Consider the following 105,284-nt stretch of genomic DNA (forward strand, 5'->3'; position numbering starts at 1 on the left):
TTTGTTGATCCCAGCGGATGTTGGCAATTTGGTCTCTGGTTCCTCTGCCTTTTCTAAAACTTGAACATCTGGAAGTTCACGGTTCACGGATTGCTGAAGCCTGGCTTGGAGAATTTTGAGCATTACTTTACTAGCGTGTGAGATGAGTGCAATTGTGCAGCAGTTTGAGCATTCTTTGGCATTGCCTTTCTTTGGGATTGGAATGAAAACTGACCTTTTCCAGTCCCATGGCCACTGCTGAGTTTTCCGAATTTGCTGGCATATTGAGTGCAGCACTTTCACAGCATCATCTTTTAGGATTTGGAATAGCTCAACTGGAATTCCATCACCTCCACTAGCTTTGTTCGTAGTGATGCTTTCTAAGGCCCACTTGACTTCACATTCCAGGATGTCTGGCTCTAGGTGAGTGATCATACCATCATGATTATCTTGGTAGTGAAGATCTTTTTTGTACAGTTCTTCTGTATATTCTTGCCACCTCTTCTTAATATCTTCTGCTTCAACTTATGTCCAAATTCCCTTTGTCAGCATCCAGGCAGTCAAAGTTATTTTAGAGTCCCAGGGAACTGCTTATTCCATCATGACTGAAGATGTTCAGGTAATTATCCCACAGCCCACTCTTCCAGAGGCTTTCTGATCCGTATGAACTGAGGTCCATCCTCTTTAATCTCTGGGTATCTTCTTCCACAGAAGGGATGTGTGGGTGCCACTAGGGCCTTCTGAGCTCTGAACCACCCCTGCAAAGTGGTAGGAAGTTTCTATCCCTCTGTTTTTCACATTTGATACAAGTGGTGAAGAATCCACCTGCAGTGCCAGAGACCTGGGTTCGATCCCTGGGTTGGGAAGATCCCCTGGAGGGGCACATGGCAACCCACTCCAGTATTCCTGCCTGGAGAATCCTCTTGGACAGAGGAGCCTGGTGGGCTATAGTCCACGTGGTCGCAGAGTCAGATGCGACTGAGCACCTAAGCATACTGTGCAAGTGGGATACGATAATAAAAAGTGTAATGAAAAGGGCAAAAAAGAGCCTGACATGAAAAACAAAGTGCAATCTGAAGAGGGTGACTCAAAGTAGGTAAAAGTAAGATGTTACTCATTTAGTTTTATTTATTTGTGGCTGTGCTGGGTCTTTTTTGTTGCATATGGGCTTTCTCTAGTTGTAGCAAGTGGGGGCTACTCTCTAGTTGTGATGTGCAGGCTTCTCATTGCAGTGGCTTCTCTAGTTGCAGAGCACTAGCTCTATGGCCCAGTACTCTTGCCTCGAAAATCCCGTGGACAGAGGAGCCTGATAGGCTGTAGTCCACGGGGTTGCAAAGAGTCGGACACGACTGAGCGACTTCACTTTTACTTTTCACTTTCATGCATTGGAGAAGGAAATGGCAACCCACTCCAGTGTTCTTGCCTGGAGAATCCCAGGGATGGGGGAGCCTGTTGGGCTGCCATCTATGGGGTTGTACAGAGTCGGACACGACTGAAGTGACTTAGCAGCAGCAGCAGCAGCAGCAGCTCTATGGCGAGTGCGTTTCAGTAATTGCGGCACACAGGGATCAAACCAGTGTCCTCTGCACTGGCAAGCAGATTCTTAACCAATGGACCATCAGGGAGGTCCTCATTTAGTTATTTTTAAAATAATTTCATTAATTTATTTTTGGCTGTGCTGGGTCTTCGTTGGTGCACACGGGCTTTCTCTAGTTATGAGCCGGGGAGAGGGGTTATTTCTAGTGTAGCATTCGGGCTTCTCATTGCTGTGGCTTCTCTTGTTGTAGAGCAGGAGCTCTAGGGCATTCGGGCTTCAGTAGTTGTGGCAGGTGGGCTCAGCAATTGTATCTCCTGGGCTCTAGAGCACAGGCTCAACAGTTGTGGCACACTGGGCTTAGCTGCTCCACAGGATATGAAATCTTCCCAGCTCAGGATTGGCACCTGTGTCTCTTGCATTGGCAGATGGATTCTTTACCGCTGAGCCACCAGGGAAGCCCCTGCATTTAGTTTTTGAGATTATCTCAGACTCTGGGTTCCTGGAAAGGGAGAATAAGCCAAAAGACAATCACAGGACTGTCATCCTATATTTACAGCATCTGTCTGGCCACAAGACCCATTAATGTCCCAGCCCATTTTAGGGTGCTGCCAGAATATGGGAAAGACATGACCCCAACACCTATAGGACAGAAAGAATGCTTGGGACTGGATGTCACCATTTCCTTCACAATTGTAGATTCAAATGCGTTGCTATAAACCACTCATATGTGTGACTGTGATCTTATCTTAGGTTCTATTTGACACGCAGAATGAAGAAATGTTACTTAGAGAAAAGAATGGAATGGTAACTTCAACTTTGAAACTTATCATACATTGGAAAAGGTAAGTGTTTCAACATGAACATCAGAGAAACGGGCCATGCTCTACTCTGATAACAAGGCCTGTGCTTCCACTTCGTGATTTACTGGAAATTGCACTCATATTATTTTCTGCCTTCTCCAAGCTTCCCTAAGATTTTACAGCCAGTATCAGTGTCACTGCCTTAGGTCAGGCCCTGAAGCCCACCTGCCCATCCCAGCAGTCACTGCCTTATTTAGAAGCATCCAGGAGCAGCTTAAGTTAGCACAAAACAGCCTCTCATGCTGATCCTCTCCCCTCCAGGTTCCCTTGCTGAACTCTGACCTTGCTACCCACAACCCATCCAAGAGCTGTGCTTAATGGCTGCCATTGATGATAGAATCCAGGGACACCTTGATACTCTGCTTTACAGCCACCGTGGAGTCTCCCAACATGCCAAATGCTCCTAGACTGATAGCAGCCAAGTCTTGTGCCATCTCTCCTGTTTTGTTGGTATGAAGAAAGCCCCCTTCATCTGGATCACCTGGACAGTGCTGCACTTGCCTCTGTGACACAGAACTTTTCTTGGGGGGAGGGGGCGGCACGGGATCTGCACTGATTTGCGAGGTAGGTTGGGGGAGGGGATGAGAAGATAGGGGGTTGAGGCTTAAGGGGAGTGCTGAGAGAGCAGGAAAGAGCCAGGGAGGAGATATGTGGAAAGAAATGATTCCCCAAACCTGCAATTCTAAAATACAAAGAATTCTGAAAACACTTTTTCCCCCCAAATTTATTTGGTGGCACACCCTGACCTGACCTAAACTCATTTAGGGGCAAAAACCTGACCTGAACTGACTTACCACTCATTTGTTTCACTGCCAGAAATATTAACGTGTTTGAGTATGAAGCACTGCCACATGTGTTAAATACACCTTCCTACTTTTCTAAAACTGCACCCCCGTCCTCAAATTGTTAATTTGAAACCTAAGGGTTTTCAGAGTAGGAACTGTGGACCAGTACAGAGACTGAGAGAGAAAAAGAACGGAGTGTTGGAAACACGATGTGCTCTCTTCTCGGCCCGTCCTCACAAACTGATGTCTGTGTCCTGCGGAGAGCAAATGTTGGCAACAGCTGCAGCGGCCGCTTCATGCTGATCCCTATTCAGACAGGCCCAGACATGTCTCAGTCCCAGCAATGCACACAGCTTGGGTGCCCCAGCTGCACAGACTTGCAATCAGCCCTGCAAACAGGAGCTGAAGTAGCTGGTGGCAGACGTGCCTCTGAGGCAGGCACCCCGCCGCCCTGGCTTGACCCAGCCTTGCTGCGTTTTGTAGCGGTGGTTTGGTTTAGTTGCTAAGTCGTGTGGGACTCTTGGGACCCCATGGACTGTAGCCCGCCGGGCTCCTCTGTCCATGGAATTCTCCAGGCAAGAATACTGCGGTGGGTTGCCAGCGCACACCTCTAAATCCACTCATTTTTTTTTTTGGTGGTGGTGTGTGTGGAGCGGGGGGAGGTGGGAGGAGAATGTGTGTGTACCATTTCCATTATGTGCTCTTCTGCTAGTGAGGGCAAAAGGCTTTGTGGCTGGCTAAGTTCACCTCGAGCTGGGCTGAGGCAAACCATAGGCCGAGCAGTACTATCTTGCTTGAAGCACGAAACTGGAAATAGCCGGCTCTGCTGCGGCAAAATGGCTTCCCCTTTCCCATCCACTGCGGATGCCCGGTGACTCATCGTCGCTTAGCTTCGATTCCAGCGTCCCCAGCCCCACAGCATCTGCCGTGCTGCCCTCTCCATTCCCGCAGGCAGGGACTGGAAATGGAGGAGAGAGAAAAGTCACTTTATGATTATTCATTTGCAAATATCTATTTCTGCATCTTAAAACATTTCGGATTTCCCAAGAAGTGGATAACCTCGGTTGCTGAGCACCTTAGTCTAGGGAGCAAACTGAACACTGGCTATTCTTTAAAAAAACCGGCCCATGAACACGCTTCAAGGTACACAGGTGCAGCGCTGATTTTTTTTTCCTCTCGATGCTTCTAGAATCTTGTTCCTTCCAGGCGAGCTGTCAGTCCCAGCTTCGCCTGCAGAGCTGTTTTTCTCCTCCGCCGCCACCCCAACCCCCAACCGGTCCTTGCTGGTTTTGAGTATTCACCTCCTTACTACCCCCGCCCCCCTCGCTTTTCTTTCTCTTAACTGCGCAAGCTGACGCAGGTCTGCAGGAGTGAATTAATGCTCTCCTCTTGATAGATTTGCTCTCAGGGAAACAAGGGCGTATGCGCCAATAGGAACAGAGGAAGGGGGAGGTGGCGTGGGCCCCAGGGTGAGGAGAGCTGGGAAGGTGGTGTGGGTCCCCGTGTGAGCGGGGGATGCGTGAGGTAGTGCGGAGCCCCAGGGTTAGGGAGGATGGGGGAAGGAATTCTGTAATTAATCAAGGTAGCAGTTCTGTACCTTGGGGTGTTTTGTGTGTGTGTGTGTGTGTTTTGGTTCCTTTTTTTCCCCTTTCAACCAGGAGTTTAAGAAAGAAGAAAGAAAAGCTCCAAGTACTTGCCCGAGCCGCATTTAAAACCAAAAGAGTTCTTCCCGTGATGCGGGACGACGGGCAACTAAACGGCAAAGGCAACTGCCCCAAAACGGAGGCATTTTTTAGGTGCGAGCCAGAAAAGGTTATGGTTTTACTCCAACCTGTAAGCGCTGGCAAGTCTCAGTGCAGATAATTTTAAGCTTTTTCACCTTGCCTTTAAAAAGTGAAAATTATTTCCTAGAAAGAGTTCGTTAAGAAAAAAAAAAAAAAAAATGTCACAACTCCCTGCTAAATTTGGAAACGTTATGGCTGAGAACCAACGGACTCACTGGGACAGATGGATATCTCCAGAGCGGTTCTCAGAAAGCAGGCCTCGGAGGAGTGCTTTGCCTACTCTATGACACCGTGACACATTTGCTCATATTTACTACCTTCTTTTCTTTCTATTTTCTTTTCCCGGTTTCTCCTACAATGGGATCAGGAAACCGCAGATTCTCTTGCCCTCTTGAACTTTCCTGGCCTTTCTTTCTCCCGGATGGTTCCTTGGTTCATGCTTGAAAATATTATTTGTTTCCCGAAGTTTCCCTTTTTTTTTTGCATTTGAACCCTTTAGAGGAAAAAGCGCAAAACATTTCCAACTAAAACTCCCAAAGCGGGTGAAAAGTTATTTTTAGCAAGGATTTGCATTTCTCATTTACCTTATCTGTGATGTTTAGAACGCTGCACGAAGACAGAAGTTGATGGTGCAAAAATAATCTTTTCCTCCCCATTTACTGATCCAATTGGCAAAGCCACAGTTCCAAATAAAACTGAGGCACTTAGATCATAAAATTTAAACTCTGGAAAGCACCTCCGGAGCTTACCATCCTGGTTTTATGAAGGACTCGAAAGCATTTTTATTACAAAAATAATACAATCATTGCAAAAAATGTAGAATAGAGAAAAAATGAAAAACATCCCTATTTTACTAATTCTACAATTATGGGATTGTTAACCATTAACATTTTGTTGTATATCTATTTCTTCCTCTCTTTTCCAGACCCCCTTTTTCTCCTGTATTTGTATGTTGTATATATACATACACATGAGCTAGCCTTTTACAAATGGCACTTACTATTTGATAATCTATTTTTAAAAATTTAAAACATATGATAAACATATTTTCATGTCATCACGTTTCCCACAATGATTTTTTACAAACATCAAAGGAAGTTCCTCTTGTTAGCCAGAATTTAAGTTTACATTAAAGGAAGGGGACCCAAAAAAAAAAACCCACGTTAAATGAAAAGTTAATCTACAGCACCACTGTCTACACCTCCTTCTTCTCAACCACATCAAGTACAGGAAGAGGAACAGACAAGGGTTCTGCGGCAGTGAAGCCATTCCCATTTCCACGCTCCTTTTGCAGCTCAGCACGGGAGGGAGGACATACACGGGATCCAAGCCTGGATCCAAGCCCGCCAGTGAGTTACACAAGCTACTGTGCTGTGGACTGCAAATAAGGTAATTTTGCCCCCTATCCCTCGATTATTATGTCTTTCTGGGGTCAGGGCCCGCCTAACGTCAAAGCAATATCTGTGGTCCTAACAGCTAACACTGTCATCCCAACCTCTTCTCTTGTCATAAGGCAGGAAATAGACCTATTCACACCTAATTTGATATTGCCCCACCCAGCACCCTAGCATGCACCCCAGTCTTCCTCTGGCCTGCTGGCCACCGTGTGCTCTGTGAAAAGAGATTAAGGGGGTGGGTCAGATTTCAGCCTAAGAACAGACTAGAGAAAATTGCTTTGCTGCCTGGAGTTCAGAGGGCTGTGGCACAGTGTACTAGAAATGTATATAATCACAAAAGGAGCTCAGATAGAAAATGTAAATAGGAGCTAGAAGAGTTTACTTTGACCTGCAGATCCGAAGTGGAACTTGTTAAGGGTTTTCGGGTTGTTCTGAAAATTTTCCAAATCTGATTTAAAGTTAGGGTGTAGTGATACCTCTCTTCCACATGTTCATTGATATTGGAGTCCGGACACCGTGCTGGGTGTGACCTACTCTGGTATTTCTTAAGTAATTCAAAAATGACATGCTATAAATCAGAATGTTAATTCATGAGCAAAGGAAATCAATCCACATCAGATCATTCAAGCATGTGCAACCACGTGCATACCGGCTGATATATTTTCCCCTTCAATTAAAATTCGGTTACCTTTAGGGTATTATGAAATGGATATTTAACAGTTGAATAATAATGCCTTAGGATGGCTGAGCACAGGAAATGAATAAATTTTAATCCAGCAGAAACTTCAACTCTACTGCAATTGATCACAAGTAGAAATGTAATTCCCCAAATGGAATTTAACCGGTTCTCTGGATCTTTAGAAAAGTCTGCATATTTTAGTAATCTGATGTTGGTTGTGAGTACTTTGGGAAAGCTATAGTCTGTGTGGTGATTAAGGAAACTAGGAAACTAAAAAAATTTCTTTGGTTCACAGATCCCTATAAGCTGCATACACCATTCCCCAGCATTGCAAAATGTCTCACCAAAATTAATTGGAAGAATTCTGCTTTTAAGAGAGAATGGATAAGTGATACCTGATTTTTATTTAATATAAGTAAATTATTCTGACTGGAAGGAGAAGTATCGACTTCGGCACATTAACTGGAGATGGGCTGTAGTCCTGGAAGACTCTAATTGACCTTTAGTGATAGTTCATGTTTGGAAAAAACACATTGCCTTAATAGTCTCTTCTCTGTTCCCTGGTGAAAGGGGAGTATGAGATTGACATATATGTTGTTGTCTCTACTCAGATTGCCTCTGATTAGGGAAATGATCCATTCATCACTTTGATTGGGTATGATGGATATCTTCCTGTTTCGGGTCACCAACCCCAATGGCTATGTGTTCTCTCAAAGTAAGCTTGACTTTTTCTCTTCAACAAGAATCTAAGGAGATGTGTAGGAACTTCAAAACAAAATAAAAGTAATCTTTCTATTTCTGATTTACCCTAAACAGAATGCCTTATCTCTTAGATGTGGCCAGAATTGAGGCATATAGTGATATTTATAATCATTTCTTTTCCCAGCACATGATATCTTTCCGTATTGCCTGAATCAGAGCCCATTTCAGCTGTTAGGCTGGGCTATTAGAGTTCAGTGTTCACTGTGAGTCACCTAGGAGATTTGTTCCAATTGTCTCTGCTTTTTTGTGGTAAGATTGATAGAAAAGAGGAGGCGGATGTTACCTGCTGACAATTAGATTGCTGTAAGGATTTACGTAGGCAGTACAATGCATCTGGCATTTTACTTAAAACCTGTAGAAATCCTCTGTAATATCACAAAAAGGAGTTTTGTAGTTTTTCTTATAAAATCTCATTGTAGAACACCATTATGGCAACTGTGACCCACGTATATTAAAAATGAATCAGAGCTTCAGGTTTATTTTTGGAGAGAGCCAACTATCATAGTGTTTTTCAATGCGTGTTCAAAAGGAACTTGTACAAATACTAGTACTCATCTCATGAGAATAAAGGCTTCCACAATCAAGTTTGAGAAGTACAGTCCCCAGTATCCCTCATTGGCACTTCATTAAAAACTTTAAAGCATTAAAAAAAAAAACACCTTTAGGAGTTCTGAAGTAAATTAGCCAATTTAACCCTATATTTTCCCAAAATGTTCGACCACAAAACCCTTGTTCTCTCCCCACTTTTTTTTTTTTTAATTTTTGTTTTCTGTTGCTCTTGTTTTTTGTTACTGTATTGTTAACATTTGGCCGGACTATAGTTCTGCGGAACATGGTTAGAGGCAGGTATTCATTTGAGGAGATGGAGAGATTATTTACTTCTTGCATCGGTGAGACAGCCATGGCTGAGAAGCTCCAAGCAGAACCCTGTGTGAAGACTACTGGTCTCTCTGTGGGCAAGGGAGGGCATGAGTGCAGTTCCAAAGGGGCCTTCCAGGGAGGAAACGAGAGCAATAAACAGAATTCTAAAGGAACTTTCTCATCAGACTGAACAGTCATCTTTTTTTTTTTTTTTTCTGTATTGTCCTTCCATTGGATTTTAAAGAATTGTACGTAGGGGAAGACCCAGTCGAAGGTATCTGGAAACCTCAGTGTTGGTGCTGATTCAAACCAGAACTGAGACTCGGGTTTGGAGGTTGAGCAGAGCACAGGAGCTTGCCCCCGGGGATAGTCAGATGTTGTCTGGCCAGCTAGCTATTTGCATGGCTCTGCATTGCTGTCAGCTTGCTTAGCCCATTCAGGATTGCAGCTATTTAAAAATCTATCTGAAAAAAAAAAAAAATCCACTTCACTAAGTTCCGTTCACAGGCTCACAGTGCTGTCACTGAGTTTGAGGAGCATTTAATATAGTTTTGTCTCACATCTTGGTTTTCACATAAGCTGTATCCCAGCTCAGCTTCTGAGCTTCTAGAGCAAAGACTTTGTATGCTGGCAGGAAGGCTCAGGCAGCCCTGAACCAACCACTAGAGGGGGTTGGGATCTAAAAGAGGAGACGCACTACATCATCTATGGATGCTTCGAGAAGGAAAACTAAAATGAAGTACAAATCAAAATAGATTCAAAGAGAAAATACTCACTTCCTGCTCTGCCTTTGTTGACTTGTAGCTCTGATTTTTGAGAGTTTAATGCCGAAAGGCTGGTTGAGGGGGGGCTTCTTTTTGCTTTCAGGCACCAGTTAAAACCCCTTATGTTTCTCTAATCAGTTAAGCTGAGCTTGGTTTTTCCTCATTAGATGTAATAGTGCAGTTAGAAATAGTGTTCCTAATACCTGACACAGTGTCTGGCACATAGAAAGCAATCAATAAATACTTGTAAGACACATTGAATTAATGAGAATCATTGAACCAAGAAAGGATACCCTAAGGAGCTGTGACAGGATATGGACGAGTGGCAACTTCATTCATTACTTTTACCAATTTTTTCTTTTCTTTTTTTTTTTTAGTGTCGGAAAGAAAAATATCAAAGCATCAGATCCAAAATGTTGAACAATGTCTAGCAATTCAAAGTCAGACTTTTTCCTGGGATGTTGTTCTTATTAAATATTCTCACAATGAGATGATAGGTTGCATGTATACTTTGTCCATATTGTTTAGAGACCCTGGGGAGTCCCAGCCTCTACCTGTCCCCTCAGAGTTTCTCTAGCCTTGGCCAGGCCACAGTGGGCCCACTTCAGTGGTCATAAGTAACTCCCGTAGCTGAGGAAATGAGGCCGAAGGTAGCCTTGTTGTCGATGGTGGCTGTGATTTCCTTACCACAGAAAGGGTTTCAGAGGTTCTTTGCATGTGTGGGTTTGTGACTTAGAAGTACAGATGCATAGAATCTTCTACTCTTGGGCTCTAAGAATTGGAAGAAATCCCAGAAAATGAGCTTGCTCAACCCCCACCCGATGCAGGAATTCCATCTATAATGTTAAATCTAGCTTTTCTTCCAACAACTCCCACAGAGGGGAGATGATTTAACTTGCTCTTTCTGCCATATAGAGGAACCATGTTTTTAAAGAGGAGAGATGTGTCCAGACTCTCCTAAGTTAGGTTTTCTGACTATGCCTTTAGGTAGTATCTCAATTTAATACCATGACAGTCTTGCTCTGATTTCCAGAGGAGGAACTGAGTGATACATGGTAACTGCCTCCATACACTGTCCTCTTAAAGCTCACTGTTCTCACTTGGCTTCTTCCACATCCTGTGAGAACCTGGAGCCAGCAACAATTCTTGGCTCCGACTCATACCATGGACCCAGTGCCAACTCTGAAGTTGAAGTGAAATCCATAGTGGACTTCATCAAGAGTCATGGGAAAGTCAAGGGCTTCATTACCTTCCACAGCTATTCACAGCTGCTGATGTTCCCCTTTGAATATTTATGTGCCAAGTCACATAACTTCGATGAGCTGTTAAGTTTCTGAAACTTCATTTCAGCTTGGAAACAAACATCCATGGTGTGGACAGGTTAAGTTTCAGTCATAAAGATAGGTATTGAGATCTGGGTGGACTAGTGACAGGTTACAAAGGTGAATGAGACATAATATGTCCAACCTTGGAGAAGACTGACTCAGGCAAAGATTTAAAACGCTGGTTACGGACTTCCTGAATTAAGTTTCCTTAGAAACAGGATTCATGAAATTATTATTGCCTTAATGTAGATGAGCAGGAACCTGATTTGACTATAAATTCCCAGGATGCATTTTCTGTTGCTTAGGAAATAACCACTTGGGTTTGGACCTGAGAGTCTTGGATCTATAGTCAGTTTCCCTATGCTCCCAACTTTGCCTCATACCTTGCTGGTGTCTTAGGCTCTGTCACCCATCATCATGCTGTACTGGTGTATGTTGGGCATAAAACACTTCTCTAAGGTATCACTTGATACCCTCCAACATCTTTCCCATTTCAGAAATGAGCAAACTGGTGGCAGCCTTAAGTCAGATGGTGATGTTTCAGGGGGCTGTTTATAATTGAGAAAGTGCTATCCCTAGCGGAAGAGAAGGTGCAAATATTTCCTATTTGGCTTTTAAGATTGGTTTTTGAAGCCCATATATTAGAGAGAAGCTCTGAGATGGGACCTTTTGGTCCGTTTCAGGTAGATTGTTGTCAGCAGCTAGCAGAAATGGAATGCTGCTGCTGCTGCTGCTAAGTCACTTCAGTCGTGTCCGACTCTGTGCGACCCCATAGACAACAGCCCACCAGGCTCCCCCGTCCCTGGGATTCTCCAGGCAAGAACACTGGAGTGGGTTGCCATTTCCTTCTCCAATGCATGAAAGTGAAAAGTAAAAGTGAAGTTGCTCAGTCGTGTCCGACTCTTAGTGACACCATGGACTGCAGCCCACAAGGCTCCTCAGTCCATGGGATTTTCCAGGCAAGAATACTGGAGTGGGTTGCCATTGCCTTCTGCGAGAAATGGAATAGATTATTCCAATTCAGGTGTATCTTTTATCTCATAGTTGTATTTCAGTTCTGTTATGCAATTTTCAGGGTTTGATGGTGAATGTTACCACTTAACATTGAATCAGGGCAAAAAGAATGTCAGGGTTGAAAGACAAAGGTACTTTTAGTAGCTCTGTGCATGTGCTAAGTCACTTCAGTCATGTCCATCTCTTTGTGACCCTATGGACTGTAACGAGCCAGGCTCCTCTGTCCATGGGATTCTCCAGGCAAGAATACTGGAGTGGGTTGCCATGCCCTCCTTCAAGGGATCTTCCTGACTCAACTCAGGGATAGAACCCGAGTTTTTTATGTCTCCTGCCTTGGCAGGTGGATTCTTTACAACTAGAGTCACGTGGGAAGCCCTTTAGTAACTCTGCTTAGTCCCTTCAGTAGTGTCCAACTCTGTGCAACCCCATAGATGGCAGCCCACCAGGCTCCGCTGTCCCTGGGATTCTCCAGGCAAGAACACTGGAGTGGGTTGCCATTTCCTTCTCCAATGCATGAAAGTGAAAAGTAAAAGTGAAGTGGCTCAGTCGTGTCCGACTCTTAGCGACCCAATGGACTGCAGCCTACCAGGCTCCTCCGTCCATGGGATTTGCCAGGCAAGAGTACTGGAGTGGGCTGCCATTGCCTTCTCCTTAGTAACTCTAGATAACCTTAAATTATCCAAATCTGGTGTTTTCATCTCTACAAAATAGTCCTCCAGCCTATAATTGGATCACTCCCTGTCTCTAAGGCAGCCTATTCCATGTTGGGAAGATTAGATTGTTTGAATTCTGTCTCATAGTGAGCTCAAACCCTCTGCTTATGTTTTTCATGTACCAGCCTTGGTTTACCGTCTTGCTCCAGAGAGCAAGCTTATTTCCCGCTGAGAGACAAATTCATTAATTACTTAAAGATTAATAAACTGCTTCTGCTAGGTTTTTCCTTATCCTAACTAAGTACCCCGGTCCCTTCAAGCTCCCAGAATATGGTTCTAACTCCCCTCACCCTTCTGGTTGCTATCTCACGAATGTGCTTTGCTTTGTCTGTATTCTTCAAGGGCAGCTCCCAGAAGTGAATGTAGAACTTGTGTATGTTAACAAGCACAGAGCAGAGCATGACCATAAGTGCCCTCATCCAGCTTATGCAGTTGAGGGTCATATTCATTTTTTGGCAGTAGTGTCATACCATTGACTCATGCTGGGCTCATTGACAGCTGAAACCCCCAGGCTCTCTGAGGATTCCACCCAGCCAGGTTTCCCCCATCTGGTAATTGTACAGTTGTTTTCCTGAATCCAAGTTCAAGACCTTGAATTATCCCTAGAAGGGACAGTAAAGCCTCCATCGGCCAAAATTGGAACCCTCAAATAATGGAAAATACTTTGTTGAGCTTTACTTCTTGGAAAAAGAGACAATCATAGGGAAATAATCCAATGGGAGGATCACCAATTTAATGGACATAAACTTGGGCAAACTCTGAGATGGTGAGGGACAGGGAAGCCTGGCATGCTGCAGTTCATGGGTTTGCAGAGAGTCAGACAAGACTTGGCAACTGAACACCAACAACAGGGATTGAGTTAAAAAGAAAAAAAAACTCCAACTTCCAGGGTACATCCTTGGGTCAGTACACATTCTCTTTAGTCCCTTACTCCCACTCTGTTTCCTCCCATACTCCTGAATGAGGAAAGCTGGTGGCAAAATAATGACCCTGGTGTATTTATTGCAAACACCTGGATGATCAAATAAACAATGAGGTCTATTGCATTTTCAGAGCCAAAAGAAGTGAACTTGTGCTCACTTCCCAGTGAAAAAGATTGAAACAAAAACAATGTTATGCTTAATTAACCAGAGTCCAGTTCATCAGACTGTCCCTTTTACATTCTGCTATTGGGCTTCTGTTTTTCCAAGAAACAAGCACTATTCATCCACCTTTTTCCTGGTTCCCTCACTCTAGAATGATGTGCCCCAATAGAAAGATGTGCCCCAAAGGCAGCGCAAACTATGGCAAGCCTGCACAGCTCCAAATACAAAGTGGGACCTATGTCCTCAGTCAAATGTAGATATCTAATGTGTCTTTGCCTACTAAGCCAGCAGGCACCATGTAATTTAGGGTAAAAGCCTTTAAATGCACTGATATGAAAGACCTTAAAAGTACATGAAACCCAGCCTTACCCAGTATTCTTCATTGAGGCTAGATCTCTTCCAGGAGATAGTTACTGTGTATTTAGAGCAAAGTTATGTGTTTCCTGCTAGTTACCCTGTATTTAGAGCAAAGTTCTGTGTTTCCTGCTGGTTACCCTGATCAATGCAAAGAAATAGAGGAAAACAATAGAATGCGAAAGACTAGAGATATCTTCAAGAAAATTAGAGATACCAAGGGAACATGTTATACAAAGATGGGCTCAATAAAGGACAGAAATGATATGGACCTAACAGAAGCAGAAGATATTAAGAAGTGGCAAGAATACACAGAAGAACTGTACAAAAAAGATCTTCATGACCCAGATAATCACGATGGTGTGATCACTCACCTAGAGCCAGACATCCTAGAATGTGAAGTCAAGTGGGCCTTAGAAAGCATCACTACGAACAAAGCTAGTGGAGGTGATGAAATTCCAGTTGAGCTAGTTCAAATCCTAAAAGATGATGCTGTGAAAGTGCTGCACTCAATATGCCAGCAAATTTGAAAAACTCAGCAGTGGCCACAGGACTGGAAAAGGTCAGTTTTCATTCCAATCCCAAAGAAAGGCAATGCCAAAGAATGCTCAAACTGCCGCACAATTGCACTCATCTCACATGCTAGGAAAGTAATGCTCAAAATTCTCCAAGCCAGGCTTCAGCAATACACGAACCATGAACTTCCTGATGTTCAAGCTGGTTTTAGAAAAGGCAGAGGAACCAGAGATCAAATTGCCAACATCTGCTGGATCATCGAAAAAGCAAGAGAGTTCCAGAAAAACATCTATTTCTGCTTTATTGACTATGCCAAAGCCTTTGACTGTGTGGATCACAATAAACTGTGGAAAATTCTGAAAGAGATGGGAATACCAGACCACCTGACCTGCCTCTTGAGAAACCTGTATGCAGGTCAGGAAGCAACAGTTAGAACTGGACGTGGAACAACAGACTGGTTCCAAATAGGAAAAGGAGTACAGTAAGACTGTATATTGTCACCTTGCTTATTTAACTTATATGCAGAGTACATCATGAGAAACTCTGGGCTGGAAGAAGCACAAGCTGGAATCAAGATTACCAGGAGAAATATCAATAACCTCAGATATGCAGATGACACCACCCTTACGGCAGAAAGTGAAGAACTAAGGAGCCTCATGATGAAAGTGAAAGTGGAGAGTGAAAAAGTGGGCTTAAAGCTCAACATTCAGAAAACTAAGATCATGGCATCTGGTCCCATCACTTCATGGCAAATAGATGGGGAAACAGTGGAAACAGTGGCTGACTTTATTTTTCTGGGCTCCAAAATCACTGTAGATGGTGATTGAAGCCATGAAATTAAAAGACGCTTACTCCTTGGAAGGAAGTTATGACCATCTTAGCATATTGAAAAGCAGAGACATTAATTTGCCAACAGAAGTTCGTCTAGTTAAGACTATGGGTTTTTCCAGTGGTCATGTGTGGATGTGAGATTTGGACTATAAAGAAAGCTGAGCACAGAAGAATTGATGCTTTTGAACTGTGGTGTTGAAGAAGACTCTTGAGAGTCCCTTGGACTGCAAGGAGATCCAACCAGTCCATCCTAAAGATCAGTCCTGGGTGTTAATTGAAAGGACTGATGTTGAAGCTGAAACTCCAATACTTTGGCCACCTGATGCAAAGGGCAGACTCATTTGAAAAGAGCCTGATGCTGGGAAAGATTGAGGGCAGGAGGAGAAGGGATGAGAGGATGAGATGGTTGGATGGCATCACTGACTCAATGGACATGGGTTTGGGTGGACTCCGGGAGTTGGTGATGGACGGGGAGGCCTGGCGTGCTGCGGTTCATGGGGTCACAAAGAGTCAGACGTGACTGAGCGACTGAACTAAACTGAACTGACCCTGTATTTAGAGCAAAGTTCTGGGTTTCCTGCTAGTTACCTGAATTTAGAGCAAAGTTCTGGGTTTCCTGCTAGTTACTCTGTATTTAGAGAAAAGTTCTGTGTTTCCTGCTGTGTTTGTCGTGATTCTTATGGCTCACTCTCATTATTTGGGATCTTCTTGCCTGAAAATGGGTATTTATCAAAACTTGGTCCTAAATGATTACTTTTTATTAATTACACATGTCTTGGCTAAAAGAGGCTCACACCCTAAATAAACCCATGGACTGTGTAGGGACGGAATGCATGCAGCTCTTTAAGAGCACACAGAGGTTTCAGTGGAAAAACTCTGTTGCAGCCATTTGTCCATGAAGAGTTAGGGGAAACAGAGGAGGACAAGTCAGGAATAATAGCAGTGGCAGGAACAGAGCTTGGGAGCTTGCTGTTAGACTTTCTGAGGCCAGTGAGGATGGAAGGGAAACATTTAGAGGGTAAAATCAAAAGGCTTTTTTCATTTATTAGGAGTGGAGAGTTTCCCACTGATGGTCACTGAATGGTGCCATTAACTGAGGGAGATAGCCAGGAAGGTGAAGGAGGGATGGATTACTGAGATTGAGATAATGGTGGTGTTTTTCAGGTGGTGATGTCCTGTAAGCGTTGGGCTATGTGGCTCTGGGATTCTGCAGAGAGACTTAGAGGTAGTTGACATAGATAGGGTAGTTGGAACAGGAAAATAAGGAGACCATTTGAAGTAGGAAAAGCCCTGGGTGGAGGATGGGAAGGAGATGTTAGGCAGTGGAAGGGGTTTGCAATGAAGGAGGGCAACAGGGGGCTTCCCTGATAGCTCGGTAGGTAAAGAATCTGCCTGCGATGCAGGAGACATGGGTTTGATCCCTGGGTTCGGAAGATACCCTGGAGAAGGAAATGGCAACCCAGTCCAGAACTGAAAAAGCTGGCGTAAAACTCAGCATTCAGAAAACTAAGATCATGGCATCCGGTCCCATCAGTTCAGTTCAGTCGCTCAGTCGTGTCTGACTCTTTGTGACCCCATGAATCACAGGATGCCAAGCCTCCCTGTCCATCACCAACTCCCAGAGTTCACTCAAACTCACGTCCATCGAGTCAGTGATGCCATCCAGCCATCTCATCCTCTGTCGTCTCCTTCTCCTCCTGCCCCCAATCCCTCCCAGCATCAAAGTCTTTTCCAATGAGTCCACTCTTCACATGAGGTGGCCAGAGTACTGGAGTTTCAGCTTTAGCATCATTCCCTCCAAAGAACACCCAGGGCTGATCTCCTTTAGAATGGACTGGTTGGATCTCCTTGCAGTCCAAGGGACTCTCAGGAGTCTTCTCCAACACCACAGTTCAAAAGCATCAGTTCTTCGGCGCTCAGCTTTCTGCACAGTCCAACTCACATCCATACATGACCACTGGAAAAACCATAGCCTTGACTAGACAGAGCTCTGTTGGCAAAGTAATGTCTCTGCTTTTCAATATGCTATCTAGGTTGGTCATAACTTTTCTTCCAAGGAGTAAGCATCTTTTAATTTCATGGCTGCAGTCACCACCTGGTCCCATCACTTCATGTCAAATAGATAGGGAAACAATGGAAACAATGACAGACTTTATTTTCTTGGGCCCCAAAATCACTGCAGATGGTGACTGCAGCCATGAAATTAAAAGTTGTTTGCTCCTTAGAAGAAAGGAGTTCCCTGGTGGCTCAGACGGTAAAGCGTCTGTCTACAATGCCGGAGACTTGGGTTCAGTCCCTGGGTTGGGAAGATCCCCTGGAGAAGGAAATGGCAATCCACTCCAGTACTATTGCCTGGAAAATCCCATGGACAGAGGAGCCTGGTAGGCTACAGTCCACGGGGTCACAAAGAGTCAGACACGACTGAGCGACTTCACTTTCACTTTCACTTTCCTTAGAAGAAAAGCTATGACCAACCTAGAGAGCATATTAAAAAGCAGAGACGCTACTTTGCCAACAAAAGTTCATCTAGTCTAAGCTATGGTTTTTCCTGTAGTCATGTATGGATGTGAGAGTTGGACCATAAAGAAAGCTGAGCACCGAAGAATTGATGCTTTTTTTAAAAAATATAAATTTATTTATTTTAATTGGAGGTTAATTACTTTACAATATTGTATTGGTTTTGTCATACATCAACATGAATCTGCCACAGGTTTACATGTGTTCCCCATCCTGAACCCTCCTCTCTCCACCCTCCCCGTACCATCCCTCTGGGTTGTCCCGGTGCACCAGCCCCAAGCATCCAGTATCATGCATTGAACCTGGACTGGCGATTCGTTTCATATATGATATTATACATGTTTCAATGCCATTCTCCCAAATCATCCCACCCTCTCCCTCCCCAACAGAGTCCAAAAGACTGTTCTATACATCTGTGTCTCTTTTGCTGTCTCGCATACAGGGTTACTGTTACCAGCTTTCTAAATTCCATATATATGTGTTAGTATATTGTATTAGTGTTTTTCTTTCTGGCTTACTTCACTCCGTATAATAGGCTCCAGTTTCATCCACCTCATTAGAACTGATTCAAATGTATTCTTTTTAATGGCTGACTAATACTCCATTGTGTATATGTACCACAACTTTCTTATCCATTCATCTGCTGATGGACATCTAGGTTGCTTCCATGTCCTGGCTATTATAAACAGTGCTGCGATGAACATTGGGGTACATGTGTCTCTTTCAATTCTGGTTTCCTTGGTGTGTATGCCCAGCAGTGGGATAGAATTGATGCTTTTGAACCGTGGTGTTGGAGAAGACTCTTGAGAGTCCCTTGGACTGCAAGGAGATCAAACCAGTCAATCCTAAAGGAAATCAATCCTGAATATTCATTGGAAGGACTGATGCTGAGCCTGAAACTCCAAAACTTTGGCCACCTGATGTGAAGAACTGACTCATTGGAAAAGACCCTGATGCTGGGAAAGGTTGAGGGCAGGAGGAGAAGGGGACAGCAGAGGATGAAATGGTTGGATGACATCACCAACTTGATGGACATGAGTTTGAGCAAGCTCTGGAAGTTGGTGATGGACAGGGAAGCCTGGTGTGCTACATTCCATGGGGTTGCAAAGAGTCAGACATGACTGAGTGAATTGAAGTGAATTAGCTTCCTGATGGAGCTAATCCAGATACCTCTGATCCGTAATATGGTCCCTTGGTGGAATCTTGGTCATTTGTTGATGATTATAATCACAACTGATATTTATTGAATGCCTATTCTATGTACATGATCTCAGCTCCTTTACTTAATCTTTCTGAGATTTCCTCAGAGGAAATCAGTTTTCCTCATCTGTAAAATGGGGATAATACTAATGTCTACCTTGTGACATGGTAAGGATTAAACAAACCAATTTAGCATAATGTTTAACACATTTAATAAGCACTCAACAAGTGGTAGACTCATAACCATTATATTATCCTATTTAATTCTCACTGCCCTGCGAAATAAGTTGTATTACTATACTTTTTTGACAGAAGAAGCATTTGGAACTCAGATTGAGTGATTGCCTTAGATCACTTACGATAATCAGCTGATGACGCAGAATCAGGATTGAATCTGAAGCCAGGGTTTGGTGCACTGTGGAGCTCTTAGTGGGATTATCTGTGTCATGTGGCCACATGAAAGGGGTAAGTAATTTTGGTACCCAGGAAGATAGGTCAAATAAGCAACTATTTGGTAATTGTTAATAACCAGGTGCTACTACACCTTCTGTGGGTGAAGGCAAAGACTCAAGAAATAAGAGTTCATAGTGTTAATTCCCAGTATTAACCACTAGTTCTACTTTCCCCTGGTATAACCTGTCTGGTCTTCACCTTTGCCCAGCCTCATTCTTAGGGACTAGGTGACTTCCTCCATCTCTTCCCCAGCCATCTCCTGTTTGACCTCTACCAGCCCTCCATGGAAGGGGCCTCAGCATTGGCCCATTGCTCAGCCTTTCTGAGTCACGATTGCCAGAAGTCTTTGTAGGCTATTGCTTCCTTCCTTTATCATATGTCACATACCAGTGTCCACATATTACACAGGTGCATATTCTTGATTTTACCCACGCATATAGGTGCTGGGCACGTTATTTTATATCAGAACAAAGCCTGTTCAGTCCTTATACTGAAAGTCCCCTAAGGGTAGGGGCCAAATGTCTTCCTCTATTTTTTTTTTAATGTTTTATTTTGTTTTTGGTAATACCATGCAGCTTATGGAATTTTAGTTTCCTGACCAGGGATTGAACCTGCACTCTAGGCAGTGAAAACATAGTCCTGACCACTGAACTGCCAGGGAATTCCGTCTCTTCCTTTGTGATTCCTCCTTTCCCACCGGAGGAAAAAATATTCGTACCTAGAACCCAACGAAAGAAGGAAGTGGCGCAGCCTCCCTAAGATGTAGAAGATGCCAATGAGGAGAGCAGGCAGGATTTCAAATGGGTGGGTAAAGCCAGAAGCTCCTAAGAATACCAAAGGAAGGCTAAGTATAGTCTCTATTTGAATAACACCTTTTTTTCTTTTCAAATTAATCTTGTTTTTTTTTCATAAGCATGGCCCTCTATAAGTTATCCCTGTTCTCAAGGTTCATGCACATAGGGGCTGGACTTATTTTTGATAATGAAGGAATTTCATATAAAGGTTGCATAGCTGTGAGAGGCCAGTGGGAATAGTATAACCAGAATTTATTCTCATTTACTCTTCAGACCAAGCCAGTGGAGAAAGTACTGACTGGTCCTATGACTCTGGCATCAAATACTCACTTGCCTTTGAACTGAAAGACAGGCAGGTTGATATGGCTTCCTCTTGCCAGCCAATCAGATCTTTAGTTCAGTTAGTCAATTCAGTCACTCAGTCGTGTTCAAATCTTTGCAACCCATGGACTGCAGCATCCCAGGCTTCCCTGTCCATCACAAATTCCTGGAGCTTGCTCAAACTCATGTCCATCGAGTCAGTGATGCCATCCAATCATATCATCGTTTGTCATCCCCTTCTCCTCCTGCCGTCAATCTTTCCCAGCTTCAGGATCTTTTCCAGTGAGTCAGTTCTTCACATCAGGTGGTCAAAGTATGGCTCCTCTGTCCATGGGATTCTCTAGGCAAGAATACTGGAGTGGATTGCCATGCTGTTCTCCAGGGATCTTCTCTTATCTCCTGCAATGGCAGGCAGGTTCTTTACCACTGTTCCACCTGGGAAGCCCAATCAGATCTTAGCCACAAGCAAAAGAGACCTGGCTTGGCTTGAAGACAATCATGGAGCCTGTGTGAGACCGCCCTCATTAGGACTCTGGGGACTAAATACCATTAAAACCTCTCTGATTGGAAGTAGAATTGGGTTATGATTATTCCTTTTTCTAATCCTGATATAGGAACATTATATCATTGATTTATGTTGCCCTGAAACACAGCAAACTGATATTTTAAAAACCTTTATCTTTTAAAATCCCATTTAAAGCAAATGCTACCAACATCCTTTAAAAATTAAAAGAATTTGTGGTGAAATATACATATCATAAAATGATTTTAACCATTTTGAGTGTGCAGCTCATGTGCATTCACAGTGTTGTACAATAATCACCATCATAGATCTCCAGAAATTTTCCATCATCCCAAACTGAAACTCTGAACCCATTAAGCAACAACTTCCTGTTTTTTTTTTCTCCAGCCTGTGGTAATTCTATTCTATTTCTGTCTTTATGAATTTACCTATTCTAGGTACCACGTATAAATGGAATCATATGGTACTTGTCCTCTCATGACTGGCTTATTTCACTTAGCATAATGTTTTTGAGATTCACCCATGTTGTGGTATGTGTCAGCTCCTTCATCTTAATAGAGTAACATTTTAGAGCTAGAAAGAGACTTCTGAGTTTATTAATTCAATAAATACTAGTTAAGCAACTAGACTGTGCCGAGTATCCTGCTAGGTGCTGCATACTCTGGGTCCATTGTTGACTTTCGCATTTCTGTTTCTGATACACTGCATGATAAAAGCTAGTGATGGCAAACCAATGACATTCCTCCCTCCAGGCTGCTCCATCAACCTGAGTCTCCGATTCCATATCATTTCTTTTTAGACATTGACTTCCTTTAGAGATTTGGATTTTCTTCATGTTAATGGCTTTCCTTGGGAGATACAGGTGGGAAGTGAATTTCACCTTGCCTGGAATTCTGAGTGCTTGATTACTTAGTTCAGATTTCTTACAGATTAAGGTCTCAGCTTCTCAGGCTGAACTCTATCTTGGTGAAGTAGAGCCCAGCTTTTTTGACAGGTCAAGGTGGGCCTAGGCGTTCATTTTCAGTGTTGGAAGGACAAAAGAGCCTCAATAGAGGCTCCCCAGCTCCACAACTCCTGACCACCTCTTCTTGACCAGACCATAGACAGACTTCCCTGAGCTCTCTTTTCTACTAGCTTTATCATTGGACCCTAAGTCAGTCTTAGCAAAGAATACTGATAAGTCATCCCTCAGTCCTTGATATCTGATTAGGTTCCTTATTCTCTACCATTGATGTCTAAATCTGTAGCCTGCCTTTTGCACAAATCCTGTTAGGCCAGTTAAGCAAAAATTCTCCCTATACTTTATGTCTCCTCTTAGCAATTTTCCATCCACTGACCTCCTTGCTCTGCTATATTTAATAGATTTGAAGTTGAACACAGTTAATCTGTCCTGTTGCATGACCTCTATTGCAATAACCCTTTTTTTTTTTTTTTCCTTTTTAGCCACACTGCACAACACGTGGGATCTTAGTTCCCCAACCAGGGCTCTAACCTGTGCGCCTTGTGTTGGAAGCATGGAGTCTTAACCACTGGACCACCAGGGAAGTCTTGTTGCAATAATCTTGAATGAAGTCTCTCTTACAGTTGTAACAAATGTCAGAATAACATTTCTTTAGCACTCCCAACCGTGACCCTTGGTTGAATCCACTCCCCTTGAGAAAATACAGAAAGAATGTGGATGGGGGACAGTAGAATGGGGGAGGCTTGTGCGATCTGGGGCACCTTGGGCGGATTGAAAGGCTCCAGAGTCCTTAAGAAGTGGTGGAGATCATGAGTGTCTTCCACTTATTCTTCTGTGACTTGGTAGAAAGGACACCAGACTCGGAACCTAGTAAATGTAAGAAAGTCTTATTAATAATGCTATTAAGCCTTATCTTTTTAGATTCCAAGGAAAACTGATAATTTATTAAGACTAACACATTTCTCCTATACCGTGTACCTCATATATTTTTGCCTTTTTAGTGGAGTCAGAAAAATTAAGTGTTAGATTCAAAACAGAAGCCACAAACTTTCCATCATGATCTACTCTCACCAGAGAAGGGCTTGTCAAGTGTGTGAAATGTGTGATCTTGGAGTTGACTTGGGGTTTCTTTGACAGTCTTTATTTTTATTCTAGAGCTAACACAATTTCAGGTTTATAATCTGGCCTCTTCTGTCAGTGTAAGTTCTATCCAGCCCTGTGGGACTTCCCTATTTACTCAAAAAACAATCCTTAAAACCAAGTGTTAAGCAATACAGAACCCTTATCACAGACTTTTCCAGCCTGAGGAGCAGATTTCTGACTTTGTAGGTCAAGAGGCTTGGCCTTTATCACTCAAAAGGAATGCAAGAGGCATCAAAGACCCACCTGATGTACTGTCAAGAGTTGCAAGGGTGCTTAGGAATCATATTAACATTTTTGAGGACATGAGTCTGCCTCAGACTCCTTATAAATACAGCTTGACTCAACCACTCTATGACTGGCATCCTTGGAACATGAAGTGGATACTGTTCTTTGGGGCCCTTATTGGGTCTGGCATCTGTGACCGAGAAACATTTTCTGGGTAAGTTCCTTTTGGACTTATTACTTAGTTCAGAGATACAGGCACCAAATAGATTTGGACATGAATGGCTGATTGTACCTCAGGTGGTATGGTGCTGAGAGGGAAGACCTGGATTCCTGTCCCAGCTCTGCTCTTGTATCTTGGACCAATTACTTCTTTCTCAGGCTCAGTTTTAGCTGTCGTGTCAAAACTAGGTGGTCTTTGGTCCCTCCCCAGCCCCATAATTCCCGCCAGTTCTTTCTTCCAGGTTCTTATTCCTAAGGTCAGTTTTAGGCATCTCCTACTTTCTTACTCCTGTGTGAACTACTAGGACTTACCAGTTGTTTCTAATTTCTGCTATGTTTTGTTGTTGTTTATTCGCTGAGTTGTGTCTAACTTTTACAACCCTATGAACTGTAGCTCACCAGGCTCCTCTGTCTGTGGGATTTCCCAGGCAAGAGTACTGGAGTGGGTTGCTATTTCCTTCTCCAGGGATCTTTCTGACCTAGGGATTGAACACGAGGCTCCTACATTGGCAGGTGGATTCTTTACCGCTGAACCACCAGGGAAGCCCAGTTTATGCCATACTTAGAGGAAAACCTGGGTCACAGGCTTCTTGGCTTCACCTTCCTGTTAACGGTTAAGTTTGGCAGACCCTTCTTGGTAGCATCTAGCATATGGAGATTTGATGGGTCTTGCTTAGCCTTAGCTGTGAAAGGCAACAGTACACCTGTTCATTCTGTATGTGCGCGTGCACAGGCACATGTGCTCCACGTGGAATGCCTTTTGGTTTACAAAGGAGAGGACATTGGGAGGTAGGAGAGATGAAAGGATGCTGTGGTACCCTACTGGAAGATTGAATTCTAATAACTCATTACTGCATAATGCTTTGCCATTTGCAAAGAGCTGTCACGTACATTATCTTTTGGATCACACAATTCTGCCAGGCAGGGGTGTTATTTTCCTCAATTTAAACATGAAAAAAATTCAGCCTTAGAAAGATTAAGAAACCTGCCCAAGGCTACTCAGCTGGTAAGCAGGGGAGTTGGAACTCTGAATGCAAAACCCAAGTGCAGTCCATGGGGTCACAAAAAGTCAGACATGACTGAGCAACTGAACAACAATCTCCAGAAAGAATCCTATATCTAACTGATTTGTCTATATCTGTTAGTTAACTCTCCATTATACTATCTGGCTAAAGGGACTTTGAGATTGTTTATTGAAGTAATTACTCATGTGTGATTGAGTAATTTTTATGGTGATGACTTCCGTTCACACCTGGTCTCTACTGCCAAATAGCTCAGAGCGCTTAGGCATAACAGGTGGTAAGGGAAGGAGATTTCTCCACAGGCAGCTCAGCAGTAAGTGTGTAATAACTACATTTGCTGCTATGTGGGCTGACGCATAAAGCTCTCAGGCTCCTGCTGCATCTATTCACGTGGCTGAAAAAAAAACTTTTATTTCTCAAGATACAGATTTCTCATATAATGCAGTGGACACCTGGGTTGATACTGCTTGGCTGGGCTCTGGAGTGCTTACCATAGGAGCCTACACAGAAAGTGCTGTGTGCCTGAGCAAATTGCAGACAGTTTTAATCAATAGTGTCATCAGTTCAGTTCAGTTCAGTCGCTCAGTCGTGTCTGACTCTTTGCGACCCCATGAACCCCAGCACGCCAGTCCTCCCTGTCCATCACCAACTCCCAGAGTTCACTCAAACTCATGTCCATCGAGTCAGTGATGCCATCTAGCCATCTCATCCTCTGTCATCCCCTTTTCCTCCTGCCCCTAATCCCTTCCAGCATCAGAGTCTTTTCCAGTGAGTCAACTCTTCACATGAGGTGGCCAAAGTACTGGAGTTTCAGCTTTAGCATCATTCCTTCCAAAGAAATCCCAGGGCTGATCTCCTTTAGAATGGACTGGTTGGATCTCCTTGCAGTCCAAGGGACTCTCAAGAGTCTTCTCCAACACCACAGTTCAAAAGCATCAATTCTTCGTTACTCAGCTTTCTTCACAGTCCAACTCTCACACCCATACATGAGCACTGGAAAAACCATAGCCTTAACTAGACGGACCTTTGTTGACAAAGTAATGTCTCTGTTTTTGAATATGCTATCTAGGTTGGTCGTAACTTTCCTTCCAAGGAGTAAGCTTCTTTTCATTTCATGGCTGCAGTCACCATCTGCAGTGATTTTGGAGCCCCCCAAAATAAAGTCTGACACCGTTTCCACTGTTTTCCCATCTATTTCCCATGAAGTGATGGGACCAGATGCCATGATCTTTGTTTTCTGAATGTTGAGCTTTAAGCCACCTTTTCCCTCTCCTCTTTCACTTTCATCAAGAGGCTTTTGAGTTCCTCTTCACTTTCTGCCATAAGGGTGGTATTATCTGCATATCTGAGGTTATCGATTTTCTCCCAGCAATCTTGATTCCAGATTGTGCTTCTTCCAGCCCAGTGTTTCTCATGATGTACTACTCTGCATATAAGTTAAACAAGCAGGGTGACAGTATACAGCCTTAACGTACTCCTTTTCCTGTTTGGAACCAGTCTGTTGTTCCATGTCCAGTTCTAACTGTCGCCTCCTGACCTGCATATAGGTTTCTCAAATCTTTCTCGCCTTATAGTAGGGAAACCAGCAAAGGTGGAGGAATTCTTCCTGAGGTCCATAAACATAGCCTAGACACCCAACTTGGTGAACATCTAGAGCCAGGGGAAGTTGATTTCTGAGCATTCGAGTGATTGGATAGCCGGGAAGCAGGTTGGGTTGTAGGGGCAACAGTGCCAATGGAGATGGAGGCGATGGTTTCATCCCCCCACCAGCCCCAGTCTCTGCTCCTTCCACCTAACTCACCCACCTCCCCAGTCTCTCTCATTCTGCTGGTGTCTTCTCTCCTGGGCTCCACTCATCTTAAGGATAGGATGGTGGCCAGGATGCCTAAAGGTGTACAGCAGGCAGAGAACAGGAAATAGTTGCAGAACTTGTAGCATTGGCAGTAACTGGTAGGCATTTAAGAGTTCCATGAAATCATCTCAGATGTGGTGGCTTCTAAGACTGGCTGGGGATGCAAGTAAGAAAGGCGCAAAGAACGTGCTGCTTGGCCACCCACATGGTGAAAGGGGGAGGGATAGAAGCTCAGAACCAAGGTGACTACTGACTGTCCAGCACATGGGATGAGTGTGAAAATGCTGAGAGTGGATCACTGACCATTGTGTTGGCAGCAGCTGCCAGTCCGGGTATTGGAGAGCACCAGAGTTAAGAAGAGCTGTAGGAACACTTACCTGTGTGGAGTAGGAAGGGTAAACATGGCAACCTGCAAACCCCAGCATGTCCCCTTCCCCAGGCCAATTTTCCATCTTCAGAAAGAGCTTAAATCTTTGAAAAGATTTCCAGATGGTGGAGATAGGTTATGTTCCACCACCCACACTCTCAGGGTGCATTTTCCAAATAGAGACAAAGCTAGTGAGGGCAAGAGAAAGGCTGCCCTTCACCTGGCACCCACTTACGTTTTTTCTGCTTCTAGGTATGGATGAACTTACGTTCATGAGAATAATGTTAGATCCTCCCTGCCTCCTGCCAGTTTTTAGTGCCATCTGAAGATTGTCCTTAACATTGTCTTTTCTGGTTGAGGAAAACCTTATGGGTGATGAAGGTTGGTCCTAAAGCCTGGGTGAGAGATTGGCTAGGCAGATAAAGAAAAGGGCTGGATATCCAGGCAGAGGAAACAACATGTGCAAAGGCATAGGAGGGCAAAACGTATGGTGAATTTGGGATTTGAGTGAAGCTGGAGCCAAGAATGTGTAGGAGGGAGAGACGGAGGAGAGACATGTGGGGAAAGACTCTATTCTGTACCAGCTTTTCCGCCCTGCCTGTCTGCATGTTACAGATGTGTCTTTATCCTTTGGAGCAAGGCTAATTAGGATGTAATGAAATGAGCTGTGAGTTTAATCATCATCAGGGCCAATTAGATTCCCTGTACTCCCTTGTGGACTGTGCCCAGGAGTATGAAAGTTCTGCTGTGAAGTTACCACTTTGGGAGAATTAAAGCACATGTTGTGGATGAATGTGTAACATGGTTTTAATATTCTTAAGAGCCCATCCTATTCCTTCTCCTTCCTTGTTCTCTTTGTGATACTCTAGTCAATGCTGTATTTTACCAATGCCTCATTTTGCTAACAGAGATGCCAGTGCACAGGCACTTTTCAGAACACCCATTTTAAAAATTTTATTTATTTTTGATCGGAGGATAACTGCTTTACAATATTGTATTGGTTTCTGCCATACATCAACATGAATCAGCCATAGATATAATATGTCCCCTCCCTCTGAACCTCCCTCCCATTCCACCCCGCCTCCTCCCCATCCCACCCCTCTAGGTTATCACACAGTCCCGGTTGAACTCCCTGTGTCAAACAACAAACTCCCACTGGCTGTCTGTTTTCCGTTTGGTAATGTATGTTTCCATGCTGCCCTCTCCATTCATCCTACCTCCCCTTCTCCCACTGTGTCCACAAGTCTGTTCTATGTCTGTGTCTCCACTGCTGCCCTGCAAATAGGCAGAACACCCATTTTTAAGATGCCCCTTTTTCTGGAGTATTGAGGACAGGTTGTGACAGAGCATGAGTTCTACAGATAGGTCCTGGTACTCAGCTAGGAGGAAGGGTTTCCCTTTTGTCTTAAACCTGTTACTTTTGCAAGGCTGCTTGCCTGTATCAGGGAAATGGTGGTTTGATTCCCCATCTTCCCAGGGCTGCAGTCCAATATGTAGCAAGTCTGTCAGGTTCGGGCTGATACCTGCCAGCCAGTGGCTTCTCCACTGTGGGCTCAGAGACTCCCATGGGATGCATTTGGCTGCCCACCTCCCAGGACCCTGTGGAGACCAGATGAGCAGGGGGAAAGTGAGGCTTCAGCAATGGCGTTCCCTTCAAATCTGCTGCCTGCAACGGAAGCAACTCTGCAGCGGACCTTACCTCCCTAGAGGCTAGACCAGACCCTTTGGAGACCCCCCAGAAGCTCCCAGAACAAAGTTAAGCTCTGAGAGTTCATCCGGATTAGACCGGTTTTCTGATGAGGAGATGCTGATCTGCCACGTGAGGCTGCACGTTTAGCTCCCTGTGACAGAACCATTTTCTCTGTCAACAGGTCCTTCAGCCCACAGCCGTCTCCAGCAGCTCTTCCCGCATTCATTTGTGTCAAAGGGATGACGCATGTGACAGTGTTGAGTGCCGATTCATTCGGGCCGTCACCTAGCAACGGCCTAATGGCTCCCCTGGCTCTCTGAGCCGGCTGAGAGCACAAAGGCAGCTTTTCAGGCTTGGCCTTCTCCCACCCACACACAGGACTTCGGGGGCCTCTACCCCTGCTGCTGCCGCGGGAGCTAAATGATGTATAGGAAACGAGTGCAGGACGAACAACAAAGGGGGGCTTGGGACTGGCCAGCTTCCTTCTGGGCCCTGTCAGAGCCCCATTGGGGGGATGAATCCCAAATTCAGCCCCAGCACCATGCATTTGTGTAGGATTCCGGAGCTGGAAGGGCCTGGAGAGCACCCAGCCTCTCCCCTCTTTGGTAAGAGGAAAAATAACTAACCCTCCCAGGATGGAAGGTCTGTTCTCTTTCCTTGCTCTTTCCAGCGTGGACATTCAGCCAGTTTCAGTCCTAGACCTTGACAGTGAAGAAGTGCCTCTTTATGTCTTGAGTTAGCTTTGCGTGTAGCTCAGGAACATTCCTTTCTGCAAAATATATATGTTTTTCATTATAAAGTAATATGACCACATTACAGAAAACAGATATGAGGGGAAAAAAGTAAGTCATCCATAATCCCATGACCCGAACATAAGCACTGTCAGCATTTGCTATATTTCCGTTGTCTGTTTTTCTTCCAATGCATCTGCTTTTTCCATACTTACAGTCATGGCATACATACAATTTTGTGTCCTGCTCTTTCACTTAATATTTCCCTGAAAGTTATATACCATAAGCACTTTTTCATATTTGCCACGTAGCCTTATTTTTAGTGGCTATATATTATAACCAAAGACTAGACCATTTCCTTTCATTATGTCTGGGATAGTAGGCCTGGGGTTTATTTGCCAGCTGAAAGCTTTACCATTATCTTTTGCTTTTTTTCCCCCCACTTTCTCCAGGCACCAAGTTTTCAGAATTAACATCAGAAATGAAGATGAGATCAGCAAACTCAATCGGCTAGTGAATTCAGACAACCTTAAGGTACCTAGTTCTCTTTCTCTTGAGTATCAATTAACCGTGGTGGGAGAAGACTCTTGCAGCACTGGCATTGTTATTCCTGAAGAGTTTCTGTGTATAATCCTATATTAATCAACATGTCTTTATACAATGGAGAGAGTTGGTGGGGAAGTGCTCTCCAGGGAGATGGGGTCCTTAGCAGAGGGCTTCATCTTTCTGCCATTGACTTGTCACTCCTTGAGCTTTGCCATGTGTTGCCTGCTGGGCAGGCCTGACCAGATAAAACTGAAATGGCAGAAGTTTGCCCTTGTGCAGAACTCAGCTTCTCAGGGACCACCCAGGCTTTTGGCAGTTGTTCTAGAAGAGTGAGTTCTTTGTGCTTTTTACCTGAACTATCCTTTAACCTGGTTTTACTTCTTTTCTCCTCAGCTCGACTTGTGGAAATCTCCCTCTACCCTCGGTCATCCTGCAGATGTCCTGGTCCCTTCTTTCAGTCTGCAGGAAGTCAAATCCTTCCTGGAGGACCATGGCTTAGAGTACTCAGTGGCTATTGAAGACCTGCAGGTGGGTAGGCCAAGGTCCCTCCACTGGTCTTGCATAGGACCAAGTAGCCAGAGTGGACTTGGAACATTTTCAAGTTCTGGCCTCATTCTTCTCCATTGAACAGATAAAGACATTGAGGTATATGGAAGTAAAGTGCAGTGACTTGTTAGAGGAACATGTTGTGCTAGAAAGGGCTTACATGGCAAACCAGTCAGATCTGGATCCAGATCCTGATTTTGCTAACTACTAGCTGTGTAATTTCAGACAAACTGTTACCCTCTTGAGACTCTGTTCCTTCATCAGTAAAATGGTAATAGTTATATCTACTTCATACGATTAATTGAGATTAAGTGCTTAAATGTACATAAAATATCTAACAGTGCATGGTATGTCATAGCTATCTCACAAGTATTAAGTCTCTTTTTTTTTATTTGAAGTCAAGAGGGAAGAATAGAATGTGTGCTGGTGGGGAGGTGCTGAAGGCCAGTCATAAAAAATATCCTTTGAGAATTATTTGCTGGTCCAGTGGCTTCACACGTACATTGCAAGGGGGAGAAGTTCAATCCCTGATCAGGGAACTAAGATCCCTCATGCCATGTGGCATGGGCAAAAATAAATAATAAGCGTGGTTGGTGAAAGGGAGAATGTTACCAGCAGCCCCTAGCAGAGTCAGCGTCACTGCCCAAGTCAGACACCAGCCTCACGAGCTGTATTTGAACAGCAGGACAGTGTCTGGCTCACGTTCTCTCCTTCACCGAGGTGGGTTGTGGGCTAATTGGTGATTTGGCCTGGGAGTTTCCTGATGGTGTGAGCAGCTGTGAGCTTATTAATCATCCTCACATGTCACAGACATCTGCCAGGAGCCTTCAAAGTAGGAGTGGTTGTAAGAATTTCTTTGTTTCTGAATGGTTTCCCAAGCTGGGTATTTCAGAGGCACTGGATACCAGATGCAGGCTGACGTCTAGAGAATTCATAGTATAGAATAACCAAATGGCACATATGTTGCTTCCAGGGAGAAAGTGAGTTTTGAATGAGGTGTTGTACGTTGGGCTCCAAGAAGTAAGATTTTATAGATACGGGGAAGAAATCTGACCCCCTTTTATACCTTGACGTTTGTGCTGCTTGATATGTGTGCTGAGGGTGCTGCCATCTTGGCCAGCCCATATCCCAAGGAAGAGTGGAAACAACATGAACCTCTGCCCCCAGAGAATCACTTTGTAATGTTGCCATGTCTGTTTCAGAACGTTTTAGATAGTGAACACCAACAGCTACAACGCAATGTACGTCAAGAACTGAGCAATAATTGCTTTAACTATGGGGCCTATCACACCCTGGAAGATGTAAGTATTTCAAAGCAGGTGAAGATCAGATCATTGCCCTTTTGGGTTTTGTAACCCCTCTCCTTACTTCCAGGAGGTGTTAGTCCCTAGTACAGTATGCCTACAATGAGGGGTTAAAATGTGTACACTTCAGTTTCTTTCTGATTCTTGGGTTGTTTATCTCCTAAGAGCAGAGTGAAATGCAAACTGAACATTTACTCCCACATGCATCCTTCTTTTCTTAAGCAACCCCTCAAAGAAAACCATGAAGTAATTGCAACCATTTTCAGTCCTCGTAATTCAACCTTGTTATATTCCACCAGAATCCCTGTACTTTATTCACCCAGATTAAAGTGTTACTTATCCCAGGCAAATAGACAAGTGATTATTTCCAAGGTTAACCAAATATTTCCACTCATTTATCATGACTACTTATAATGTGTATTTGTTCCATAATACATGTTGGTGCTGTGTTTAGTTAGAAATCACTTATATAAATGACTTTCAAGGTAAGCCAACCCTTCAAATAAGAAATTTGGAGCAGAATAATTTAATGTAATATTGGAATTTGAAGAACCAAGAAGGACTGGAATGGAACTGAATCACGTAGCCTATGGTTTTCTTAGGCCCCTAATGTTTTTTTCCTTAGTCTGGAAATTCTCTACTAACTCAGGAACAAACCCCAAATCTAAACTGGTATTTTGTTTCCTATGGCTGAATATATATCCAAAGATAGAGTTCCTGGCATGCTTTTCATGAGGCATATACTTTGAATTATTTTTCTTTCAGATGAGGTTTTTTCCCCAAGCTTTTTTCCCACTTCTTTCCCAGGATTGTCAGTAGCTTTGTTTATTGTGTACACTTGGCCACACTGCCCCTTGATCCCTCTTGTGACCACTGACATACATCTGCAAAACAGCTGGATAAAGTCAGGAGTTCAGTCCAGGGCCATGGACGAAAATGGAGCTGAGGCCCACACAGGGATCCAACCCGTGACGATAGCCTCATTAACACGGGGCACTCCCGAGCTGAGCTAACAGGTTGCAAATGTCACCCAAGATTCTGGAAACACCATCCCCTCACCTGACTGCTGCAGGATCCTCACGTTCCTATCCACTCAATTTTGTTCTCTGACTTGAGGTATCATTGTCATCTGGCTTGCAGCAGAAGGCTACTCGTATTCAGTTCTTTGTAAAAACAGCTTTTACAAGCACATATCCCACAATCACTTAAACCTTCTTAGGTCTCTAAAGGGAATTTCCTGTTTGTTTCTGCCAGGGTTTCTAATTTAAGACCCTGTGTGCGTATTGTTGTGGTGGCAGTTACTTTTGTTATTGTTGTGGGTAAGCTTTCCCCTTGTGTTGGCACTGTGAATTTGCAACCCCATGTCTGGACACAGCTTGTTGTTTTAACTTTTCCTGAGTAACTCTCCTCTCATAACTTCAGGCAGGCATCTGGCTTTTGCTCCACTTTCTAGGGTCGGTGGGTAGAGTTTCCAGGCCCTTTTCATGGCCATAATTACCACTTTCCAGCTCTCAAGTTGAAACTTGCTCCTTGCTCCAGGCAGGGTCCTTTGCCCTCTACTCCTCTTCCTGGTTGCTGTAAACCCTCAGAACCTAAGACGGATATCTAGCCCTGGGGCTTCACCTTTTGTCCTGTACTCTGTTAGCTTGCTTTCTCTTCATTTCTGGCACAATTTTTCCTTTTTTTTTTTTTGGCTTTTAAATTTGTCTGGGACTCATTTTCATAGTATTTTATCTGGCTTGCCTATATATTTGAGAGCGAGTTTCTTGCTCAGTCTGCCATAATGACTGCAAGTCTGATAAACCCTTTAAGCTTGATTTTATTCTGTATTGATTGCACACTTTCCTTCTCTGTAAAGCTCCTTCTTTCAAATTTAAGGTCTAAATATAAATTCATTTATTTCTTTATTTCAGCCCTCAAAAAGTTTGAACAACTAAGATGGATGAATTCCATTTAAAGCAAACCCTTTTTTTTTTATCCCTGAAAGCAAATAAAAGCATTCATAACCTTGTTTTGTTACAGCTCTTCAATTGAGAGATCAAAGTCTTTAGAAGAATCACTTCCAAAGTGGAGTGCTTGTACAGTGGGGTGTAAGCAAGATAGTCCACTGGAATGGAGGAATAAACGGTTGCAATTTCTATTTATATTTCTACATATATTTGAATTTATTATTAATGTAACAACTTTTGTTTCTATTTTTTGTTTTATAATGTACATAATATACTTGTGTGGTATTATACATATTTATAGTACATGCTGAATTTTCTTCCTAACTGATGGGAAAAGTGATGAAAAAAAAGGAGGGGAGTTCTTTCAAGAATCTTGGCTAAATGGGGCCCTAGGTGGTTATCTAGACTCACTTCAGTTCAGTTGCTAAATCCTGTCTCTTTGTGACCCCATGGACTGTAGCATGCCAGGCTTCCCTGTCCTTCACCAACTTCCGGAGCTTGCTCAAATTCATGTCCATTGAGTTCTTGATGCCATCCAACCATCTGGTCCTCTGTTGTCCCCTTCTCCTCCTGCCTTCAATCTTTCCCAGCATCAGGGTCTTTTCAAATGAGTCAGTTCTTCCCATCATGTGGCCAAAGTATTAGGGCTTCAGCTTTAGCATCAGTCCTTCCGATGGATATTCAGGACTGATTTCCTTTAGGATTGACTGGTTTGATCTCCTTGAAGTCCAAGGGACTCTCAAGAGTCTTCTGCAATACCATAGTTCAAAAGCATTAATTCTTTGGCACTCAGCTCTCTTTGTGGTCCAACTCAATCCATACATGACTACTGGAAAAACCATAGCTTTGACAAGATGGACCTTTGTTGGCAAAGTAATGTCTCTGGGTTTTAATATGCTGTCTAGGTCGGTCATTGGAGAAGGCAATGGCACCCTACTCCAGTACTCTTGCCCGGAAAATCCCATGGATGGAGGAGCCTGGTGGGCTGCAGTCCATGGGGACGCAAAGAGTCAGACACGACTGAGCGACTTCACTTTCACTTTTCACTTTCGTGCATTGGAGAAGGAAATGGCAACCCACTCCAGTATTCTTGCCTGGAGAATCCCAGGGACGGGGGAGCCTGGTGGGCTGCCGTCTATGGGGTCGCACAGAGTCGGACACGACTGAAGTGACTTAGCAGCAGCAGCAGCAAGTCGGTCATAGCTTTTCTTCCAAGGAGCAAACATCTTTTAATTTCATGGCTGCAGTCACCTTCTGCAGTGATTTTGGAGCCCAAGAAAATAAAGTCTGTTGCTGTTTTCATTGTTTCCCTATCTGTTTGCCATGAAGTGTTGGGACTGAGTGTCTTGATCTTAGTTATTTTGAATGTTGAGTTTTAAGCCAGCTTTTTCAGTCTCCTTCACTTTCATTAAGAGGCTCTTCAGTTCCTCTTTGCTTTCTGCCATAAGGGTGGTGTAATCTGCATATTTGAGGTGATTGATATTTCTCCCAGCAATCTTGATTCCAGCTTGTGCTTCATCCAGCCCAGCGTTTCTCATGATGTACTCTGCATATAACTTAATAAGCAGGGTGACAATGTACGGCCTAGACTAGTATAGTGCAAAGGGCCACACTTTTGAAGCAGTATTTGTATGCGTGTTTCTACTCTCATTTAACGGACTATAATTTTGTGGACAAATGTGTTTTTCTCTAGAAAATCATAGACATGGATTCTTAGGCAGTTGCTTAATATTAAGCATTTCATATTGTCAACCCCAAGGTTAGGGGACTATAAAAAAATCATTAAGATCAACAAAATAAAGTTCACAGATACCCATCTAGAGCTGAACAAATTTTTTAAATGCCCCTGTGTTTACTTTTTCACACTTCAGATTCACAAAGAGATGGACAGCATTGTCAAATCTTATCCTCACTTGGTAAGCGCAGTGAAGATTGGGCATTCATTTGAGAACCGGTTGATGTATGTCCTGAAGGTGAGGCTCCATGCACCTTGAAGAGCCTGACTGGACTCAGGCTCCTGGTTCCTTGTGTCTAGGACTCAGCCCTCACACTTTTGAAAGAGGCAGATTGTAAGGACCTCCTTGACTTCAGGGAGGAGGGTGAGGTGGGGACACCTCTGCTCGGGTTAGAAGTTGTTCTGACACAGGGTCCCCTGCTTCTGCTTGTTGCGAATGGAGTTAGAAGGAGCACATCCCTTTCCAAGTTTTGGCTGAAAGGCAGGATCAGGAAGAGGTGAGTGGACTTCCCTGGTGGTCCAGTGGTTAAGAATCCACCTGCCAATGCAGGGGACCTGGGTTCAATCCCTGGTCCAAGAAGATTCCACAAGCTAAGGGGCAACTAAGCCCGTGCACCACAACTACCGAGCCGACGCTCTAGAGCCTGTGTGCCACAGCTACTGAGCCTGCAACTGCTGAAGCCCGTGAGCCCTAGAGCCTTGCTCTGCAGCAAGAGAAGTCACCACAGCTAGAGAAAGCCCATGCACAGCAATGAAGACCCAGGGCAGCCAAGAAAACTAATAAAAATGAAAGAAGTGGGAGGTGGTTAGTGTTTCAGAAAGCTTTCAGATTGGCCACAGTCTTTTCCCTCCATTCCCATCTTCTGTAAATATGAAGACAAATTGGGATGGGTCTAAAAATTCCATTCTGCTTTTTAGGGGTACTTATTGGAAAAGCAATCTAGGATGGTAATTTTGAGGTTGGTGTAATTTTAAGCCCAGTCTATGATCCTTGGCTGCATCAAGCCTAATTTCCAGATATTTCTAACAGATTTTAGGTCTATATTGGCAAAAGAGGCAAAGAATTTATGGCAGTGACATAAATTACATAAATAATCCAGCCAAATGAATAAAAAGGAATTTGGAGATATAAACCATGGAACAAGTGATGGTGCCTAGAATTTGTCAAACCCTTAGATCCATACAGGTCCTGAGGGATCCAGGCTTACAGCAATGGTGAAATTACCAGTGGGAGAAGCCCTGCCTTTGAGCTGGTTGCTGTCAAATAATCTACATAAATTTATATTATTTGCCAACTGATGGAGACCTTTGCTTCATTAGCACCAAGCTCTGACCCAAGGGGACCCAACACTAAAAGGGAGCAGTCAGAATTCATTTCATGCAGTAAGCAGTAGTGAACCCCCCTTCCTCATTTTAAAACTGATTTCATTTATGGCATCAGCTAGAACAGGCTGGTTCATGCACTTTTGTGTACCTCTCTGTTGAGATACCATTTGAGGTCATTCAAGAGACATAAAGTGAAAGTGAAGTCACTCAGTCATGTCCGATTCTTTGTGACCCCATGAACTGTAGCCTACCAGGTTCCTCCATCCATGGGATTTTCCAGGCAAGAATACTGGAGTGGATTGCCATTTCCTTCTCCAGGAGATGTTCCTGACCCAGGGATTGAACCCAGGTCTCCTGCATTGTAGGCAGACGCTTTACCATCTGAGCCACCAGGAAGTCCATTTAAGAGACATAATATTATCTCTAATCACACTGAAATTATAATTCACAATAGCAGTTGTTTCCCCTTCCCATTTGCTTCCAACCTTGGAGTGGTTCAAGCTGCCTGGAGCTGTGGTGCTGCAATTCGGCCCTGCCAGTCAATTAAGCTCCTCGACCTGGAGAAGCCTGATAAATGGATGGTGCCCTCAGGAACATTTGGCCTCTGAATGATCTTAAATGGTTTAAATGAATAGGGGCGAACTGGGAAGAGGAGAGGAGAGATGAGTAGACACACACCCAGACAGAAGGGTAATTTTCTGGCCTCTTTTTCCTTCCAGTTCAGCACTGGAAAAGGCAGGCAGCGCCCGGCCATTTGGCTGAATGCAGGCATCCATGCCCGGGAGTGGATCTCATCGGCCACAGCAATCTGGACTGCAAGAAAGGTCATGTCGCCTAGTATTAGCCCAGCATTCTGCAGGGCCAGGGGTGCCCTGTACTGTACTATGCAGCTGTACCTGGGAGGGGGTGGGATGTGGTAGGTTAGGAGGGTACTCTCACAGGAACAATAGGCTGGGGGAGTCTTTTCAAATTGGAGAAACAAAAGATCAGAGCCCCACAGTCAGCCTCATAGTTTAGCTAAATGGCAATGTCCGCTCATAGCAGTGAGCATACTAATGAGCTGTAGAGGTGGCCCTGAAACACTGACACATAGTCAGTCCTGCTCAGCAGCAAGGCTCAGATAATTTTTACCTTCAGTCCCTTTCAGGCTCTCCTGGCCCTCAGGGACCTCATGCTATCTCCATGTTCTGTCCCTCTGGAAAGTTTAGTTGAAGCCAGTTCCAGGGAGGAGGGGTGGTGCGAGTGGAGGATCCATCTTCCCCAACCCTAGCACAGGGGCTCATTTTCCTAATAACTATTATGATGTGTGGTTCTCCCTTCCCCTGCTCCTACCCCCTGGAAGGAAGAATAAACCAGGCAGCCCAGGACTCATTGAAGTTGATGTCATCAGGTAGCCATGTTCCCTCAGATTTTGAAGTGCTCCGTGGGCTTTGCAGAGAGCTGCACCTACAAGGGTGGCAGGGAGACTGCCAGAGGGTAGATGCTGTTCTAGGAGCTGGGCATCTGGGGAAGATACTCTGACTTAGATCTAGCAACCCAGCCTGCAAAGACATAGCTGACAAGCATGTTGTCTTTGCTTAGATTGCATGTGATTATGGGAGAGATCTAGTCATCACCTCCATCTTGGAGAAAATGGATATATTCTTGTTGCCGGTGGCCAATCCTGATGGATATGTGTACACTCATACTCACGTGAGTAATACTGACAGATGGGCTGGGCTTGGAGTTAAGACCTGTTTGTTGATTTCCTTGCTTTGTGACTGCATAGACCTTTATCTATGACCTTAGATAAAAATTCCATAAAATGTGCACTTTAGGAGCTTCCTTGGGGGGGTCTCATTTTCCAGTCATTCTCTGGGCTGAGGGTTACCAGGGTATGTTTTTTTTCTTATAAAGAATCGTCTAATGAACTTCCTATTATGGATCTTGAGCAATTATCAACACTTTACCTATCTTCTTTTCATTTCTTTCCCTCCTACATATTTTTTTTTTCTGATGTATTTTAAAGCAAATCCCAGACATCAGGTTACTTCATTCAAAACTTCTTCAGTCTTCATCTCTGCTGCTGCTGCTGCTAAGTCGCTTCAGTCGTGTCCGACTCTGTGTGACCCCATAGATGGAAGCCCATCAGGCTCCCCCGTCCCTGGGATTCTCCAGGCAAGAACACTGGAGTGGGTTGCCATCTTCATCTCTAGTTGATGATAATTAAAACACCACCACTATCAACAGTAAAAAAATTGGATGGAAGTTTTTCAATATCATCTAATATCCCTAATTATCTTTAAAATGTCTTTTGAGTCAATTCGTTGAAATTAGGATCCAGATAAGGTCTGTACCTGTATTTGGTTGTTACAACTATGCAGGCTTTTAAATTATACAACGTCTTCCCCATCCCTACCCTACCCCCACATGTCTTTTAGAATGTCATTCATTTGTTGGAGAAACCCAAGTAAATTGTCATGTAAAATGTGTCACATTCTGAATTTGCCTGATGACTTCTTTGTTCTGTGCCATTTAATTTATTCCCTCATCCCCTGTGTTTCCTGTTCACTTGCGGTCAGATCTAGATGCTCGATTGGAGTCAGGTCAGTTTTTTAGGCAAGGGTTCAATAGTTGCTGTGCACTTGCTATCACGTCAGTTATCATTGAGGCCGATAATGTCCATTTGTTCCACTTTGACTGAAGCCCTAAATTATTCAGTGGATTCAGGTGACATCAGGTCATTTTGGGGAAGTCCTTTTCTCCCGATCAGGAGGCTAATTCTCCCTTCTGGGGAAGGAGAGGAGACTCTGCAGTTAGAGAAGGCTGAAACACCGATGATCCTTCAAATCTCTGAAGTTGCCTCCAGGACTCAGGCAGCTCGCCCCATCCATGGTGCCATCTCTATCATAGGCCCCCCAAAGAAAAGCTTTACCTCTTCTGTGCCCTGACCCATCTCTGAATGCTGTTTCTTCCTTGATGAATTTTTCAGAACCGATTATGGAGGAAGACACGGTCTGTAAATCCTAGAAGCACCTGCATTGGTGCTGATCCAAATAGAAATTGGGATTCTCATTTTGGAGGTAGGTGGGGGAGACAGTTGTTAAATCCTGATACCTCTGGGTAGCCTTGTCCTTAGGTCTCTGAGCTGGCAGTGAGGGAACTGGTTTGTAGGCTATCTCCATTGCTGGTTCACTGAGAAACTGGGCAAATCCCTTATTCTGTGTATCACTCTATATTATTGTTCAGTGTAATTTTGAAAGGGAATGACTGAGCAGTTTCTGTCCTCCTGAGAGAACACTATTATCTTTAAAACTATTCTGTCTTATACAAATCCATGAGCTGACCTTCTACCTGGCCATCCTGGTTCCTGGGCAAGTTACTGAATGGTGGAAGGGCTCTTGGTGGTAACAGAAGAGAGCAATTAGCACTATTACCCCAACAGGCAGGATGACATTGTGAAGATTAAACTATAGCAGTTTACCCTTAGATGTATTAATATGAACCTCTGCCCTTTGATGTTACGGAACGAAAATGAGAATTAGGAGACGTGGATTCTGAGTTCCAGCTATTTAAAAATCACCCCCACAGTAGTGCCAACTATATGCTATATAGCTTCCCATATATTATCTTATTTATTCTTCTGACCTAGAGAGTGAGTTTTCTTATTGGAAATGGGACAATGGAAGCTCAGCGACAATCTCAAGAGCATACGGTTGATAAGATTTAGGATCTAAACTCACTTTTCAATTCCAAATTCTGGTGGTTCTCTTTCACTGTTCCACAGCTGTACTGATGTTTTGCTTTTGATGTGATGTTTTAATGTAATGGTTTTAATTTTCTTACTTGTGTAGAAATACCACACAAACCATTGGGGGAAAAATAATGTGACTGTGGGAAAGGAGCTGATAAAAATGTGGCAATTGAGGGCATCAAAGCTAAGTCACAACAGGGATGCTTTCACATACATGTCAGATACCTTAGGGGGCTATATTGTGAGGTAATATAGAAGGCAATAATTTTAAATATCTGTCAAATAATCAAGAGATTTTAGCCACAACAATGGATTATTTTTGGCAGCACTTGGCCATTAAGATCTGAACCAAGAGAATTAGTTGGAGAATAAATGGAGTCATTTTCATTATTAATTAGTATTCATATTAATTATCAAGAATACATGTTAATTACTCTTTGTAAAATATGACATTAATTGTTGGTGATACAGTACAAGGTCAACTCTATCCATTAAAGGAGTTATCAATTTTCCTGCTCAACACTGGCAGATTCAGCACCCCACTTCCACACCCTCCCCACAATATATACACATTGAGGACTAGATTCTCAGGGCAGCCAGCAGCAGCCTGTGCATGCTTTCTGCCTCTCCTCTGGGTGGAGAATCCTGCATTTCTGTTTCCTTAGCCCATGGGTTAACGTTTCTGCTTGGGTCACTCCCCACAGGAGTGGGAACCAGTAACGACCCTTGCTCTGATACGTATCATGGACTCCATGCCCATTCAGAAGTGGAGGTGAAATCGGTGGCAGATTTCATTACAAATCATGGGGACTTCAAATGCCTCATCGACCTGCACAGCTACTCGCAGCTGGTGGTGTATCCATATGGCTACACAACTAGCAGAGTCCCGGATGCTGATGAACTGGTAAGTGGTATATGTGTTTCCTCTGGGTGCTGCTACAGTGGTGGTTCTCGAGCTTTGTAGAGAAAGTCCAGAAGCTGGGCTTGTTTCCAGAAGGGCCCAGTGTTCTCTCTCTCTTCTCTGCAATGTGCTATCAGGCCTACTGGGAACAGGAAGAAGATGATCCTCCTTATTTCTGTGTTTGCTGTGAGTTCCAAGATCCACACTGGATGCTGTTTTTCCTTCTCACTTGTCTTTCTGACTAAAATGTATTGCAGATCCACTGCTTGTCAAGAACTGTGGGCAGCATTGTGGTGTCCAAGGGGGAGGTGCTCCTCACTCGGGGTGTGGTAGAATTTAAGTAGGGTGCAGGCCACAGCCCAGGGGTGCTCTATACCGCATGCAGTGATTCACCCCAGGATGTGAGCAGACACTTAGGGTGAACTCATTGGAGTGGGCCTGACACCTGCAGAGTGACTGCAGGCCTCTCTTTCTCTGCTGGTTTGCTTGAGTGTGCCCCTCTGCCAGGGGTCACAGCTACAGGGCTTATGACTAGGTGTGGTCTAGACTTTGGTCTCAAGCAGGTCCTCTGTGTAGGGCACATCCATATATGGTGGCCCTTTCTCCACCTCCACTCTGAGAACACCCAAACTCTTAAAAGGTTTTCGCTTGAACATACTTGCCCTTCCCTTGTCTTCATGAACATGACATTCCCTTCCCTCAGGTTAGGTGAACATGGTGATGCCTTTACTAGATTTCTAATGGGCTGGTGAACAGCCCTCCAGATCTGCAAAGAGCTGCAATACAGCACCCCAACTTGAGTTTACAATACACCTGTTTTCAGAGCACTTATCTGGCCTTCTTCCACCTCTCTCCTTACCCTGGCCCCAAACTGGAAATAAAGAACTGAGGATGTGATAGAAGGAGTTGGAGGAACCATTCCATTTCTCTCACTTTATAGTTAGGCCTTGGCTCTGGCCAGATGGGAAAGAAGGAGACCAGAAGGGAACTTTGGGTGGTGGGGAGGGGTTGGGGGGTGGGGGTTCGGGAATCTTCCAATCCACTGCAGTACAGAACAGCTGAGGAATGTCTGGCTTCAGAGTCCATTCTTTCTCACTTTAATGATCTCCCGCTCCTAGGATATGGTGGCACGGAATGCATCCAAAGCTATGGCTTCCTTGTCGGGCACTCAGTACCGAGTGGGTTCTGTCGGCTCCATTGTCTGTAAGTACTCCCTGAGTTTACTGGTTACTAGGGAACACTTGGAGAGGATACTTGAAGCTGGAGAAGAGCCACAAGACAGCCTTTTTTATGTTGTAACCTGTTTTTGTTGCTAGTGATAGGCTGAATTTATGTCAAGTCCGTGTGGTGGTAGTTGTTGCAGGCAACCATCTTCATCGAACTGGGGTGGTGGTACCAGGGCGTGGAGGGGACCCCCTCACCATCCTGTCTGAAATGAACATGTGCATAGCAGGCTTGGTTTAGGAGGTCCTCTGGACAGTCATTAGCATTGAGCTGAAAAAACAAAAAAACTCTATGAAGACTGCAGACCTGACGAGGGTCTTGAGACCCATGACCTACAACTCAACCTTAGTTTCAGGAAATACTTTTGTTTTGGTTTCTCGCTGAAGTGTTTCATCTGAGCATTTCACTCTATTCCTGCTGAGATCCTTCTAGTTCCGTTATTCTGTGATCTGATCTTTAAATTTTTAGATCAGATTGAAGGATATGATTATTTTCCAAGGCCCTAGCTATAAATGGGAAATAGAAACACAAAACATGGGGAGCTAAGCTCCTTTCAAACAAGTGCCCTTCTTTTTCCCCTCTGGTGCCTCCTCTGTAAATAGTTTTCCAACAGTTGGTCTGCCCTCAAAGCCCGTGAAAACTTGCCGATATTGCTTTCCTTTTCCATACTGTAACTCGCTCTCCCATCCTACTTACTTTGCCCTCAACTGCTGTTCTCCTCAGTCTTCCTCTTCTGCAAAGATTCTCCATCCCACCTCCTAGGTCCTCATCTATACTCTGACCTCAGCACTCTTGTCTGTATTTCACATGCCACCAAGCTGCATAAAGCACTTAGCAGGATGTTGATGTTTGTGTTGCTAATTGCATCAACAAGCTAGTAATTACTCATGGTTTATCATTACTAGTGTTGTTGAATGGGAGCACCTCTGAGAACAAACACATCAGGAGAGGTTCACCACCTTCTATTTAATTAGTCAGAACTGAGCCCTATGCCAAAGAGAGCTAAAGGAAGTTGGCAGGAGCCTTCTGAGGAGGTCCTCTCCAAAGATCTCTGCAGGTCACCAGAGTCCTGGATTTTGGGTCTAAACGCCAGTTTAAAGAATTGAGCACTGGGACGACCCAGAGGGATGGTATGGGGAGGGAGGAGGGAGGAGGGTTCAGGATGGGGAACACATGTATACCTGTGGCGGATTCATTTTGATATTTGGCAAAACTAATACAATTATGTAAAGTTTAAAAATAAAATAAAATTAGAAAAAAAAAAAAAGAATAGCCTTTTCCTCCCATATCAAAAAACATTCTTCTTCCCAGCATAAGCTGTCCCCAAAGTAAGAGATACTCATCAGATTGCTCCAACAGAGTAGGACAAAGGCTCTCCTGAGTGTTATCAAGAGACATAATATTTTCTACCTCTTTCAAGAGCCCATCTTCTGTATTTTTTACAGGCTTTGCCTGCCCTCCTTTCTTCCCCAAAATGAAATCAATTTTTGTATAAAAATACTCTCACTCTCTGGGTTAGGGTGTGTAGGACGTAAGTACTTGACATTTGTTCCTTCAAGTGCTGACCCTTTCCTTAGATTAATCCTTTTAGATGAATTATAAAATTTGTATATATTATTCAATTATACAAATTATTTGTATTTGTATAAATATAAATAATTCTAAAATGGATTTTCACACTCTCCTGCCTTCTTTGAGCATGTAGAAGAGATTTAAGTTCCTTTCTTCATGACTGAGTGGCTTTCTGAATGTCAGTTGTTGTATCTTGAAAGCCTACTGTGCTATATTGGACTGTTCAATCCTTTTGCTAAATAGCCCAGCTTGTTTTGCTTCTTTAATTCTTGTGTCTACTTTCTAGAATTTTCATGTCTCCTTCCTTAGGCCACCTTCCTCTAGCAACCTTTGCCCCTCCTCTTCACAGATTCTGATCTACTAAGGGCTTAGAAACAAAGTCTTTGAGCTTGTTTGGCTCATGGGTAGATTGTGAGTTTTAAGGATGTTCATGACAGCATTGTTTAGTTATAGAAGACTGGGAAGCACCTAAATGTTTATCAGTAGAGTACTGGATGAAAATGCATTTGGTGTATTCCTACAGTGAAACGGAAAAGGAAATGGCAGTCCACTCCAGTATTCTTGCTTGGAAAATCCCATGGACAGAGGAGCCTGGCAGGCTACAATCTATGGGGTCAGAAAGAGTCGGATATGATTAAGCAACTTCACCTCATTTACAGTGAAACATTATGCAGCCCTTAAGTGAATGAGGTGGATCTGTATGTGCTAATAGGAAATAATCTTCAATTGTTAATTGAAAAATAGAGTGTGCACACCAGTGTTATTAGTATGTTCCCAGTTATGTTTAAAAAAGAGTAGGTAGGTAGACTTAGCAAGGACCCAAGTAAAGTGAAGTTCTTGAATCTGATCAGTTTGTTCAGCAGAGGTCCTCCTGCCCTCTTCCTGAATTTAAAACCTGTTCTGAAATACTTGAGCTTGCTATGTAACTTGCTGGTGCCATAGTCTGTTTATTATTCAGCATTTTTCTCCAGGTAGAGAAAATCTGTAGGAGTTATACAGGAATTTCAGAGAGACTAGGAGAGCCTATTCCATAACCTCAGGGAACATGTAATTGCAGCTGAAGCAGCATCTCTGCTGCTGCTGCTGCTGCTAAGTCGCTTCAGTCGTGTATGACTCTGTGCGACCCCATAGACGGCAGCCCACCAGGCTCCAGGCAAGAACACTGGAGTGGGTTGCCATTTCCTTCTCCAATGCATGAAAGAGAAAAGTGAAAGTGAAGTCACTCAGTCGTGTCTGACTCCTAGTGACCCCATGGACTGCAGCCTACCAGGCTCCTCTGTCCATGGGATTTTCCAGGCAAGAGTACTGGAGTGGGGTGCCATTACCTTCTCCGTGAAGCAGCATCTCTAGAAAATCACAAATGGTATCATAAGAAACAACATTCAGGAACAATGGAAAAATAAAGGGACCCATATTTTAACAGACATGTGTATATTATGGGCTTCCCTGGTAGCTTAGTTGGTAAAGAATTTGCCTGCAATGCAGGAGACTGCCACAACACAAGAGACACAGATTCAATCCCTGGGTCAGGAAGGTCCCTTGGAGAAGGAAATGGCAGCCCACTCCAGTATTCTTGTCTGAGAAATCCCATGGACAGAGGAGCCTGGTGGGCTACAGTCCATGGGGCCACAAGAATTGCACACAACTGAGCAACTAAACCACCACCACCATATGTTTTATATATATATATATAAAACATTCTAACTGAACCCCAAGTAGGTTGAAGAAAGCATGGGCTTTGTCATCAGATGGATTTGAATTCCAGCCCTGCCATTTTCCATCTATGTTTTCTTAGACAAAGTATTCTGTTCTGAGCCTGGATTTTTTTCTTATCTGAAAAACAAGGACAGTAATACCCATCTCACTGGTTTATTAAAGATTAAATGTAAACTTACCAGTATGATGACTGGCTCATGGTAGATGTTCAACAAATGATAGCTGCTGTTGACATTGTTATTTTATTATTCAGTATCATCTACACTACACCTTTATCCAGTTTCTGCTAGAGTTTGACTGGAAGAAGCAGGAAAACAGGCCTTTTGCCTCCTTGGCCTTTTGACAAAGGGAAGTCCCAAGTGCTTCCTTCCCTCTGTGTTGTTAGTTACCTCTTGAGATGCAAAAAGTTATCCTAAAATTTAGCAGCTTAAAACAATAAACATGAATTTTCTTATACAGTTTCTGTGTGTCAGGAACTCAAGAGCTGCCTAGCTGGGTGGCTCTGGCTCAGGCACTCTCGGGAGGTTGCAGTCAGGATGTCTTCCAGGGTTACAGTCGTCTAGAGGCTTAATGGGGCTGAGGGATCTGCTTCTCAGACTCACTCTGGTGCCTGCCAAGTGATTGCTAATTGTTGGCAGTGAGTTCTTCACCACATAGACCTCTTTATAAAGGTCTGCTTGAGTGTTCTTACAACATAACAGCTGGCTCTATGAGAGCCAGTAACCCAAGAGAGAGCAAGGGCAGAAGCCATGATATTTATGACCTAGCTTTGAAGGGTGCACATTTTCATTTCTGCAGTCAAACAGATCATGTTGGCCCTGCCCAGTATAGGAGGGCATTACACAAGGATGTGAATACTAGGAGATAGGATCATTGTGGCTCTGATGGAGGCTGCCTCCCACACTCTGCAGAGATTGGCTTCCAGTGACCTGAAGGAGTCCAAACAGTGAATTGGTGACAAAATGGAAATGCGGATTTAAAATCTCCTGGATTGAGACTGGTGAAGACCTTCCTGGTGCAGGACGGCCTGAGACACAGGGATCAGGTCAACATTTGTGTGTTGTAGGTTGATGACTTTCAGAAAGAACTGTAGATCACTGAGGAACCACAGGTTGGCAGCGCTCCGAGCCCCATCCCATCTAACCCTGAAAGGAACTAGGCTTCAAAGTGTTTTCTCTTTTTGACTTAACAGATACAGCTAGTGGGAACACTATTGACTGGGCATATGATAATGGCATCAAGTATGCGTTCTCTTTTGAGTTGAGAGATACTGGTTTCTATGCCTTCGCTCTGCCAGCCGACCAGATCATCCCCACTGCACAGGAGACCTGGCTGGGGCTCAAGACCATCATGGAGCATGTGCAGAACAACATCTAGAAGAGAGCCTTGCTCTGTCTACATTTTGTATTCCCTTGTCCACACACACACAGAGGCCATTATTAAAGAGAGCTTGTTCCTTCACACATGAGTCGGAGTCTTCTGGCTTTGTAGAGAACACAGGTCAGCCCCCGGCCAGCCCCCTTCCTTGTAGTTTGTGCATTCTGGCCGTGCGCTGAGAGAAGCACTTCTACCAGCCTGCTGTGTTTTGGTTCTGCTGTTTCAATGAGCCCTCTGTATGCCTTTCCTTCCACGTAGCTGGGTGGGCAAGCCACACTTAGGATCAACCCTTACTGGGTGGCATGTCTCTACCTCATGTTTAGATCAAAAGGTGTGTGAAATGGTTCTCTAGTTTCATCCGATCTAGCCACACCCATGGCCTTGCTCTGGTGGGGGCCCCAAGGGAAGTGCTGTGGGAGGTAATGCTTGTCTTTTAGACTGGTCTCACAGATGTCACAGAACTTCCTTTAACTGATCTCACTCCTTCTTGAACATATTTTTCTTTGAAAAATAAATCCCATAGGGTCATCAGTACAGGTCATCCCCTTGTTTTGTTTTTGTTCGCTCTTAGTCTGAATATAAGACTCACGTCTCATAACTGGGTCAAAAATTCCCAGATATTACAATTCTGATCACATTCTCCCCTTTGTTATTCAGTGTAACTGGGATCCAGAAGGTGATCTGTGTCCTCAGGTACTGCTCACTTAGAAAGCCTGGATTAAGTGCTGATCTAATATAATAGCAGGATAGCTAAATTATCCCCATCTGTCCTGATGGGCTCACCTCTACTTTGCCTTTTGAACTTACTTCAGAGATCTTTCTCTCACCCTGTTGGTCCTAAATCACTCCTCTGGCTTAGGTAATCTTACTACCCTTGCACATCCCTATTTGTTCTCTGGTGTACCTTGTTTCCTTCTCCTGGTTTTCAATTTTTGGTTTTGATCTTTAAAGTTGCTTTTTCTATTTTGCATCCTGGACCTTGAGTAGCAAGGTGGAGCAAAGATTCATCAGTCAGGCTCCTCTTGTTACATTCTTCCTTAGCATGTACCATCTGCCTCTTTTATTTTCTCTCTCTCTCTTTTTTAATTTGCTCTTTTCAAACATGTCTGTAAATCTTACCCTTCTGCCTAGGATTTGTGCAGCATCTGGTATGTGCTCATAAGCCAATAAATATTCAATATGAGTCTCCTGATCATCTTCTATTCTTTGCCTTCACCTGAATGGAACCAAGCCATGGTTTTGAATATGCAGCTCTTTATAATGTCAAAAGTCAATTTTAATCCCTGTCCACATATCACATGACATATCCTTCTCCATCAGGCTAAGGGGCCTCCAGGGTACTGTTACCTTGGTGACTGCACTCTGGTCCTGGGTCTAGTTCTTAGTTTTTCAGCTCAGAGGCTTGATATTTTTTGTGTCTGTATTGATTAGACTTGGGGATGCTGACTCACGCCTACAGAGCTCAGATGAGGCACATGATAAAATCAGAATACAAATTTATTAATTTACATCATGGCATGTAACTGTTTAGTGGATTGGATCCTCACGTCGGCCTGAACAGTACATTCTCTCCCTGTAGGCAAAGATACATGGGAAGCCAAATTATAATCAGAAGGTTGTTTAGTGAGCGGGGCGTCAGAGCAAGGAAAGTTAATTACAGTCTATGATTAGAATTTTTAATGGTATCCAGCTCTAATAGCATGATACATCCAATTCTATAACCAGAGCACACCTGCCAGCCAGCTGGTCGCTTGTGCTGGCTAGTCAGGGCTGCTGCAGACCAGACAATGCCTCAGTAGATATAACATGCTTGCCTCTGTGACTTGCCTGTAACCTCTGTTTGTGGAACCCCTTGCCCACCCCCAAGATTGAAATGGTCCTTTAGACTCCTTAAGAGAAAGATTTATTAAACAAGGCATAAAAAACCATAAAAGAATACCTATGATTATAATAACATTAAGAGATATCATTAAAAGACACTATAAAATGAGAAAACAAGTTGGAAATTAGAAGATAGCCATAATATTCATAATACACTCAAAAGACAAAGGACATACAAAGAACTACAGATTAGTAAGAAAAGGACAAATAATCCAATAGAAAAATGGATAAAAGATATGAGCAAGCGCTTCACTTAAGAAGCGGTAACAGGTATTCTGATAACATAGGAAGAGATGATTGGGGCTTCCCCCATGGCTCAGTGGTAAAGAAACTGCCTGCAATGCAGGAGCTGCAGGAGAAGCAGGTTCGATCCCTGGGTGAGGAAAATACCCTGGAGGAGGCCATGGCAACCCACTCCAGTATTCTGTCCTGGAGATTCCCATGGACAGAGGAACTTGGCAGGCTACGGTCCAGAGGGTGGACTTCCCTGGTGGCTCAGTGGTAAAAAATCTGCCTGCAGTGCGGGAGACATGGTTTCAATCCCTGGGTCAGGAAGATCTCCTGGAGAAGGAAATGGCTGCCCACTCCAGTATTCTTGCCTGGAGAATCCCATGGACAGAGGAGCTTAGTGGGCTACAGTCCTGGGATCACAGAGTTGGACACAACTGAGTGACTGACACTTTCAGGAAGAGATGATTACTGATGGAAGACATATAAATCAAAACCAAAATGAAAAGCCATTTTATACTCATTCAGTTTATATAAGTCAGAAAGTTGGAGAACTTCCCTGGTGGACAGTGGATAGGAATCTGCCTGCCAAAGCAGAGGATACTGATTCGATCCCTGGTCTGGGAAGATTCCTTATGGCATGGAGCCACCAAGCCTGTGCACCACATTACTGAGCTTGTCTCTAGAACCTTCGCACTCCAACTACTGAGCCAGTGTGGTGCAGCTACTGAAGTCGATGTGCCTCCAGCCTGTGCTCTGCAACAAGAGAAGCCACAGTAATGAGAAGCCTGCACACGGCAACGAAGAGCAGCCCCCGTTAGCCAAGACTCTTAGAGAAAGCCCACAAGCAGCAATGAAGACCCAGTGCAGACAAAAAAAAAAAAAAAGAGAGAGAAAAGTTGGAGAGGAGGTAGATAACAGGATCTCTTATACCTAGTTGGTGGGTGTGTGAATTAGCAAATTCACTTTGGAGAATAGTTTGGCATTATCTTCTAAATTTCACACTTCCATCCATCCCTTCCACCTCTTCCATCCCAAGCATTGTTGTTCAGTCACTAAGTTGTATCCGACTCTTTGCGACCTCATGGACTGCACCATGCCAGGCTCCCCTGCCCTTCACTGTCTCCCAGAGTTATAAACCCAAGAAATTCTTGCAGTATGTAACAGGAGACATATATGAGAATCTTCACAGCAACACTGTTCATAACAGCAAAAACCTAAAAACAACTTAAAAGTCCACCAGTGGGACAGTGGGTGAATAAATATGGTATTTTTACATACTGAAATATTATACTACAGTCAGAACAAAACTTAGTGTGATTTCCTTTCTAGAAAGTTCCAAGTAATTGGGAGGTAAATATATATAAAATTTATATACACACACACATTTATAAGGAAGACATACAAAATTTGGTAAAGCTATGTAAAAAAGTAAGCAATAGTAAAATAAGTCAGACAGAAAGACAGATACTATATGTTATCAGTTATATGTAGAATCTGAAAAATAAAACAAATGAGTGAATATAACAAAAAGGAACAGACTCACAGATACAGAGAACAAACTAGTGTATAATAGTGGGGAGATAGGGGAGGGGGCAAAATAGGGGTAGGGGATTAAGGGGTACAAACTACTATGTATAAAATAAATGAGCTACAAGGCTATATATTGTCCAGCACAGGGAATATAGCAAACATTTTATAATAAATATAAATGGAATATAATCTTTAAAAATTATGAATCACTTTGTTGTACACCTAAAACATACAATATTGTAAATCAGCTATAACTCAATAAAAAGGATAGGAGGGAAGCAAGATACAGTAGACACACCAAGACCCCTTTTCCTGGTCAAGTGCACTTATCCCTAACTACTGTGAATGTTGGCTGTCAGCATATCAGGCCCCATCCCTCTCTGGAGTATTGCCATTAGCCAATGGGGGTTTCCTTACCCAGGAAGCCATGCACCTGCTTTCTGTTTATCACTTCCCCAAATGTCAGTCCATCACTGATTGACTCTGGGTACAAACAGGTAGTCTTTGCTTCAGGGTAGAGTCAATGTTCTGGTTCACTGTATGCCTGAGAGCTCTGAATCCAGGCTCCAGCAAATTCCACATCCTTGCTTAGCTATTTTTCCCTCTCCATCCCTGCTTCCCAAACTCTCCTCCTGAGAACTCCCTCAGTAAATCATCTAAACAAGAATCCCATCTCAGGCTCTACTTGTAGGGAAATGGAGAACCTGGGATTCTGAATGATGATTACCTTAGATCGGAAGAGGTTGGGACATGAGATAAGGGTCAAAGCCCTTTGGTGAGGTAAAGGACCTGAGCTTTTGTTTTAGGTTACCTTCTTTTTTTTTCAGGTAAAAAACCTAATTCAACAGCTAAATAACAAAAGAAGGCAGCCATTAACCAGGATTACAATTAATCCTTAATTACAATTAATTTGTAATTACAATTGCAATCAATTTGGATTAATTACAATTAATTACTTTGGCCACCTGATTGAAGAACTAACTCACTAGAAAAGACCTTGATGCTGGGAAAGATTGAAGGCAGGAGGAGAAGGGGACGACAGAGGATGAGATGGTTGGATGGCATCACTGACTCAACGGACATGAGTTTTAGTAAGCTTTGGGAGTTGATGATGCACAGGGAGGCCTGGCGTGCTGCAGTCCATGGGGTCGCAAAGAGTCAGACACGACCGAGCGACTGAACTGACAATTAATCTATTTCTAGGCTTTCCCAGGTGGCTCAGTGGGTAAAGAATTTGCCTGAGATGCAGGAGACACAGGAGACATGGGTTTGATCCCTGGGTTGGGAAGATCCCCTGGAGGATGGAATGGCAACCCACTCCAGTATTCTTGCTTGGAGAATCCCATGGACAGAGGAGCCTGGTAGGTTACAGTCTATAGGACTGCAAAGGGTCAGACACAACTGAGCATGCACGCATGGACCTGAAATCCAATTTTTAAAAATGTTTACAAAGATACAATTGTTTTTTTTTTTAAAGGTTTTACTATGCAACGTACATGAAACGTGCATTTATTGAGAATCTAATGTATTCCAGGGACAGTTTTAGATGCTGGCAATGTGATGTTAAACAAAAAGACAAAAATCCCTTCTTGCATGGAATTTCACTGTAGTTGGAGAGACAGTAAGTTCTCAAGAGAACTGTTAAATTAAAATTTTAATTTGGGAAACTTCCCTGATGGTTCAGTGGCTAAGGCTTCTTGCTTCCAATGCAGGGGGCCTGGGTTAGTGAACTAGATCCCATGTGCTGAGACTAAGACCTGTCACAGCCAAATAAAATAAATTTTAATTTGAGTAATGCAAGATGCTATAAATAAAACCAGCTGCTGTCAGGAGAGTGATGGGTGGTGGTGGGGCCTCTAGATTGGAAATGTTAGAGAAGATGGCATCTAGCTTGTATAATATTATAAAATTATTCTTACCTCTCTTCCTTGTATTCTTTTATACTCCCCCAAACCACGTGAAAAATGCGGGCTAATGTTATCCACATTTTACAGGTGGAAAATCTGAAGAGCAATAAGGTTCTTGCCCAAAACAAACAGTATCTTCTGTTCCCTAAGTGAAGACCCCACTGAAAAAGAGAAGATCTAAATGATAAGCATTCATGGACACAACTTGAATTTCTGAATCATATTTCAGTTCAAAAGGCTCTCATACCTCATCAAACCAGTCTCCATGGAATTTTTCACTATTAAGGACATTGAAGAGGATAGAAAAGGGATAATCCATTGATAATGGGAAAAAAGTATTTTAAATTCTCTCTTTTTGTAGTACTGGGAAGGGGCTTGCTGAGCCATTTTCAAGTCTTATACCCAGTCCTACTGGGGACCAAAAGAAGACCTTCTGTGAAGTAAATAATAGGTAAGGGTATGGTCCATGGCTGTGGATGGGATTAGCTACTTGAAACCAGCTGCTTATTGAACTGCAGCCATCTGGGGACTTCAAGGCAGACCACATCCACTTGTCTGTGTTACACATGGCAAGGGGCAGCCAAATAGCCCAACTCCTTCACTCAGTCATGTGACCTTGGGCCGTGCTATAACCTCTGGGAGCCCCAGTTTCCTTTTCTTTAAGATGAGGATAGTGACTGTATTTATAGTAACTTATGAAGAGGATTCAGTAAGCTAATGCGTGAAAGTCTTCAGCACTTTACCTACAGGTGGAAGTACTCCACATATGTTGCTTGAATTATTCTTCTCACCAAATGTTAAAAATTCATTTATGAATGAGGCATTGGCATTTCCCCTTATTAGAACCCTTATTTATTTATTGGCCACACTTCGTGGCATGTGAGATCTTAGTTCCCTAACCAGGGATTAAACCAGTGTGCCCTGCAGTGGAAGCACAGAGTCTTAGCCACTGGACTGCCAGGAAAGTCCCATAGTAGCCATATATATTTTTTTAGACTTATCTTAAGACTTAAAGATCTCAATAATTCACAGAAAAGCACTGGTTGGATGTTTCCATTTTGAGTATTATTTGGGTTTTGAAGTTGCAGGGTTCTTTCTCTGGGAGCTTTTCTACGTTAAACAGATATTGATGCCCTTCTCAGTAAAAGGATTAATCAAGGGAACATGGCCTGAAACTTCCATAGGTCCAGCTTCCATGCACAGCCGTGTCAAGTGTGTAGGGTTACCATTGGTTTTTACTGGTGCTGCCTGCTATAAGTCTATTTTGGGTGAAGTTGAGGATATGTTCCAGTTTTGGAATGTCTTATGTAGATTGTACTTTTTTTAATGTCACTATCCTCAGACCAACTATGAAGAATCATTTTTATCGTTATCATCATCATCCTTATCTTTCTAGTTGATGACTTCTGGAATTTTGCCAAACCAGACAGCTTGTAAAATAAATTCTCTCTACTGTTTGTATTGAACCTTAAATCATGAGCACCAGCTGTTTCTTGTATTTGAAGTAAAGCTCCAGGTGTACTGGTGGCATCCAGAGAGCATAGGCGGTTTTTTCCTCCTTAGAATATATGGGTACCGTGTGCAGCTGGCCAATTTGCTCCTTTAACGCAGAAAGTGAATCTCATAGTTTTTGTATTTCTTACAAAGCTGAGCTCAGCAGCTAGTAAATATTTGTTGATTTGATTTGCTGTAGGGCAGCAAGTTAACAATTGCATAAGCTGTACTCTCAACAAGTTCGGGCAGCAGAAAAAGAGTACTTTTTCCAACAAATATTATCAGTGGAATTCTGGAAAATAGGAATGTATATCCCTCAGTTCTAAGAGAAACAGAACATAAATTAAACCTTCAGAGATAAGGAAGGCTTGATACTAAGTTGCTTGCATTTTTGTAATGATTTATATTTAAAAAATGCTTTTATTTATACTGGATAATTAAATTATCACAACCACCTGGGGATACATGCAGGCTGGGTATTCCTGTCCCTATTTACTGATGAGGAGTCAAAGAATTAAAGAGGTGAAGAAACATGTCCAAACAAAAACAGATGGAAATGGTGAAGCAGATTCTCTAGGCCAGCTCTAGAAATTGTTGCGGAGAAAGTAATTTGAATGCTTTTAAAATGCACAGAGTTCCTCCAGCTCTTTTGGTCTCACAACCCTGTACTACCTTCCTGTCCTCTGATAGCTTTGAGTTTCTAGGTTTGCAGTGATAAGAGGGAGTTTAGGGAAGAAACAGGAGCCGCATTCTCCCTCTCTGGCTACCATTGCTGGCTGATGACACCCACAGTTGAGAGGCATTGTGTGGTTCCCATGGGTCTGTCCCCTGTGCCTTCACCTAACATTGTCATCAAGGGACAATATTTTAATTATTATAAAACATCTGGAATGGACCAAAGGCACTATTTCCATACATTAGGGACTTCGTGCACTTTCACAGAGATTAGACAGCCTACGGAACCGCCTACTCCCATCTTTAACTATTAGCTTCTTGAAACCTTGGATGACAAAATGCCTACCGCTCTCAACAAACAGATATATTCTGAGTATTTAAACAACTTGACCTAACCTTAGGAAGCCATTAACTCAGATTTTGGACTCTCAAGGTCAGAGCCAAGGTTTTATTTATTTTGGGTCCATAGTACGTGAGCAAAAATTGGTGACCCCTACAGCAGTGTCATTTTCACACCTGATCCACTCGGCTAATGGGCTGAGGCAGTCTCCCTTCCTTGGCTCTGAGTACCTGGCCATGGTATTTTTCTTATCTGATGGATGGGAGAAGCCCAGAGGTCAGGGAAAGCGAAGACCTCCTGCTCTCGTTTCAGCAAATCTGTATGAGAAAACTCAGAGAAGTCAGGCTCAGTGGGAAAGGAAGGATGACCTATCTCATGGTTGTGAAGTGGTATTATTTCCTTATTTAAAATTAAAAAAATACATATGTATTTTAATATTTTATTATTTGTTTTTGGCTGTGTCAGGTCTTAGTTGAAGCACCTGGGTTCTGGAGTTGTGGTGCATGGGTTTAGTTGCCCTGCAGCATATGAGATCTTTGTTCCTAGGTGAGGGATCATACCCACATCCCCTGCGTTGGCAGGCTGATTCCTAACCACTGGACCACTAGAGAAGTCCCTAAAGTGGTATTTCTAGATACTTCTAGCTGCAGTTGGTGGTAAACAGGTATTAACTTGCTAAGGAGGCATGTCAAAGAAGGCCCCGGATCTTCTCTCTCCCTTTTGCCCCAGGGCCATCAATAGGATAAATATCTTATAGGCATGTTTCTTTATGTCCTCTAGGCTCCTTGATGCCTGGCAGGAAGTCTAGGAGCCTTCTGTCTACTCAGGAATACAAATAAGGGACTCCTGTAGGCAGAAAGATATTTGTTCAGGCTGAAAGTGGACAACTTGCTAGGCTGGGATGCGTGCATGCTAAGTCGCTTCAGTTGTTTTCAACTATTTGTGACCCCATGGACTGTAACCTACCAGGATCCTCTGTCCATGGGTTTCCCCAGGCAAGAAAACTGGAGTGGGTTGCCATTCCATTCTCCAGGGGATCTTCCTGACCCAGGGATTGGACCCATGTCTCCTGAGACTCCTGCATTATAGGCAGATTGTTTACTGCTGAGGCTGGGGAAGGCCTGCTAATTAATAGCACTGGCCCTGGAAGAGGGGTTTCCCCTCCTACTCTTTGCCAGGGCTGCAGGGTGGGGGAGAGATGTAAGTGCCAGCTCTGCGGGCTCAGAGGTCAATGGTATCATAACCTTTGGAAATTAAACTGAAAGATTGAGAGGAGGCAGTCCAGAGATAATTTTTCATACTCCCATAGAAGGAGAAATAATAACACATTGATCAGTGTTTCCCTGGGTTGCTCAAACCTGATGGACTGTTTGCTCTAGTAGTATCAGAATTTCTCTGGCACTTGAATCCAAATTTGTGGACCATTCCTCAGCTATTACCAACTGGACATGGAACAACAGACTGGTTCCAAATAGGAAAAGGAGTACGTCAAGGCTGTATATTGTCACCCTGTTTATTTAACTTATATTCAGAGTACATCATGAGAAACGCTGGACTGGAAGAAACACAAGCTGGAATCAAGATTGCCAGGAGAAATATCAATAACCTCAGATATGCAGATGACACCACCCTTATGGCAGAAAGTGAAGAGGAACTCAAAAGCCTCTTGATGAAAGTGAAGGTGGAGAGTGAAAAAGTTGGCTTAAAGCTCAACATTCAGAAAACGAAGATCATGGCATCCAGTCCCATCACTTCAAGGCAAATAGATGGGGAAACAGTGGAAACAGTGTCAGACTTTATTTTGGGGGGCTCCAAAATCACTGCAGATGGTGACTGCAGCCATGAAATGAAAAGACGCTTACTCCTTGGAAGGAAAGTTATGACCAACCTAGATAGCATATTCAAAAGCAGAGATGTTACTTTGCCAACAAAGGTTCGTCTAGTCAAGGCTATGGTTTTTCCTGTGGTCATGTATGGATGTGAGAGTTGGACTGTGAAGAAGGCTGAGCGCCGAAGAATTGATGCTTTTGAACTGTGGTGTTGGAGAAGACTCTTGAGAGTCCCTTGGACTGCAAGGAGATCCAACCAGTCCATTCTGAAGGAGATCAGCCCTGGGATTTCTTTGGAAGGAATGATGCTAAAGCTGAAACTCCAGTACTTTGGCCACCTCATGCGAAGAGTTGACTCATTGGAGAAGACCCTGATGCTGGGAGGGATTGGGGGCAGGAGGAGAAGAGGATGACAGAGGATGAGATGGCTGGATGGCATCACTGACTCGATGGACGTGAGTCTGGGTGAACTCCGGGAGTTGGTTGGACAGGGAGGCCTGGCGTGCTGCAATTCACGGGGTCGCAAAGAGTCGGACACAGCTGAGCGACTGATCTCATCTGATCTGATATTTGAGCAATGTGAGATTCAGAGTAAAGTTGTTTAGGATTTAATGGCCATGTATTCTAAATCTCTGTGTTTTTGTTAACACCCTGAACCGTCTGTCAAATTTTTGATGATCTCAACACCCAAGGTGTTTCTGTGATCTTGGGAACCGAAAGGTCTCACTCTTACCGCAGAACCATCTTCCAGAGTCAAGCTGCCTTCTCCTTTCATATATGGTAAATTTCTGAACATGTATATATACAAAAGTTTACAGTAGACACATATTATAGTGATAAGCTTTCCGACCCAGGGATTGAACCGGGTCTCCCGCATTGTGGGCAGATGATTTACTGTCTGAGCCACCAGGGAATCCCAGTAACCTTTCTACTCAAATGACAGCATTAGGCTATATCCAGGAGCTTGTCAGAAACAGAATCCCTGGTTCCACTCCAGACCTACTGAATCAGAGTCTGCATTGAACATGATTCTCAAGTAATTCACATGCCCAGTAAACTTTGAGAAGCACTGAGCTAAAAATATATTTACTAATTATACCTCACCTCAGCATCTTTTAGACAGGTGTTCTCCACCCTGGTTGTACATTAGAATCACCCAGGGATTTTGCAAACTACTGATGGCTTGGGTTCCACCCCAGACCAATTGAAACAGAATCTGTGAGCTTTGGCTTATAAAGGTCTCAGCTGATACTAATGGACAACCAAGGCTGAGAGCACTTTAAAATTTTAGCTGCACCATTCAACTTGCAGGAGTCTTAGTTCCCTGACCAGAGATCGAACCCCGAACCACAGTAATGAAAGCACCAAGTCCTCACCATTGGGCCACCAGGGAATTCTCCCTGAGGACATTGTTTTGAACACAATTTCCAGTGCAATTTTCACAATGTTTTATCCATGGATAAATTCTCCATGGATATCTTATCTTTCTGCACATCCAGATGATCTTTTCAAGGATGTTAGAACAGTAAATAGCTTTGGAGGATGGAGGTAATGTTCCCTCTGGAGTGAAGGAAACAGTTGTTTACTGTTCAGTGTAGTAGAATAATCATCATATTCAAACTGCATAAAAATAAAGACAAAGAAAAAATCTTGAAAGCAAGAATGGGGAAAATTACCTTACTACTTACAGAGCAACAAGCATAAGAATTACAGTGAAATTGTCAGAAACTATGAAAGCAAGAAGAGTGTGGAGTGAGATATTTAAAGTTTTAAAGAAAATAAGACAAACTTAGGATTCCTACCCAGTGAGATTATCCTTCAGGACTGAAAGAGACTCAAAAAGGCTGTACAGTCTTGAGAAAAGAACACAGCTGGAGATATCCTGCTCCCTGATGTCAAACTATACTACAAAGATCTAATAATAAAACAATGTGGTACTGGCAAACACAGACACACAGACCAATGGAACAGAAGTGAGAGCTCAGAAATAAACCTATATGTGTAAGGACAATTTATGACAAAGGAACAAAGAACATACAAAGGAAAAAGGATAGTCTCTTCAATAAGTAGTGTTGGGAAAACTAGATAGTCACATGAAAAAGAATGAAAGAATGAAACAGTGGTCTCGCTGTCTTACACTGTACACAAAAGTTGACTCAAAATGGATTAAAATGTAAGACCTAAAACCACAAAATTGCTAGAAGAAAACATAGGTAATCTCTGGTGGCTCTGATGGTAAAGAATCTGCCTGCAATGCCAGAGACCCGATTTCGATTCCTGAGTCCGGAAGTTCCCCTGGAGAAGGGAATGGCAACCCACTCCAGTATTCTTGCTGGTAGAATCCCATGGACAGAAGAGCCTGACTGGCTACAGTTCATGGGGTCACAGAGAGTTTGAAACGACTGAGCGAGTAACACTTAACACTCGACCTCGAAGACATGTAGTGATATCTCAGTAACGTTTTACTGATCTGACTTCAAAGGCAAGGGAAACAAAAGCAAAAATAGACACATGGAACCATATCGAGCTAAAAAGCTTCTGTGTAGTGAAGGAAACTGTCTTACATTGAAAAGGCAACATATTGACTTGAGAAGGTATGTGCAAATCATATATCTGATAAGGGGCTAATACCCAAAATATTCGGCTGGCCAAAAAGTTCATTCAAGTTTTTTGTAACATCTTAAAGGAAAACCTGAATGAACTTTTAGGCCAACCCAATATATATATATATAAAGAACTCATATAATTCAACAAAAAACAAGCAACTTTGATTAAAAAATTGGCACAGGACCTGAATAGATATTTTTTTGAAGAAGGCACACAGATGGGCAACATGCATGAGTAGATGTTCAACATCACTAATTATTAGGGAAATGCAAATCAAAACCACAATGAGAGATCATCTCCCATCTATTAGAATGGCTATGATTGAAAAGACAGGAAATACCAGATGTTGCAGAAGGTGTGGAGAAAAGGGAATCCTCATACACTGTTGGTGGGACCATAAATTGGTACAACCACCATGAAAAGCAATATGGAGGTTTCTCAAAAAAATTAAGACTGGACTTACCATTTGACCCAGCTATTTCACTTCTGTGTATTTATTCAGAGAACATGAAAACATTAACTCAAAAAGATACATGCACCTCTGTATTCATTACAGCGTTATTTACAATAGCCGAGATAAGGAAACAACCTAAGTGTCCATTGATGGATGCATGTATAAAGAAGATGTGTGCATACAAAATGGAATATACTCAGACATAAAAAAGAGAAATCTTTCCATTTGCAACAACATAGATAGATATTAAAGGTATTATGAAATAAGTGAACTAGGCCAGAGAAAGATAGATACCAATGATTTCACTCATATATTGTATCTGAAAAATAAAACAAATGAACAAATAAATAAAACAAAAATAAACTCATAGAAACAGAGATCAGATTAGGGGCTGCCAGAGGGGAAGGAAGTTGAGAGGTGGGTGAAATAGAGGGAATGGGGTCAACTGTATGGTGATGAATGGTAACTAGATTTGTGATACTTATTTTATGGTATATACAGATGTTGAATTATAATGCTGTACACCTGAAACTTATATAATAATTAAATGGTATAGTCACTAAGTTGTGTCCGACTCTTGCCTACCTATGGACTGTAGCCCGCTAGGCTCCTCTGTCCATGGGATTCTCCAGGCAAGAATACTGGAGTGGGTTGCCATTTCCTTCTTCAGGATAATAATTAAATATCAATGTTAAAAAAAAGAGTGAGGGGGTGGCAAGCAGAGAGGCAAAAAAAAAAAAAAAAAGAGGAAGGGGACTTCCCTTTAGGTCCAGTGGTTAAGACTCTGGGCTCCCAGAGTGCAGGGGGCACTGGTTCAGTCCCTGGTTGAAGAACTAAGATCCCGCATGCCGTGCACAGCCTGGCCTAAGACATCAAATAAATAGACAAAGATGAAAGTTTCTTTAAAAAAAAAGAGTGAAGAAGAAATACTTTTTCAGACAAACAAAATCTGAGGCAATTCATTGCAGCAGGCCGGCTCTGCAAGAAATATTTTTTAAAGTTTTTCAGGGAGTAGGAAAATGACATAGGTCAAAACTTTGTATCTATATAAAGAAAGTGGCAGGAATAAAAGAAGGTAACATAAAATATTTTATTTTTCTTCCTCTTAAGTGATCTAAAAGATAACTTTAAAAATAGTAACAATTAGATTACAGTTTATGGATATGTGAAACAAACTATATTTCACCAATGTTATAAGGGGCAAGAGGAAGAAACTGAAAATATTCTAAAGTACCCACACCACATGTGAAGTCATGTTATTTGAAGGCAGACATAGAATAGTTAAAAGTGTACATTGCAAATTCTAGGGCAATTACTAAAATAATTTTTAAAAGCAGCATTCTTGATACTCCAAGGGAGAGGATAAAGTGGAATTCTTTGAAGAAAGAAAGTCGCTCAGTCGTGTTTGACTCTTTGCGACCCCATGGACCTGGTTCCTCCATCCATGGGATTTTCCAGGCAAGAATATTGGAATGGGTTGCCATTTCCTTCTCCTGGAGATCTTCCCAAACCAGGGTTTGAACCCAGGCGAGAGTTGGACTATAAAGAAAGCTGAGTGCCAAAGAATTGATGCTTTTGAACTGTGGTGTTGGAGAAGACTCTAGAGAGTCCCTTGGACTACAAGGAGATCCAACCAGTCCATCCTAAAGGAGATTAGTCCTGGGTGTTCATTGGAAGGACTGATGTTGAAGCTGAAACTCCAATACTTCGGCTACCTGATGTGAAGAGCTGACTCATTTGAAAAGACCCTGATGCTGGGAAAGATTGAGGGCAGGAGGAGAAGGGGACGACAGAGGATGAGATGGTTGGAGGCATCACTGGCTCAATGGACATGGGTTTGGGTGGACTCCGGGAGTTGGTGATGGACAGGGAGGCCTGGTGTGCTGTGGTTCATGGGGTCACAAAGAGTCGGACACGACTGAGCGACTGAACTGAACTGAACTCCTGCGTTGTAGGCAAACACTTTACCATCTGAGCCACCAGGGTAGTTCTTTGAAAGGCTCAATTAAAACAAGAGAAGGTGAGACTTCTCTGGTGGTTCAGTGGTGGGTGATCCCAATACAGGAGGTCCTGTATGATCCCTGGTCAGGGAGTTAGATCCCATGTGCCACAATGAAGAGTGTACATGCCACAACTAAAGATCTTGCAGGAAGCAACTAAGACCCAGCACAGCCAAATACATAAATAAATATATTTTTTTTAAAAAACAGAGAAGGCAGGTAAAGAGGGGAGCAAAAGAAACGAAAACAAGTATAACAAATAGAAAACGGTTACAATCATGGTAGATATCACTGCCGCTATGTTGTTGTTGTTCAGCTGCTCAGTCGTGTCCTACTCGTTGTGACCCCGTGGACTGCAGCAAGCCAGGCTTCCTTGTCCTTCACTGTCTCCCGGAGTTTGCCCAAACTCACGTCCATTGAGTCCATGATGCTATCCAACCATCTCACTCATCCTCTGTTACCCCTTTCTCTTCCTGCCCTCAATCTTTCCCAGCATCAGGGTCTTTTCGATTTAGTCAGCTCTTCCTGTCAGGTGGCCAAAGTGTTGGAGCTTCAGCTTCAGCATCAGTCCTTCAGAGGAATATTCAGGGTTGATTTCCTTTAGGATTGCATGGTTAGATCTCCTTGCTGTCCAAGGGACTCTCAGGAGCCTTTTCCAACATCGCAGTTCAAAGCATCAATTCTTCGGCAGTCAGCCTTCATTATGGTCCAACTCTCACATCGGTACATGACTACAGGAAAAATCATAGCTTTGACTATATGGACCTTTGTTGGAAAAGTGATGTGTTTGCTTTTTAATATGTTGTCTGGATTTGTGGTAGCTTTTCTTCTAAGGAGTGACTGTCTTTTAATTTCATGGCTGCAGTCACTGCAGTGACTTCGGAGCCCAAGAAAACAAAGTCTGTCACTGTTTCCATTGTTTCCCCATCTCTTTGCCATGAAGTGATGGGACCAGATGCCATGATCTTAGTTTTTTTAATGTTGAGTTTTAAGCCAGCTTTTTCACTCCCCTTTTTCACCTTTATCAAGAGGCTCTTTAGTTCCTCTTCACTTTCTGCCATAAGGGTGGTTGTCATCTGCGTATCTGAGGTTATTGATATTTATGCTGGCAATCTTGATTGCAGCTTGTGATTCATCCAGCTATATCAGTAATAGTTCACTCCAATGATAGTTCAAGTAATATTGACTCCAACTATATCAGTAATAAATTTAAATGTGAGTCAATGGCACTCCACTCCAGTACTTTTGGCTAGAAAATCCCATGGACGGAGGAGCCTGGTAGGCTGCAGACCATGGGGTCACTAGAGTCGGACACGACTGAGCGACTTCACTTTCACTTTTCACTTTCATGCACTGGAGAAGGAAATGGCAACCCACTCCAGTGTTCTTGCCTGGAGAATCCTGGGGATGGGGGAGCCTGGTGGGCTGCCGTCTATGGGGTCGCACAGAGTCGGACACGACTAAAGCGACGCAGCAGCAGCAGTCTAATACATCAATTGAAAGACCAAAATTATCAACTGGATAAATAAGATCCAACTTTTAAGTTACCTGCAAGAAACCCTCTTTAAATATAAAGGTTCAGATATGTTAAAAGTGTAGTGATGGAGAAAGCTGTTCCATGTTAACACTAGTTAAAAGAAAGTTGTAGTAGCTGTCTTAATTACAGACAAAGTGGACTTCAGAAAAAGCAAACTTATCAGGATTAAAGAGGGGCATTTTATAACAATAAATAATTTAACTTTCCAAGACTATATAATAGTTCTTAGCATGTTTGCATTTAACAGTGTTATAATTAATGAGATAAAAACTATAAAACTGCAAGGAGAAATAGACAAATCTGCTATCTGGTTGGGAATTTCAAAACTCTTCTTTCAGTAATTTTTAGGTTAATCAGGCAGAGAATCAAAAAGAATATGGTTGACCTAAACAGCACCATCAGTTGACTTGGTCTAATTGACATTTATGGAACACTTCATCCAACATCAGATAAGCCACATTCTGGGTCATATACACGCAAAAATCTCGTGAATTACCTGGTGGTCCTGTGGTTAGGACTCCATGTTCTCACTGCCAAGGACAGAGGTTCAATCCTGGATCAGGGAACTAAGATCCTGCAAACCATAGTATGGCCAGAAAATTTTAAAAAAACTTAAAAAATTAAACTAGAAATCATAGATTTCAGGTTCCCTACACTCAGGATTCCTCTCCTATAATTTGATGTATTACCTGGGCAGATGTCACTTGACTCTCTTTGTATAAAACAGGGCTCAGGGAATTGGCACTAGAGCTGATATTACCCTGAGTAATAAAATCCTTTGTGACCCAGGGTTTTGTGTCTTTTGCTGGCGCCCATGAAACAGTGGCAAGCCAACTTAATTTGAAGTTGGGGTAAAAATTTGGCCTTTCAGTGTCCTTGACAACATCTTTTATAGTTTTAATCTTTTCCTGTCCAAATCAATACCTAGCTACCTGGGTTATGCAATAAGTGTCCAAGTGAGGCTATTTGTTTCCAGAATGTTTATTTCCATTCATGTTTATCTCAGTTGCATCAAGTCTATCTCCACTGTTTAATCATTGGCACTACAATTTTCAGTTTGTTATTTTCCATTTTTACAAAATGTGGGCAAAATGTACAAATGATGCCATTTGGATGAAATCAGGTAAGGTGAGGAGATAAATTGCAGGCACCCCCCCCCACCCCTGCCGCCCACCCACAACCCCAGCAATTCCTTCTGTTGCAAAAGAGGCTGAATTCAGCACATACAGGAAGTGTTACTATGCAATTGGTGTAAGTCAAGGAGAGCGTGATCCTTGACCACAGTCCTTCAAGGTTCATGAAGTAAACATGGACCCAGAAGTAGTCTTAAAAGTCTTGATCCTAAGGCCTTCCATAGGGGAAGATGGTTCTAATGCTACACGACAAAAAGGAGCAGTGAAGATTCAATATCTTGACCACACGTTGGATTCCAAAGGCAGAACCTTGTTGCTGTATGCTGTGCTGTGCTAAGTTGCTTCGGTCATGTTTAACTCTTTGTGACCCCATGGACTGTAGTCTGCCACGTTCCTCTGTCCATGGAAGTTTCCAGGCAAGAATATTGGAGTGGGTTGCCATGCCCTTCCCCAAGGAATCTTCCCAACTCAGGGATCAAACTCGTGTCCAGCTTTGGCAGGCGAGTTCTTTACCACTAGTGCCACCTGGGAAGCCCGAAGCTTGCTCATAGCAGTGCCCAAATAGCTTCCCCCCCCCCGCTCATAATATGTTGATTTCAAAACAGGGAAATCCTCTAGTATCTGTCAACAGTGATTTAAATAAATTTTAATTAAAAAAAAACTCAACACTATGTTAGAAAAGAGGTACTCATAGAAATAAAGACATGACAGTGTGAGATTTTTCAAAATCAATTAGTGCCAGATCATTAGGCCAGCATTCTTCAGATTTTTTTTTTACCCTGCACTCCTACAATTAAAAAGTTTTTAGTACATCACACCCAATATATGTAATTACGTATCTATAAATTCTGTATATATACCATTGTATTATCATGTATTTTATAAAATACAAAAATTGAAATAAAAAGTATGAGATAAAAATATACACTGCTGCTGCTGCTAAGTCGCTTCAGTCATGTCCAACTCTGTGCGACCCCATAGAGAGCAGCCCACCAGGCTCCACCGTCCCTGGGATTATACACTAGAAGTCATTAATTTCTTCCTTTCTCCCCAGTAGGAGTGAACGCCTAGCTTTGGAAATCATTGGCTTTGATTGAAGAAGGCTTCTATAGCTTTGGAAATCATTGGCTTTGATTGAAGAAGGCTTCTATAGCTTTGGAAATCATTGGCTTTGATTGAAGAAGGGTTCTAACGCACGTCTCTGATTTCCCTTGAGCTTTCTAATAGCTTCTAATAGTCTTGTAAATGAATTCTTGCCTCTTCAGCCACACCAGGGGGTGGGCAAACTACGCCTGCAGGCCAAATCTAGTTACACTTAGTTTTGTACAGCTCCAAAACTTTTTTATAGTTTTAAATATAAGAAAGACTGTTGGGTGAGAATACTTACTCTGTCTTGCCTCATGCCCTCCCCCACCCCTCCCCGCCCTGCCAAAGACTGAAATATTTACTATTTGGTCCTGCTGGCCCACAGATAGGGAAGGTGTCTGGTCACCTTGCCTTTCTTCCACACAGTAGGGTCTTCACCCGCTCCTCCCAGGGCTATATAGTGGGCTCCCTGGCTGTAGGGGTGGTCCCTGGCTGCAGATGCTTTTCCTCCAAAGAGTAGGAAGTGGGTTCTTGGGTGGTGGCTGCCAACCCTCTGCCTCACTGGGGAGCAAGCTCTTTGTCCTGTGATCTGGGACACATCATCATTTGCTGGTGGTCCTGGTGTGGCCAGACCCTCAGCCACAGTGCGATGAGACCTGTGGACTGAGGGCCAGGGAATGTCACTGGGCAAACCCTCTCCCCTTCAGGGACTGAGTGGAGATGGAATAGAGCTGGGGTCTTCCCATTAGGTGGCTGAACTGGTAAGGCAGAGGGAGGGTGTACTGCAATAGAGAGGAGGCCAGCTGGGTGCCTAAGTGGAGGCAGCCATGCAGCAGAGGATGACCCAAGAGCCTGTCATTAACTGCTGGACCTAGGTTTGGGGATGGACACCAATTCTGGGGGAGGGGAAGGCAAGACCCTGATATCCAAGGATTATACTCAAGTATGATACCATGTGAGGTCTCTGACTGTGCGTGATAAGAAAGGAGTCCAGTAACTAAAAGTGGGGAGCAGAACAGAGCAAAGATTTAGGTTCTGAGCTTGTGGATGCAGAGCTGGTAGATGCAGGCAAGAACAAAGGCCAAGAAAGAAGGGTTTGTTTTCCTAGGCTTTGGGCAGTCGGTAGAATGAGTGGATCAACATAATCAATCAATAAGTAGGTCCTGGGCAGTGCCTGGGCTGTATGCAGATGTCCTGGGGTCAGACAGATGGAAGACACAGCCCCAGCCCACGATGAGCTTGTCTCGTATTAGACGGATTCTTGTGAAGAATTAGAATTTATATGGTGTGTGATGTTAGAGGGAGGCATGAGGTATGATTGGAGATATGGTTGGTCAGCTACAGCTTCCCTTGTGGGGATGATCCCAGTGTGGGATTTTTCAATAATAAAGTTGATTTAGAAACTCTAGGCTAGAGCAGCCTTAACCCACTTTATGGTGGGTCATTGTTTTCTTGGATTTTCAGTTCTCAATTTCCTTTGAAAGCACCTGTTTGGCATATTTCTGAAAGGTGGGATAAGCCTGTTTTGTGTTAATTAAATCACATTTTGAGTGTCCTGGGGGAGTTATATTAAGCGACTGTAGTAAATCCTCTTGTTAGTGAAAGAATCCTTTTGTACTGTGAATAATGATACTCGAGTTTTTCTGTTTTTTAAGATTACATTTGATGTATTTATTTCCATTAAGCACCCAAGGAGGAATTTTGGAAATTAAACATAATTTAGTTTGTGAGTTTTATTTGGAAATGTTGGAGCACCTCACATGATCTCTGGAGATCCTTAGGGAGGTCTCTAACCAGAAGTGGGAATTAATACTTTTAATGAAGAAAAGATCCGGGGCAAGAATCAGATTTCCTACAACCTCTTCACCCTGCCTTGGATGGTTAACTCCTTCATACTCTGCCTAACATAGCTCAAATTCCAGTCTCTCTCTTTTTTTTTGTTTTGAGCTTAAATTTTTGTGTGTGTGGTAAAATATACATAACATAAAATTTACCACTTGAATTGTTTTTAAGTGTATGGTTTATTTGCATTTAGTACAGTCACATGTTGTACAACCATCAGCACCATCCATTTCCAGATCTTGTCATCTTCCCCAACTGGAACTCTGAACCCATTAACCACTAACCCCTGTGATCCTTTACCCCCACAGCCCTCAGTAACCACCATTCTACTGTCACTATGCATTTGACTGTTCTAGGTATCAAATGCCACTTCTCAAACTTCATTTTTACTTAAATCAGTTTTACAGCACATGGTTTAAAGAGTCAAGTAGTTCTACAAAAGTTGTAAAAAGCAGCTAAGTCCCGCTCCCCGTTCCTTCTTCCCACATCTTGCTCTCCAGCAACAACCCAATTGAATTCTTTTAGCCTTGACATTCACACCCATAAACCTCAATGTGGTGTTTATATTGCTACTTCTTGCTTTTTTAAGTTTTAGGCATTTTCTATTGATTCCTCACTATGAAAAATAAGAATTTAGCTTTCCCATATTACCTTTAAAATAGGTTTTACTATGAAGTATTTGTACAAGAGCCTGTATAAAACTTTCATTGCCTGTTAAAATTAACTCTTTTACCCACCATTCAGCATTAACAAGAACAGACACACCTGAGAAGCCTCTTTGCACTCCCTTCCCTTCCCCAGAAGAAACCACAAATCCATGATGATAATTTCCTTCCTTGCCCCTGTAATATCAGTGTGCACATGTTCCTGGACAATATATTGTTCTGTCTTACCTGTCTGAACATATATAATGGAAACACACAGTGTGTGTTCCAATTTGGCGTCTTTCACTCAACATCGCTGTTTTGAGGTTTGTCTGCTGGATGCATGTAGCTGTAATTGGTTCATTTTCTCTCCTCTGTTGTATTACAGCTACGTCTCCATTTTAGAAATACAATCTTGGACATAAATCTTGCTGCACAGGCACAAGAGTTTCTTCAGGGCGTATAGCTGGGTGTGGAATTATTCGGGTGTAGGATATGCGGCTTTGCTAGGTAACAACTGTGTTCTGAAGTGATTTCACCACTTTAAAGCTCCACCAGGAGTGATGAGAGGTGCTCTTGCCCTCAACTCTTGGTATTGACTGACGTTTAACTCTTGACAATTTGGTGGTATGATATGGTAATTTCACTGTGGTTTTAATTTTCTTTTCCCTGATTACTAAGTATAATTTTCATATGTTCATAGATCATTTGTGAGTCTTCTTTTGAGAAATGGATTTTTGTGTTCTTTGCCCATTAAAAAATGATTCACAGATGTTCTTTTTATATCATGGATATTGTTTTCCAGTTTTATATATTACCAAAAAATCCTCTCAGGTTGAGGCTTATTTTCTATTCTCTGTTGCAAATTTCTTAATTATAATATAGTTGATTTTACTCATTTTTTCCATTTATGGGAAACTTTATAGTTATGTTTTTTATTTTTTGCCTTTCACATCTTATTTATAAAAATTATTACCTATTCCAATGTCATAAAATATTGTGTATGTTGTCTTCTGAGAGTGTTATAGTTTGTCTTTTACATTTAAGTATTTTAATCTACCTGGAACTGATTTTTGTATGTGGTAGGATTGAGATTTAATGCCATTTTCCTCATATAGATCTATGTTTGTCTCAGCAACATTTACTAAATAGTCTTTCTGTTCCACAATGATGTGGAGTGCCAAGTCTGCAAAAAAACAAAATTTCCAAATACGCTTGGGTTTGTTTCTATTATGTTCTGTTTATCTGTGCCAATACTATGCCATCTCAATTACTATAGTTTTGTGTTATTTTTAAATTTTTACTTATTTATTTATTTTTGGCTATGCTGGGGCTCCATTGCTGTGTGGGCCTTTCTCTAGCTGTGGCAAGCAGGGGCTACTCTCTAGCTGCGGTGCTCTGGCTTCTCGTTGCAGAGCACAGGCTCCTGGGCACATGGGCTTCAGTAGTTGCAGTTCTCAGGCTCTAGAGCACAGGCTCATATAGTTTTATAATATGTACTAGTGTCTGATATAGAAAGTTCTCCTAATTAGTTCTCTAGGATTAGTCTGACTCTTCTTATGGCCTTTATTTTTTCATATACATTTACATCAGCTTATGAAGTTGTGTGGGCTGTTGGGTTTTTGATTGGAATTATATTGAATCTCTAAATCTATTTGGGAAGGATGTGATTTTATGACATTGAAATTTCTTATCCTATGATAAAGTATATCCTCAGATTTATTTCAAATTTTAGCATTTTTCAGTAAAGCTTTATAATTATCTTCAGGAAGGATTGCACATTATTTGTTAGAATAATTCATAAATATTTTTATATGTTAAAAATTCTTGGGAAATTGAAAGTAGTAGTGACCCTCTTTGGAGAAGGCAATAGCACGCCACTCCAGTCTTGCCTGGAAAATCCCATGGATGGAGGAGTCTGGTAGGCTGCAGTCCATGGGGTTGCGAAGCGTTGGACACAACTGAGTGATTTCACTTTCACTTTTCACTTTCATGCATTGGAGAAGGAAATGGCAACCCACTCCAGCATTCTTGCCTGGAGAATCCCAGGGATGGCAGAACCTGGTGGGCTGCTATCTATGGGGTTGCACAGAGTCGGACACGACTGAAGCGACTTAGCAGCAGCAGCAATGACCCTCTTGTTTCTGATAATGCGTTTTGCCTTGATGTTTATTTTTATCTTATATTAATAAAGCTACAGATATTTTCTTTTGGTTAACATTTACCTGACGTATCTTTTCCCCCCCACTTTTGACTTTTAGTTTCTTTAGTTCTTATGCTTTAAGCATAGCTCATGTGAACACATATAGCTAGGTTAAAAAAATCTATTCTGATAATTTTTGTCTTGTACTAGAGAGTTAAAATAATTTACATTTAAATTGAAATATATATTTAGATAAGTTTCTTCTTTTTATGCTCTCTTTGTCCTACTTTTACACTCTGCCTTTTTAACTTTCCTTTCTCATCTTTTGATTTATTTTCCCCCCAGTATTTTATTTCATCTTTACCCTTTCTACCTGTTTGGAAGTTACTGCTTTAGCAAATTGAACATACATACTTAATCTAAGTCTAGAAAATTATCACTATCTACCCTTTCTTCCAACAGTTCTATGTTAAAACACTTAAACACTAACTCTGATTATCTACTTGCAAGTAACTTGCTTTATTGTGCAGGATTTAAAATATTGATGTTAAGCAATCCAGAGAAAAGTATTTTCCAAGAATTCATAACAATAAGTAAGCCTCTACGTGAGTCTGTGGTCTAAATTTATGCTAACTATGCGGTCCAAAATAACTCAAGCAAATAATTTAGAGTGATCTCAGATTGGTAGTGCTCACCACCACCCCCCCGCCCAGCAACTCATAAAAGTAAATACAAATCCTCTCTGGAGGAACTCAACTTCAATCTAGGCCTCAAAGGAATTCCACAGATAAAGGTCCAAAGGAAATGACTGACTCACAGATAAATGGCACAAGAAAACAATGCACTTTGAATAAGAACCAGCAGAAACAATATGCAGTAGACATAGACTTGCCGTCTTCAGATACTGCAGTTATCTGACAGATTCTAAAATTACTAAGTTTTATAAGTTTAAAAAAACAAACAAGAGGTTCTAAAATAGATAATAATTGCAAGTCTTTTGGGCTCAAAAAGAATCAAATAGAACTTCCAAAAAATGAAAAAGAAATACCATATTGTGTTGACTATAAAATAAGATTGTAAGATGCAGCATAATTTTATGGGCCATCAAAAACACTGCCAGTTATCATTCAAGATGCCACTGATTATAAGATGCTCCTGGATTGCAGGGGTGTTTAGATCTGAGAGAAAAGTTGTTTCAGAATTGATGAACTATATAAATTGAAAGTTAAAAATCTAGCAGATTGATTAAATTACAGATTAAGCTCAGCTGATGAGAGAATCAGTTAACTGGACTAAAGAAACAATATTCAACGTAAGTAAATTATCCAGATTGGAGCCCAGAGAGACAATGAAATAGAAATATGATAGAAAGACTACATCTTAAAGGATAGAATGAGAGCACAAAACATATACCTAATAAAATTACAGAAGGTAATAGATTGGGTAAAAGCCAATGTTAAAAAATATAATGACTGAAAAATTTATGAGAATAGTGGAAAGATAGCTATCCCCAGGTACAGAAATCCAATCTCAAGCGGGATAAACCAAAAGAAATTTGTACCTAGACACATTATTGTGTATCCGAAGAATACATGAAGATAAAACTGCAGAACATCAAAGACAAAGAGGTCTTCAAAGCAACCAAAGGTAAGATCACATACTAAAGAACAGTAAATAGACTAATTGATTACCTTTTAACTGTGAAAGTGGAAGCTAGAAGACTGGGGGATACTGTTTTCAATGTGTTGAGAGAAAAACAATAATCAACCTAGAATTTATACTCAGTGAGATTCTTTCAAGAATTAAAGCAAATAAAGAATTTTCAAACAAATAAAAACAAAGAGCTTTTTTTTTTTTCACTGAAGGAAACATTTAAATATATACTTCAAGTAGGACGAAAATGACCCTAGATACAAGGTATATTCTTCTAAGAAGGAAGATCAAGAACAGAGTTGAAAGACCTCTACTCATCATGGGAAAAGTTTGCTTACCTCTCATGGGTCTTGCTTTTACTTCTTTTGGGATCTGTGGATTCTTACTTTTATGCCAACCCAGTAAGGCATTAAGAAAAGTTGTATTAAAAATATTTTATCTAGCGTTTTACTAATTTAATTTGGGCAGGATTGGTCAGGTATATGGCAGGAGGTGAAAGTCCTTTTAACAACTTCTTTAGAGTAAGTCTCCCTGCATCTTCAGTCTATATGGAATCTATGTTACCTGTCCTTCTGGCACATTGTACCTTCCCCTTGTAACACATACATCAGCTATATTTTCACATTTATTTGTATGCTCTTTCAGTTGTCTACTTACCCCAATAGAAACCTAAGGGCCAGATCTGTATCACTCTATTTTATTTCCACACCTTAGCAAGTGCTTGGCCCATAGTAGGTATTCAGTAAGCATCTACTGAGTAAATAGTGTCTACTTAATTAGACATTATCTAATGTCTAACTAATGTCTACAAATAAAAATTAATTAATGAGTAGTTAATTTTGAGTGAGAAGCGGGTGTTAGGTATTAAACACAGCTGTGTGTGTCTGCTTCAGATCCAGCCATGGAGTCAGTACTTAGGGCTGGTGAATTCCCACAGAACTGTGCCGTCTTATAATACGGCACTCATTAGCCACATGTGGCCATTTAAATTATTTAAATCAACTAAAGCTAATTAAAAACTGAAATTCCTCAGTCATGCTAGCCACTGGTGGTTATCCTATTGGATACTGCAGACGTAGAACATTTCCATTATCACAGAAAGTTCTATTGCATGTGCTGCCGTAGAATTCTCAAGAATTCTTAATTGTGCCTCTGTCTCTCTTTTGCTCTTGCTCTCGATCTATCTCTGTCTCTTTCCCCACCCCTAAAGCAAGTGCAGGGGTTGTCTTATTATTAGTGACTTATAATGATGCTTTTGAACAAGAAGATGCTGGGTACTTTGGGTGACTAGTACCATCCCACTGCTTTTCTTTTAAATTCCTGAGCTATTGTTTACTAGTATATTCTTTTATTCCAAATTTCTACTGACGCTGAATGTTACTTGAGTAGAAAGCCTAATTGCTTTCTTTTCTAGGTCCTTAAACTCTTTGCTAATGTTTCAGTCTGAGAGTTCTCAAAGCCAGGGTTCTAGGAGAGTTTGGCATGTCTGAACAGCTGAACTGCGAGATAATGGAGTAGGTCCGGCGGGGTGTGGGAGCAGGGCATTCTCTCAATAAAAGAGCTCTCCTCTCTGCACACATGGCCGGTTAATTGGCCATTCTGGGAAAGCATGGATGGGGAGGGGGGCTTCTGAGAATCGCCGGTGACAGTTAAGTGGCCTTTTGTTGACGTCCTCTGCTGAACAACTTTGTTGGATTTAGTCTCTGCCTTTCCTCCACCTCCTGCGGATTTTCTGTTAGATTCATCATTTACCATTCAGGCATCATCTTTCACTTTCTCCTTCTAATATGACTGCTTTGTATGCTGGACTCTGCTTTATTCATACTGTTCCCAGACCATAAAGGGGGCTGTGTGGGGCTTCAGCAGACTGAGAAATTGACTCTGCTCTCTGTTGAGAACTATAATAATGACTGCAGTGACCTTCATGTCTAAGTAGAAAATGCACTACCTATCCTGGCATAATGGTGACCACCTGAACACAGCGAAAAGGGACCCTTCACTGAATTCCTTCTCATAGAATAGACATTTCCTTTGTTCCTCGCTCCATTTTCTTCTCTCCCCTTCTCTCCACTGCAGCTAGAGTCCTGACCTAAGATGCAGCTGTGACTAAGAGCTAATGCTTTGAGATAATAAGACATTCTATTTTGCAGGCTTTGCCAAGCCAATTCACCCAAGTTGTCTCATCTAATATCCCCCAGAAAACCCTGTGAGGTAGGGAGGGGAGATATTATTAACCCTATTTGACTGATGAGTAAATTGAGACTTAGAGAGACTAGGTCAGTTGCCCCGGATCTTTTAGACAGGAAGTGAGTACCCAGCTCTGTGTCTAAATCTGGTGTTGTTTCAATGGCGTCCACACCCTTATGTTCAAGGATCATATGTGTGAGTGGATGGGGAGGGAGAAGGAGCACAAAGACGAGATTAGCAGGAGACTGGAAAGGAGTGATTTCTTTGGGCCTATGGCTTCTCTCAGCCTTTCTCTGGAGATGGAGGATTCCATATTCACGAGAGGCTAGCCCAGTAAACCTCTGGGAAGGAAAACAGCTAAAGGCCTTGACTTCCTCTTTCCCTACCCCTGCCCCCCACACCTTCCCAGGAGAGGACTCACCTAGAAGTGGGGAGGGACGCCCCACCTCTGGAAGGCCTGACGTGGGAGTCCCAGAGAGAGCCTAACGCACGTCCTCTGCCGGGCCTGCTGGCTTTTAGGTACTCTGCTGTCCTGAGGCCTGGCCATGCCTGTGTGCGAGGAAAACCCCTGAAGTTCGCCTGGAGGAAGAAGCATGCAGAGTTCCCCTGGAGGAGGCGTGATTCGCAGGTTGTACCCTGTGGGCAGGCGGACACTCCTCGTCTGCAGCTTTATCCTGGCAGCAGCTTTGGGCCAGATGAATTTCACAGGGTGAGTGGCTGCTCCTTAGTGGGAGAGAGGATTGCCAGGAGTCGGGTGACTTGGTGGCCCAGTGGGACCTGATCAGGGCAGAGGGATTCAGGATTTCATTTCCCATCCTGAACCCACTTCTTACTCCTTCACCTCCCAATTTTGCATGTGAGGGCAGGACGCGCAAGTGTCTTATTATTCCTCCCCAAATCTAGAGTTCTTAGTCTGCATGAATCCCAAGAATCCAAGAATCCCCTGAAACCGTGTGTAAAATTTTGTGTATCTACTTTTCTCCAGTGTTCATAACTTTCCTCTGATTCTTAAAAAAGTCATAACCCCCCAAAGACTGTGTTCCTAATGTGTGGGTGTGGTATTGTCCTTTGAGTAAAATTAAGTATGAGTATTACATACCAGGCCCTCTACAGACATGATTTCTCAGCCTTCCAAAGGCCCCGCAAAGTGAGCACTCCATAGTATTTCCATAGTGAAGAGGAAACGCAAGCTTAGAGAGGGGGGTTCATCATCCAGGGTATCAGAGCCGGCCAGGGAGGGAGCCATGGCCATCCTGGCTCAGACCCCAAAGGCTACACTATAGGCTGCTCAGTTGCCCCGGCTCCCACCCCTCCAGGGGGATGGGGAGGGGCTCAGCTTCCCCCTGTGAGGTAGGGTGAGATTCATCTCTTCCATGTCCTCCAGCTCTTGAGAGAAGGCAGTGGGGTTGGGGCAGACATGGCCTGGATCCTTGTATAAAGAGTGCATGGGGCCACTATCGGTACCTCGACTCCCTGTATCTATCCCTTTCTCTCCTTCATTCCTCTTTTTTCTTCCTCCTTTCTCCACCACTTACCCATCCTGTTTCCCCTGTCTGGGCAGTGGGTTCATCAGCAGAACTGACAGGCTTTATGGAGTCCCCCGGTGGTCTATCTTTGGGTCTGGAGAGACCCCTTGGCCTCAGACTAAAGGAGTTTGGAGCTTCCCAGAGCCGCAGGTCCTTCTGCCCAGGGGTCCTCTCGCCTCCCAGCTATCCTGCCAGGTTCTCTTTCCCACTCTGCGTCCTCCAGGCTGCACAGCCTTTGAGGAACCCCTCCGAGAAGCTCCCTCGGTCTCCTCTGTGTCTTTCCAGTGACCAGGTTCTTCGAATCCTGGCTAAAAATGAGAAGCAGCTTTCACTTCTCAGGGATCTGGAGGGCCTGAAGCCCCAGAAGGTGAGGAATCCGCGGGGCTTGGCGCCATGTCCTCTCCTCCCTCACAGCGGCCTGCACCCTCGGCTCCCTGTCCCATTCCCTCCACCCCAAACCTGGCCCTCTGGGTATGCCTGCCGGAGATGACAGCACAGGGGGAGAATCAAGCGCAGCTTCTCTTCAGGAGAGGCTGGGAACACTGGCCCAGAAGGTGGGGCAGCCCTGCTTGGCTTTCCCCTCTGCCCTGTATCGGAGGGCTGCTCTGAAAACGGCTGGAAGGTCCTAAAGCCACGCGAGAGGTGCATGAGTCTCTGGGTGGGAAGCCATGCCGCACGCACTGGACACATCTGCTTCCCGACTGAAGTGGCTTAGCTTGGCAAACCTGTTTTATTTGGGCTTGTCCCTCAGCCCGAGCCCTGGTTTCTGAGAACGTGTGTCCTCCACAAGTATTCCACTGGGCAAGACGTTTTCTTCAATATAGAAGGGTTTGGTCTGAGGGCTGTTGAAACAACCAGATATTTCTGGATGTGCCCCAAAGCCCACCATCCTATTTGTGTGAGTGCCCCTATCAACCAGGACTCAGAACACTTTACAATAATTCTCTCCATTTTACAAAATGAAAATCGGACAGCACAGGGCTCCGGATTGGGCCTCTCCTACCCCTTTGGGGCTCGGGGGCAGTGATGTCTCCCTTTTCTCCCCAGTGTTCTTGACTACGTGAATGTCCCAGATGATACGCTGTCTCACCTTTAGAAAACTATTGTGGGCTCTTTGGATCTGGGTGAAGTTACATGGAGTGAGTGAGGCTGGGAGACAAAGGTGCTTAGTATTAGGGAAGGAAACTCCATGACCTGGGGATTTTGTTTGTCTCCGTCTTTCTGCTCTGCCTTAAGGGTTTCATTTTGGAACCGGGGCCCTTTCAACTGTATAAGAGAAGATCATCGGTTCTGTAGGTGCCTGCAGGATGTTTGGTACACTTGCCTATTGTTTTTTTCTCCTTTGTGACTAAGGTGGACTTCTGGCGCGGCCCAGCCAGGCCCAGCCTCCCTGTGGACATGAGGGTTCCCTTCTCTGAATTGAAAGACATCAAAGCTTACCTGGAGTCTCACGGCCTTGCTTACAACATCATGATAAAGGACATCCAGGTGAGGTCCTGCCCCAACACTGAGGTTGGGGGGTCTCACCTTCACATCCCTTGCAGGTTTGGGCCCGACCTGGAGAAAAAATACCCAAGGTTAAAGTGGATGTTTTCTTTCTGGAGTTTCATCTGCATTTTTGTGAACCTTCCAGGAAAGGAATGAAACCTCACACTAGTCAAAGAAAATTTAAATCTAAGAAAGATCTTTCTAAAAAATTTAAATGTAAGAAAAATCCAAGAAAGAGTTCATAATTCACAGGTCAGGGCAGCTTGTGGAGTCCTCTTCAATGAAAAAAAATTTTTTTAACTTTATATAGTTTTAAAGGTTGCTTTCCACTTAGAGTTATTACAAAACTTATTGGCTGTATTCCTTGTACCCTACATCACAGGGCCTATCTTACACTCACAGTCTATACTCCCCACTCTTCTGCCTCTGTCTTGCCCCTTTGCACCGCACCAGCTAACCACCAGTTTATTCTCTAGATCTGTGAGTCTGCTTCTCTTTTGTTATATTCACTAATTTGTTGTGTTTTTGAGAGTTCTCTTATGGAGGAATCTATAGTTCGTGGCAAAGGAGAAGACAGGGAGAAGGGAGACAGGAGGGGGCAGCTCAGCTGTCTCCTGGGCATTGAGGGCAGGGAGGGCTCTTCTGGACGGCTCCCTTTGCGTTTCTGACTGTTCCTTCCTGTCCCTGTGTGTCTCACCCGTTCGATAGCAGGGAATTCCTTCACTCCAGAGAAGCAGGAAGAGGTGAGCGAAGCCGCTCCTGTGAACCCTGCTGTGGTTTCCTTCCTGTCGCCTCCAATGCTGGCTCTCAGTACCAGGCGTCTCTCCTGGGCAGGACTCTCCCAGAAAAACAGCTCTGGGAGAAGTGACTACAGACCTGCCCTTGGTTAGGGCGAAGGGAGACTTCATTCCAGGCACCCCATTCTCTCCCCACCCTCACTCGTTGCTGCATCTTAATGGCATCTTTTCTGAACATCATGAAATTCTGTTTTAATTGATCTGTCTTCCAGAATACCCTCAAGGAGCCTCTTTCCTAAAATGATTCTTTTGGGGCACCACTGGGTTAGACTTCTCTGGCTGCAGCCCTCTGCAAATGCTGCTGTGTACCTGTAGATTTGTATACACACAGGTTCCTGCCCAGCCATGTCATGCTGCCGCTAGTCTCCTCTACGGGCTCTGAGTGTGGGAACACACAGTCCCCGGAGTGCACACACTCTCCGCCTGCCAGGCGATAAACGCATTAGGTGCATTCCTTTTCATGCAAGGACAGGGCTGGGGCACTGTGGTCCATTCAAAGACCTTTCCTCCTCCTCAGGCACATCTGTTTCCTGCTTAACATCTGGGAGTAGGCTCTTTGTCCAATTAAATCCCCCACAAACAAAAATGGGGAAACTCACATAGACAATAGAGGCTACCACATCAAAAAATTCAGTGCTCAATCCTCATTTCTCACCTGTGCCTGCATTTAAAAGTTTTCATTTCCATGCATCTGCCCTGCCCTGGAGACTCTGCAGTATTTGGCAAACAGATATGAAGAGGTCTCTAAACTCTTTCTGTTGATTCGTGTATCAGGAGTGGCCCCAGAGGCACCTGGGAGTCTCCCTGAATCATTGGCTCCTCTGGGGCTGTCCTCTCCTGTCACCCCCAGCCCTGGATTCCCTTTAAGGATAGGGAAAGGGGAGCTTTTTACTGCCTCTCAGTAGAATGCCCTGGACTCTGGGCGCTAACCCAGTCAGGCAGGATTTTCACCAGCAACTTGCTCTGTCTGCAATGCATCAAGCTCTGATTGTCGTACTTGAGATCACATTTTGGCTTCCAGGAAGCTGGGGCTGGGGGGAGACTGCTGTGTTGAGTTGATTTGTGGTGATGATGGGGGAAGGTGTCCATGAGGAGGGAAACTCAGAGGCGTTAACAGAAGGGAAGGGCTTTGCACCCCTCAGGTTGCTGGCCGGCAGTCTCATGTTTTAGTTATTGATGCACAGGACTGCTAGCTTTCTGTCTTCTGGATCTTCTCACCCCAGTGTTTGGCATAGCGTCTCCTGCACGGGACCCTCAGTAACTGTGTGCTGAATGAATTGCTCAGAGAGACCTGATTAATATATTGGTCTTTGTCTCAAGAGTCCCCTCCCCAAGCCCCTCAAGGTATAGAATCATTTGCCTTATCTGTCTTTATACCCCAGCGTCTACCATAGGGCCTGCCATTTAGGTAGGACTTAGTAAATGGCTGCCCTGGTAGCTCAGCTGAAAAGAATCCTCTTGCAATGCAGGAGACCCCGGTTCGATTCCTGGGTCGGGAAGATCCCTTGAAGAAGGGATAGGCTACCCACTCCAGTTTTCTTGGGCTTCTCTGGTGGCTCAGACAGTAAAGAATCTGCCTGCAATGCGGGAGACCTGGGTCCAATCCCTGGGTTGGGAAGATCCCCTGGAGGAGTGCCTGGCAACCCACTCCAGTATTCTTACCTGGACAATCCCATAGATAGAGGAGCCTGGTGGACTACAGTCCATGGGGTTGCAAAGAGTCGGATATGACTGAGTGACTAAGCACAGCACAGCACTAGTAAATGTTGCCTCACTTAATGGTTGTGAGAAGGAAAGGAAAGAGGGTGTGTTTGCTGGTTAGTACCAGGCTGAGAGAAAGTGTGAAAAACCCTGATCCCAGCTTTCACCTTGGCCAGAGATACTGGAGATTTTTGAGGAAGGGAAGTGCCCCCTACTCCCTCCTGTCTTGTGATCAGAAAGATGCTTGAGATAAACTAGGCGGACTCATTCTTTCCGCCCACAGACACAGAGATGCCAACTGTGTGCTGGGTATTAGGCAAGGTACTGGAAAAACAAAGATAAAGAAATCCAGTCCCTGTATCCAGGGGAGCTGGAGTGCTGTGGGGGTGGGGAAGCGGAGGGGAGTAAATCAGTGATTACAATGGAGTGGATGATGCGCTGATGGAGTGGAGCAGGTTGCTATGGGAGCGAGTACAAGAGGCACTGCATGGTCGCTCTGAGGCTCTGAGAAGGCGGCAATTACGGTGTGGCTGAAGAGCAGGAGAAGGGAGGGCCGGGGAGGAGAAGGGGCCCATGATTGGCAATGAGGCCAGACCAGAGCACAAAGGGCACCCTCCACCAGGTGAAAAGGTTGAGAGAAAATCCCGAAAACCGTGGGGGAGCCTTTGGAGGGCTCTGACATGATCAGATTTGCATTTAAGAAAAATCCTTCTGACAGTGACAATGTTGACAGTGTTGAGTTGGGGACAGGAGCAGGGAGAGACTGACAGGCAGGAGGGTAGTGAGGAAATTGCAGTGGGCCAGGAAAGAAATTATCTGATTTTGAGTGAGCTCTATTTGCATTTAATTTTTCTTCACCTCCTCATTCTTTTTGGCCCTTTGGTTTTTTTCCTTTTTTTTTTTTTCCCTGGGATGAGTCACCATGGAAAGGCTTCACTTGAGCAATCAGCTCTGTGGATTTTAATGGCTTTTTTTCTGATTACAAAATTAATAAATATTCATGGTAGATAATTCGGAAAATAAGGGAAAGCACAAAGGAGAAAACAAAAATCGCCCATGCTCCGAGCACGCTCTAGAGTAAAATACAATTTAGTGTAAATACTGCTTGGCCAATTTTCCCCTCTCTCCTGGATCATTCCCATTAGCATACAAATATAGAGTTATTTCTCTCATCTTAAAAAGGTCCTCTCTTGATCCCTTCCCCCAACCTCCAGCTATCACCCCACTTCTCCTCTTATTCCAAGACCAGAACTCCAGGAAATGTTGACTCTACATGCCATCTTCATCCCTCTTTTTGGGTAAACTGTCCACCGCTACCTTCACCCTCGTTGTCATACACAGCGTCACACACAGCTCCCAGGTTCCCTCAGCAGTCAGCTCTGAGTGTGCATCGTGCTTCCAGCTTGTAGCCTGACCCATCACCCTCTCCTCTCTGGACTTCCAGGACATCGCACTCTCCTGGGTGGTCCCATCTTCCTGGCTGCTTCTCTGCACATTGTTCTCCTGTTTCCCAGCTCTGTCCTTCGACCTCTTCTCTGTCCCCTCATCCAGGATCATGGAATTGAATACCTTCCACCTCCTGAGCACTCCCATGTTGGTAGCTCCAGCCAGCCTCTCATATCCGAATTGAACTGAAGGCTCACATCTCTGACCATCTACTTGGCATTTCTACCTGGGTGTCTAATGGGCATCTCAGACTTCGCAGGTACAAACCCAGCTCCCCTGGCCTGCTCCTCCACAGCCTCCCTCAGTGCAGCAAATGGCAATGCCGTCCTCTCGTCCCTCAGACAAGAAACCTGGAGTCATCCTTGACTCTTTTTCTCACATCCCCCAGACAGTTCTTCAGTTCAGTTTAGTCACTCGGTCGTGTCCGACTCTTGGTGACCCCATGGACTGCAGCACACCAGGCTTCCCTGTACATCACCAACTCCCAGAGTTTACTCAAACTCATGTCCATTGAGTCGGTGATGCCATCCAACCATCTCATCCTCTGTTGTCCCCTTCTCCTCTTGCCTTCAATCTTTCCCAGCATCAGGGTCTTTTCCAATGAGTCAGCTCTTCACATCAGGTGGCCAAAGTATTGGAGTTTCAGCTTCAACATCAGTCCTTCCAATGAACATTCAGGACTGATCTTTAGGATGGACTGGTTGGATCTACTTGCAGTCCAAGGGACTCTCAAGGGTCTTCTCCAACACCACAGTTCAAAACCATCAGTTCTTCGGCACTCAGCTTTCTTCACAGTCCAACTCTCACATCCATACATGACCACTGGAAAAACCATAGCCTTGACTAGATGGACCTCTGTTGGCAAGGTAATGTCTCTACTTTTTAATATGCTATCTAGGTTGGTCATAACTTTCCTTCCAAGGAGTAAGCGTCTTTTAATTTCATGGCTGCAGTCACCATCTGTAGTGATTTTGGAGCCCAAAAAAATACAGTCTGTCACTGTTTCCACTGTTTCTCCATCTATTTGCAATGAAGTGATGGGACCTGATGCCATGATCTTTGTTTTCTGAATGCTGAGCTTTAAGCCAACTTTTTCATTCTCTTTCACTTTCATCAAAAAGCTCTTTAGTTCTTCTTCACTTTCTGCCATAAGGGTGGTATCATCTGCATATCTGAAGTTTTTTATATTTCTCCCAGCAATCTTGATTCCAGCTTGTGCTTCATCCAGCCCAGTGTTTCTCATGATGTACTCTGCATAGAAGTTAAATAAGCAGGGTGACAATATACAGCCTTGACATAATCCTTTCCCTATTTGGAACCAGTCTGTTGTTCCATGTCCAGTTCTACTGTTGCTTCCTGACCTGCATACAGGTTTCTCAAGAGGCAGGTCAGGTGGTCTGTCCCACAGACAGTCCATTAGCAAATCCTATCAGTTCTCCCTTCTGCTAGTGAGATGTAGAGAGATGTATCTTGCAAATTCTATGCTAGCACCATGGGTCAATACCCCATCAGCCCTCACCTGGATTATTCTAGTAGTTTCCTAACTGTTCTGCATGATTGCACCCTTGCCTCCTTATTGCCTAGTCTCAACACAGCAGTCAGTATGCAAGTCCTGTTATATCAGTCCTCTGCTTAAAACCCTCTGTGTCTCCCCACCTCATTCACAGTAAAAGCCAAAGTCCTTAAAACTGCTATAAGGCTCTACATGATCCATGTGCTGCCCTGCACTGCTGACTCTTGCTTACTGTGCTCCAGGCACCATCACCTTCTTGACATTCCTCCAGCTTGCCTGAGCTACCCTTGCCTCAATGCCTTTGGCTAGGATCATACCTCAGGGCCTTTGCACTGCTGGCCCTATATTGCTGGAATGCTGATTCTGCAAATATCAGCATGTGGCTCACTGCTTTTAAAACTTGACTCACACGTCAACTTTTCACCTTATGTTAAGTTGTGCCCTTCTCCCACATTCCCCCAGTTCCCTCCCTCACTTTTCTTCTTGGCACCTACGGCCTTCTAATATCCTCTGTGGTTCACTTCTTTGTCTGGTTTATCGTCTGTCTCCTCTACCAGATTGTAGGGCTGCATGAGGGCAGGCAGTTTCGTTTTGTTGACTGCTGTGTCTTTAGTGCCCAGTGTGTGCATCACAGACATTACTCTGCTGAATGTGTGTGCATGCTAAGTCGCTTCAGTCATGTCTGACTCTTGGTGACCTCATGGACTGTAGCCCACCTCTGTCCATGGGATTCTCCAGGCAAGAGTACTGGAGTGGGTTGCCATGCCCTCCTCCAGGGGATCTTCCCAACCCAGGGATCAAACCCGAGTCTCTTATCTCTCCTGCACTGGCAGCTGGATTCTTTACCACTAGTACCACCTGGGAAGCCCAGTCTGCTGAACAGAAGAGATTAAAATGTGGGAATTGTGTTGGCTGGGGTCTGGGTGGGTGGCAGCTCTAAAGAGGAGAGGAGGACAGGAATAGGTGAGGAAAGGAAGGAATCATGGGCAAGCTCCTGAGGGAGAGGCAGAGGCTGGCTGCCTGGGGGTGAGGGTTGAGGAGGGTCCAGGGGGTGGGGTGACAGGGACAGAAGGGCCAGCCCCTCTGTTGGTCCTGCGGAGGGCAGGGGCAGGGTCACCCAAGTGACCACTGATGCTCCACTTACTGTCCAAGTCCGGCAGACACCAGGTTTCTGGAGGAACCCAGGTTTCCTGGTCATGCCCTGTAATGACTATTCCACCACAGAGTCCTGGAGTCACCTCGAGAGTTACTGTTATCCTATTGTCCCTCGTCATCATAGCTGGCATTTACTGTGTGCTAGGCAATGTTCTCAGCAGTTTACATGTATTCACCCTTCTAATCCTCACAAGAACACTTCAAGTATGTGTGAAAGTACATGATAACATGACCTCCATTTTATGAAAGCTCAGAAAAATTTGTAATTTGGAGACCAAGGCACAGAGAACTTAGTCATTTGCCCATCAGTGACAACAAAGGATTTAACCTGAGATAGCCTGACTCCAGGCCCTGGACTCTTTACTCTTATGCCGTCTGCCTCCTTAGTGGGTGTCACTGTTGTTCATGTGGTGTTTTAACTTTGCCTTTAGGATAGTGAAGCCCCAGTTCAGTCTTGACTTCCGAAGGGTTCATTCTTACAACCCCAGATCTGTACCCTCCCAGCCCCACATCCCAGCATAGGCATGGACTGTGGTTGCTACCAGCCGTGCAGCTACCACTGCAGATGTTAGGCCTGCAGAGGAGGTCAGGGGTGGGTAAGGAGAAGTGACTGCCTTCTTCACAGAGCTGTGTTAGAGCCGTCTCCTGTCCCCCACCCACCGCTTCCGGGAGCTGCTTCCATTTCACGTCTGCGGTTGGAGAGAGCTGTGAATGCAGATTCCTTTCAGGTGTCATCTTCACCTTTGGGGCCCTCAGTCTGCTCCCCCCCTCATCTTGGAGGTGCACTTCTTAATGTCCCCATCCTTCCTTACAACTATCATAAATTAATTTACACTAAGGTACTACTTTTTCTGTCAGGTTATGGCTTCCAGGAGGCAAATGGCTTACTTCTGAGTCTGTTTTTTTCTCCAAGAAGCCTGACAGGGCTGTGGTGAGACGAGAATGCATTCTTAGATCTCCCGTCCCCTTCCTTCCCTTCCCTCAGCCCTGTGAAGGGAGCAAACATCTGTGTATTTTTCAGGCCAGGACAGATTCATGTTCCTGGAATCCAGGGCCCAGCTGTGAGGGCTGAGCATTTCCAATTTGTAAGCGGGTGTCACATCCATTCACAAGGCTGTGAGGGTGTTTGGAAAGTTATTTGCAGTTGGGTGCCGACTTCCCATTTGCCTCCAAGCTGTTGTGTAGAACAAAGGACAACCTTGTGTGAACTCTCTTCCTGTGGGTGTCCCTGGGCTGTGTAGGAAGAACTGGGTCCTCCAGTCCTGTCTTCTCTCTCCTCCATCTTCACCCACCATCTCCACCCCTAGGATGTTAGTCCTTTAACTTCATGGTGGTGGGACCAGCATGGGACAGAACCGGCCTTGACTCCAGGTACGTCGGCCCGACCTACTCTTTCTGCTGCTCACTGCAGCTGGTTGTGCCTGGCCCATGGTGCCGGGCACACGTCGGTCATGGGGGCTGCTGAGATTTCCGTCGATTTTCTGGGAAGAAAACAAATTTCCTTTGTTAGGACTTCCCGGGATGGTGCTTGTGCCAGTGAAGATTGGGGCTCCCCCAGCCATCTCTCTGCAAACCAGCAATCCCTGCTTTGCCCAAGTGGGAACGTCCCCAGCCCAGCCAGTTTAGCTAGAAAACATCACAATTACAAATGCCACATGTGTAGTTGGTGCTCAAAAAGAAATAAGCCCCCAAGCTTTGATTTCCACTCCCATTTTTAAATTTGTGCTTTGAGGATTGTGAGTAAGTTGACAGGGGGAGTGGGGTGAGAGTGTCACCCGGCAGTGACCTCGGCCTCAGCAGTGGGGGATGGAGAGGGGCTGTCTTCTAGCCCTGGGACTGGAGACTCCATGAATGGCTGCTCCTTCATTTTTAGACATTGGGGCATTTTTGCCTTTGTTTTAGTATTTATTCATTTAGAAGATTTTACTTATTGAAGTAATATGAGCACGCTGTGAAAAATGTAAAAATAGAGAAAAGGAAAAATTGCTTAAAATCACAAGCTTTCTATCCTAACAATAATGTTAGCATTTGGGTAAATTTTTTTGGCATTTTACTGTCTTGTTTTCCTATGCTTAGGGTATTGCCTTTTCATTATTTTAAAGCACTTTTAAATTATAAGAATAGTATGATGGACTTCTGACCTGTTGTTAGTATTTTATACATGTGCTTTCTCTTTCTCCCTCTATGTATACACATACACACACATACACACACACACAGATACATAGATGTATGTGTGTGTGTGTGTGTGTGTGTGATTCTTATTTGCCTTTAATTTTGCTAGCCAGCTGGCCTTAAGGGACATAGTGCTAGAAACTAGGATATCTGGATTTTTATCTCATCTCTGTCCCTTGTTAGCTTTGCTGTTAAGTCTGTTTATCTCTCTAATTTGATTTATCTCTAAAACATGAATAGTTAATTCTTGCCCTGTCATCAGGTCATAAGATTAACTGGAATGATGAGTATTAAGATGCTTGGTAAACTAAAAGGCCCTGGCCTGAAGCAAGGCATCGTCAGGATTTACTTGTGACCCAGAGGTGCACGGACTTTCCCAGTGACTCAGTGGTAAAGAATCTGCCTGCCATTGCAGGAGACACAGGTTCAATCCCTGGATGTAGAAGTTCCCCTGGAGAAGAAAATGGCAACCCACTCCACTGTTCTTGCCCGGGAAATCCTGTGGACCCAGAAGCATGGTGGGCTTCAGTCCACGGGGTCGCAAAGAGTCAGACATGACTGAGTGACTATGCAACAACCACAGAGGGGCAAACCAGGGTGACTTTGGGTTGAGGGCCTTTGCTTTCCCTTTTGTTGCAAAGAGGCCCAGACCCCTCCCACGCTGTAGTCATCGCTGAGTCCTGGGGTGTCTTCATCCCTGGGTGACAATGTAAGGGTATGAATTTAGGATGAAGGGCACCTGCCCATTTCACTGACTTCAAAAGTGGGGAAAATGCCCCGGGATGATGTGGGAGGTCAATTCAACTCAGGCACTATACTGCCCTCTTTGAGGGAAGTACCACAGAAGGGCTGAGAGCCAGCTCCCAATTGCCACTCAAGTAAGGATGCTGCTTTGGCTCATCTGTACCTGTGTTTAAGAGGCAGTTAAAGTGGTGAGTGAAAGACTATTGGCACATTAGGTAAAGTGGTTTGGACAGGCTTTTCAAATGGCTTGGATGTCAACTGTCAGGGCTACTTCCTGGAGTAGAGTGCATGGTGTGGGCCAGGTGAGCCCTCTGCTCTCCCAGGGGTCAGTGTCCATAGTTCAGCTTGGGCTTTCGCTCAACAGAGTGTTCACAGAGGGCAAAAGCAATGTTGGCAGCCACCCATGAGCATCTTTTCCAAAGCCCTTTGGTATTTGTTATTACATTTTATCCTATTGAAATGGGCAAGGCAAGTCCCGATTTTCAAGCTGAGGAAACCAAGGTTAAGGTTCCACAGCAAGTTAGTGGCAGTGGCAGACTTAGGACCACATTCTCCAGACTCCTTGACCCATCCATGCTCATTTGGGAGAAGGCAGGGTGAATGCCAGCTTGCCAAGCAGAAGAATCACCCCGCAACCTGGCATCTCCTGTTGCACAGCTCACACTCATGGCGGCTCATTCTGCTGTGTCGACGCTGTCTTTGTGCAGCCAGCTGAGGCAGGGCCCGGAAGTGGCATGCCTGGCCCAGCCTCGCCTTCCCTTCCAGTATGTGCTTCTGCCTCCCAGGTGCTGCTGGACGAGGAGAGAGAAGCCATGGCGAAGTCCCGCCGGTTGGAGCGAAGCACCAGTAGCTTCAGTTACTCCTCTTACCACACCCTGGAGGAGGTGGGTCTGCCCCATCAAGCTCTAGACTCTGCTGTCCTCTTGGACCCTCGGCTTGTCCAGACTCAGGGCTCTGGGGCTATAGGAGACTGTGAGCCGATGCCTAGAAAGTGTAGAGCAGACACTGGGAGAAAGTTATTGATGTCTGAGATAAATAATCCTGCCTTCAAGAACCTTAGAATCTAAAAGGGGCAGGATGACTAAAAACAACACTGCAAGGACTATGAGATCTGTAAGTGGATTGAAGGGGTCAATAAAATGGAAGTAAGAGAAACTTCCACCAGAGAGAGCCTTGCAGGCTAACCCTAGGGGACTGAGTAGGCTCAGCATATGCTGCTCTTCCAGGCAAAGGCATAGCACTGCACGGAGGTGAAAAGTCTGGGAATCCAGGCTGACCACAGCTCCTGCCTTAGACCCGAGGGTAGTCTTTGATTTTTGCAGTTCTTTTAGATCCTCAAGGGAGGTGGGAAAGCATTAAAGAAGGTGGTAGGATCAGGGAATGAGAATATTCAGAGAGACCCTGGGGTTTGCTCCCTCCCTGCTTAACTGCCCATCTGAGAAACTTCATTCCTTCCAGATCTATACCTGGATTGACACCTTTGTAACTGAGCATTCAGATGTTGTCTCAAAACTTCAGATTGGCCACAGCTTTGAAAATCGGTCCATCCTTGTTCTGAAGGTAAAAGCTGGGAGTGTTGACTACCAGACTGTACAGTGAGTGCCTCAGGCATAAGACTGAGCTCGTGTGGGGTTGTGGCTGGGTGGGAGTCAGCCAGTCCGTTTGGGGAGAGAGATGTGTACACTCCTGTCCTGAGGTGATGCACAAGCTTTGGGATGGTGGTGTTCAGGGACCCACCCCTTGTAGGTGTGGACAGTTGGCAGTGAAGTGAACCAGGCAGGTCCTGGGTCAGGAATCTGGTGGGAGGTTTGTTAAGGAAATGGAACTGCAGAATGGCAGTCATCACCTTGAACTGGGGATGTGAGTGTGAGTGAATCAGCATTCTTCCTGTTAACTCAGCTGCTTCATCTGGTCAATGGGAAGAGAGGTACACAGAGGCCTCATTTACAAATGACTGAGGCCCTCTGGCTTAGGCAGCCCCATGGATAGGCCTGAGTCTATGAGGAGACCTTCTAGCCCTTCACAGAGCCCACTGGAAACAGGGTTCCAGTACGCTTGGCGGCAGCAGTGCCCTTGGCCATGAAGGCGGCAGGAGCGGTGGAAGTGTGAAGCATACTGGAAAACAGTTCTTTGTATGTGCCCTGAAGGGCACTCGAGAGTGTGGAGCATGCAGGTCATTTGGCACGCAGCTCTCAGAGAAGGCAGACTCTGCTGTCCTCACAAGTGCCCTGGGGGACTCTTCTGAAGGGTCATTTGGCCTCGGCTAACGTGGGACTTGACTTCACCTGTGCCTGCTTTGATTTCTCATAAGGGCTGCCTGTGTTCTCTCTTTAATGTTGTCTAAGCTCTTGCTACTCAGGGTGGTCCCTGGACCCACAGGAGCAGCATTTCTGAGAGTTTGTTAGAAATTACCAACCTCACCTTCCAGATCTGCTACATCAGAATCTGAATTTTAGTAACATCCCTGGAGGATTCACGTGCCCTTGAAAGTTTGAGAAGCACTAGTCTAAAACACTTGCAGACCTGGGCAATTCTGTGCTTCTGACTAGATCACTTTGCCCTGCAAGAGCATCACTGTGTTGCCAAGGTCCCCACATGTGTGCACTTTCCATGGGCTCCTACACATGTACCCGCACATATGACCCCCGTCTCAGGAACAGGGAGCCACCCCAGGCACTGAAGATACATCTGGGGCCTCCTTCTAGGCAGTCTGGGGACAGCCCTGTAGCTGTTGTGGTTCAAACTTGTGTGGGGCCTGGTGCTTTTCCCCAGTTCAGCACTGGAGGTTCTCGGCGCCCGGCCATCTGGATTGATTCTGGAATCCATTCCCGGGAGTGGATCACCCATGCCACCAGCGTCTGGATTGCCAAGAAGGTCAGCATGGACCATGGGGGCTGGGATGAGGTGGAGGGTTGAAGCTGCTCAACTATTTAAGGGCACCTCCAGTTGAAAACTTACTTGGTTCATCTGACTTGGGGTGCTTTCTGCACACCTGCCCTGTGGAACAGCCGCCACGTGCTCTGGCCATTTGCAGCCCAGAGCCCCCACCTTCTAGTTGTTGAAAATCCAAGTCTTCGGTTCTGCACAAGGATGAACCTGATGACCTGATGCCATCCCTGCCTGTAGCTAGTGGCTGTATGGAGATCCTGCTCTGCTCTGGAGGGGAGCCCGCCAGGGCCTCCTGTCCCTCATTCTGTACCCACTCAGCCCTTTCTTGCAGATTGTCAGTGAATACAGCAAAGACCGCATCGTAACAGATGTACTGAATGCCATGGACATCTTCCTGGAGATTGTCTCTAATCCCGATGGGTTTGCTTATACCCACAGTATGGTGAGAGCACCTAAGAGGGAGGGGCTTAGGGATCAGGGTCAGCTCTGGGGGGAATGGAGCAAAGAAAGGTCACAGTGGCTTTGGGATGCTCTGCTGAGGTTCCCTGGGGACAGACCCTTTGGGGGCTCCTTGCAGAGTCTCCATGAGGCAGGCGGGCTGCTCAGGTGCTGTGGCTGCAAATGTTGCCCTCCAACTGCCCAGGGAAGTCCACTGTTATTTGGTTGTGCTCAAGCCTCTCGCCATACCCCAGCTTTAACCACAAAGCATTTAATCTGCAGCCATGGCTCAGTATGCCAGCCCCATCCTGCCCTAGAGATTGCTTCCTTTCGTCCCTCCCTGTCCCACCAGACCCGCTTCCTAGGATGTCAGAGGCTCCCACCCAGAAAGGGCTCAGTGAATGAGTCACCTGCCTTGCACTTTTTCAGAACCGCTTGTGGCGGAAGAACAAGTCCACCAGACCAGGAATCTTCTGCATTGGTGTGGATCTTAACAGAAACTGGAAGTCAGGCTTTGGAGGTACCTCAGTCTGCTGCACCCCAGGGGCAGGGCTGGAGAGAACTTGGTCCTTGGCACATCTCCCACACAGATTATGTTGACGCATAACCGGGGAGGCAGAGCACTTAGCTAATGCGAGTGAGTCATGGCAGGGACAGGCGGGCACATGCCTAGGATTGGCTGTGATATATGGGGAGAGGTTGCATATGTCTGTTAAATGTATACATATGCTAAACCTTCGTGGGAAACAGCTCCTTGAATGGGGACTAACTGCAAGGATCAGATCCTAAATATGGCAGAGAAAGGCTTAAGGAGGTTCAAAGTAGTCTTCCTTGTTGTTCAAAACCCAGGATTTATGGTGCCCCCTGAATATCTCTAGCCCTTCCTTGAAGGGAGCATGCCACAAGAAAAGGTCTCAAAACTTATTCCCTGAGAACTGTGACCCGAATTTTGCCCTCTGGGGAGGCCGGGACAAAGGTTTAAATATAGAATAAGCTAGTTTCTTATCATCAACACTGACTTAAGCCTGGCTTTTATTTTCCGTCCAATTACTTTATGACCCTGGGCTGTTGTGTATCCACAGGGCCCTGTGATCCTAGGGAGGAGTGGGCAGCTTCCTCCTGAGTTCCCTTGGTGTTCTTCCTTATCATCTCTCTTGCCGTGCCAGGGGCATAAGGACCACACGGGGAAACTGAAACAGAGACCAGTATGTGAACCCTGCGAACGCAGCAGCTTGATGGGTGGGATGCTGGGTCTAACCAGGACAGTCTCCAAAGCAGAGGGTTGAATAGGCATAGCCCTTGGCCTCCAGATGTGGCTGCCACACTATACCAGGAGTCAGAGTTTAGCTCCACAGGAGACAGTGCTATTGAAAAACAGATCTGCAGACCTGTTTGTTGGCTAACCCAACAAGGCAGAACATTCTAGATCCAGATGCCCATTGTTTCAAAAATCTGGCTTCTTTGAATCCGTTCTGTGAAAATAAGGATAGCTCTGAAGTCTACAGAGCAAAACCAGTCAGCCCACAGTGTAGGGGTCGCCTGAGAATCTGGGTTGTACTTGTAACTGCTTGTGTAAGGAAACACAGCTGTGTAAAATTAGGCATTTCCATCTCCAAATAACCAGACATTTGTCCCAAGAAAGCATCCACGTGGGCCCCTTAGAACTGGCTGAAGTGAGTGCCTATCTACCCTGAGACAGACTGGCTAGAAGAAAGACAAATTACCTCTTAAAGAAAATATCTTTTGTGGGTTTCACCACAGGGGGGAAAAAATCAGTATATACACAATGTGGAAAAAAAAGTGGAAAAAAAAAAAAAGCCCAGAGGGGACAAAAAGCTCCCATAATCCCACTGCCCAAAGATTACTGCTTTTAATAATTTACCATGTCCTTCCAGCCAGTTCCCCTTCCTACAAATTACATTTTTGAGAAGGAAAAATAAATAGCTAATGAACCCATTAGCAGGTACTTGTGAAACAGGCAGGCTCGGAGGACTTTGTGAACGTCAGAGAGAGGCAGGCAGCTAATTCCCATTTGGTCAGGGGAAGATTAGTTTATTCTGCTTAGCTCAAACCAGAACTAATGGCCTGAAGTGTTTCTCCATATTTGGGCAAAGCCACCTGGTCGTTGGCAGGGGAACCGCTCTCCGTGCGTGGGCTGCAAACGCAGACAAAGCTCGCAGCCTCCCCCGCTCCGCTCATCTGTTGCTGCTTGTCATTCATCAAGTGCAGCAGGTGCAGGAGCTCCCAGCAGACACAACAAACAGGGCCGCTGTTGCTGGGCCAGCTCCAGCCCACCAGGCTGCTCCTACCCCTTTGCTCCCTGCAGGCACACCCCCTTCCAACCAGGGTCAGTTCTCACCCCCTGCAAGGTCGTGCAGACCAAGAGGGGATGCGCTTCCAGGAGACAGAATTGCCTCTGGGCCTGCCTGTGGCCAGAAATAGCGAGTATCTGGTTAGTGACTCAGGCAGGAAGATTTTGTTTATGACTTTATTATTGCCTTAATTTGATTTCTCATAATGAGTAATCTGTAGATCATCCTTCCCACCTATACCGCCCTCACCTGTACCCTTGGGGAGGACCTGTTTGCTGCAGTCCTAGAACAGCATCTGAACCAGTCCATGGGCAGCCACCTAGGTCTGCAGCCAACTCACTGCCCTGCGGGTCAGGGGCGTGCTCTGGCATCCTCAGGAGGCTTCAGAAGTTGGGCAGCCCCTGGCTTCTGACCGGGCTTCTGTTCAGTCATTTCAGGGAGGAGAAGTGAGAGCAGGGCCTGGGATGCTCCTTTCATGTGTTCCTAACCCCCAAATCTTGACCAGCCCAGCCTAGCCCTCCACCAACTGGCCACTGGGGAAGAGAGGAAAACAAGAGAGGAAGAAAAGAGATGGGGAGCGAAGAATCTAGTAGGAGATGGGAACAAATTAAAGTAGAGGAACAGTTACTCTTTGCCCTCCTTCCAAACTTAGGTCCCCATTCAGAAGAATTTTCAAGGGTTTTTTGCATCTGTGCTTCCCAGAGCAGTCTTAGGCAACTATGGTGATCTGTTCTCTCTTTCCCCAGCTCCAAGTCCATGCTGTCCTTGGGTTGGCACAGCTTGTGCAGACACTATATCTGAGCACTCAACTGACCCAAGCCTTCCCCATGGAAATGGAGGGTCGGGAGAGAAGGGTCAGCTCACAGGGGTCACTGCTCATAGGGGAAGCCAGGCTGGAGACCTAGTGGCGACTGCTGAGGCAGGCCTGACTTTCTAATGGAACCACAGTCAGGACTTAACCAAAAGACAAGCTAAGGGAGCACTCTGCAGGGCCACAGAGTTGCTGAGTTGTGGTGTGGCAACACTCCTCTGATGTATTAGACCAGGGTATGCAGCAGTAACAAGCATCCCTCCAAGTCTCAGCGGCCTAACACAGTAAAAACTTTTATTTTTCACGTACGTAAAGTCCACTGTGGGTAGGTAACCCTCCTTGACAGCTGTCTTCCATTGGTGACAGAGAGATCCAGGACACGTCTCCGTTTAGAGCGTTTTGTTGTTGTTGGTTTAACCACACAGAAGAGAGTATCAAGAGGTCATACTTGCTCTTAGCCTCAAACTAGAGGTGACCTATCATTACTGCTCACATTCTTGTTGGTCAATAGTAGCCACATGACCTCAACCAAACTGCAAAGAAGGCTAGGATTAGAGAGGAATACAGAATATTTGTGAGAGTATTTCCGACGCCTGGGAATTTGAACCCTGTGGGTGCCTTTATTCTACTTCCAGGAAACGGTTCTAACAACAACCCCTGCTCAGAGACTTACCATGGGCCCTCCCCTCAGTCAGAGCCAGAAGTGGCTGCCGTCGTGGACTTTATCATGTCCCATGGGAACGTCAAGGCTCTGATCTCCATCCACAGCTACTCTCAGATGCTCATGTACCCCTATGGCCACTCTCTGGAGCCTGTTTCAAACCAGGAGGAGTTGGTGAGATTGGCTGCTTAGGGCTTGGGGGAGGCATCCCACAGACTCTCAGCTGGCCCTTTGGTAGGGAGCAGGGTGGGGGTGAGAGGCTTGTTCTCACATGTGATCACGTTCGCAGCTGGAGATGCTGTGCTTCCTTCCCGCAAGAGCCATCTACACATTCAACTTCCAAGACTCCTAAGTCCGTGGTTCACAGCAGCTGGTGAGGGTGTGGGGGAGTGGGGACCCACTGCCTCTCACTCTCTGGATTGAATCTTGCAGTACCATCTTGCCAAGGATGCAGTGCAGGCCCTGTATGAGGTTCATGGGATCGAGTACATTTATGGCAGCATCAGTACCACCCTCTGTGAGTGAGCCGTCCCCTGGCTGCTGCTGCTGCAGGCGCCACATCCACCTGGGCTCAGGCAGGTGCAGGCTCTGCTGGCTGGCAGGCCTGGTTAGCCACAGGGCTGTGCCACAGATCCAGCGGGGCTGGGCCAGAGCTGATTTCCACATCTGAGTACGAGGGTGAATGGTGGTACCTAGACCCAGCACCCACTTCTCTGAAGCGTTAATTAGTGCACAGCTCCTGACGGCTGGCTCACTGCGATGCCCCGTAGGCGTAAATATCCCAAGTCTGGTGGCCTCCAGGAGCTTTCATTTTGCTAGAGCAGAGCATGCACTGGGTGAGCAGGGTGTGGCCCGGGTTGAAGCCCGGGCCAGGAAGCTTGGTGTGGTCTGGGATGGGTGGGGGTTTGGTCTCCAAGGCACACTGTCTTTGCAGGAAGCCTCTGTACCTTGTGACCACACCCTGTTCTTCCTTTTGTCCCCAGATGTGGCCAGCGGGATCACAGTTGACTGGGCCTATGACAGTGGCATCAAGTACTCCTTCAGCTTCGAGCTCCGGGACACGGGGCGCTACGGCTTCCTGCTGCCAGCCACGCAGATCATCCCCACGGCCCAGGAGACATGGATGGCCATTCGGACCATCATGGAGCACACACTGCATCATCCCTACTGACAGAACTGCTGAGGGGAGAGCCAGAGGAGTGGTTTTCTTTTCCGAGGCCTGGGCTTCTCCTGAAACCCAAGTTATGGATCCCTTCCCCATCCCTGCCCTGACTCCTTAGGAAATAAAAACAAATTTGAAGAGGCTTGGTAGCTTCTGGTGCTGGCTGACACCCCTTTGGGTTCAGGAAGGTACAGGGGCCTTGAAAATGCCTCTTGGCCTTCTAGGTACCCAGGAGAAAGGCAAGACTAGCAGGCATTCCCTTTTCTCCTCTTATAATGGTCTCGGGGCCCCAAACAGATAACACACTCCTTGGAGCTACTAATATCCACATCATCCCTTTGGCACTTAAGAGGACCCTGGAAGGGGCAGTGTTTGATCTGAAGGAGTGGATCTCCAGGGGCGGCGTTTCTGGCACCCTGAGTGAGAGGTGGGTACAGACAGGTGACCTCCTCTTCCTGCCACATTTCCCATCCTGGGTAGGGAGGAGTTGCCCATTTTGGAGTGACCTGTTCAGAGTCCCCCATTTCGTCACCCGGATAACAAAACTGAACAAGTCACTGGTTTGTGACCTACTCTTCCTGGGCACCCTCAGATGCTCCCTTGGTCTTGGGAGCAGAGTTTCAGCCAGTCAGAGCCAGTATAGCAAAGCGCTGTACATCCAGAGAGAGAGAGATCCTCTTGTTCCTCACCACAGTCGTCATGCACTAAGAAGTTAGTCCAGGCAAGGCCATTTACTAAGAAAGCACTTTATCTCAAGGAGAGACTCTAAGACACAGATGAGCTGCCTTCTACCATCCTCAGGCTGCTTTGTCCCTTTTGCATTACCCCATCACTAGGCAGCAGGGATAGTGGGTCTGTTTGCCCTGCCTTCAGGGGCAAGCAGGTACCACCAAGAAGAGGAGGTCAACTAGAGAGCTGAGTGGGGTTGTGTAAGTCTGAGGCAGAAAGCAAGACCTTCATTTACAAGGGCCAGACTTTTGTTGTTGTTGCTAAAGGATTGTGGGGACCAGAGAATGGATACACGTATGTGTATGGCTGAGTCACTTTGCTGTGCCACTGAAACTTTCACAACTCCAATATAAAATAAAAAGTGAAAAAAAAAAAAACCAGAATTGTGGGTACCCATGAGTCAGCCCCTGCAGGACACAAAGAATGCAGGGTTTTACAGACAGGGAAGAAAAGGGGGTATGGTGGGAATAAGAGCAAGTTCTGCTTCCCACCCAACCTGTAGAAGAAGACAGAAGCTGGACCAGTTAGTGGAAAGAGAGCATCAGTGGTGATCAAAGCTCTAGGTACAGGCCATGTCCAATATGGCGCCTGAGCCAAAGATTAACAGTGGCTGATAGGGGGTCTGGACAGGTGGTTAGAGGCAGCCATATGGCTGGGTACACATCAGTAATGCAGCTGTTGAGAGCTTTGAGCAAAGAAATGAGAAGGTTGGCATGTGAGAAGGCCTAAGGTAGAGGCAAGAAGGCTGAGCTGATGGGCCATGCAGCCAGTGGCCATGATGGCATGGTGGGCATGCCTGTGTCCAGGGCCAGCTATATCTAGATCATCTCCAGGAAAAAGGCCAGCGACAGAGGAGGAAAGAGTCCTGACTCGGGCTAGAGTTCCCCTAAAGAGACTTGAGTTTTTGTGTGTTCTTTTTTTTCAAAGCTGGAAGCGGCCTAGAATTTCCAAGCTGAATTTTTCTGCTATTAACAGAAACCCGAGGCTGTGGGCTAAGTTAATATAAGCTATAGATAAATAAAGCAAGTCATACTTTTGCACACTGGAGTCTGTGATTATAACTTTTATGCCCTTTGCACAAATATTTTTATTTCAGCCTTGAGGGGAGGATATTCCTGGTGTATAGACTCATTAATAAGCTCAGATAAGGAGAGCGTGATTTGGAGAGGTTTTAAAGGTCATAAAAGGCCACACAGATGGAAAGTTGGAGATCTGAACTTGGGTTTGTCCAACTCCAAACCCACCATGTCACCATTTGTCTTAGTGTGGCCCAGGGCAGAATCTGTAGGGAGTCATTTAACATAAAGGTGGCTAGATTCCACCCCCAGACTGAAACAGACTCTCTGGGGTGGGCCCCCAAATTCACCTTTTTACCATCTTGCCCAGAAGATCTGAGGTTTCTTAAAGGCTGAGGACCTCTGATCCCTGCTCCCCTGACTCCCCTGACTTGAAGGAACATGTTCAAGTCTCCCAGGGACTCCTGGGGCTTTGGGCCTCCTACTCTCTGCTGCTATTAGGGCCGAAGGTGGCTACAACACTGGGGAGCCAGTCACCCTTCTCCAGAATATTCCCAGGGGCTGCCTTGACCCTAGCCTAGTGCAGCGTAGTCTGCAGACCACAAGGATCAGCATCACCTGGGAGCTTGTTGGAATGGCAGGTTCTCCGGCCACCCCAGCCCTCCTGAATCAGGATCTCTGAGGAGGGGACCCAGGTGATGCTAAAGCCTAGTCAGAGAAGCACTGTCCTAGAGGCTGCAGATATGGACTCTGATGGGCTTCCCAGTAACCGTGAAAATAATCAACTGTCTTCTGGCACACACTACACACCAGGAATGTTTCCAGGGATTCAACCCATTGCCTCCTCACAGCTCCAAGAGGTAGGCTAGTACTGTCTTTCATTTTCCAGAAGAGGAAGCTCAGACTCAGACTGGACGTTGGCTTTTAAAAGGCACACAGCTACTGAGTGGCAGGCCTGGGACAGGCCTGCAGGTCACCCTAGTCATGCTCGAAGCTCTTCAGGACCAGGGCCAGGAACTCATTCTCACAGCCACGTTGGCAAGATCTCTGTGCAGCCAAGAGGCCCTCTGAAGTTGAAGCTGAAACGGCTTTCCAGAGTGTGGTCTTCTTAAAAGGTAACTTTCCCCTTAAAAATCCTTCAGTGACTTAAAACCCACCCAAGGTATTGCTTGGCTGGCCCTGCGAGGTGGCCAGCCATGTCTCACCTTTGTTTTAATGCCTTATTCATCAGCCCAGCCTCTCCAGTTTTCTCTCCGTTCCTTCAGCTCCTTCCCAACTAGAGGCCTTGGACGTGTTGCTCCTCCTCATCTGCAATATTGTGTCCTCTTCGTCTTCCTTCATGTGTCCCGCTCCTTAAGATTTCCCCTTCAGTATAATTTCCTCACTAGTCCTTCTCAGACCACCCACTAGAAGTAGGTCTATCATTTCCTTTTCTCAAACCTTATTTATTTCTTTGGGTAAACTCCGGGAGTTGGTGATGGACAGGGAGGCCTGGCGTGCTGCAGTCCATGGGGTTGCAAAGAGTCAGACACGACTGAGTGACTAAACTGAACTGATTAATTTCTTTGACAGCAGTGATACTAATTGACTTCTTTATCTGTGGTTCTGTCTACTGCTATTTGAGAGCCTATGAGGGTACTGACCATGTCTGGGTTATTCCCTCTCGCTCGGCTCCTGTCAGGCACACAGTAGGTACTCAGTATTGAAGGGGTGTTTCTTCTCCTCCGCCCAGTGTGGGTTTAGCATAGGTGACAGAAACCCATCTTGCTGCTGCTGCTGCTGCTAAGTCGCTTCAGTTGTGTTCAACTCTGTGCAACCCCATAGACGGCAGCCCACCAGGCTCCCCTGTCCCTGGGATTCTCCAGGCAAGAATACTGGAGTGGGTTGCCATTGCCTTCTCTAATGCATACATGCATGCTAAGTCGCTTCAGTCGTGTCTGACTCTATGCGACCCTGTGGACAGCAGCCCACCAAGCTCTTCTGTCCACGAAATTCTCTAGGCAAGAGTACTGGAGTGGGTTGCCATTTCCTTCTCCAAATCCATCTTACTGTGGCTTAACCAGATGAAGGTTTTGTTTCTCTTAACAAGTCATCTGAGGTGGGCAGTCCAGGGCTAGTTCAGTGTGTCCATGATGCGTTGGGGACCCTGACCCCTCTGGCCTGTTCTGTTTTGCCGCTCTGCGATCCTCTTGACCGCTAGTCTGTCGCCATCATATGACTGAATTCCAGACAGGAAGGGTAAGGGGCTGAGGTGACTGTCCATGAACTTAAATGTACGTCTTATTGGCTGGGACAGTCAGGTGGCCAGGCCCACCTGCAAGAGAGGCTGGAAAGTTGCTTCCTAGGTGGTCACATTGCTGACCCTCCCCCCAGACTTGGAGCTCTGCTGGCAAGGAGGAAGGGGAGTATGGATATTGGAAAGGCAGCCGGCAGACTCTGCTGCAGCTTCTCTGAGAGGGCAGAGGATTTTCAGGGACCTCTGAATCCATTTCTTTGCTCTAGCTCATCAAGTGACTGACTGAATCATAAAGCCATAGAACTTTCCAGCTTAAGGAGTCCTTTGAAAGTTTCTAATCCAACACTTTGCTGTTATAAAGACTGGAGGCCTTTGGATCATCCGACTTATGCAAGGCCCCAAATAACCCTAATGGCTGAGAGAAGCCAGGGACCGTCCCCCGGGACTGAGGGGTCTCTTCTAGCAAGCCCAGGGTGTGATGGCGGCGGGGGCTGGGGTGCGGTTTAGGTTTATCAAGTAAAAGCTCAAGACTTAGACATGTAAGTTTGGGAGCTATTACAGAATAATCTCTTTTTCATAAAGCTTGAACTGCCCCCCACCCCCCGCCGCCCCATTTCTTAGGTATATAATACTAAACAAGACTTTTTCCCCCCTGCATTCTGCTTGTTTTTTTTCTCCCAACAGACTGTCCTTTTTTGGTATGTTTTTCATCCTTTTCACCAGAAAAATTTATGAGCATTTATTTGAAAGAAAAAAAACATTGGAAAAACTGAAGGGAGAAAGAGCGATTATACATATGGAGAGCTATAAAGAACCACAGTGAATGTGCTGTGGTTATTGCTTTCTTAGAAAAACAAACTAGGCAGGCAGTTTGGAATGTGAAAGAGTCCTGTGTGAGGGCAGCGCGGGCGGCAGGGGCCGAGGGTGATGGGCTAATGGCTGGGGTCCTGGGAGTCCAGCGAGGTGCTGTCCACTTCCCCCTCCTCCTCCCTCTCACCTCTGCATGGCCCCAACAGGGTCAGAGAGAAAATGACTTTACTGAGAGATAAAGTAAAAATTTTAAAAGCTTCCTTAGAAAAATAAGAAGGCCCAGGCAGCCACACAGTACAAACTGAGGGGGAACGCAGCTGATGTGGGGCCTGTCAGCGCTCGACGAACGAGGCCACGTTCCTCTTACTGGTGGGGTGTGTGTCCCGAATGACAGCTCCAGCCTGTTTGCCTTTGGAGGGTCCGTCCTCCAGGGTGCAGGGCCATCCTTGGGAATGATGACACGGTTGCAAATCTATTCGTTTGTCCATTGCTAACCTCTCCCCGGGGTCTGCACTCGGCCTCTTGCTCTGTCCTAACTAACTAGCTTCACCAAGTTCTGTGATTCTCCATCTGCATCTCACCTCCTTACCCATCAGCCCACCTCCCTCAATTCCCCCAAACAGAGTCAAAACCAGGGGTAACGTCTCACGAAATTTTCCTTGGGAACACAGAAGGGAAATGCAATGTAGAAAATAAAACACCTAAATTGGATGCTGGAGATTGCTGCCACTGGAATTCAGAGGTGGTTTCCTCTGCCTGTTCCTATTTTGCTGGGGCAGCCCATCCTGCCCGCTAAGGATAGGAATGCACCCCCAAGTGCTCCCCAGCTCCTCTCTCAGGCTGGGTCAGGAACATTTTTCCTTGTGCACGTGGGGCACCCCCGCTCAATGTCGCTCTCTTCTGCATCTCTGTTCTGAGATTTGGGCTCTGATTTTGACTTTTTTTTTTCTTCTGATTTTTCCTAAAGACCCACTGGAGTGCTTCTTTCTGCAGGTGACTCTTCTTCCAAAGAAAATTTCTGCCTCCATTCTAAGGATGAACACTGCTAGCTATGTTAAAGTGATAGCTCCATAATGTGAAAGCAAACAAATAGTCTCTACTGGGCACTCAGTTATGAAAGTAGAATTCAAGGAGGGCTGCTGATGGACCTTCTTCTCCTTGTCTTCCGTGCCTCCCACCAAGACCGCCCTCCCTAATACAACCTTAGCAGGACGTGGTCCCTCTCAACCTACGCTGCCCTGGGAGCACTTACCCACTGAGAACTCCAGGGCCCCTCTGTCTCTATTCTGACCTTCCCACAAACCTGGCAGACCTCTCTCCACTCTGCCCAGGGCAAAAATATAAATGTCCTAGAATCATAAAGGGTCACAGCTGTAAGGGACTGTGGAGATAATTTTGACCAACTCCCTCATTTCGTAGATGAAGAAACTGAGGTCCAGGGATGTGCAGGCACCTGCCCTAAATCATATGCTGGTTTGTGGCAATCACTGTACAAAGCATTGCTGTCCCATTTTTCTCTCTTCTGAAGTTAGACAGTGTCTGTATTAGGTGGGTTCTTTTTTAAAACCAAAATTTATTGGAGTATAGTTGATTTACAATGTTGTCTTAGTTTCGGGTACACAGAAAAGTGAATCTATATATATATATATATCTCTCTCTCCACTCTTGTTAGATTCTTCCCAGTACAGACCATTGCAGAGTATTGGGCAAGGTTCCCTGTGCTTACAGTGGGTTTTTATTAGTTATCTATTTTATAGCTAGATACATTTTTCAATCACGTGTGACAGAAAACCAACCTGAAAAAGCTTGTGGGAAAGAAGTAGAATTTGTTGGCTCATCCCTAAAGCTGGGGTGGGGGCAGGGTGGCTCCGTCCACCTGAGTCACGTGACCTCAGAGTTGGGAAGGGTGGACCTTCGGGGAAAATGAAGGTGCTGTTATCAGCAGGAGGAGGATACTGGGTGGGCAAATAAGAGATGTCCTTTACAGTCCACCACTTGGCTGCCCCAGATTCCCATAGATGTCTCTTCCCATGCACACTGTGTTAGCACGTACAGCCTTAAACACACCTGCCAAAGGGAGACAGCTGCTGTCTCATGCATTTACTGCACCTAGCCACTCTGACTGCACCCATTGTCTTCTCTTCCAAGATCTCCCTTGTCACTGGCCCCCTTTGATCTCTAAAGTGGACATGGGGGACTGTGTCTCCTTATGCTGCTTTAGCAACCCATTTTCTAGGTTTTGCTGTGGGGATCTCTAAGCATTGTCTTAGAGCTCCTATTGACCATGCTTGGGTGTTTTCTGCCAACAGGGCTGCCATGGATGTTTGTCCAGCTTGTGCACTGCAGAAAGGTATTCTGCTTAGGACAAGGAATGATGTCTGTCCAGAGCGGGAGGGCTGTCTTTCTCCATTTCCCATAAAGGCTCTCCTGGGCTAAAATTTATTGTCTTCTGACAATACAGGTACTTTAAAAATACCTGTATGCTTACCTTAGTCAGTGCATCAGTTAGAATGCTTTTTACAGGAACAACAGAAATCCCAATTAATAAAAACAAAATGTATATTCTTTCATATTATACAGTCCAAAGGTGGGGCAACAGACTGGACAATGTCCAGAGAAAGGTATCTCCTTCTCAAGAATGGGGAAATGTTTTCTAGAAGTTTCCTTGCTGGTTTCCCTTCATATCTCATTGACGAACCTGGGTCACATGCCTACCTCTAACCAATCACTTGCAAAATAGAATGAGATTCTTTGAAGACTGTCTTAGACCAATCTTAGAATTTGGGCTTCCTTTGTGGCTCAGCTGGTAAAGAATCTGCCTGCAATGTGGGAGACCTGGGTTCGATTCCTGGATTGGGATGATTCCCTGGAGAAGGCAAAGGCTGCCCACTCCAGTATTCTGGCCTGGAGAATTTGCAGAGTCAGACACGACTGAATGACTTTCATTTCACTTTCAATCTTAGACCTTATTCCTAAGCTGGGAATGGGGTGATTTGCTGAGGGGTGGCACCCACATACACTCTGGGTTTGCTCAGCCAGCTCAGCAGCAGGAAGGAGGAACACTGAGTGCACTGAATGCCGGTCGATGTGGTGACAGCAGGGCCGTCTGTTTGCACTCGGGCGCTTGCCCAGTGGCTTGTCCTTGAGTCTAGATGCCAGCCTGTTTTCTTTCTCATGCGACCAGGTCTTGGTGCTCTGCCTGTTCCCCCAGCTTTCAGCCCAATGGCCCTCATCTTTGCCCTCACTCTGGACTGATGTGAAACGTGCCCGTGGGTAGAAAGGCAGAGCTGTGGCTCTCTGCCCCGGGTTCCAGTCCAGCAAATTGGTCTTTACCAAAAGGCAATGTTCAGCATTTGGAGGGACCCCAGAAATTAGGCTTAACCTCTGCCTGAGACCCACATTCCTCTGCCACTGTGCTCTCAGCTTGCTGCTCAGTGCTGACCCTAATTTCGGCTTGTGGCACCCTGCCTTACTGCTTCCCCTTTCCAACGGGCTTGTCTTTTCTGAAGGGAATTCACAAAAGTCCAAGAATTAGCCAGCACCCCCTTCAACATGGGTAGTGTGCATGAAACATTAAAAACTATAGGGCAGCTTTTGACTTAAAAAGAGAAATATTGTTTTCATAAGGCAAACTAAAGAAAGGCTCTACAAAACCTTTCCTGGGGCGGGGGTGGGGGGGTGGGTGTCCGATTAGAACATCTTGAGAGCCCTGTAGGATACTTAGGAGATGAGGGGGACTATGAGGGATGGGTGAGACATGGTTCCTGGTATCAGGAAGTGTATAGTCTCACTGGGGAGACAGAAATAACACTTTAGGAATGATTAAGGAGAAATAAATGTGTGTTTGTGTTCAAGCACCAAACAGTGTGATAAACATCACTTCCCTGCCCTACCTGGCAAAATCCAGTCATCAAGACCCAGGTCAGATTTCACTTTCTTGGTAAAGTCTTTGCTGGACACTCTTGGCTGGGTCCACAGTTCTGAGTCCACAGCCCTCCTGGTGCCTTTCACACCACATTATGGAAAATGCGATGCTCAGGTCTCCTATAGCAAGGAGAGCGGCCCAAGGAGTGTCTTGCATATTTCATCCTATCTTGATGACAACTTCTTGGAGACCTATTGGAGAACCAACACGTTGGCTGGTTATTTCTGTCTTTCCCACTAGATCTCTGTCAGCATCCTAACAAGTCATTGGGGAGCCTAGTGGCCCGATGGTCCCATCGCTGTGGTGTGACGAGGCCACGTGTCCCCTGGGCTGTTCTCAGCTGGTGACCGAGCACAGCACAGCTCTAGTACCAGCGTTCCTGTCAGAGACAGGATTCCCTGAGCTGCCGTGTTGGCTCCAAGGTTCCGCGTCGGCCTGGCTGAAATGTCCTCAGAACTGTGCTGCTGCCTGAATTCCTCCCACCCAATCTGCCTTCTGCTCCTCTCCCAGATGTCAGTTCTGCAGCGAGTGAAGGCTCTTCTCCCCCTCCCCTTTATCTCTCATGGGTATGTCTCCCCATGAATGTCATGCGTGTTTAATTCTGTCTCGGTGACCGAAAGCATCTTGGAAAACTTGAGAGAATACAAGCAAGTTGGTTACTTCTGTGTGCCCCATCAGACCAAGTTCCATGAGATCAGGGGCCCATCTATCTTGGGCATCATATCAGGGTGGAGCGGAGGACCAGGCCCAGAAGGATGAATGAGCAAAGAGATGAGCATTCATTCAGAGACGGGAGAGAAGCCAGAGGAAGCTTCAGGGAGGAGGTAAGATTTCCCTGGGGTGTGGAGGCCAGGCAAGGCTGCCAGAGTATAGAAAGGAACAGTCTTCATGGAGGCTCAACATCTGTTGAGGATGAATTCAGTGCTTTATCACCTTCCCGGAGCTATGTTCGGGAGAGTTGTCGGTAAACACAATGGGTCCCTCTGCCTTGGCCTAGGAAATTTGGCCAGGTAGGGGGTGGGCTGGAGAGGCAGAAGGAACAGATGGAAACCAGAAAGGGCCGCCTTGGCTGTTTCATCAGTGCCCGAGCCTGAGGCCCTGACGCAGACCAGGGCCCCCAGATGCCGCGAGGGAACCGCTTGACCCCTGCGGATTAGGGTGGATTTGTGTTAGATGTCTCTTCAGTGAGGTCAGCATCCTGTACGCTGTGCAGTCCCCACAGGGGTCTGGCCCTGGTTCCCACCATCACACTTTCTGCTCAGAGGACATCTGATTACAGCTCCCACCGAGGGCAACCCTTGATTCCCAAAGCCCTGGAGCAGCAGGGAGGGAGGGGAGCTTCTGCTCCTGTGTTGTGGCCTGATTCCCACAAGGCCGCCGAGAC

The 105,284-nt window shown here is 44.8% G+C and overlaps 2 protein-coding genes across 9 annotated transcripts; both read left to right on the forward strand.

Annotated features, from left to right (window-relative positions):
* Window positions 1-2,926: 2,926 nt before the first annotated feature.
* Window positions 2,927-74,854, forward strand: LOC133246416 (carboxypeptidase A4-like). 3 transcript variants are annotated; one of them, XM_061414712.1, is made up of 14 exons: window positions 2,927-3,750; window positions 6,240-6,334; window positions 19,276-19,428; window positions 22,498-23,597; window positions 29,717-29,798; window positions 30,204-30,338; window positions 31,559-31,657; window positions 35,481-35,582; window positions 37,390-37,494; window positions 38,252-38,362; window positions 39,642-39,732; window positions 41,108-41,307; window positions 42,423-42,507; window positions 47,009-47,277. In XM_061414712.1, the coding sequence occupies exons 4-14, from the start codon at window positions 23,461-23,463 to the stop codon at window positions 47,191-47,193; spliced, it is 1,332 nt and encodes a 443-aa protein (XP_061270696.1). In that variant the 5' UTR covers window positions 2,927-3,750; window positions 6,240-6,334; window positions 19,276-19,428; window positions 22,498-23,460; the 3' UTR covers window positions 47,194-47,277. The 3 variants fall into 3 exon arrangements, with proteins under 3 accessions (XP_061270696.1, XP_061270697.1, XP_061270698.1); XM_061414713.1 differs by having other exon boundaries at window positions 35,481-35,525; XM_061414714.1 differs by lacking the exon at window positions 47,009-47,277 and adding an exon at window positions 74,776-74,854 and having other exon boundaries at window positions 2,928-3,750.
* Window positions 72,965-95,325, forward strand: CPA5 (carboxypeptidase A5). 6 transcript variants are annotated; one of them, XM_061414707.1, is made up of 12 exons: window positions 72,965-73,693; window positions 74,330-74,390; window positions 74,886-75,075; window positions 76,178-76,259; window positions 77,246-77,380; window positions 87,697-87,795; window positions 88,370-88,471; window positions 89,684-89,785; window positions 90,132-90,242; window positions 90,668-90,758; window positions 93,997-94,196; window positions 95,006-95,325. In XM_061414707.1, exons 3-12 carry the CDS (start codon window positions 74,960-74,962, stop codon window positions 95,300-95,302), a joined length of 1,335 nt encoding a protein of 444 aa, XP_061270691.1. In that variant the 5' UTR covers window positions 72,965-73,693; window positions 74,330-74,390; window positions 74,886-74,959; the 3' UTR covers window positions 95,303-95,325. The 6 variants fall into 6 exon arrangements, with proteins under 6 accessions (XP_061270691.1, XP_061270690.1, XP_061270694.1 ...); XM_061414710.1 differs by adding an exon at window positions 94,455-94,539 and having other exon boundaries at window positions 72,971-74,390; XM_061414706.1 differs by having other exon boundaries at window positions 72,965-74,390.
* The last annotated feature ends 9,959 nt before the right edge of the window (window positions 95,326-105,284 follow it).

This window comes from Bos javanicus, chromosome 4 (assembly GCF_032452875.1).
Source record: "Bos javanicus breed banteng chromosome 4, ARS-OSU_banteng_1.0, whole genome shotgun sequence".
Taxonomy (NCBI): domain Eukaryota; kingdom Metazoa; phylum Chordata; class Mammalia; order Artiodactyla; family Bovidae; genus Bos; species Bos javanicus.

What these genes read in the sequence shown, in the direction of transcription:
- CPA5 (XM_061414706.1), top strand. Translation starts at nt 74,960, where the DNA reads ATGCAGAGTTCCCCTGGAGGAGGCGTGATTCGCAGGTTGTACCCTGTG. An exon ending in AGGGCCTGAAGCCCCAGAAG is followed by an intron (nt 76,260 to 77,245) that starts GTGAGGAATCCG and finishes TTTGTGACTAAG; the next exon opens with GTGGACTTCTGGCGCGGCCC. An exon ending in CTTACCACACCCTGGAGGAG is followed by an intron (nt 87,796 to 88,369) that starts GTGGGTCTGCCC and finishes CATTCCTTCCAG; the next exon opens with ATCTATACCTGGATTGACAC.
- LOC133246416 (XM_061414712.1), top strand. Translation starts at nt 23,461, where the DNA reads ATGAGTCTGCCTCAGACTCCTTATAAATACAGCTTGACTCAACCACTC. An exon ending in GGTTGATGTATGTCCTGAAG is followed by an intron (nt 35,583 to 37,389) that starts GTGAGGCTCCAT and finishes TTTTCCTTCCAG; the next exon opens with TTCAGCACTGGAAAAGGCAG. An exon ending in TTCTGTCGGCTCCATTGTCT is followed by an intron (nt 42,508 to 47,008) that starts GTAAGTACTCCC and finishes TTGACTTAACAG; the next exon opens with ATACAGCTAGTGGGAACACT.